The sequence below is a fragment of the Maylandia zebra genome, linkage group LG13, assembly GCF_041146795.1.
Source record: "Maylandia zebra isolate NMK-2024a linkage group LG13, Mzebra_GT3a, whole genome shotgun sequence".
In the NCBI taxonomy this organism is placed as follows: Eukaryota; Metazoa; Chordata; class Actinopteri; order Cichliformes; family Cichlidae; genus Maylandia; species Maylandia zebra.
The window spans coordinates 25,588,116-25,716,885 of NC_135179.1; the positions used below are offsets into that span (position 1 = coordinate 25,588,116).

The 128,770-nt window shown below is 40.8% G+C and overlaps 1 protein-coding gene and 1 long non-coding RNA gene across 2 annotated transcripts; one reads left to right on the forward strand and one right to left on the reverse strand.

Moving 5' to 3' along the window:
- Nucleotides 1–888: 888 nt before the first annotated feature.
- On the reverse strand, nucleotides 889–62,163 carry wdr11 (WD repeat domain 11). The gene is made up of 29 exons (XM_076891867.1): nucleotides 61,955–62,163; nucleotides 60,932–61,043; nucleotides 59,208–59,361; nucleotides 58,844–59,017; nucleotides 58,296–58,497; nucleotides 52,811–52,976; nucleotides 49,890–49,992; nucleotides 49,013–49,208; nucleotides 48,169–48,269; nucleotides 45,798–45,974; nucleotides 30,477–30,561; nucleotides 27,498–27,604; nucleotides 26,499–26,574; nucleotides 23,976–24,084; nucleotides 22,687–22,808; nucleotides 22,023–22,170; nucleotides 19,121–19,227; nucleotides 18,641–18,755; nucleotides 17,266–17,437; nucleotides 16,348–16,456; nucleotides 14,558–14,620; nucleotides 14,175–14,240; nucleotides 11,645–11,834; nucleotides 8,824–8,919; nucleotides 8,104–8,269; nucleotides 7,736–7,833; nucleotides 5,048–5,193; nucleotides 4,495–4,577; nucleotides 889–3,044 (listed from the first exon to the last, which is right to left on the reverse strand). Exons 1-29 carry the CDS (start codon nucleotides 62,038–62,040, stop codon nucleotides 2,845–2,847), a joined length of 3,729 nt encoding a protein of 1,242 aa, XP_076747982.1. The 5' UTR covers nucleotides 62,041–62,163; the 3' UTR covers nucleotides 889–2,844.
- A 959-nt stretch (nucleotides 62,164–63,122) lies between these two features.
- Nucleotides 63,123–65,241, forward strand: LOC143421706 (uncharacterized). The gene is made up of 2 exons (XR_013101267.1): nucleotides 63,123–63,237; nucleotides 63,832–65,241. It is a non-coding gene; the product is annotated as an uncharacterized LOC143421706 (long non-coding RNA).
- The last annotated feature ends 63,529 nt before the right edge of the window (nucleotides 65,242–128,770 follow it).

Below are 128,770 nucleotides of genomic sequence, written 5' to 3' on the forward strand. Positions count from 1 at the left end.
GAGGAACAGCAAGAGTGCTGCATATGATTGATCTGTAGCTGGCTGCTAATTCTTGCAGTATGTGCATAAAACAGTGGAGGCGGGTAATTTCCAGTGCTCCTCACGGCTCCGGTTGCTAACAACCCCTTAATATTGTGTCAGCTGAAACGGCTTTGAATTTTATTTAGAGGAAAATGGGGATCCAAGAGGTGAAAGCTAAGCAGCAGACGGAAACAAGTCTTTCAGGAAATTAGTGGAGATGGGGAGCAGCAAGAACATGAGTTGGCATGAGTTTATTCTGGTGAAAGAAGAGCGAGGGAGAGCATGTAAAGTGGAAACTGGGAGTTTGGGGTAAGCTGGGGTGGCAGCCTATGTAGAAAGCAGTGGAACAGCAAAGAAAAGCTGCTGCGAGGCCCCGCATACTGATGACCTGGCTGTAACGGCTGGATCGGCTCTCCGGCAGTTATTCATTAGGCCATTAAAAGGAGCACAACCAAGGCGCTTGTGTGGCCCCTCTGTTCCAGACTGTTTTTCTTCCCTTTGTGTTCTGGGCTGTGTGCGGGACAGAGAGAAAAAGCAGAATACACGTCAATGAATAAATCTGCGACGAAGAAAAGAGTGAAAACGGTTAGACCTGGACACAGAGCTGAAGCCAGCTGTTGGCCCTCCTTGTGAGCAGAAAGGGAGTAATTAATCGCGGAAGTGGCTGAAACAGGAACTAATTAACTTTTAGGACAGCTTGATGAATGAACGAACGCTCAAATTCAATCTACCTGGGTTGAAATTAAACGAGGAAAATTAAAAGGAACACTGGCTATAATGGATCTCTACAGAAACCAGTCACCCTGCCTCCTGAGGGATTAAAGCGCCCTCTTGTGTCTTCAGATCTGTAGCAACACACAGAAAACATGGAAGTTAATATCGATTTTATTGCCATCCATATATATATATATACACACATACATTTCTACTCTCTTGCAATATCTATATAACTTAAAGCATTAGGGTCACCGTGTAAACCGTGATCAAAGAACAATGAGGGAGAGGAGAGGGGCCACTAAACTTTGACACCATTACAATCATTTCTTACAAAATATACTGCTAAAGGCACGTCTCCCATCTACATGCCTCAATTTTCAACTATTTTATTTTGTTGAGTTCATCTACATATAAAGAAAAGCAGCAAGTGTTAATCAAACCAGTGCCCGATCACAAATGGGCAGTACAGTACACGCTGCTTCCACAATACCTTTACGACTGGAAGAAGATGACACAGCTTCGGGTCAGCTACATCATAACGTTGTCTGTTGGATTGTGCGACTCTACGGGATCCTACAGCACGTTATGGGGAGGCCGTGTGAAAATTGATATACAGGAAAAACATGCAGTCCCCCCCCCCCCTAAAATAGGACTGGGTTGCCATAGTGACACAGCCTGGGGTTTACTGTAACACAGGAGAGAAAACGGCACTGACGTGTTTATGAAACACAGTAACGCACTACAAGGTCCCGTGGATGAAGTTGCTGAACATAAAGCAAATTAAACACACAGTCACTAAAATCTTTGCATTGTTGCGCACATTTCGTTTTGTTTTTTTATGATCAGGACATTTTTACCATGTAACGAGGTGAAAGCAAAGCAAAGGAAAGCTGGCGGCGTCTCAGCCAGTGTGTCGGGTTCTGTGATTGTGATGAGCAACAGCAGAAGCAGCACAGAGTATTTGTGTAAATGATCCAGAGGTCTGAATAAAAGGAGTTTTGACAGCTCTTCTTGTGACACACATACACACTAGAGAACAACTTCACTACACAAACATCAAAGTACACATGTTGCAACGTATCCTCACAATTCTCCGTTAAAAATAGAAAAGATTTTAAAAATCCATTTGGATTATTGGATTGGATTAACAAACAACCCTCTGCACACTCTAATTAAATGGTGCTCAATCCCTCAGGTGGCTGCGGTCAGACTCCTCTGTCCTTGGCATCAAGGGAGATAATATACTAATAAGTGTCTAATAAGTGCAGGGTGGGCTGGCTGTGCAATTTTACTGCCATCCAACTATTACAGCTGCAGAGGCGCGTGCAGCAAGAGCAGCAGCAGCAGCAGGCTTTGGTCAATTACTTATAAAGCACCACCACCTGCTGCAGAAACCCCTCCCCCAGTGTGCTGTGTGCCTGTCTACAGCAACATTACTGTACATTTCCAAGACAGTCAGGCAAGTTTTCAATCAAAATTATGCAGCTTTTTGGTTATATCAAATGCAAAACAAACAAAACAATTGGGAATGTGTCACGTCATTTGAAAATGGACTGTCACTTTAATGACACTTTCAAATGATTTGCATTTTTCAAAACAGGAATAGAGAACCTGTAACTTGGAGAATAAATGAATTCTGCCACTTTCAATTTCAGCAAACTAAAGGCAAATTGAACATGCAGAGCTACAGCAGTTCTCGGAAATTAATACAGGCACGGAAAATAAGGCTTAACAAGTAAACTGTAAAAAAGAAAAAATCCTTTGAATTTATCAATCAATCTACCAAAACATATACAGATTTTTGGGGGATAAAGGTAAACAAGGGAAGTGTTTCTTTTGGGGCTGATACATACAGACAGAGCACAGACACAATGGTCTCACCAAACATGACGACATTTCAGTCTGATTACTGTCACAGACAAACCCACTGACTCAACATCAAATTAAACTCCTCATATTGATGTGAAGATGACGATCATGATGACGATCATAATGCTCCTGGATGCTTTGAACTGTTAACTAACTGAAGTTAGCCGTTCAGTCTAACTCTCGATAAACACCAAAGAGCGGGCTGTCCGTCGTCTTCTCAATCTTCCGTCTTCGAGGTCACTCTTTGCTCTCCAGGCCCAGCTCGACGACCTCTTCGCCGAGAATGGCTTCCGGTATACCTCCCTCTCCTTGAAAAAGCTCCTCCATCAGCTGCTCCCCAGCGCTGCCAGCCCGCGACGCCCACAGAGCAGCACCCTCCCGCAGGCCCAGCGTGCGCAGCAGCCGCGCGTATTCCAGAAATGCAGCTTCGATAAGTTTATGTGCATAGTGAGTTAAGGAGATGCCACAGCAGAGCGACTTGAAACTTTTACATACTGGCATCTCATCTATAGAAGTTCAAGAAAGATTAATCAAGTGTTGGTCTAATTATATCACTGAACCAAATCCAAAAAGGTAACAAATAAAACAAAAGCGTTTAACTAGAGAATAACACAATAAATGCAGGCGCTCAGCTCAGTGATACTGTTAGCTTCCTGCCAGTGCAAAGTGTGCATTACATTTAAAGACACTTTGAGTGCTCATGTGGAGTACAAAAGCTATATATAAGAACCAGTCCAAAGCAGACCACCCTGTGTGAGCATGCACTTGGCGACAGTGGGAAAGAAAAACTCCCTTTTAACCCCTGGCAGAAAAAGGCTCAGGGTGGTCCATCTGCTGCTTATGTGGTTTCCTGACATCCTAAGGACCTGCCAGCATCAGGGTGATAGAAAGGATGGAGCTGAGGGTTTCTATGGTTACCTTTTTTACTACCGTTTGTGTTTCCCTGCTCAAAATGTTTTTTTAGACCAAAAATAAGATCTAAGCTTCTTGAAAGGAAGATTGGTTGGTGCACTGCACTGATTTCAGCTACAGTAGGATGACTGCATTCACCCTCTTGCACATTGTACATTTGGCTTATGTGATTACTAAATTTACAAAGATTAATTGGTCTCTCTCAAACACACACACACACACTTGCTCTTTTGTGTGGGCCTAACTTCTAGGCAGTGTTGGCTCATGTACTCACAAAGTCTGAAAAATAGAGATATTTTTACTAAAAAGCTGTTTGACGTTATTGTCACTTCTCCAACAAAAACCTGCGCTCGAAGAGAGCCTGGCTTGATCTGGTCCTCATGAATCATAACTCGCTTTGTGGTTAAAACACAGAGTAAACACAGCTTTGACAAGACAAACAGATATCTTATTACACAGCAGAGATTTCTAGATGAAATATTGCTTTTAGGTGAATGTCAGATTCTTTTTCTTCTCTCACAACATACTCAGCCGTGTATTAGATAAAATAGAGATTGTGCAGCACTGTGCGCATTAAAAATGTGGCTGATAAAAAGAAGGGTTTGGTAGGACAGATGTAGACATAAATTCTTGTTAAGGGTTACAGGTTATCTCAGTTGAGTCACAGAGGAGCAGGGGAACACTACAGGATACCATACTACTTGAGTTAGATGGTAAATATATTTAAATCTTACAGATAAGAAGTATGTGCCAAAACTGTGCCCATAGATGGTGATATACAATAAGCTTTCAAAGTTTAGGTTGAAAAAGTTTTCCAACTGTTCTCTGTGATCACAGTGTGTTACTGGCTAATGGGAAAATGTGAAATAGAGCTTGATGTGCTCTGCAGAGCATCTAAATTGACCTTCACTGTGAAGCTGCCTACTATCAGGTGCATACTTGTAACGTGTAACAATAATGGGTTTTCAAAAAGGATATTGGACGAGTCGTTGGCCTCCATCACCCCATACTTCAGACAGGCTTCGATGAAGAGGGCGGCACGATCAAAGTGTCTCATGCTGTCCGGGAGATGGAAGGAAGAAAAGAAAGATACAGAGAGAAGGAGGTGAGAGGGACCATCAGAAACCAGCATCGTCCCTGCCTTGATGCCTGTGTTCCTACAGAATACATCAACCTTGTCGTCCTCATGTCTCTCTAATTCTCTCTGAGAGCTTTTTGCTGCCAGAAGCATCTCGGAGCATGAGCTGTTAAGGAGGGGGGACCGGTATTCTCAGAGGAGATCGATGCTGAGGTAAGAGACACAGGTACAGCCCACACCCTACACTGTGGTTTGTCCTTCAGTGTAATCAGGACGAAAAGGACTGTGAAAGTGCAACGTCTTAGAACAAAAAACTTTAGTGCAAGAAAGGGAATCTCATTTTCGAGAAGAAAAAGTGAGCTAATATATTTATACATCCATGTATTTTATTACAGGGGATAATTACAAGAGTCTTATCTTCCCATTTCTGAATCTATAGCTTGTTCCTACCTGTGGAGCATCTCTCCTACTTTGTAAAAGCAGCCCAGTGAAAGCAGCACCAGAATGGCTTTGGATTTATGGTTGACCTGTGGGGAGCAGAGGTGTTCTGCCCAGCGCTTCAGCACATCTGAGCTCTCTGCTGGGTTCAGACGCACCTGGAAGCAAACGCGATACGCAAAGGCATGAATTATTGTTCTTAGTTGGAGGTTTGTCACTCTTCTGCTAAAACACACTGCGTGCACAATTATTAGTCAACAAAATATAAATTTTAGTAGTGAACAACTACAGCACTCTTGGTAAATCCAAAATGTTGATGATATATGTGAGAATTGTCCTGTATAAAAATCAGGATCTTCTGAAAAGACGCAGACCTTTTCCTGTATGCTGCTTCAAGAAAGTGTCTTCTAAAAACTAGCAGTCTGTTTGGGAGTTGAGTTTGAGGCCATCTTCAACCCGAAACGATACATTAGCTCATCTTTAATAATACCAGCTCATATCAGTACCCTACCTCCAGCCCCACCTGATGTCTGCTTCAAAGTGGAGTTTAGAGTATTTAATGACATATGTCTGAATACAGACAGTGGAAAAATGTCAGTCTTAGTTTTGCTGGATCTCAGTGCAGCATTTGATACAGTTGACCACAACATATTACTCAAACGACGGGAAAACTGGGCAGGTTTTTCAGGAACTGTACTAAACTGGTTCAAAACATACGTAGAAAACAGGAAATACTTTGTATCAATAGGTAACTTCACATCTGAGCAGACAAGTATCACATGTGGAGTTCCCCAAGGTTCCATCTTGGGACCCCTTCTGTTTAACATTTACATGCTCCCATTGGCACAGATTATAAAGAACAACAAAATAAACTATCATAGCTATGCAGATGACACACAAATATATATCACAATGTCACCAGGAGACCGTGGCCCTGTACAGGCTCTTGGTAAATGCACTGAGGAAATCAATGACTGGTTGTGCCACAATTTTCTCCAGCTAAACAAAAACAAAACTGAGATAATAGTCTTTGGTGCCAAAGGAAAACGATTACAGGTCACCAGAGAACTTCAATCTATACATCTAAAAACCACAAACCAGGCGAGAAATTTGGGTGTAGTGATGGATGCAGACCTAAACTTAGAAAAACACATTAAGACAATAACAAAATCAGCTTACTTTCACCTCAAGAATATATCAAGGATAAAAGATCTGATGTCTCAACAGGACCTGGAAAAACTAGTCCATGCATTCATCTTTAGTAGGCTTGATTACTGTAACAGCATCTTTACAGGTCTACCTAAAAAAATCAGTCAGACAACTACAGCTCATTCAGAACTCTGCTGCTCGAGTCCTCACTAAGACCAAAAAAGTGGACCACATCAGTCCAGCTCTGAGGTCTTTACACTGGCTGCCTGTCCGTCAGAGGATAGACTTTAAAGTTCTGATGCTGGTCTATAAAGCTCTGAATGGTTTAGGACCAAAATACATCAGTGACCTCCTGACCCAGTATCAACCTTCCAGATCCCTCAGGTCATCTGGATCCGGTATTTTATCAGTTCCCAGAGTCAGAACCAGACACGGAGAAGCTGCATTCAGCTTTTATGCTCCATATATCTGGAACAAACTCCCAGAAAGCCTCAGATCAGCTGAAACACTCAGTTTATTTAAATCCAGGTTGAAGACTCACCTGTTCTCAGCTGCATTTGAATAAAGCACCAAATCCACACTTTTAAGCTTAAATTTCAAATTTTAATCAAACTTAAATCATGCTTTTCATTGTCTTTGTTTTTTTAATGTCTCTGTAAAGCACTTTGTTGTTGAATTGTGCTATATAAATAAACTTGCCTTGCCTAGAGCCGGTTACCGATCCATCCAAAGGCCCGTCTGTGTGGCCTGACAACAGTCCCTTCCATCTGATCTTTAGATATTTTCTGGCACAGTACTGAGGTATTAATTTATGTGTCTTGTTCATTGGTGGTCGGGTTCAGCCTGTGGCTGTGTCTCTGAGCACTGAACACCTTGCACTGCAGGTAGGCTGCCTTCTAGAATATGGCAGCGCTGCAGAATAAGGGATTCCTAACAGCTTTATGTCTGAGTCTTCTCAAATCTTTGGCAGTTAATTTGACTCTTTTTTCCCTCAACACGTATCTTGTCTGCGTGTTGACTATTTACAACAATAAGTTTAGTTCTGTCATCATGCCCTAATATTGTAACAATTTTTGCATCTCCTTGAAAGATTATTTTAAAAATAAGTTTTGCCCTTCAAAGTCAGTTAAATATCTTTTTGTGCCCATTTTGCACGAGGAAAAGAAGCTGATATAGATTGCTGATCTCCTTAGACCAGACCCTCCTTCATTACACACATCACCTGATATGCTTCAATCCAATAAGTCATTCAAGTTTATAAAGCTTATAGCTGGAAAATATGCATAAAAACAACGATAAGGTCAAAATGTTTGCCTAATAACTGTGCACACAGTCTATGTTTGTATAAAAGTCTAGGGGAGCATAAATATGTGACCACTACGAGAGTTCCCTGATGTGCAACAGCTAACAGGAAAACAAACTTCAGAGAATAAATCGTGGCGCCATAAGCGTCACACATCCACAACTCACATGCCCACAGATTTACACTATCCAAACATTACTCAGTATCTGATCTTCATCCTGCTGATGGATCCCGTCATGCTGAGTTACCTTAGCCAGCCATGCGGCTCGGTTCCACTCCCCGTAGGTCTGCAAGTAGCGGCAAGCATCTGCTGCCTTGTCAATCAAACACAACAGCTGAACTCCCTCTGATAAACAGCAGAAGATTGACAAGTCATACACACGTGTGAGACATCATAGCTATCAGTACCAAAGGTGGCCAACTTGGCCCTGAAAGCAGCAGAATGGTTTCATTACACAATGCTGCTATTAGCCAAATTGATAAGATAAGCATTATTTGATTTATTGATTGATTCCAATATAAATCTTTCCAATTTAAATTAAAAATAAAAAGATCCCAGGTGTATGCTATACAAATAAAAATGTTCTTTCTGGTATCAGATATAGAGGAACACTACCTGCAAGCTTGCCATTAGCTATCATATTGGTGGCCACTAGCTTGATTGTAGACTGCGAGGGGCCTGAAGAGGTGATGGTGGTCACTAGGCAGGCCTTGAGTGAATCACAGTAGTAGCTGGGGTTGTCTGCGCTCGTCTCCAACAGTAATTGCACCGCCCGGTCCGTCTGAGAGCAACAACAAAGAGATGAGAGCGTAATTACCGTGGCAGCAGAGAGAAACAAGGCATTAGTGGCTCTGATAGGTAACCACTGTGCACGAGCTGAACAAGACAGAGCTGCGAGGGGAAATTATGTTTATTATCATGCTTTTCATCTGGTGTAGATGAAGGCTGGAGCTCGTGCTGGGGTCAGCACCGACCGGCCTCTGCCTGTCTGCCTGCTGGATAACTGCACCTCCAGCAAACAGCCGGCTGATTGCAGCTTGTGATTAGAAGGAGAGTGGTGACATTGAGAGGTGAAAGAGGTGATGTCAGTCCCCGCAGGCTGTGAAGCTAGGGAGGACAGGAGCAGCGCTGATTTTCTTCACTGCGATATGAACTATTTATGACTATGACATTTTAGCTTGCATGTATGCACAGCTAAGGAGGTGTAGATTTGTGTGGTTTGCAATGGAAAGTGTGGTGCATAGTCTACCAGTTATGCCACATGACAACTCACAGCTATAGTCTCCATGCAGATGCACTTTAACTGTGTAGGCGGTGCGGTGGTGTCATACTTACCTGACCCAGAAGGAGGAGCTGGTCAGCGCATTTCTTAGTGTGTTCATAACTGGAGCGCTTTACTTCCTGCAGGTGAACTCGATCCAGCTGGAACTTCTGTTAAAAAGAAAAACACAAGGAGCAACAACTTAAGGAGTAGTAGGAATAAGTTTTTGCTTTGTGTAACAAGTGCTTCCAGAAATCCATTAAACTTTGTGTCAGAGAGAGACAGAGAGGATATGAGTTAGTACGCATGCATTAATATAGGGAGAAAGTGATGGATTACATGAATACATATACCAGAGATGGAGAGTATAATTATAATGTCTTTAAAAACTTCACAAGTTTCTTGGGTGTCAGTGCTCCCTGTACTGTATTTCATTATTAAGTCTCTGTTTCCCAATTCTTGGTGACAGGAGATCTCATTTTTTCCCTGTCAGATACTTCACTTCAAAGATGAAGTCAGTGGAAGAAATACTCTGTTTGGTTTAGGTTAAGGTGCTCCTGGACAAGACCACACAGGAAACACAACGCACCATCCACTCGCCCACTACTGTGAATTCAACTTGACCTGCTCCATTCTCACATGGGTGAGATCACGCCGACTTTGAGCAGGCTTTAACCTGCCTCATCCCGGTACAAAGTCTGACATTTTTATTCTCATGTGCACCTCCACCATGTAATGTATGGAGAAGTTTAGAGCTGCCTTCTTCATGTCTTTGAGTGGACGGTGACACCTCTTCCATCTGTGGAACAAAGGCTGAATGAGCAGTCTTCACCAGACGCCAGCTTCCCACGTCCAGTTAATGCATCATGCTAACTGTATGTGGGAAGTAAACAAGACTAGTTCTTTGTTCACTGATCACGCAGTGATAGAAACAAAAGGTTTCCACAAAATGATGTCTTTCTAACTGCCTTGTGTGGACGCATCCATCAGTATGTGGTCACTTCTTGGGGACTTTATGGGTCATCTCTGTGGAAGAGATACAGCATGCTATCTTAGGTTCGCCAAACATGACTTTGTGACTTTTTTTTATTTTTACCTACACTCTATGGCTCAGAAAGTCACTCAAACCTGTCAGTGGGAAAATGATGCAGCTGTCATCACTGCAGCTGCTGTTTCAAGGCCATGTCAGCTCTGTGGGAGTCTTGGGGCGTGATGCTATATCCCCATAATGATGTGTAATACTGACTGTACTGACACAAAGGGAGCTGGAGGACATGGAGAAAAATCACTGATGTGTTGGTGAAAATGTCTCCGTGGCTTCCCCGACTCAGTCAAAAATTGTCTCCCTGGGGGAAGGATAGACGTTCAGGTCTTCACTACCCTGGGGGTTCAGTGAAGGTGGCGTTGGATCTGATATATTCTTTAAGGAGGGCAGGGCGTCCCATGCATGTCTCAACAGGCATGTTAAAAGAAATTCTTCAGGTTGGTTTCGCGTGGGCTCAATCTGCTATACTCACTGCAGGCATCGAGATTGTGTGATTGTATGTACTGACTGCACTCTGTTCAATGAGCAAAAGATAGGCAAGAAAAAGAAAAACAGCAGCTGATGGACAAAAGACTGAGTCATCAATTTTCGGGAGAGATAGCAGCATAGTAGATTTCTTTATAAGAATGGCTACGTGCACACATTTATTGAGTCTACATCTACAACAGAGGCTTCTTTTATTGGCTTCGCTTTATTTTGATGAATTCTTCTGCAATTCATAGCTGTGGGTATACTTCCTTGCGGAGATACCAAATGAGTTTAGTAACTTCAGAGCTGTGTGCTCTGTACTGGAGTCCGGGATATTAGTAATTACATGCAGGCTGCTGCCACTGAAGTCGTTTTATGACAACAGGAGCCAAATGCTGCTGCACACTGTCTTGGTAGCTCTTTGAAAGTCCTAACTTTGTGATCACTGCATGGCCCCTCATTAGCAAGCAGCACAACTTTCACAAAAACGGAATGGTGCATAATCCATTAGAAAAAGATGTTAAGACTTTTTAATTGGAACTATACTGAGTGAAATTAGACAGTACATTTGCTTGTTGCTACTTAAAACCTTGAACTGAAAGGTCTGGGGCACTGTTTTCAACTGGCTAAATCGTCTTTTATCAAAAATGGAAAAGGTTTTTTCCTCATTTTACTTTCTCGGGTACACGGAGGTTGGCACAGTGGGGGAAAAAAAACGGTACAGCAGCCAAAAAAAAAAAAAATCCAGAAAATGCTATCTCCACATGCACAGTAAGCCAATTTTTAATTATCTTATGTTTTTCAAACTGTCTCTTTTTTGCAGACTAGAAATTAAGTCAGTTCACAGATACAAAATAGGAAAACGATGGAGACATTTGAAAAATGTTGCTCAGTGTGCTGAAACACGTCTAACTAGTCTGTTAACTGAAGATGAAAAGAGAAGAGTCATATTTATAAAGACCTTGGATGCTGATGCAAGAATGTCTTCAGCAGGATGCTATGCAATCAGACTGCACAAACAAATTAGACATTTTTAAGAGGGCATCAATAAGGGCTTGAATCACTCAGAGGAGAGGAAGGCATGGAGTTGACCTTAAAGGCTTAAAAATGTGGGCGAGAGTAGATCCACAGCGTCATTAGTAACAGAATGCACTGTTTGACCGAGGTGATATTGACACCGTGGACGATAAGGGACAGGCCGTCTGTGTTTGTTTGTGCATAGTCTGGCTTGAGGACATCGACTGTCTTTGGGATGACTCCTGGGGGGATTTTTTTTTTTCCAATGTTGGCTGAAACTTATCTGTCTTTACTTTCTCTGCTCACCAAAGAGACAGCACCAAACACAGGTAAACACTTTCTCCATTTTCTCTTATTATACTGACCTGGAAATAAGAGGTTTCACACAAGACATCGTGGCAGATGTCCAGGTGGCTCTGAGGTGACGGTTGGACTCCTTCGCTTTGGGCCTGACCCTCTGCGGCGGACACAGTTAGCTGACGAGCCTGTGCAAATGACTGGATGTAGTGGGATGCCACCGTCCAGAAGTGAAGGTCTGACTCGTCCCCGAACAGCCTGCAGTTTGCCACAGAAGAACAAAAACGCATCACCTGAGTTCAGTGTTTGTCTCTGGACTAGTCAGATTCTGCAGCCTGAATCATCATGGCACCTGGTTTCCCTACTCGTTTGCTCATTAATGACCACAGTTCCTCCATCATCCAGCCTACGCTTTGTCTGTAAGTGAGCTCTCCTCCTCCTGCTTTACTTTCCTCAGCCTCCTTTAACATATCGGCACAGACACATAGCTGTTGCTAGGTTACCTTATGACATTAACAATGGCATGGAAACTTGAGACAGCCAGATGTAGAGACATAATCGTGAGCTCTCACTGAGAGTGCAGCCAGGGTGTTCAAGGAACAAAAATGATCTTTTAGACTTTCCTGGTAAATCATGGCATTAATAACAGGATGCAAACAGGGGTGGGATGATATGATATTGCCTTTCTTTTCATACTGGCTGCTCTAGATTTGTCAGATGCTCGAGGGAAATGAAGGCTGAAGCAGAGATGAGATGAGAGTTGCTGACACAAGCACAAGTCTCATACTTTTTTTGTGGTGCTTCAGAACTACACTTTACAGTTACAGCAAGTATATGCTCTTTGGCAGTTAATTTAAATGTTTCAAAAACAAAATAATTTGCTTTGCTTGATAATTTTACACCTTCTGGCTCATCTTTCCAATTTGTTCTAAATTAAGTAGTTACATGTTTATAATTATTTTCCTCCACAAATAACTAGAAATCCCTGCTAAAACATCACTTTACAATATAGTAGAAAAATGAGCCCAGCCTTGTGTAATAGCAAAGCTCTCAATAGCAGCCTCATTTCTCTGTTGACGAGTACAATATTTCCTCTACTATTCAAAGCAACAAAAAAGCAAAAACTTTCTTAAAAAACAGCTTTTGGAGGAGAAAGGAAACAAAAACCTTCCTGCAAAAGGTAAAAACTCAATGTAGCACAAGCCAATACATCACTGACAGTCAAGTTAGAAAACCTGTGATCACTGAAACCAGACTGACAATTGACTCTGCAGCATGGCTCCATGAGGAAAAGAAAAAGCCAGGGAAAATGAAATTTGATTGTGAGATTATAAAAAAAAAAAGATGGAAAAGGACACAGGATGATGGGGAGACGGGCCAAAAAAATCAGTTGAAAGAAAGTTACAGCAGTAATCAGAAGGTATTGAACAAGATACAGAGCTGCAGTGGCCGCCTGGCTAAAATGACAGATGGCTACTTGCGCAATCTAGAGCTGAAAAACAAGAGTTTCAGACTAGGCACAATGGAAATTCACGTTTCTCTAGCAACTGACTGCATTTATTTGACTTTTCTAGAAACCATGAAGATAAGCCGGAATACTGAGCGTTATTTGGTCAGACGAGACCAAGACAAGTTTGTTAGATTAGATGAAGAGGCAAGAGCACAAATAGCACTGCAAAAACCTCTGTGAACCGAGAATGCATAGTCCTGAGAGTGATGCACCAAGGTGAGAGAATACGGCTCTTCAAGAGTGCAGAAGGAACCGGGGAGGTGATAATTATAGGAGGCACCATGTATGACTGTGGAGATTATGGAGAACAATACTGGCTGATGAGATCACTTTTCATCTGCAGAAACTGGGCAGGAGAAGAATATTCTAGCATGCTAACAATGCAAAGCATACCACCAAAAAGTCACACAGGAGTTTAGAAAGAAGACACAAGCTATGATCTGGTCAAATGTATCATCATGGGCCACTCTCTGATCTTAAGTGGGCACGATCACTAAAACTACATGATAAATATGTAAAATTACAGAAACGGTACTGGTAGCTGCCCAGATTGTACTGTAATTTTAAAATTATGAAAAAAATGAAAGGAACTCCTGTGTGTTATTTCAAAGATAGAAAGTCGCCCTCTTCATCACCGAGTAGCTGAAATAAGCTCTCTAAAAGATGGCTGCAATATCTTTTAAGATTGGTATCCTCCATCCTGAGAATGTTTAGTCTGTCATACAAAAAATGTGAACATAGATATGAAAAAATATTAAATCCACCCCAAAAAAGCCCAAGGTGCTTTTCTTGCACAATGAGGGCAAATATTCACTGTGCAACTCATGTAAAGTCAGAATTATTATTTTTATTAGAGAATATCATTAAGTTAGTATTATTCTCTATATTAGACAACTTTTTTTCTTGTCCCTTATACTCTGATACTTCTGTTGGAACTCTGTAACCAAGGCTTTTATGAGTCTTTGACATAGATACACTGTCTGAATGTTAACAAAATAACCGCCCCAGGGTACTAGCGAACGCTCACGAACACGGTACAATCTGCGCAGAGACAAACACTGGCAACTTCACACAGAGCTCGAACTCACCGTGAGACGAGGAGGCAGCGCTGCAGAAGACTGAGCTCTGGGTCCTGTAGCACACTCTTCATATCACTGGGGGGCCAATCAGAGACAGACAATCAAAACACAGCCAGGGCCAATTACACTTCTCTAACACAGCAGGCCCAGTGTGGCTGTTCCAGGAGTTTCGTCTTATCTGTCAACCCACAGACTACATGCTCTCTGGGCCCGCTGTCTAAGCACTAAGGAAGGACTTACAGTTTCTAACTGTAAAACAACCCTACATGAACACAAACTGGAATCACATACATGCACTGTTATTTGGTTGTTAGTGTCTGTGCCATTACATTAATATCGAGTTATCACACGAACTTGGCATTAGAGGACAAAGCAACAGTGCAGTAACTCACTTTGATAATGAGTTGAGCTGCTCCTGGATTAGGCCTTTTATCTCATCTTTCTCACTGTAGTCTCTGAAACAGAAGGATCAAAGCAAGTCAAACGGCTCCTTTAACATCTACCTTAAATAGAACCTGACCTGATATTAAATGGAAATCTGAACACTTTTTAAGAGAAGTCGATCTGCGGTGTCAAGCGAAGTCTATTCTAACATTTAAGCTGAGGATGGGTATTGCCTTACACACGCTGCTAATATAGCTGCTTACTTATGATAAGGGAGCTGTGAAGCAGTGAAATACTCAGGGCTCAGTTAAATGGGTTTGTAACTACATCTGGCTTAAATAGTGTCCCTCTGGACGGCCTCTGCTGAATCCCGCGTTGAGCTGTTTACTTGTTTATACTGGTGATTTTTACAGACAGTGTCTGGGTGGTTGACAGAAGCTGTAGTGGTAGATGAAAAAGTAAGAGCCTAATCTTGCAGACATCTTACTTAAAATTAATTACATTTTCGATATTTATATTTTCAGTTCTCATTTTGCAAACTGGGTGAAAATTCTAACAAAGTTTTGTAAACACAGCTACCTATGAAAGAAGATTAGGGCCACTGGGGGGGGAAAGTGTGCTCGACTTTTTTGTTCTTCTTTTCCAGAATTCTGAGAAAAAAAATCTGAATTCTGAGATTAAAGTCAGAATTCAGACTTTTTTCTCAGAATTATTTATTTTTTTAAATTCTGACTTTAATCTCAGATTAGAATTCCGAGGAAAAAAAAAAAAAGGTCCGAATTCAGACTTTTTTCTCAGATTTATTTATTTTTTTAAATTCTGACTTTTTTCTCAGAATTCTGGAAAGGAAGAAAAAAAAAAGTGCCCCTCTTTTTTTTCCCCAGTGGCCCTAATCCTTTTCCATAACTACTTTTTAACTGTTCTTAAAACTATTTTTTGGTTGACAGACATAAAAATCATCCTTCAATGCAAAGTGAAAGTAGATTAAAAATGGATGGTATTACTAAATTGTAACCAAGATTCGCAATCAGATGATTTTTATTTCTCCTCAGAGTGAATCAGTCTGAAAATAGGTCAACGTTATGAATTAATGAGGGGAAAGTTTGGTTTTGAGATAGCAGAGTTGAAAACCTTCTCATACTCATTCATTAGTTTTTTGTAGAACATACTGTATGTGGGGAGATGAGATCAGTCTGTAACTGTAAAAGTAGCACAGTTCAACAGAAGATGGCTTATTGGTCTTCCTCCTCAAATAGAGCAGTACACAGTACACATGTTTAAATGCAATTTAACCTAGAGCATTTCACACAGATTACTGGCCGAGGCTGTGTGGATATCAATAATTGAAACTACTGACAACAATTGATGTGCTGCTCTGCTCACTTACAACCGCCTGCTTTCAGGGTAGGAAGCAATATTTCATTTTTATTTTTAAAAACACATCAGTAAAACCCATCTTTACACTGCTCAAACAGTTTATTCAAACATCATATGGTCACAGCTCATACGGATCTTGCAGACAACCTCAGGTCAATTCATGAACTTCTACTCAGTAAGTTGCTTTCTCTTACTAAAATGTATCTGCACCCTTATGTACAAGAAAATGAGAAGTAAAGCTTCTGATCACGTCAAACCAAACCTATTCATAACGTTAAATCTTGTTGCTAGTTCCTTTAGCTCAGCAGCACTTTGTGAAAGTTAAAATCATCCTCAGGTCAAAATCAGTTAGCCTGACTAAAAAGACATGTAAACAAGGAGACGATTTCACAGTGAACACTTGTTCAGAGGTGAGACTTACACTTGCGTGACGTCCATGGTAAAGGTTCCTGACCAGGGCTGCAGCAGAAGAAAAGCCTTAAGAGTGAGGGCAGCTCGGGGCAGCAGCAGGTAAGGGCACCACACTGGATCTGTGCATATTTACCACAGATAAGAAAGAACACAATATTAGACTGTAGGTTTTATCAGCATCATAAACTGAGTGACTACAGATGCCAACCTGTAACTGGGTAAAGGAGCTCTAATCCACAGCTACACCGATTAGCCATAACAACCACCTGCCTAATATTGTGTCAGACCACCTTTTGCTGCCAAAACAGCCTTGACCAAACTGTGCTGCGGTTCTTCCCATATAGTAGCATGGTGCCAGGTGTTCCCTAGGCATGCGATGCACACACATCTGGCCATCCACATTATGTAAATTTAAAAAATAAAACAGGCCACCTTCTTCCACTTCTCTGTGGTCCATTTACTCACGCGCTTATTATTGGCGCTTTTGGTGATGGCCGGGGTCACCATGGGAACCCCGATTGGTCTGCGGCTATGCAGCACTATACACAACAAACTGTGAGACACTGTGTATTCTGATTCCTTTCTACCAGAATTACATTTTTCTGCAAACTGAGCTTCAGTAGCTAATCTGTTGGATTGGACCACATGGACCAGCCTTCATAAGAGCTGCAGTTTAGGAGATGTTCTGACCCAGTCGTCTTGCCCAGTTTTCCAGCTTCTAGTTCATCAATTTTGAGAAGAAAAGGCTTACGTGATGAAGAGACAAGACAATCAGTGTTATTTAGTTCACTTATCAGTGGTAATAATGTTATGCCTGATCGGGGTATATGCAACCATTTTTAGTTGACACTTAACAAAAATCAACAACAAAAATCTACATAAACCTTTTCTTTTCAGTCCTTTATGCAGCATAAGGATCCTAGCTCACCAGTCAGGTCTTGTTCATCCATGCGGTAGCTGGCAGACTTCATGGCCATTTCCAACACTCTGATACAGCCATCGTCGGATGCCAGGACAACCTTGTCTGATGTGCACCAATCGATGTCTAAGATGCGGTAGTTCACATTGCGACCAATGCGCATGCTGCTGACCATTTGAACCTGCAGAAAAAGGACATCCAAGGTGATTGATTTCAAATTGCAATCTAATTGCTTCTTTTATTTGTAAGGACACAATATGGAAAGTTTTTTTTTGATCAAGTAAAACAGGAAACAGAATGATGTTATAGGCACACAAGAAAAAAAAATAAAAGTACAGTAAATACATGTTTGTTTTGGTAACAAATAGATATGCCTGTAACTGAACTGTTGTGAATTTGTATGTCGTTAGCTTCATAGCATAATTGCCTAAGTCATTTGACTAAGTCAATGACTTAGGCACTTATGCTATGAAGCTAACGATGTGATAGCACAAGATCCCAAATGGCTCATGTGCTTCCCGCTTCAGCTGCTGATTAGCTCATTGGAAGCTGGGGTTGAAATTCTCTTTTAGATTTCGAATCATAATTCTCATGATTTGTTACATTATAGCTTTTTCTTGTTTTATTCTACGGCTTGACTCATCTACTGTCTGGCTTTTATAACTGGGGACCATAAATAGGGCTCCACGATGACCATTTTCTCTCTACCTCGCTCTTCATAATAAACCAAATCATCGACGCGTGTGTCATTTAATCTGCCAGTTAATATCTAACACTGATTGCTGCTGGGTAAGCCAACAAAAAATGTAGAATGGATACAGATAACAAAATGCAGTGGATGACATTAGATCAAATAAAAAACTGAAATGTAAACAAGCCAGAAGGAATCTCGGGCAAGATGAAAAGTAGACTGCTCAGAGGGGACCTTGTGGATGTTGACGACTTTGGTAAACAAAGCTAAAGATGAAGCAGGGATTCGAGTCGCCTTCAGAACTCACAATCATCCATCCTGCTATGCTTGAGCTTTTACATGTCAAGAGAAAGCTTTTAAGAACTGCGTGTGTGTACCTATACAACACACTGTAATGATTTGTCAACGCAACAGCAGAACTGCAGCAGTTGTATTATTATTACAGTGTTAGCTTCAGAAAGGACATTAGTTTAATGCACCCCATAGAAATACTGTCATGCCCCAGTGAATGCCGTTCTATGAAAACCCATTAAGTGTGCCACAGTGAGCCCGTAAACCACTGCTATGAACCTGAAGACGACTGTTGCTTTTTTAACTTCTGAGCTACGCAGTGCAGTGAGGGTATGCATGCTGGGAATTTATAGCATCTCATATGCAACTACCAGCATGTGGAGTTACTGTATAGAGTCTTACCTCTTTAGTGTCCCAGACCTCTGCTCCATCTGTGTACATGACCAGCAGCTTTTGGTTACCCTTCCCGGGGGCGAAGCGAATCTTCTTCACCCAACCACGATGTGTTGGTATCCCCCTGAAAATGTCAATTAATAATAAGAAGAAATGACCTTATTTACTTTGTGGATTTGACTTTTCAGCTTCATCACTCACAGGTTCATTCAAACATGCTCGTGAAAATGAGCCTGTGTGCACTACATGATGTACTTTGCACAAAATCTGAGAGCACATCAAAGGCCATATAATCCATTTTATGTGCCATGTATTCAGAGCAGGTCAAAAGTGACCCATGTGCGATTTCAAACACGAAACCTACAACCTCTGAAATGGGCTTTACTGATCGATTTGCTCATAATGTTTACAATCTATGAACCGTTTCTTTAACAAAGCATCAGAAAGCAAAACTGGAGCTACCATAAGGTTTTTCAGTCTAGCTGTTACCTCGACAAACGAGCTTTGAGATCCCAGAAGTTGAGATTGCCATCCACATCCCCAAGCACCAGGGTGTCACCTTTCCAGGCAATACAGGCTATACTGCCCATGCTCCCCTGCAACACAGGAAGAAAGAAAAAGGTGTTAAAGCAAAGATGATAAAGTGCTAGCCTCACACGTGAGTCGCTCTAGCTGTGTCCTCTGAGTTTTAAGATAAATTGCAGTTGAGTCCATGATTCTTCAGACATGCAGTCTGAAGTTTATGATTACCCATCATATAACTGGAGATAGACATCAAAAGGAATTAGGTTATTATGTTCACAAGTCACGTCTTTAATGCAGCCAACCATTGCGTAGTTAAAAAAACAAAAACGCGCAATTCAAACAGCATAAAAGCCATCCCTTTTCCCTCTGCAATAAAACATCTCGCTGCCAGGCATTTAATGTCAGGGCATGAAGAAAACAAGACAATAAATTGATATATGTGTGGCAGCTGAGTGGTAAACAAGCACAACATCTGAGTTTTGAATAAGGCCAGACTATGCTGTGAAGCAGAGTGCCAATGTTAAGATGTTACGTGTCAGCTCATCCTCAGTATGTGATAGCCCAAAACTTTTTAGAAGACTTTGGCTCAGTTCCCTGACAGAGATATGAAGATCTTCTATCATCCCGAAAAGACTGTAAAACCTTTGGGGTATGCAAATCTTTGAGAAATAAATCTCAAAGCCGTCACAAAACTAAGGCTTTAAAATCCCCAGGTAAACCGCCGGTATCTGTCTACGTGGCGGAAAGCAAAGCATTGAATAGGCAAACAATCCACCGGTTCACAAAGGAAACTAATATATTCCATAGGTTTCCCTTTAGAAATGCTACACGAAGTGAGATAAATGTTACTCAGTTAAATAATATATTAAATGATAATGAAAAGATATGAGATTGTGCCATCTTCAGTGATGACAAAGATGTGGGCAATCAACACCCGACAGCAGCAGGTGCTACACTACAGCGTGACTAAGCTCTAAACAACTGCAAGTTTGAACAAGGTAATGAGTCCAAGAAAGTCAAAGTCCTCCAAAAGAAAGGGAGGCTTAGGTAACTGAAACTTTCTTAATTAACAATCCGAAGCGTTCTTTGTTAGGGGTGACATGTCCACTTGTAAGGTAATCAAACCATCCTACAGTCATGATGTTACCAATGCATCCTGGATTCACCCGGGTGAAAAGAAATCCTGTCTTCAGTAATAGCTCGTTTCTTTTTACAAGGGAGGACACTTTGCTGTCAGAGCGGATTAATAGCTAGGTTAACATGTACTTGCTTTACATATAAATACACACACGCTTTCTTTTTCCTGTAGCCTGACTCATTGCTCCCTATCAGTGAGGTGAACATTTGCTAAACGCTATCTGGGACAAACTGATGACACCGTCAAATTCGCAGACATTCAGCTGGCCGTTTGGTTCCCAGGGGAAAAAAAAAAGAGAGAGAGAGAGAACTGGCAAAAAACATAGCGCTGTACAATTTATCTTTGAAACCTTTACTTTGATTACATTTAGTTTATGACTGAAAGAGACATTAGGTTGGCAACATTTTGTTGGGGAGCCAAAATCTATATCATCCCCTGCACAAGTTCTCACAAATAACCTGAAGGACACAGGATTTTAAAGAGGGAGTGGTGGCATTTACTTTATCGAGGGGAAAATTGGGCAGACACTGCCTAACAACCGGAACGCAGAGCTTCTTTTGAGTAAAGTGACAAGACAGTGCAGATATAAAGTAAAACACATAACACCAAGGAGATATTTAGCCTCTAAACATAAGAGAGCCCAAAGTAGATGAAGAACATAAAAAGAAAAAAGAGCACTTATTAGCCTTTGGCTAACAAAATGACTGGAAGTGATGGATATGGTACACAGCAGAGGTGGGGGAAATCCAGGCCTCAGGGGCCATTGTCCTGCAGGTTTTAGATGTGTCCTTAATCCAAGACAGCTGATTTAAATGGCTAAATTACATCATCAACGTGTCTTGAAGTTCTCCAGAGGCCTGGTAATGAACTAATCATTTGATTCAGGTGTGCTGACCTGGGTGATCTCTAAAACCTGCAGGACACTGGCCCTTGAGGCCTGGAGTTCCCCCACTGATTGTATACAGTAAAAAAAACAACGTGTGTTAGGAAACAGAGAGTAAATAGATAAACAGATGGTGGAAGGTGGGTGATCAGTAGTTACACTGTCAAAAACTTCCTGAAATGAGCCCTTTCAGGGGGAAACTACTGTGAAATGATCAGCAATCAAAGGATGGCCAACAACATGGGTGTGTGGACACAGCCACAGCAGGTTGTTGGAGCAATATTCAGAATCAGAATACTTTATTAATCCCGAAGGAAATTAGGGATTCACTGATTTCATTGGCACACAAGAGGAAGTGAGTGCACAGTAAGCTCCTCGTAGGCTATGCTAACCTCTGATGGTATTGCAAACCTGGCCCCAAATTTGCCCAGACGGTTAGGTGACAGAATATTTTATTCTGCATATACACTATTTAAAGAAAAGAATGCACAATGGAATGTCACTTCTTTACTGTCACCAGTATCTTGAAAATGCAAATGTTTCAACTAAATTTTTTAACATTTTTCCTCACAACTTATTACAGCAACAGAAACACAGAGAGAGAAAGCACACAGTCAGAAGGAAAAGGAATGACAAGAGAGACTGATGTAAAGGAAAAACCTGATTATGATCTGTGTGTACAAAAAGGATTAACATGATATTAACAAAATGAAAAGAGGTCGATATAAAGCGGGGACAAATAGCTTTGTGCAAGGATCGGTGTGGATGACCTTGAAGCAGTACAAGAGCTTATAAGGTAAAGAGACGAGGAAGAAGGAAAAAAAAAAGACAGTCTCGGGACTCACATCAGGTGGAATTCTTGCACCATCTTTGACTGTGTTGCCCTCTACAGTGATGTGGTACACTTGCCCATCTGTGTCAGTGAATACAAAATGCTCTCTGGCTGAGATAGCCTGGCTTGTCTCCGACTTGCTCTCAGCATCCTGCAGGAGACTGTAGGGAGAAGAAGACAAAAAAATGATACTGACTATTCTCCCACCTAAGCGCTCGTCTTTGTTCACACTTTCTCGTGTGAAATCTTTTGGTTGGACATCTTGTTATTCGGCTCCGCACTTTGACAGGGCTTTACGATTATGAGGAGCCTAGTGATTCCCCAGCAGGGGTGGTTGTACCGCAGGAGGCACCTCTGCAGTTGCCAGAGGGGGTGAAGAAAGACTGTCAAGAAGCTGAACTAATATGAAAAACTAGACACATATATGCACATATATATATCAGCTGTTACACATGAGTGCTACATGACATGTGGTTGAATTATTTATTCTTTATTACAATGTTTTCTCAATGAAACATAGTAAGGACTAAGGAATTTGTTCTGGACTGTCTGTTCTCTTAAGTTCTAACATTGGGACCATAAAAAGTAAATACGATCTCAGCCAGATGGATTTAATGCTGGATTTCATAAATGTCAGTCAAAAGGCTTCCAAGATTCTGGAGCTCCACAGCACTCACCTGATTACTGAGGATTCAACGCTACTCTGCTCGGCATCTGACACAGTCTGCCGAGCCATGGCCTCCCTCGCAGCCATCTGCTTCTTCTTTAGACTCTTCAGGTTGTGGGATGGGGACCATTCCTGTTGACATAACCGGGGGATTGCGGTTTTTGTAACAAAGCCATCCGTACAACACATTTGCGGACACAATAGCAAACAACTGCAGCATGACCCGCAGACAAAGACAGACTGAGAGAAGGGAGATCTGCACACTCACATAAATGAAACTAAGGGAGGCAGGAGATTTGTTTTCCTCAGCCCTCTTGTCTACATTCTGGTGCACTGTGGCTACAAGTCTGGGTGAGTCGAGGTTGTAATCAATATGGAAATGAGACAGCAAAACGGTGCTAGGGGAGGCCTGCATGTATTATTAAGGTTACTGCCGTTTTTATTCACACTGTGGACGATTTTTACGGCCTCACTGTAAAGTTTGTCCAGCATAACTCTTGTTTTATGAGCATTTCTCTGGCCTAATGAAGCCACTGCTGTTTGCTGAGCTTGGGGAAATTTTCCAGACTAATCTTTCAAATGACCCATGCAAACACAAGGCGAGGATGGGCCAAAAAGTATGAGACTATTAACGCAGGAAAGAGTCAACAATGGGTGTTTGCAACACTTTGTAACACAAGTTAAAATATAAAGTGTGGAGTTAAATGAACATTTAAAAGCAGAAATGATACATTCCAGCATGATGATGATCTGTTCTCTTAGTATTGTGGTCGACTGGTCGTCGTCTTTCGGATGCTCACCTCAGCAGATCATCAGCCTCACCCTATGCCCAGCATCCTCCTCTGTATGTCCTTCTTGACTACATCCATGAATGTTTTTTATCATCATCCTCTTTCTCTCCTCCCCGGCAGCTCCATGTTCAACAACTTTCATTCAATACATCCACTCTCTCTTCTCTATACATGTCCAAACCCTCTCAGGCTTCCCTCTTCTGACTTTGTCTCCCAACTGTTCAAACTGATGTGTCCCTCAGGTATACTCATTTCTAACCCTGTCAGTCCTGGTCACTCCCGATGAAAATCTTTGCATCTTTAAATCTGCCACTACCACCTCCTGTCTTTTTGTCAGCGCCACTGTCTCCAATTCATATATCACTACCATCTTGTAAAGCTTTTCTTTCACTCTTGCTGCTATCCTTCTGTCAAAAATCATTCCTGACACTCGTCTCCATCCTGCCTGGACTCTGTTCTTTACTTGGTACAAAATCTAATTTTTATTAGTGTGTAAATGTGTTTGTACCAGTGCAGTAACAGTGGGGAAGTTCTTAGCCATCTCCCGGAGAAGAGTCCCAGTCCGGATGTCCCACAGCTCCAAGGGTTTGTCTCTGAACACGACCACCAGGTACTGCCTGAGGAGGAAAAACACAAAACATACATTCTGAACAACCAATATAAGGCTTGTTGTGGTGTAGCATAAAGTAAGAAGTTAGCAATGTGTGGCTAAAGTAATGATGAAGACACGAGTTGTTTTCTTTATTATGCAGTCTAAGACTTTTTGTGTTTATATGGTACAACAACTCCTCCTTTCTATTCAACTCTCCATATTATCTTCTAGCTTAGTTACACCACTGTTTACAGTGTACAACAGATTAGACATTCTGACGTGTAACCTGATGTTTATCAGACTAAATCCACAAAATAATCACTGTCCAAACCTGTGACCGAGCTAACAAGCTGTTGTTCTACTGTGCAATTACACAGAAGCCAATATTTAACCTTCAGCTGCTGTACAGGAACTTGAGCGTATGAAAAAACATTGTCTTCTTTCACTGTAAATACAAACAGTAAGTAATAATTATTATAAGATTGTGCTTTGTGGCCTCCTGTAAGATGTGATGAGTCTCCCAGTACTTTTTTCTCCTCCCTATTATAATCACCTCAGTAACACACAGCCTAGCTGCCTTTTAAAGTGAGGCTGTGCAGATTTGGAGTAAAAGAAGCAACTTTGGAAATAAAATAAAATACATTTTTAAACTAATTTTGCAGAAAATCCCTCAAAAATCAAAACGTGGTATGAGCAGTCACAGATGATCTTTTAGAGTGAACTCAGTTTCAGAGGCCAGAAAAACAAGACACAGATTGTGAGTGCAACTGAAAGAGGATAGTCAACATTTTCAGAATCTTTTCCAATGAATGATTGATTATTGAAGAAAAATAACTAAAATATTTGGTGCGACTCTAAGAACGTTCTTCAGCCTAACATCTTCAACAACACTAATCGGCCTGCAGTTTGTTGCTAACCACTTCGCTATGGCGTTTGTTGTCGCTTGTCCTGCTTTTGTTTATCTATCCTTCTCCCACAAGTCTGCCGAATCCTCCCGCCACTGTTTGTTTGGGTGGGTGGGTGATTTGGGCATCAATAGCATGTAATGTATTTAAATGATACTTCAGACTTGAAGTACTCCGGTGATAAGTAAACTCAACTTTGCAGTGCTTTACAAATAACTTTAGTTCTATCAACACTGCCGTCTGCAACAGGTTTAATATGTCCATGCAAAAGATCTCCACCTTTTCTGTCCCTGCACCTTTTTTCCTGTTTCGGTTCATGTGAGCGCTGCAGCATAGGTAGGCCCACCATTAAGTTTCTTTAATTTCTCTCTCTCTTTGCAATTGCATGTCATCAGCCAACAGTAAGCATAAGCCTTATAAAATGGTGGCAGTAGGTGAAGCAAAGTCTTGCAAAATTAAACAGAGACTAGCTACTGAGGTTGACTGTGTTTGGCTTGTGTCAGCGCTTCGAGTTTGAGTGTTTCTATATTCATTAAAAAGGCGATGTCTAATCACTCTGGGTTCATTCTCAGGCCTATATGTCCACAAACTTTAGCACACAGGGTTTGATTCTGTTCATCTGGATGTAGCGTTTTCAGTTGCAGAAACGTTTTGTCACTCATCCAAGTGGATGTGGACCCTAATTTGCTAGGGTTCATAAACCAGGACTAGGGCTGATTAAAAGGAGAGCAATAAGATCATGCACTGGTCAGTTCAGACTGAGACAAATGTGGGTTTACTGCTTGTTACTCAAGCTTTGAAAGCAGTTCGTGGAGAGGATACAGTTTACTTAGTAGAATGCCATTAGGAGTACATTACTTGTCTCCTCTTGTGTTACAGCTTGTGATATCATATATAACATTCTTGTGGGCATGGCTTCTGTACTGACCCTTACATTTACTGCCTCCACTTTAGCCTGTTCCTTTCATGAGAGGATGAGAAACTTGTTGCCACTGGCAATAAAGTAAAATGCGCTGCCACCTTATGCCATTTGTAACGTATACACGAAGCTTGACAAAAGATGTTGGCCTTGAAAAAAAAGATGAAATGACTGTCTCCCAGAGAGCAGCAGAGTATGCAATAAACAGCTGCTGTATGAAAACCTTGTTTATAGTTTCATTTTTTTAAAAATGTGTGATGACTGTAAATGAATGCTCTATTTTTTTCCACTGAATAACACAGCCCCTTCAAAAGATAAGGCAATGAAAGAGAGAAAATGAAGTTTCCAAAATGCTGCACAACATGAATAAATGAAGGTCGGGGAATAATTACGAATGAAACAGCAAATTAAAGACAACTCTCAGCTTTAAAGCCCTTTTCACAGATTTCTATTACAATTGGATCCGAGTATGGCAAAGCCACAAGACCACTCACACCTTTGTGTGAAATGTACACTCTGTGCTTATGAATGCAGATCTCAGGTAGAAACATCAGCAAGTGTGTGCCTCTTATTTGTATTTACTTTTGTTGGTGTTTTGGAGAGTTGGTGACTTACTTGAGATGAGACACTTTAATCATCTCAATGGGTGGCTCATCATTTCCGCGCTCGCCTCTGAATGCAAAGCATCTGCCTGGAAAACACAACAAACACACACCGAGAGGGAGAAAGTGAGAGGCTGAAGGAGAGGAGGTGATAATCGAAGACAGAAGATGGTATCTTTCCTTATATACCTGTGAAAAAGCTGATCCATCTCATTTTCTTTTTAGTGCCAGTGCATCCTGGTTTTATCTCTTTTGTCAGAGCCAGGAGAGAAAGCTGTACACAACTTATTCTAACCATCTGCTCTAATCCGTGCTTAACACTCGCAACTTTCCGGTCACGAAATTCGACATTATGCAGAGCATCAAAGTGGCCCTGTGAGCAAAACAAGAATGCCCTTCAGGTGCCCTGCATCACATTTGCCAACGGAAGTGCTTATCAGATTTCGCGAAGGGCACTAAGGAAAGGTGGCCTGATTGAAATGTGCAAGTGATAGAGGTGCCTGTTGCAAGTTTAACCTACAGTTGTGTTGATGACGGCAGGTGAGAGCTGTGGTTCACTAGAGGCTTATGAAGCACTGCTCACCATTTATGCCTTTATTTCCTTACTTATATAAAGTAGGAAGAATCGCATAGGTCAAATGTGCATTTACAAAAACACACATCGCAACTACGACCCAGGGTGGAGCAAACACAGTAACAGAGACACCAGAAAGGGAAATTACATTCGACTTCTCATTACCATAAAAACTGTCAGAACCTGAAGCGCTCCATGAATGGATTCTTTTTGGAAAGACAAGTCAAAGGGTTGATGGAAGTGTCTCTTTGAGAACCACACAGACAAAGAGAGACAGATAAAAGAGAAAGTCAGAGCGACAGAGACTGAAGTCTCTTTTTTTTGTGTTGGTAAGGGTGCAGAAAGCCAAAAGAAAACTCTAAAGAACAAAGGATAATACAAAAGTTGTGGTTGGTACCCTCAGGTATAGATGATAATATGTGCGTGTGTGTCTCTCACCAGTAGGCAGGTCGACATGCTGCAGTTCATTTCGCACCAGCCCCATGTTGTTGGGTGCAGAAGTGGCAAAAGACAGGAAACTGGTAAGACTCACCCATTCTATCCCCCTGTGAAATAAATCAATGCACACACAAGATTTTTAGTTAAACTAAAAAAAAAAAAATAGTGCCATCTAACAGATGCAGCCTAGCTGTAAAACATTCCCATTAATACATCCAAGCGTGGTGTGAGGTAGATGGGTTTCGTTAAAGCCCAAAACAGATCGGGAAGGAGCAAAATGAAGCTAGAGAGTGTGAGATTAGGATATTTTTCGAAGAAGCTGGCCCAGTGGAGGGAGCACAAACTCCACAGTAATGAGATGGTAAATAGCCACATGATTAATTAGTCGATTTCCCCACTAAATGTAAATGAGATGCTGAGAAACTGGGCTTCTTTCGGCATGGCTGTGCAGGGCAACGGCTGCTGGACTCATCTACATAAAGCATCTCTCCTCTCCCAAACTCATAAAACACACAGCTTTAAACCTAAGATTGTACATCACAGCACTGCACTGTGTTCCACCTGTGTCTGTATATGAAGAGAGAAGAAAATATCTATTTATATGATAAAAAAAAATGCACAGGGGGAAACATCTATGAGATCTGTTTAATACGAGCAAACGTATTTAAGCAGCGGACAGGTCAACGGAATACATATTGTATGCTGAGAGCGCAGAGCAGTGTTTAAGGAGACAAATTACAAGCGGATGAAGACATGAATCCTGAGTGTCACTGCTGAAGAGCAAACTCTCAGTCACCAGTAACCAGGCAGAAAAAGCCACTGCCTCATTTCTCCCTTTAATCCTTACATACACAGAAGGCGTTTCAAGTAACTTCTGCTCGTGTTGCGCAGCTCATTAAACTTTGCTGAAGTTTTGTATTTGTGGATACCAACTTCTCTCATTAAAGAAACCCTGGCTCTGCTTGAACGGATGGTGTTTGCTCCCAATCAATCTCTTAACAGTATTAATTGATTCAATCTTGTGCTTAATTAATCCTGGTCAAATAGTTTTGCTGCTCATTAGAGAATGCTAACTAATGAAGCACAGTTGGCTCTGTGCTGATGTCTGGCGGTTGCATTGTGGGGCAGCTTTCTACACAAAGACTGTAAATAAAGATAGGGCCTTTATTCCAGTGTGGCTGTTACCTGCGGAGCAGGTTAGGAATGGGACCAGGAGCATGCTCGTCATCTTGTCAATATGCATAAATTTATGCATCGTGAATTCGTCCTTCACTGTGTGACTAACAATGAGTTCTGTTTTATATTCTGAGGCAACCAGGCGGAAAACATTCAGCACAAATCACCTGAACTGTGACTCGTACGATCGTGTGCTGGCACGCAGTACACTGAAAAGTTTTTTGGCCGCGCCAGCACATTCACTCGCCGCTTGCCCAGCTCAGATTTCAGGTTCAGTGGCACACTGGAGATCCAAAGTGCATCACAGAGGTAAAAGTGTCAGAATGGGACTTACACCGAGTGATGTAAACATTAAAAAAACAGCCACTGTGTTGAAAACACAGGCACAGAGGACTGGCAAAATTTAAATCTGGTATGGTTTTTGATTTTTATAGACCAATTCAAGGACAGTTTTGATCACATCTTGTACATTTGAAGATACAGCATGTATCGCTATCCAGATCTGAAGAAGTGCATTAGGACAAATGAGTTAAAAGAATAGGAAAACTGCACTGAAACACAGTCAGATTTTAGTCAAGAACATCACCCCAATCTGTCTCCTAATTAGAATAAACAGCCTGAACACTTACTTGATATGAATTCGACATGACTGAATGGTGCCCTTATAAATATGTAAAATGATATGTGATGTGGATTCAGCCCAGCAAGCGTTCTGCCTAATGTGTAACCAGTCTTACAGTTTTATATCTCTTTCTGAGAAGGCACAGAGACATACACGAATGCAGACAACGCACTGCTTTCTCCCTCCCTGGATTTCTCTGTTACACCAACAACAACAACAAAACAGAAGGACGAGGTCTTTTCAGCAGCTCCCTTATTTCCCAAGAGGTCGCAAGAGTGGATGGATCCACACGTTTGATCTGGCACAGATTTTACACCGGATGACCTTCCTGACGCAACGCTCCCATTTATCCAAGCTTGGGACAGGTATTAGAAGTCCACTAGCTTGTGACCCTCCTCCTGAGGCTGGGTTTGTCAATTGAACTGAGAATCTTTCCCATGTAAGACAAATGCATTAACCGCTACGCCACTGACAACAAGGAAAAATGCAACAGAAAAAACAAAACAAAAAACGTTTTACTGTTTTATTCTAGCTTTTTATTGTGTTTGTAGTGTTTGAGTTCCAATTAGCAGAAATGTCAACAGCTTCTTACTGCATCTGTTTTTAATGATCACTTTCCTGGTTAAAATGCATAGTTAATAACAGAGGGAAGAAGCTTCCTAATTTAGATTACTGCTCTTTCCTGAACTGCCCCTTTGATCTGTGATTGACAGCCTAATTAATTAACTGCTTAAACTTCAGGGATTGGTGTGTGTTCAGAGCTAAGGGTGCCACAACATGTCTGAATACTGGTGTTGAGTTTCTCCCTCAAATAAGTAAATTACTGTAAATGGCAGTGGGAAACCAATAAATCACTTTTTTTTTTTTTCAAGATTTGGTTATTGTACTTAGTTAAACCACCTCACTCTAATAAATACTTGAAAAAAAACATATAAACCAAATAGGGAATGATTTCTCGTAAAAAAAAAAAAATGGGTTGACATTAATTGTGTGACAGTGAATTGCCTGAATCCACCTCAAGCTGACTGGCTCCTGGGATTTGTCTAACATGTCATTTAGCTGATGTTTCAGCTAAAGACTGCCATGACTTCATATACTTGCTCATTACTGAGACTGAACTGTTGAAGTGTAAAAAAATAAGAATAAAAATTTGTACACAATAACAGAAACAATAGTCTTACCTGACTTCACATGAGTGAACGCTGAGTTCTTTGTGGAGAAGTCCACTCGTTAGGTTGTAGACCAGCACAGACCCGTTGCTCGTGCCTAAGCAGAACAAACGGAAACAGAGAGCAGGGAGTAAGACATACGAGCCAGGCTGATGCAGAGAGGAAGAAAGGTCACAAGCCAGAGTTACATATCATAGCAGCATCTAGCCTCCAGCAGTATCAGAGACACGATGTGTCAGTGTGACACCCCTGTGTTCCCTGTCACTGCAGTAGGTGTGGAAAGAGGCAACACATCAAACCCTGTGTCATTCAGCTCACAGCCTGAGAACATCAGTTTCATCTGCTGCTGAAAACGACACAACAGCTTGATCCATCCCTAAACTTTACCTGATTAAATACCGCAAGTGACAGTCGACACTCCCACAAACTCAAACTTTTTTTAAAAACATTTGTTCATACTCATATTGCACTTTTAATGTGATTTTCTGAGGTTTGCTTATGCAGCTAAAAAAAACAACAACAAAAAAAACATTTTTTGAGCAAATACAAGAAATGTTTTTTTTGCCCTGACATAAATTCATACACAAAAAAAATCAAACTAAGACAACTGAGTCGTCACTTTGAATCATTTGCATCTTCTAAGGATGTGAACAAGTTTAAGTTCTAAAGCCTCTATATCCCACCTTAGCTTAATTTACAAAGTGGAATGGCATCATGCCTATTGTACATATGCAAAAAACCCAATTTCATTTTCCTATATATGCAATAATATCCTTTATTTGCACTCTTTGCTTTAAACCATAGACTATGAAAAACTACCAAGTAGTTTGAAAACAATCAGGAATGACAAACTATTATTTAAAAAACCCAAACTCTGCGGTGCATCTAATATCTAATGAAGACTCAAGTTTAATGATGCCTGGAAAGCATTTAACTGGGTCTGGGGCATTCCTTCTGCAGGTGCAGAAACACATTTAGTTTTTGCAATTATATTGACTGTGACCACAGTGACTATGATCACATGCTGACAAAACATCTGGAATCGGTGATAGGCAGTGTGGCATGGGTGTTTGTGTATCCTCTTCCTTCTCCTGGTGCTGCTAATAGATGGCATGTAGTGTGGGCACAAAGATGCTTCAGCAGGATTTGAACAGGGAAGGACTGAGTGGAGATGACATTCCTGCAGCGTGATTCCTCACAGCCAGTGTTTGTTTACTTTATGCAAGATTAGTCAGGCTCTGTACCTCGCAAATTATCACCTTATAGCTTCAGAGATTGTTAATCTATTAAAAACACATGTAAAAATGTCAAGTTGTTGTTTTATGTGGATCTGGAATACACTTCTTGGCTCAGCATAATGACTCCAATGCTTTAGCTGCTTGGCAAGGTCACTGGAAGAACAAAACTGAAAGAAGTCGCTCCTTCAAGAAATATATTAGTGAGCATGCCTGCAGAAAGGCCAGCCAAGCAAGCTGTCTTTCCTAGTCCCAGTGTTTATGCACAGTTAACCAACAACTGGCTGTAGTCTCATATTAACCACACAGACATGAGAGTGTATACGTCTCCTCTAGCACTTGCTCAATAAGACCACACTATTGTTTATTTCATGTAGAATACAAATACGATGTTTTCTGACCAGCTATTTCTATAGTGCTAGTGGTAGTGTCGGCCTTGCAGTTTCTATCGAGACTAAAATAATAAGAATATCTCAGAGTTTGTATGTCTTGGGTTGTCAGTTCTATTTATTTGTCCTGTAATAAAATAAACTGATAAACCATAAATTAACCTTTATCAAAAAGACCACGGGAGTTAACTATTACAAAAATGAATCATTAATTTTAATCAAAACTTCATCCTTTAAACATTCGGTTTTGGCTTGGGCATGGATAGTACTTGGCGATACAGCCTCGCTAGCGTTTACTGAGGATTTCAACACAGCAACAAGGTCAAGGCTCAGATCAGCCAAATGCATTAAAAGTCATTGGAAAACATTTTAGCATTCAGCAACATAGCACACAGTCCTGAACAAATGGTCATTCAGATGTTATCACAGTGAAGAGTTGGGATCAGTGGGGACGATGCAAAACATTCAGCCAGGTACAAGCTAAAAAAATATTTTAGTTTTGTGTCATCATACTGGCATTTTATGTCATTTTCATGTAATATACTATAGTATTCTTTTTTTTATTGCTGGTATAGAATGTGCAGCAAAATATTTCATTAATAGCGTATTTAGACAGATTCTTGCACCTTCCCATTTAACCTCATGAATTCCTTGAGAGTACCAGAAATCATTTTATGCTAATCCAAAAATTAATGTTTCAATACCAAGTGATGACAGATCTGAACTCCATCTGCAAATGAACCCAACAAATTATGAGAAGGGGGAAAGATAGAAAAAGAAAAGAGACATAAAGTGGAAGCTTTGAATGGATTCTTTTGTGGGCTACAATCCCGATTCCTCTCTGACAGGCCACTGGAGCTGATAATTAAAATCCATCAATCCGATAATTGCTTTGCTTTCTGAAGCACAGTAGCTTTATTTTGTATATTTGTTATTGATAAATTTAGATTTTGCTTTATTGATACTTTATTTAAATCATCCATTTTCTCTGGTTCAAACCACACAGTGGAGTGTAGCTGTCAGGAAAGTGTGGATAAATAAATATTAGAAGGCTGGGAGGGATATCAGTCTGTCAGTGTTTGTACAAGCCACTGAATAAGAAGGGTGTGGGCCTTGTACCTATCAGTAATGGAGCTGTCAGATCCCCCAAGGCTTACAACTCTTTAAACAGGAGACCAGACAGCAGTGATTTTGGGAAGCTCCTTGGGTGCAGAGCTTCTGTAACCTTTCCTAAGAGAGGAGAACAAGAGCAAAAAAGACTGGCAGAGGGGAAAGTGAGAGACGGAAATGAAGAAAACAGAGTTGGGAATCCCTGCACTTTGTCTAACTGTGATGAAACTGTGGAAGGCAATTTCAAACCTCAGTGCTTTCACACCATCAGCAGTAGGTGCATCTCCTGCTTTAATTGCACTAATAGAAAGTGTAAAAAGTCTGTATCCTTAGCTGTTCCCCTGACTAGTGTCTCATAACTGAGAACTCAGTGTTTCTCCTCTTTAACTTGTGCACACATTAGGGAGAAGCCGAATGCCGACTGGAACAGAGGCCAAGAAAATGATACTGCATGTGCCAAGCACTCATGCGTGAATCAATCTGGATTTACTGATCAGGTAAAATATACCAACACCCCCTAGAATACCTGCCCCAGTGCCAACCGTGGCAGCAATACTGAGGAGGTGAGAAATGCTACTGTAACTTTGACTCATTGATCATTAATGATCAAGGAACTGACCTCACAGCCCATTGTTCATTCAGTGGACTGGTTTCAGTTATTGTGCAAATGTACTGTTTATAAGGTTGGGGAAGCCTGCAGTCAGCTGAGACAGAAGAAGTCACTTGGATGAGTGACGAAACATTTCTCCCACTGAAAACGCTGCGTCAAGATGAACAGAAACGACTCGTAAACAGAAACAACCTGGGGATTTACTTACCTGGATGGTTGAGCGCGCATCAAGACAACGTAACCTTGACTCGTTTTGCATTTGATGATAGCGTAAGTAGGTAAAGTAAGTTTAAAAAGTTTATTTATTAAGCACATTTCAAATTCACAAAGTACTTTACAACAGGAAACAGTAAAATATATTAGAAAACAGACACAAAAAGATAAAATAAAACCGTAGATTGAAAAAATCTTGACAGTGAGATCTTGACTCGAGACAGACTGTTTAGTGCTTTGTATTTGCATACAGGAATTGTATATATGACATTAGTTAAGACATTACAGTAATCTGAGCGCAATGACACAGCGAGTAACAGGCTCCAACTCTCCAAATGCAATATTTAATATTATTGTAACTTGTACTTTGTGTGCACATTCCCTCTAACTGTACTAATAAAATAAAGTGGCTATAAATGACACGCATTAGCCTCAAGATACCATTTTAATTAAACATACTTCAGCTTCTGAATTATCTGGACGCTGCCTCCACCTTTCAGCGGAGATTGCGATTCTCCTTCTAAATCCTCGGTGTAATTAGCCAGACCTTCAAACTTATTATTCACAAGGCATTTCACTGGAAGTGGAACAAAAGACACATTTCAATAATGCAGCTAGAGACTGTTTAACTACTTGACCGTGCAAGATGACAACGGGGACTTGCCAAATGATGTGCAAAGAAAACCTAATCATCCTGTTCTAGCTTTAGATTCAAAATGCTACCGAGAGCCAGCTGTGCCAAGTCACCCCACACCATCTGCAGCAGGACGAGCAGCCACTCCAATCCCTTGTTAAATTGGGGAGGGAGGGTCAGTTTTTCTACTATTGCTACCTCTTCATTCATTTCACTCCTTAACAAAAACACACACACACCTAAGACAATTTGCTATTAACAGTTTTAGGTTTTCCCCTTAGCTCTTTTAGAACTATTGCACTAATTAGGCGATAATGTGCAGTGAACTTAAGAAAGTTCTGTCTTCCATAACTGTGGACCTGACAGGTGTATAGCAAAAGTAAACAGACCAAGAAAATGGTTGTAAGACGTAGAGCTTGAAGGTATTATTATTCATCTGCCTGTCTGTAGGTATGAAGGAGGCAATGTATCTTTAAGGTATGATTAATTTATGTGTCCAATGTCAGGGGACAAAGTGTAGCCTATTTTTCAGCCTGACAACTAAACTGAAGGTTTGCTGCAACAGGGAGCGAAAAGCAGCCTGCCTAGACTTAAAATGGAATTTGGCACAGAACCACGAGTGTGTGTGCGCGCAAGTCTACACACATGAAAAGCAATGGCAAAATGAGGGGAAAAAAAACACAATCCTGCTCTTAATTTCCCCTTCAAATTTAGACTTTCATAATTTTATGTATCATTACTGTAGTGAGGGAAAACAAAATTGCTATGCCGATCTAAAACTAATAAATCCAAACTTTGACTGCTTCTCTCTCTCTCTCTCTCTCTCACTTTTGCCTGGCAGCTGTCTTAGGAGAGTAATAACAGAGGATGATACTTCAGATTAAGTCTATGCCTTGTGCCATCGTTTACAGAGACCGCACAGTAGAATTTGATGGCCCGCTGCTTACTCACCGTCTGCCTCAAGGACATAAATTACAGCAATGATATTGCATATTCACAAATCCTGACATGCACTTCATTTGAAAAAAATCAATTTTGAGTTTTTTTTTCCAGCTCAAACTTGAGATTGTGTTGCCATTTGAAATAAAGACCTGTTTAACTTGCTTGGCTTCATATCAGCTCTGTTAATTTCCTGTTAGGGACAAAAAAAAAAAATGATGACAATTTGAATAGCGTTCATTTTTGTGTGTGTTTAACTTTGCAGCAAAAACTCTTAAGGTGACAAACGGAATCAAATTTATGTTTATATATTTTTTGAGTCAACTGGGGGGGAAAAAAAACAAAACCCTAGAGCGTTAACAAAGAGTGTCGATGTGCATGAAATTAAAATGCGCAGCTGCAGCTTATAGCTGCATAATCATTTCATCTCGTCTCCCTCTAAAGCATTCTTCACTCACTGGATATTTACAAACAAACTTTGATAAAATCCAACCAGGCTTTTCCTCAAACAGATCTGTGGTAGTTACACACGACGGCAAGAACGGCATAGATGAGTCAAATTTAATAAACATAAAAACAAAAACGAACCCTTCTGTGCGGCGAGCCAAACAGTTGCTGATAAACATCCATTTGTGTCTTCCACTTGGCATTCTTTTAGAAATCAAACTGCTGGCAGTGCACCTCTATACATTTCACTGATCAATAAGATTAGAAAAGCACTATATAAATGCATTGCCTTAACTATCTATTTATCTGTTAGAGTTAGCCTCGTCTTAATTGGCTTTCCTACACAGCTAGAAACTATAATTTCTCCAGACACCACGTCTAAAGCTGAAATTGCACTGTTGCTATCGGTGGGACTTCATTTTATTTTATTGTATTTTGCAGCCAATCGTTTAATGGAGATTCTTAAGCTGTTGGGAACAACAAATAAAATCATCACTGTTTGATATTACTCATTTTATAAGTCCATTTCCCCCCTTTTTAGGCTACAAGCCACTCTTGAGCAAGAAGAGAAATAAAAAAAAAAAAAAAAAATATATATATATATATATATATATATATATATATATATATATATATATATATATATATATATATATATATATATATATATATAAAAACAAAAAAAACACCCAGCACGCCCCTGCGGGCGGTTTATCCTTCAAGCTCGGGTCCTCTACCAGAGGCCTGGGAGCTTGAGGGTCCTGCGCAGTATCTTAGCTGTTCCCAGGACTGCGCTCTTCTGGACAGAGATCTCCGATGTTATTCCCGGGATCTGCTGGAGCCACTCGCCTAGCTTGGGAGTCACCGCACCTAGTGCTCCGATTACCACGGGGACCACCGTTACCTTCACCCTCCACATCCTCTCGAGCTCTTCTCTGAGCCCTTGGTATTTCTCCAGCTTCTCGTGTTCCTTCTTCCTGATGTTGCTGTCATTCGGAACCGCTACATCAATCACTACGGCCGTCTTCTTCTGTTTGTCTACCACCACTATGTCCGGTTGGTTAGCCACCACCATTTTGTCCGTCTGTATCTGGAAGTCCCACAGGATCTTAGCTCGGTCATTCTCCACCACCCTTGGGGGCATCTCCCATTTTGACCTCGGGACTTCCAGATTATACTCGGCACAGATATTCCTGTACACTATGCCGGCCACTTGGTTATGGCGTTCCATGTATGCCTTGCCTGCTAGCATCTTGCACCCTGTTGTTATGTGCTGGATTGTCTCTGGGGCATCTTTACACAGCCTGCACCTGGGGTCTTGCCTGGTGTGATAGACCCCAGCCTCTATGGATCTTGTGCTCAGAGCTTGTTCTTGTGCTGCCATGATTAGTGCCTCTGTGCTGTCTTTCAGTCCAGCTTTGTCCAGCCACTGGTAGGATTTCTGGATATCAGCCACCTCCTCTATCTGCCGGTGGTACATACCGTGCAGGGGCCTGTCCTTCCATGATGGTTCCTCGTCTCCCTCCTCTTTCTTGGGTTTCTGCTGCCTGAGGTATTCACTGAGCACTCGGTCAGTTGGGGCCATCTTCCCAATGTATTCTTGGATGTTCGTTGTCTCATCCTGGACTGTGGTGCTGACACTCACCAGTCCCCGGCCCCCTTCCTTCCGCTTAGCGTACAGCCTCAGGGTGCTGGACTTGGGGTGAAACCCTCCATGCATGGTAAGGAGCTTTCTTGTCTTTATGTCAGTGGCTTCTATCTCCTCCTTTGGCCAGCCTATTATCCCAGCAGGGTACCTGATCACGGTCAGGGCGTATGTGTTGATGGCCCGGATCTTGTTCTTACCATTCAGCTGACTCCTCAGGACTTGCCTGACCCTCTGCAGGTACTTGGTGGTTGCAGCTTTTCTAGCGGCCTCTTCATGGTTCCCATTCGCCTGCGGGATCCCCAGGTACTTGTAACTGTCCTCTATGTCTGCAATGTTGCCTTCTGGTAGTTCAATCCCCTCAGTTCTGACTACCTTCCCTCTCTTTGTTACCATCCGACTACACTTCTCCAGTCCGAATGACATTCCAATGTCATTGCTGTATAGCCTGGTAGTGTGGATCAGTGAATCGATGTCTCGTTCACTCTTGGCATACAGCTTGATGTCATCCATGTACAGGAGGTGGCTGACAACTGCTCCATTATGTAGTCGGTATCCGTAGCCAGTCTTGTTAATGATCTCACTGAGGGGGTTCAGGCCTATGCAGAACAGCAGTGGGGACAGAGCATCTCCTTGGTAGATCCCGCACTTGATGGTGACTTGTGCTATGGGCTTGGAGTTGGCCTCTAGTGTTGTACGCCACATCCCCATTGAGTTCCTGATGAAGGCTCTTAGGGTCCCATTGATCTTGTACAATTCTAGGCATTCCAGTATCCAGCTGTGGGGCATTGAGTCATAGGCCTTCTTGTAATCAATCCAGGCAGTGCACAGGTTGGTCAGTCTGGTCTTGCAGTCTCGGCTGACTGTTCTGTCTACCAGTAGCTGGTGTTTTGCGCCTCTGGTATTCTTGCCAATTCCTTTCTGTGTCCCGCTCATGTATTGACCCATGTGCCTGTTCATCTTAGCCGATATGATGCCTGACAGGAGCTTCCATGTAGTACTGAGGCAGGTTATCGGTCGGTAGTTGGAGGGGACCGGTCCCTTCTTGGGGTCCTTGGGGATCAGGACCGTCCGACCTTTGGTTAGCCATTCCGGGTGTCTCTCGTTAACTAGCAGCTGGTTCATTTGTGCTGCCAGACGCTCGTGGAGTGCAGTCAGCTTCTTTAGCCAGTAGGCGTGAACCATGTCGGGCCCTGGTGCTGTCCAACTCTTCATACTGGAGACCCTTTCTTGGATATCTGCCACTGTGATGGTTACTGGACCCTGTTCAGGGAGGTCGCTGTGGTCTGCCCTCAGATCCTCTAGCCACTGAGCATTGCCGTTATGGGTTGCGTCCTTCTCCCATATGCTCTTCCAGTATTGCTCCGTCTCCAGCCTTGGTGGTGCTGTTCTCTTATTGTTCCCTTGCCACTGAGAGTACACCTTTGCTGGTTCTGTGGAGAACAGCTGGTTTATTCTCCTGCCTTCTATCTCTCTGGTGTACCTCCTCAAGCGGCTGGCCAAGGCTGTGAGTCTTTGCTTGGCAGTTTCCAAGGCCTCAGGTATGGACAGCTTGCTGTATTTCTTAGGCATCTTATTTGTCGCACCTTTCTGCAACTCCGTTAGTTGGCTAACCTCCCTCCGTGCTACTTTGATCTTGCCCTCTAGCCTCCTTCTCCATGGAGGGTACTGCCCCTTGTGGCTGTTCAACTTGTAGCCAAGCATCTCACTGATCACTGCTGCCGTATTATAGATCAGCTTGTTAGTGTCGGTAATCGTGGTTGTAGGTATTGCCCGTAGTGCTGCATTAACATCATCTAGCAGACCTTCTGAGGGTACTTCACGTAATCTTGGTAACCGGCTACGGGGGATCCAGGTTTCAAGCTTGGCCATGATCCTATTTTTCAGGTCAGTTCCTCTCGCACTCAACTCTCCTATCGCACGTGGGGCTATGTACCCAATCTCGGGTGGGGGTGATGATATCGCCCCCCTGACCTGGCGTCCTGACTCCTCCTTGCCGTAGCATTTGTGTTGTACCTCGTCAATCTCTAGCTGTGAGAGCAGTCCCTTCTTTCGAATGTTGGAACACTGCGCTACTAGTTGTTTCGCCGTCATTGTGGATGTTGGGTCTCGAAGAATGAAAATAAATAAATATATATATATATATAAATAAATAGTAGGGGTGCAACGATACACAAAATTCACGGTTCGGTTCGATACTTTGGTGTCACGGTTCGATATTTTTTCGATACAAAAAAAATGTTCATGCCTTTTTAATTTTTCATTTATTAAAATTATAAATTTATATTTTAACTCAAAAGTACAGTTTTTAAATTTAACCCTAACCCTTGTGCGTGTTTTTTATTTTGACAGCGAATGCGCACCTGCGGACCACTTATGTGCAGCCCTGGTTATATAGTTCGTCATATTGCAGCCACAGAAATTATTTTGTCCATGAAACCATAAAGCTGCACTTTCTTTTTGCCTTATAGTCTGATTTGTCATAACTTCTCCGTTTTGTGGTAAGCTTTTCTTTGGCTGTCACTTCTTCACCCTGACCTGTCTTATTTGGCTCAGCAGAACTAAAATATATATATCCTGCTGCTTTTACACACGCACTCACATAAGCTCAGCGATTCTCTGCGCAATCAACCTCTCACATGTTTAAGCTTGCTGTGGGAGATTTCACTTGTCATGTTTGCATAGTAAGCTAACGATTAATAAGACGATGTCAGAGGAATTGGTGCACAAATTATCATCACTCACAGATCAGTGCTGTCGCTCTCTATACACAGTTCGCATGATTGCAAAGTGAAAGGAAAAAAACAAGCGCAAATTCAAACGCGATTTCAATATGTCACATATTGACAGTGGCTCACAGATGCCAATGACATAATTACCCAGCTACATTTCTGAAAGAATGCAAAAGCATTGACATATATTTTTCCTTCCTACAATAGCCCGACGGGCAGGGCAGAGATAGATTTTGGTAGCCCGACTGAAAAAAATCGCTAGCTCCAGGACGTCGGGCTAGCGATATTGCAAGCCCTGTATCTGATTGAGGAATCACTCATCTTTGGAAAAGAGAGTTTATTACAGAGAAATGTCTCTTTCCAAAATAAAAGCTATACTATCCGCTTCTTCTGGGCTATATTCTCAGCAGCATAAGGAGAATCATGTGCTAACAGCTGTCTAAATGACTCGGCTAAAGTTAGTAGCATGCTTGTTGTTTTGGTCTTTGCACTAGGATGATGTCGGTGTAAATGTGCAGTCATATTCGTTGTGTTCCCACTAGTGCTTTCAGGTTAATCTCGTTGAAATGACCTTAACGCCACAACACGGCAAATCTCCGTTAACGAGCTACCGCCGATCGCCCCGTGTGTGGGGCTAGACAGCCAACACGTTAACGAGCTAACTGCGCTAACACACTAGCTCCCACCCATGTAATTGAGCATTGCATGGCACATCCAACATACTGTTTTACTTTAGTCCATGACTCGCTTACCTTCAGGGTCATACGTCACATGAAAACCAAAATAATTCCAAACGCCAGATCTGAATGAGGGTGGGGGAGGTCCATGTGTCTTGCTAGCTTGCCCTGCGCTCTTCCTTCTGACTATGCTGTCTGTGTTGAGCGCTCAGTGGATCTGCGCTCGACAGTGCAGCCTAGGCGGAGTAGTCGAACGCAGATTCACTGAGCGCTCAACACAGACAGCATCGTCGGAAGGAAAGTTGATAAAATAAATTACATATATATATATATATATATATATATATATATATATATATATATATATATATATATATATATATATATATATATATATACACATACATATATATATATATATATATATATATATATATATATATATATATATAAATAAATAAATAGCTGCTGCTGTATATATATATAGCTGTATATATATATATAGCTGCTGCTATCTGCTTAAACATGCAACAGTGAGGTGACATGCATATTTTGTGCTAGTTTGTGCTTATCTTCAGGTCACTTTTGATCAGGACATGTCCTTCAATGAGCATATTAAGCAAATATGTAAGACTGAGAGTGATGCCGTAAACCTAGTTCATTCATGACTTCTAGGCTAATCAATTACAATTAGACTATTGTAATTCATTATTATCGTCAGGTTGTTCTAAAAGTTCCATAAAAAGCCTCCAGTTAATACAGGGACAAGAGAGAAGGATCATATTTCTCTCAGATATTTTTTCCTGTTAAATCCAGAATTGAACTTTAAATCCTTCTCATGAACTATCAGGTCTCATCATATCTTAAAAACCTCATTGTCCTTTCTTAACCAAGCACTTCGCTCTCAGACAGCAGACTTACTCGTGATTCCTTGGATAGTAGAATAAAAGTAGAATTGCCTCAGCCTGATAGCTGAGGCAGAGGCTTCAGCTATCAGGTCCCTCCCCTGTGGAGCCATCTCACAGTTTGGATTTGGGAGACAGACACTCTCTCTCTCTATGTAAGAACAGACTTAAAACTTTCCTTTTTGATAAAGATTATAGTTCAGATTGGAACAGGTGACACTGAACTATCCCCTTAATCACGCTGCAGTTGGCTCAGGCTGCTGTGGGACAGCTGTGATATGCTACATTGTGACACACTGAGCACTTCTCCATTCACCTCTTTTCCCTTTCCAGGTGTTTAGAATGGAATGAAAATATTATTATCCCACATTGGGGATTCACGATTTTCTGTTGTTGTTGTTTATTTACCACTGCAAGATGTCATTACTTTTTCATCTTCTTTCTCTCTCAGTCTGTGTTTTGCCTGTCTCCCTATGCTTTGTTTTTTTTTTTTTTTCCTGCCCCCCCGCCCCAACCAGTCACGACAGATGGCTGCCCCTCTCTGAGCCTGGTTCTGCTCAGAGAGGTTTCTCCAGCCCACCTTCACGCGGTCTTTGCACATAGGGGGTCATTTGAATGTCTGGGTTTTCTCCAGAATGCTGTAGGGTCTTTACCTTACTGTGTAAATCACTTTGCAGTGACTGTTATTGTGATTTGGTGCTATATCAATAAACCTGAACTGAAATGTATTTTCTTTATTAACTCAGAGTTTGAAAAATACAAGCAGTGGAAGCATTTGGCACACTTGCTACACTTGTGAGGCTGAGCCTCTGTGTGAATAAGGTGATAACAATTCCAATCTCATAAATACAGGGAACTTTCCCACATTGGTTACAGCAATGCTGTTTCTCTAGAGTGTGGATAGACTGATCCAGCTGTTATTCACTGAAAACATCATCACACTCATCATGAGGTCTGTCCGGATATTTTCAGCTGTGGTTCTGTGAAGCAAACAGAGATGGACAATTTAAAAAAAAAAAAAAAAAGCCAGTCATAACAGTGTAGTAAGATTAGCAAATCACACAGGAAGAGGTCTCCTGACGCACAGAAAAACTGGGCATGGTAGAAGTGAAACATTAAGTCAATTATCTTTTGATAACCTTTTGAAATTTTCTATAAAACTAAAAGAATGTCTGTGCCCGTACCTGACAGTAGCAGCAGCTACATCCGAAACGAACTGAATAAGGGGCTTTCTGTCTTAAAAAACAGAAGAAAAAAAATGGCACAGTCGGATTGTGGAATTTATTGCTCAGGGCAGTTCTCAGGGGTTCTGAAATCACAATATTATATATATTACTACTCATTCTGGACGCCTTATAAATATAGGCAGGTACACACTGGTCTCTAGTCTGTAGTATAAAGCGGTATATAACAACTATCACTTAAGATTCTGTGAATAATAATAATAGTGAATAAGAGCTTTTTCTTTAAGTATTAGCTGCTTTAAGGAAATACGAGTTATCTGTGGGATGCAATCAGTGCACTGGGGCCAAAATAAGATCACTTTAAGTGTTACAACTGCTGTTGAGCCCTTTTGTAATGACATTACAATAAAATGTCTTTATAGCTAGGGCTGGGTATCGTCACTGATTTCTAGAATCGATTCAATTCCGATTCACAAGGTCCCGAATCGATTCGATCCACGATTCGATTTAATTCGATTCGAATCTGGGAAATTTTGACAGTTAGAAATATTATAATTCAGATCAGTACATTTACATATTTTTGTATCTATTAAAAGGAAGCTGACACACGCAAGACTTTATCAAAGGTGTGAGCATCACAGCAGAGGCCTTTGTGTCAAAGTAGCTGAAGATAAAACACAGAAAAACATGAAGGTGATTTTCCTGGCCTGGGATTTTATAAAAATAATCTGCAGTACATCAAAAACGAAAGAAAACCATTAATCAACACATGAACATTACCTCTGAAGTTACAGCAGTTTTATTACAGACACGGCTAAGCGTTTTGCATTTTGCTTAATTTTAAAAAGTTTAAAGTTGTTCAATATTGAACGGCAGAAATCAGGTTTACTTTTCGGAAGTAAGTAAAAGGGAAAAAAAAAAACGTCAGCCGACAGCGCTGTAAACAACGGTAGACTTGTGCGTAACAAGCAAGCGAATAATGCAGGGGAGAGAGAGAGAGAGAGAGAGAGAGAGAGAGAGAGAGAGAGAGAGAGAGAGAGAGAGAGAGAGAGAGAGAGAGAGAGAGAGAGAGAGAGAGAGAGAGAGCGCGCCAGCCCGCGGATCAGAATCAGCGAGCTGTCGGCTTTCAGCCCCGACCGTCAGCTGAGAAAGGCGACATCTCATTTACTGTCTTAGCTGTTTGGTGGTTGTTGAAATTTTGTGATCTTTCACCTGAGATTCTGGCATTTCGGGCAAAATAAATTAAGATTAAAAAATCGATTCAGGATTTTAATGAATCGATTTTACGTTATCCAAGCCAGAATCGATTTTAATCGATAAATCGATTATAAAAACCCACCCCTATTTATAGCTACTAAATGCCAACAGAAGAAGCAGAGATGGAAATTTTACACACAGTAAATATTCGTTAAAGAACTTACATCCGTGAATTATATCTGTTTTTTTTGTTGGTGTGAGTCTTCTATCAGGCATTCCTCCATCTTTAAATCCCCTCTGGCATAAACAAACAGAAATAATAAAGATGGTAAAATGCTAAAACACTGCAGCAACAACGGCAATTGCATTAAAAATCATCACCTAAACATGTCAATGAAAATTCATCTGACCTTTATAATTGAAAAAAACAAAACCTAATAATGAAAAGATTTTTGTAAGTAGCAATAAGAAAGCTAATCCAGGTAAATAGTAAACAGAGAAACAATACATAGGCCTTCTATCCATTTTCTTTTTAAATAACTGCCGCTTGGACATTTAGAAAAGAATACATAAAAAATAAAACTATTTATGCCACTTTTATGCACTTCTACGGTAAAGCCCTCCACGCTATAGAACATCAATTACAAATTAAATGAACTAAAGAAAGCTTGTTTTCTTCTTACCATTCCAGTTTCGATGATGTTTAATTATCGTCTGCAGTCAACATGCATCTTCACACAGAGACGGGAGGTTTGAAAAACGCAGCACTGGTTTCCAAGGTAACCAAAGGTGAATCCGGTTTGAGTTACAGAAGCGTTTTAAAAAAAATGAACAAAAGCTACAAAGGAAGAATATGTCCCCGAATAATAGAACCAAAGTCCTTTTTCGCTCCTCAGTGGGCCGCGAACTCTGTCTCAAATACCAAAGTGCTCGTCAACATTAACTTACCCAGCTTGACAATTACTCACAATACAGTCAATGTTTAAATGTTTTGCCACCATTAATTTACAAATGCTTTGACATCTAATTCACTTGGTTGTGTATCAAGGACTTGTCAATAACAGTAGGTAATGATGATAAAACAGTAGCAGTACTGTGTTGAAATCTTTTGTGGACTTGTAGGACTGCCAATGTGAACTCAAAAGAAAGCAAATCGAACGTATACAGTTCAACAAAAACAGGACATTTAGACTAGAATTCGCTGCATTTACAGTTTCTGCAGAATTTACCAACGTCCAGTAAAATTTACTGTTACGTGGTTGTTAATGATTAAATAATGATATAACAAATCAATAGTTTTTGGTTTTCCCCCCCCCCCAGAAAAACAGAAACCTCATATGCCAGTGGTAGTGGCTCATTTGTCATAAAGTTTTGCAGAATTGCGTGACTGTGAGTAACTGGTTTCCTATTACCTACCTACAGCCAGAAGGGGTTGATAGTGGTTGATATTTTTGGTGGTAAGAGGTGGACACATTCGGATGGCAAATGGTGGCAGTGGCAGACCAGACAGCAAACCGGTTAGCAGGAACTTCAGCTGGACTTCTTGCTGGTGGGAAGATGTAGGAAGAGTCTCACCGGCTATCAAGGTCTGACCTGGAGATGGAAAAAAAAAAGATAAAATAAAAAGACAAGACGTCAAGTGTTAAGTTGGACATAATGTGAAAAACTATCTCTTATTTGCTCCTTAAATAATGAAATAACAACAGGTTAGGAAAATCTAACCAAAATCAAGACTTTCTTTCATTATCACTGTCACCATTGTATTCTATCTTATACAGCTCATATGTAGAGGGAAGGCTGTCATTCTGTAAATCAATCACTGTATAACGCATAGACAGCAACAGTGGGTGCTACCATCTGTATGAATATGTTCAACGAAGAAATAAACACAAGCAAAATAAACAAAAAGTCAAAAAAATATAAACCAAATATAAACAGAAGCTTCTTGAGAGCAGCAACATCAACAAGTGAACTGCAATAACAAGATGCTACATTATGTGAAACAAATAGTGTTTGAATACTGTGCAGGAAGTAAATCATCCCAAATCAAGACTGTAGACACCTCGTACTTGTAAGAAGCTTAATAGAAGTCTTTTGAATACAAATTTCAACTTGGCCTTACTGATCTAAAACAAAGCACATGTTTGTCTGAAGTGGAAACGTTGTACACAATGCAACTACAGCTGGAGGCAATAGAAAAGAACTAATATTGGTTATTTCAATGAGCTGTGGACTTAGTTATCAGGCTGAGCAGCTGTAATTATCATAAGAATTTAGTGGTATGTTAAAGCACTAAAGGCAAAGAGTAGCTAGTGCCCTCATCAATTTTAATCAACAATCAATTTTAAATATCAAGAAAACATTTTGTTGGGATGTGGGTGGGCCCTCCGTAATGCGAGTGTCACGACTGGCAGCCAGCACTGGAGTAATGACGTAAAGGTCTCTGAGGTAGCTGAGGAAGCATTCCAATAGTAAGACACCACACTCATGTTATCAGAGAACGGGTGTACGAGATAAGTAACAGCAAGTTTCTTCAATACTTTAAAATCACAGACTGAGACATAGATGTGAAGGTGATTCGCTTAAAATAATTTCATTACTGCACATCAGACTGCGCATTTTAATGCACTGTGAACGAATAATTCATCTTTATCTGTGTATCTGCTGGAGAGCTTTAGTATTCCCCGAGGAACAAACCTTAAATTGTCATTAGCACTTGTTAAATAATTCATTTGGTTTTCTTGATTTCTTTACACTGGAGATGTTTTGTCTTTCAGCTTGGAGTTAGATTCTAATCTTATATTATTATAACTACAAATAAAACAAAAAAAAAAAAACCCAAACAAACAACACTGTGCCTACCATAGATTGCAACAAAGGAAAAATGGTTTTCTAGTTACCAGCTCTTTCCACATCTCAGTGTAATAACAAGCATGTTTTTGTTTTACAGACTATAAGTAACCTGCATGACAGTGATATTTCCTCATAACAAGAGCTTTAGTCAGCAACTGTCAAACAGAGCTACTGCTCCAGGCAGTAGATGGCTTCAGTCTGTGTCTGTGTGTGTCTGTGTGTGTATACATATCTGTATAGATATAGATATATATAGATTAAGGATGAGACAGAAAACCCCTCCCTTCTAATGCCATCCACCTCCCACAGGTCTACCTCCCAATGCAAGTTAACTCTCACTTAATACAAATGACAAACCTAACACACAAAAAAATCATCCTATCACAATTTTACATTTACATTCATCTTTTGACAGGCAGCCTTAAATCATCAGGGAGGATAAAGAGAGAGGGTGGAGAGGAAAAAAAGAATTAAATGAAGGAGAGACATCATAAGCAGAAAAGATGAGACAAAAAAAAAAAAGGGGAAAAAGGGAAAGAGAGGAAGGGCCATGCATCTATGGGACTCTTTGTGCAGAGCTGCTCAACAGGGGAATAAGGCTGGCTTGTGAAGTGCACAGAGGAGAAACCAGCAGTCACACATTAAAGCAGAAACTGAAGGGGTGCCTTGAGGCCCACTCAACTCGCAGAGGTACAATAAAAGATACACTAAGACCTGCAGCATCCACACACAATAATCTAATTCCCTTCATGTTTTTGAGTTTTCACATTTTCTCTCAAAAAAATTACAACCATCCTTCTATGATGAGAATGAGAATGCTTCAGCTGCACCAAGATGTGACATGTGTGACGTTTTGCCTTCCAAACAGCAAACTATATTGTCTGAGATGCGCATTGTAGTGGAGTGTTGATGGTGGTGGTGTGTTTAGGCATACCAATCATGCTGTTAAGAGACAGATCCTGAATCTTTTTCTGGTTTGGACCCAGTGGAGCTCCACAAAATGACACAGGGGAGTAGAGCGGCGACAAACCCGAGCTGTCGTGGAGAAAGAGAAAGAATCATTCACCACATGAACTTCAGAGTGACATAAATGAATAAACACATGCGATATTTCATAAACTGCATACTAATTATATGCATTGCGTCTTAACCTTCCTTAGTTAACTCAGCTTTCCCTTTCAAAACCACCTCACTGAGAATATAATTTATGTCATTATATCAAACGTAAGCTAAAAAACTTTTTAGGAAACATCAGACTGTCAATTTAGAGCACCGCAAAAGAAAACTTCTGCAACTCATTAGCCGTGAAACAGAAAACCCACCTGTCAAGCAAATGAATTCAAACAAGACTATAATAAGAAAATTCCTCACATACTGACGGAAAGCAAAAACTTTTCATCCCTTTTTCATTTAATGCTGTAGATTTCTCTTGTTTGCCCACATTAAATTGGCTTGTTCACAGGCAGGCAGAATTCACTCTGTCTCACGTAGGAACCTGACTTAAGAGAGAAATACAAAACTGTTCTCGACAGCAGCGAGGGAACGCTCCAGCAAACGAAAAGACACGTCAACGACAACCAAACCCCTCTGCACAGCCCACCTGCGCCAGTCACGATGAAGACTACATTTAGGTCAGAGGATTATTATTTAAAGTCAGCTTGAGTCACCTTACAAAGTAGTCAAACTTTTAACCATTACGTCTAGCTTTCAACTGTGAAATTGTAATGTAACTTTGCAGAATTATTTGGCTTTCTGCATACGTGTGTGTGTGTGTGTACCTAGGATTGGCAGCTTTGCCGGTGTGGGCTCTGAGCTCCCACAGCATGGCTCTGCCATCGCTGACCATGAGCGCAGCCTTGTTTTCATTGACGGGGCAAATCACCATGCGATATGGTCGGACGGTCTTTGTGACTCGGATGGCGTCACACTGAGAGCGCAGGTCGTACACAAGCTCCTGGACACTCTGTTCTGGGTCTGGGAAACCAAAGGAATAAAGGAAAAATACGACAAAGAATTAGGAAGAGAAAAAATGTACAGCGAGGTCGACATGCAGGAAGAATAGTGGCAGATAAAAACCACATGATGGAAATTGTGGATTGAGAAGGACAAACGAGAGGAAAAAAATACAAAATGTCAAAGTCTACAGAGTAGATGTTCATAATACTGACAACGGAGGGGGAAAAAAGGAAGAAGAATAGGAGTATATACGATTGAAAGAACAATTTTGAGCACATTAAAAGAAAAATAGAGAGCATAGAGAGCTTTACATAGATTTAAGGCAGTAAAAAGAGTAGGTGAGAGATACAAGAGGAAATTTCAGGGAAAAAAAGGAAAATGGGTATAGAGAGATGTGTGTGGAGGAGATAGCAAGGAGAGTAAGTGAGGAAGAGAGAGAGATTCAGCGAGACAATTGCCTCCCATTGGCCTATCACGCTAAGCCAAAGATAAATGAGACAGTAAGGGGCTAAATGCCCACTGGAGCAGAGGGAAAAAGGCTACAGGATCCAATTGCAGTGCAGTTGGCTGAATAGATGATGACTGGGGGATGGAGCACTGAAGTGAGGAGCAGCTTAGGCGCTGAAGTGAGGAGTGAGTAAAGCACAACGGCTATGTGCAGATTGTGAGTGGATACACCATTGTGAAAAGGTTTCATACCCGCTGCTTCCTCAGTGGCAACCGTGGAGCGACAAACTCGTAGTGTGATACAACCATTCTCATGGAGACAGTAGAGGGCGTCTCTCTGAGCACAGGGAATCACCTAAACACAGAGGGAGTGAAAAAAAGGGGATCATGTGTGATTGTGACTTTGCCAAATGTCTATTTGAGACTTAATGTTGAACAGGTGGTGTTTACATTTGCTCTAAGCACTGCATGAATTTGCCAATGTATTTGCTCCACAGCATGAGAACCCCCTAATACACTCATCAAAACCTACATGTGTAAATTTGTTTGGCACAAACAGAGGAAAACAGAGCAGGGGCTAAGCTTCATTAGCTTGTCAGATCTCATGCTAGTCTGAAAAGGAGGGATTTTTGCCAAAGGCTGCTGAGACATACTGATGACGTGATTGGGAAAAATATTATTGTGCAGACTTAAGATGTTATGGCATAGTCATGTTTTATAAATATATGGACAATAAGCTAAGAAGTTGGGAATTCAAAATATTGCCGACTACAGCAGGCAAGATCTATTATCATACAAAAAAATTATCCTGATGATGAGTTGTGCAAATATACAGCAGAATTCATTACAGTTGTACTTCAAGTAATTATTCTACACTTTTACTCTCTCCCCTCACCCCTAACCAGTCGTGGCAAATGGCTGCCCCTCCCAGAGCTTTTGTCGTGCAAAAGAGGAGTTTTTCCTTCGCACTGTCGCAAAAGGGGTCGTCTGATTGCTGAGGCCTTCTCTGTATTATTGTCGGGTCTCTACCTTACAATATAAAGCACTTTGAAGTGACTGCTGTTCCACATTAGCGAGGATAGAAGAAAATTCACATTTCTCGGAGCACAACGGACAACAAGACTGTCATCAAAAACACTGAATGACTTGTTTGCATTTAACAGCTCTGAAAATAGTTTTATCTGAAAGTGCAAAGAAGCAGCAGCATTTTGGGGCCAGTTCTAGCGTTGTATAAATATCAGATCCATTTCTGTGATCCTTTGAATATATTTATTGATGTGTGTGGGCATGTACATCTGTTATTTTATTGTGTAATTCTCCGTTTCATGTGCAGCAGTTTGGTTAACTTTGTTGTTTTAAATATGCTGCATAAAGAAATTTGGACTGGAGTTGAATTTTGTGTGTAAAACTATAACATAATAACAATGAAGTGTTCAGTTATTTAAATCTATCCATATTTTGTATGACAAAAGCCCTACAGAGCTCACCTGGTATGATCTGTAAACAATAAATTCTATTTCAGTGCAGTTCTCATGTTTCTATACCTTATTAACTCATGACAGTAATTAATATATTAACGTTACAGTCACTGGTGAGGCTACATCACTGAACTTTTTTTTGTTACTTCTAACAGATAATCAAATCAAACTACTACCGGTAGTTAAATTCATCTTATTCACAAATATGTGCATTCAGTTGTGATTGTTATTTTGACATCTTCACATTGCTTCTTTTGTTGGCTTTCTGAACGTCTGATTTCATTGAACATACTGTACATTTTAAAACACCTCACTCAATTTATGCCAGTGCACAAAATATTCCAAATACTGAAATGCAAAAACTGCAAGACATCAATCTGCAGCCATTTGAAATCAAAGTAAATCAGCACCTTGTTGAAAATGAACAGATAAACAACAAATTGATGGATTCTGTATTAGTTTGCTATTGATAGATGGAAAAATGACTGTAGGCCATGTTGACCTGACAAACTGGCAACTGCACACTATGTATGCCCCAACCTGACAGTGGAGCCTCTGTACACTTGAGCATAGACCTTTGCTAAACTGTGTCATCAGTCATGCAAATTGGCTGGAAGACAAGCACTTTATAACACTTAGAGAAAGGAGGCGTTGGTCAGACGGAGCCTAGGCAGCTGAGTAATACCCCTTTGCTTCTGCCCCTGGTGACTTTAGATCTTACTCCTTGACTACAAACGCTCATTCTCTACCTTTGTGTTGTTAAACCATAGAGACGTTTATTAAAACAAGATCAGTGACAACCCAAATAAAGTATGATTTATGATAGGACAATAATACAAAGAACAGAGCGCAATTTCACAGAAGCAGAACATGTCATCGACTGCAGAGATGAACTAATAACTGCAAACTGTTCCATGCATGTACATTCAGGCATGAAATTCAACGAGTTTCAAAAAGGCACATTAGGTCTCAAATACAGTAGAACCACTGCCGTGAAAAATAAGGAGAGCTACTCTGTGTAATGACAGGGCAGCACAGTGGTCAATCTTTTGGAGACGGAGAGTAAGTATAGAAAGGGGGAGCGAACGGTGCGACTTTAAGACAGTTTCTGTTCAATTACTGGCACTGGAGCTGTGACAAATCCTCAGTGTAATACCCCCACGGCATTCATCAATTTCCAATTAGAAATCCAGACTTTAAAAGAAAGTGAATTGGCACCTAAAGGTCAAGTCTGTTGCTGTGGAGAGGCAGTATAAAGAAAGGGGGGACTTTTTCCCCCCTTGTTGCTAATGACTACACAGTCCTGATGTGCAGTTGTCACACCCAATGAGGAGAAACAACTGCAGAGGCGGGTGCAAAGAGTTAAGAACTTTATCATTCGTGGCAGGAGGAACTGTCTTCCTGGAGGAATCATCCATAAAAAAGACAGATTTCAGTAAAGCTCTTCAAGTAAGATGTTGATATATGAGGTTTGTTAAAGCCACATAACACAGCCATCCTTTCACCTAGACCAACTACGGTGTCAGCGCAAAGCAGTTTAAAAAATGTCCTGCACATAACGTCAAGAGTAAGTGATTGGTGAGAACTCAGAGCCTGAAAATTTAATGCTGTTTTAAGGTTAACTTTCATCTCTTCGAGTTTAACCGAGATCCATATTAAAGGGATTTTGCTGCGTATTTTTGCAGCGTGCCTCACCTGGATGAAGGGAACCCCGGAGCGCTCGATGGCCACCACACCCACCGTCTGACTGAGCTCCAGGTCCAGGATCAAAATTTCTCTGGGATAAAGCAGCAGCATGTGGTTTCTCTTCGAAGGTAGGTAGGATAGCTGCAGGCAGTCGTTCAGCGTCACAGCCTCTGCCCTAAAGCATCAGAGAGCAGGGGAATGACAACAATGAGAACAGGAAGTTAGTTAAAACGGACTGACACTGAAACTGAGAACAAACTAGATGGAATGGTAAATAATAAACTATCAATCTTTATTGACAAAAAGACTTTCTTTAATCCAAGGATTAAGCATGTCCTGGAATTGCCTGTTTTCTCGTGTTGTTTACGGCGCAATTTAATGGACACAAAAGATGAAAAATGCAAATTACGATGACTAGAAATGAGGGTTAGATAATATACCGCTCAGTAAGTCAGTCTTATTCTCCAGATAAATCAGGATATAATGAGACTCTGCTGTAACAACAACACATGCATATGAAAAATGCAAATTCCATGCAAACCAATATGACGCTAGATTTAAAATTCAATATAAAATATAAAAATCTCATTTCTAAGGACAACTTGATATTTATTCATGTCTTCCCAAATAGAAGCTAGAATGAATGACTTATTATTGTTGGTTGGCTGATGAACTAAGCAGGTACTGTAAGAATTGCAAAGAATTTCCTTTACGTTACTTTTGGCTGCTCTGATTTGTTATTCACAGCGACTTCTTTCACGTGTGACCAAATTAATGACAGGTACTATTATCTGTGGCGGCAACCAGTTTTGATCTCTCCGTATCACAGCAAAGCGGTCACAGGTACTTCTGTTCAGTACAGTTCACTCAAGAAGGAAAAAGAGACGATTTGGACTGAACTTACGAGCAGGTCTACAGCCATAACTCATTCCAACAGCTGAATTCCTCTAGGTCACGGCAAGATCAAATAAAAGAGAGACAAACCTTATAACACAATGGAGATCATTATCATCTGGGGAAAGTGTAACAGATAAAATAGACTCAGTAGGGGAAGCTTTAGGAGTTATTGAGCTAAATTACACTTTTAGCAGCTTACTGAAGTCAGAAAAGAAAGAGATAGAGGCTAAAATGTCTGAGTCACCAAAGGCAGAACATCAGAAAGGAGCAGACCTTAGATTGCAAGCAACAGATCTTCAGAGAGAAATGAAAAAAGAAAAAAGGGAGAAAAGGGAAATAAAAAAAACTGCAGCCCTCAAATATTCAGCTCTCCAATTACCAAAACATCACACGCCCTTCTCGCTCTCTCAGTCGTTGTTATGAATAAGACATGAAGGCTACAGCGGTCAGAGGATCACACACAGTTACATATTGCTAAGTACATACACATATGTGTGCTCACGCAGTGAGTTTGCTATCAAAGACGCAGGACATTTGATAGCAAAGGTGGATGCCTTTATTAAAGTTTTAAAGCACTCTCAAGGTTCTATTATTTAACTCACCCAAAGGACATTAAAGTCAAATACTGTCTTTATACAGCAGTCACACCACCTTGAGCTTGTTATCTACACAATACAAATTCAGTTTACACGCACACTGGCAGCTGCTGGAGATGATACAGCAGAAAACTGAACTGATGCTCACACTGTGGGACAAAAAAAACAAACAAACCACAACCTAAAATACTTCTATAACAAAACCTGTCCATTTCAGTTGGTCACGTCACTCCATTACTGATCACTCGTGATTACATTTGTACATGTCTGTGAATGACCGGGTTCTTTTTCATGTTATGTTGTTTCTTTTTCGATTGCTCTCACACTACCTGCAGCCGAGCTTCAAATAAAACTCGAGAGTTTGTAGTGTTTGGAAGCAGGTGTTGCATGTGTACATCACCACAGTACAAAGCCATAAATCACACCTCTAAGACTGAAGTGAAGACTGAGCTTGAACAAAAGTCCTCAATTATCCATTTATTATCCAGCCACAGCTGCCCTAAAGAAACAGTGTTGGGAATAAGTGGTTGAATGTTTGCTTGATTAACCTCTGATTTTGAAATAAGTCCAGTGTGCAGTCGCAGGGCAGCATCATACTGCCCTGAAACCAGCGAGCCGGCATTAACTGTGCATTTGTCGGTGTGGGTAGCGACTGTTCATCGAATGTGTCCAAATCAAGAGATTCAGTTTCATCCATTTTTGATCAGCATTATGAAGAGCAGCTACAGTCAGACAGAACCCCCAACTCATCGGTAAGATAATTAACTTTGCTATTCCCTGTTGTGTGGAAAACTACTCGCTCTGCACACAACATGATTTCAGATGAAGCCATGAATTTAAAAAAGGCCTGATTATTCAGACTTACTGCTTTTATCAAAATCATTATGATTTTTTCATAATCATAAGAACTACAACTTCAAGCGTCTTAGTGAATTATTTAGATTTTTTTTAAAATCCAACTTATAAATATTTCTGTCAGTTTAAAAGAAAACATACATTAGTCGACATTGCTCTGTATATGTAATAGTATAGCTGGCTTCATTTTGATATATGAACCAAATCTCTAGTGGCTAACACCCAGATTAATGGCTCCCTGATGGGACACTAATGCACACAATACCATATTGTATTCAGTAAGTTTCTGATAACGCTGTGGGAGAACAGAGTCTTGTTTAAATCCTCCATTTATCACCCACAAGCAGACAGAACCGGCGAGAGTAGAGACTGTAGACAAAGGCGAACTGAAGGAATACAGCATCCTGGATAGCAATTACACACAGTTAAAGGTGAGGAAGGAAGTTGTCACACATGGATAGAAGACTAAAACAGACAAAATGAGAAAGGCACGAGAGAATAAAGACAAGTAAGATTAATGGAGTGTTTGTTATCAGAACTGGCTTGGTGGGTGGACAGAGAGACTGGGGCATGCTGCTATAAATAACCTGACAGTCACAACCACTCCAGCAGGAAGCTGCCAGCACATCAAACACGTCTACAGCTCATGCAACTTTTTCTAAATTAGCGCTTATACAATTTATCAAGTTTGTCAACTAATGGAATAAGAAGCCAGAAGAAGTACATCACTACTTCTGCTGCGTTTCAGAATTAAAAATCAATGTAGCAAATATGCCAAGTGATCAAATCCTTCCTTATTCTCTTGAGAAATGCTTCTCCCGGACCCTTGACTTGATTTAGCATCTGATCTAAGTTTAAAGAGGAATCTCACTGCTGTGCTGGAGAGACAGTTACATCAAAACTAGGTCATCTATGTAGTGAAAGGTGCTGTTCCTGTTTTGATTTTTTTTTCTGCAATGACCAAAGAAAAAAGAAAACAAACCAAACATAAAAATAGACCGTGTTAGTCCATACTGCTGTCAACAAAAATGCTCCGTGACCTGCTTCTTACAGTGTTGCTTGTCGGGCCATTTTTATTGGTTAGGCTTGAAAAAGTGTCTGGAATACTTCTCCTGTTCACATAATTTGGAGGAGCTTTGCTGTCGAATGAACAGGGAGGTCTCAGGTCAGTGCAGAGTAAAATATACTCTACAGAAAGACCAATCGGCCACAACATTAAAACCACTGGCAGGTGAAGTCAATAACATTGATTATCTTGTTACACTGAGTAAGGGTGTGAGAAATTAAACAGCAAGTGAACTGCCAGTTCTTGAATATGATGTCCTGAAAGCAGAAAACGGGCAAGTGTGATCTTAGTGACCTTGATGGGGGCAAGAGTGTGATGAAAATAATAATGCTGGCTATGACAGAAAGGAGGCAAAATACAGAGCTCACTGTATATAGGCATGCATAACAACAGCCTGGTCTGACTGCTCATGCTGACCCCTCTTCACAGAAGAATGAATGTGAGAACTGGACCGAGGAGAAGTGGTTCTGGACTCACACGTCAAAATTATTTTAGATCAGGAGCTATTAATATTCCTCAAGCTGTCATGTGAGAAACTACATCAATAATATCAGACAATAAAAATGTGAAATAGGCATAAGAAGAGAAAAGACTTTATCACCATTTAATCAACATTTCCAAAACTAAGTGTGAACAAAAATGCGCATTTTTGGGCTAATGTTGTTTAAATTTGTATAAATCTGTTCACATGCGAGGGCAGATCCAAAGAGAATCAACATCTTCTCTGACAATGGCTCTTTTTCCTCCTTGAGAAAATACAAACAAATCCAGGAGTAATACTGATTTAAAGTGCTCTCCCAGCAATGAGTCAGATTGAGCAGGTCAATCGCTGTTTTGATCAAATAATACATATATAAATAAAACTTAATTGAATTTCACATTCTTTTGATAGCTTTCGTTGTAAACCTCTTCACAGATTAAAATATAAAAACTCAAAATAAACTTTCGTAAATGTAAAATAAATGGATAAAACTTTACAGTCAGTTTGATCATTCAGTGTTTTGCAGGTACGACTGGCACTGACTTGATATTAGGCAGCTGCTTTTAATGTTGTGGCCAAACAGTGTATGCTTCCAGCCCTGTACATTACAAAGACTGGTTAGTAACTGAGATTTAGTTCATATGACAGTAAATAAACCTTGGTGTTTACTTAGAAATCATATCATACGTTACAATCAGAGAAACATCACTTCTATCATGTAACAGTGATAACTATGACTGCCTTAAGTCAGTCCTCTTAAACCAGCCTTTTTTGCGCCACGGGCAGGTTAAATGTCAGACAATATTTCCACGGACCGGCCTTTAAGGTGTCACGGATAAATACAACAAAATAAAATGATACGACCAAGACAAAACCTGTGGTATTTTTGTAAATATAATAATAAACGCAAATTCACTGTGGAATTGTGTAACTTTATTAGCAGCATCCTCCTGAAATGCATCAACAACATTGAGAGTAACATCCTTCTCCTTGCCCCTAATACTCTTTGGTCGCTATGGTAACGTGTAAATATTTCTTTCAAAATAAGACACACAACTACAACACGGGAAAAGACCCAGAGAAACAGAGTTAACGATAAAAAAAAAATCCCGAAAACCATAAATTTCACACCCGAGCCTCATCTCTAGCGGGCCTGGTACCAAACAACGGGGTTGGAGACCGCTGTCTTAAACCGATAAGACTTTGTAGTTTACTTTGAACAACAAGAGACAAAAAAAGGGAACTGAACAACATTGAGCCATAGCATTTCAATAAAACATGACACTGAAAGGGTGACATAACCTACAGGAAGTTTGATTTAAAAACTGACTTAACTATTGAAACAAATATATTCCACAGATTATCCTTTAGCACCTACATAAGTGTTGAGATGAAATTCAGACATTTATTAAAATATTAACATGCTGTACTGTATGAAGATCTTGGCTTTTCAGTAAGTAACGTCTTAAAAACCATACAATACATAAGAGCTTCATTAGACTTGTTAAACTTGAAACAACAGTCTATGTGTCTAAAAAGAAGGATCCAAAATATTTTAAAATAAAGTCAGGGAAGGAAAATTAATTTAATTTCACTCACGTGGGCTTTTCATTGGTAATCAGCACTTTGACCTTGTTAAGGGCCTTCTTGGCACCAGTAGGGGCCGGAGCTGTTGCAGGTGCAGGTTTGGTATGCGCTGGGCTCGCATGAGGACTGGCAATGTAGACCTTTTTGCCAGCGCTGCCTGGGGGTTTGGAGTAAGAAAAGTCTGTGATGAAGACGATCCCTTCACTGGTCAGCACTGGATAGGAGAAAAAGGACAGAAGAATATTATAAAGATTCATTTGCCAATAAGAGATGGTCAGATGTCAATATTCTGTTTTCAATTTGCCATCTGTTATTTGTGAAAGTCTCTGCTTTGACTTATCTTTTTCCACAAAAAAAAAAAAAAAAAAAGAAAGAAATACCACTGGTTAAATTGTTGGCATCACAGAATACCAGTCACATGCTTTCAGATATAAGATATGTTCAACCATACTGCAATAAACAGTAAATTTAAGAGATGAAGCATGCCCTGTGTATGTGGGTGGCAAAGTGAAAAATTCGAAGGCTTCATTAGTCTTTTGGTAAGTATTTTGTTCACCTACATGCCATGTTGGAAGGGTCAAAAGGGTCAAAAGAAAAGGAGAGGATATTCTCAGCGTAGCTTTTTTTCCACAGTTTGGTGCCTGTGTCTCCATTCCACAGAACAATGTAGTTGGGAGGATGGACAGCTAACAAGAGATCACGAGATGCATCCTGATTCCACAGCCACTCCAAGTCTGACAGAGGGAGCGAGCAAAACAGAGAAGAGGAGGTGAGAATGGAAGCGTAGTGCGCACCAGCAGGAGTGGCAGTAACAGCGTCCTAATGAAAACAAATAGTCAACAGCAAACCATCGGCTCAGTGTCTCTTCTTGGCAGGACTGCCACTGAGCTGACAAACATGTTTGGTGTCTTGAAGCTGTCTTACCCCCGATAGGTTTGGAGTGCTCCTGTATCTCACAGTGGGCTGTGCCGCTGACCACATCCCACACTATAATCTTCCCCGAGGCATCTCCCGAGGCCAACCGCAGACAGTAGGGTGAGCTCAAGTTGTGGTAGTAATTTTCCCTGGACCATTTTACCTTCCAACATAAAACACTAATTGAGTCTCTGGGAGGAATATCAGGTAAAGCTGTAAGCCTTCTACATTTGTTGACAGAATGCTCAGAAAGTCAACAACAGAAAAGAAAAAAAAAACAACAACAATAACAGCAAGGTCTGAAGATGTATGATGAATTTCACTAAATGCGACATTGGGGAGAAAAGAGAGTAAAGGACATTATAGGAAATGCATAACACTGAAATAGGGCTGTTCAATATAACGATATATATCGGATGACGATATAAAACAGTCTATCGTTTCATTTTACGCTATCGTTTGTTTCGTGCTGTTGCAAAATAAACTGTTTACGGCAATATTTTTTCATCGTTTTGATGGTCACTGTAGTGGCTTCTTAAAGTTCTCTCTTTCTCTTATATGTAATATAACCACACTACGGACGTACAAGCGCCTGTTTTTATGCGTTGTCGTTAGCAACAACAACGGTAACACCATCGCGTGTCCGCTTGTTTATGTACCACATAAACCTTTCACAATAAAGCTCAAGATCCTGTTGAGACTTTTCAAAATAAACCGAATCACGTGAAAGAGCAGATTATTTACGGATGAGAATTTAAAAAAAGAGCCGCCAGGTGCTAAAAAATAAACGTTAGAACAGGCTTTTCCCCGCAGCACGCCGTGTAATAAATACTCACAAAGAAAACGTTACAACTTATGTCTAAAAATGTATAGTTTCATGCATCGGTTAAAACACTCGACTGCAGCTACATGACTCGCAGCTGCAAACACTTCCCGCAAGTTGAGCTGCCCGAGATTCACAGAATTTACAGAAAATGTTACATTTTTATGATTTATATCGTTATCAGACGATAGAATTCTTATATCGGAATATGAGATTTTGGTCATATCGCACAGCCCTACACTGAAATGCACATTTTATATGTGAAATAACAAATTACTCCACATACAAGATGGTGTTTAAATAATTGATTATGTCTGTCTATTTGCTCCCAGGTAGGCATGCCCTTTACTGTAGGTACTTCTTTTTCTATTTCCCTTTTTCCTTCATTCAGCAAGTTCTCTTATGTCAGGCTGGGTGGTGAGGAATAGCTTGTTGCTGTGGCAGCGGTGCTTTACAAGATTAAAGTGTTCTTTATAGTGAAGAATGAAAGGCCCGGATTGAGCCCAGGCACTGATAATCACTGTAGAATTTATTGCCCATTATTTACTCTTCTCTTCTACAACACACATGCACGCGCACACGGACCCAAACAAAATGACTCTCTGTCAATGCTCTGTGTTGCAGGTGTTGGTTTACAAGAAGCAGAGAGAGCCAAAAGTACTCCACTCAAGGTCACACAATGCTAACATTAATACTGTGAGACATAAATAATACAACCCCACAAGGTGTGTTCACTTTGTAGCCTCATTAGTGTGCCTTTTCTCCAACGGCTTAACTTAGTGGTATATATTAAATCATATTTTGAAGTCTATGGAGCAGAGGCGCAACAGTGAGTCAATTAATTTGTGTAATTAAACAGCAATTATGTTGTGGAGGGAAACAATTAAGCCAATTTACTTCTCAAACTCACCTTGACCACATTTGCCTTGTGTCTCTCCAGCACCTGGATGGTCTGGGCGGTCTTAGGATCAATTATGAGAATACTGGAGTGACATCCCTGAGCTATGAGCCCCTGCCAGCCCCTACAGACCACGTTAGCAAGGCAGAATAGGAGGAAGAGGAAAGAAACAGATGAAAGATACGTGAAATGGTTTGGGATGTGAGACATTGATGTACAAAAGATAACATATGATTCAGACTGTGAACTCTGGACATTATGAATTTAAACTTATGTTTCCAGTCAGCCTGACGCTTAAGTGCACCCTCTCCAGTAAACACAGAATTATTCAACAACTGTGTCTGCATTCTGATTTCTGTGCTTTCCACTCCATGTCTAAATTCATCTTCTTTCCGTGTCCGTACAAGACGTGCATGCATATTTGCCTGGAGTGCATCCAGACTGCAAAAAAATCAAAGCTCAATGACACAACAAATTTCAAAATTCAAACATAACTTGAAGCTAAACTTTCAGTTCCAATGACAAAAGCTGCCAGTGCAGAGACTGTACTATATGCTACAACTACACAAGGTAATTTATCTCATATGATGCGTACATAAAGTTAAATATTCACAAGGACAGTTCTCTTTTTAAATATGTCTGGTGAAAAGCAAAAATAGCTTTAGAAGCAAATGTATCATATTTAGGTTCATGTATGCGAAATTAAACTTTGGCACTATGCTGCTCTAATCTAAAGTTTGATCACGCGAGTCCGACTGCCTTGACAGTCTCTGCTGGATTGCTGTGGAGGATGAGGCATTAGAAATTCATCAGGCCCGACAAAATGTCACATGACATTGCACAAGAAATATATACCCCGCATGTTTGTGAGCTCAATGACAAATTATCAGTGGCCGTTCACGCTGACAACTTTACATGCAGCAATAAAGACAAGCCACGAAACTGACACAATGCAAACATCAGTTCCTTAACGTTATCTGTCAGTCGCGTATTCAATTAACCAAATTATGCTAGCAGCAGAGAAGCGGTACTCACCAATCTACGGCGGTTTTATTCTGCAAATTGAGAGTGCCAGTTAACGTCCGAGCCGCGAGTTTAATGTTGACGGTGTAAGGAATCATTGCTCTTCCTAAGAATTTCTGCTACGTTAACATTTAATGAGTAAACACTGCTAAAATTAATTAGCTTATCTGTATCGGCTCTGTTGTGAATATTAACAGGAAGTGAAATGGTGTTTCTAAATAGGATGCCGTGTAGGAACAAATTCCAGCAACAAAGTTCCGCATTGAATACAACAGTACTATCCCCCACCCCACCACCGCCAAAAAAAGAGAGAAAAAGCGAAAAAGAAGCAAAAAAACAAACAAAACAAAACCCCAAAACAAAAAAAAAGTTGTAATATATGTAAATAATAGTTACAGTAAATACTGTAACTGAAAAACATACGGGCAACATTTATTGTTTTAATCCTCCCAAGATTATTATAATAAAAATAAGTCAATAAAATAATAAAATACATGAAATGAAATGAAATGAAATCAAAAGTTGCCTAAAATACAAAAGTGAATAAGCCTCAAAACAAACAGACACACAAACAGCTGCTTTCATTTTTCTTTACCAAGTGCTGCATTTATAACACAGAAGATATACCAGTTTCACAGCTGAGACAGACAGACATACATACATATTATACCAGAAAGCTGTTGTCAGCTGCTTATTGACAGAGGGTTGCCTGGTTGCTTGGGCATATTTTCATGCGAGTTGCCATTTCTGATACAACTTCAAAGGGTGTCTCACATGTAAGGTGAGTGTACAAACCACTACACTATGGAGTCCCTTATGGGCAGAAATCTGTGCCATCAGAAACTGAATTTGAATAAGTTCAATTTGAATTTGAATTGCTCAGATTGAATCTGAATTGTAACTTGAATAAATACTTTTGAAAACTGAATTTGAATTCGTCTAATTTGAAATTGAATTTATGGTTTGAAAATGATCATCACTAAATTGAAATTGAATTTTATACTTTGAAAATGAATTGATTTGCTTTGAAACTGCATTTTATCCTTTAAAAATTCAGCTCTCGAATGATTTCAGTTTCACTTCTCACCATTCAGTTTCAGTTCTACAATTCAATTTCAGTTCCAAAATTCAGTTTTTTGGAACTTACATCCGGTTCCGGTTCAAGCGCAGATTAATAGAGCTACGTTTTACTAGCGGACCGAAAGTGTTACCGACGGGAATCTACAGTGTCTTGAGCTGAATTAAGACTTCAGAAGTCATTCGTCATGTCGAATGACCAGCGGATAAACTCTCAGGTTGGTAATAAATGTATTACATGTATAAGAACAAGCGTCATGTTAAGAAATGATAGCCGTACAGTAACTTTTATGATTATTGTAGCTGTTAGCTAAAAACGCTAATTTAGCGTAGTTTGCCCTGAATTCAGCTTTGACAAACAAATATGATCGACTGTTTCTAGTAGAATTCCAAAGTTGTCATCTTGTACCCTCTCAGAATGCTTGCAGAGACCCCTACAGTAGGGAAACATGCAAAACGGTGCCCAAACCTTTGTATTTTAGCTTTATTTATGTCTTACACAGCATCCCAACTCTTTAGCTAACTTAATAACTTTAGCTAAAGTGAATAGTTAGTCTAATTCATTAGTGCAGCATTACTGGATCACCTCTGTTTGAAGTGATATAATATGATATACAACTATCACTGAAACAGCAAACTTTGTAAATAAGCAAACAACACTTCTCATTCTCTAAACTTTGGCCACAGCTGTAGATTACACTATCAGCGCTTGTTCACTCTTCACAATAATTACATTTCTAAATTTACTTTGTGCATTTACAGGTAAACAATATCTAATATTTTATCTAAATGACTGCTTTGTCTTTGAAAAGGGTGAAGAGCCTGAGGCCGGTGACAGTCCAGTTCTACTCTAAGTACTAGGGCTGGGCGATATGACCCAAAATTCATATCTCGATATTTTTTAGCTGGATGGCGATATAAGATATATATCTCGATTTTTTTTTTTTTTTTTTTTTTAAAGCCATAAGTTAAGAACAAAAAGAGAGTTCTAGTCACACTGTGTCCCAGATGTGGGCGCTTTTATTTACATACAGCGTAGATGTACATGAAGAAATTACTCAAAAATAAATTATCAGCATTTATTAAATAATCATGGTCCATAAATAAAAGAAAACAATGTTGTTTTTGTGCATAACAAAAAGCTCACAATTGTGCAGTCAAAATGTAAACTAATAGACGCTGAGCATAATAACAAAGAGACAGATTTCACAGCTGCACCACGTCTCTGAACAGGTGCCATTTGTGGTCCTTATACACACACAGTACGTATCACTCCGCGAGGCTCCTCCCCGGTAGCCGTAATCCTCCAAGACAATCCATCAAGCGGTGCAGCTCCGTAGCTTAGCAAAGTCATATTAAAACATTTTTTGACAGATTGCCGAGCGCTGTGTACCACATAAAATCGGTTCGCGGTCAGTAAGCACAACCAGAATTCATACATAAGGCGCACTGTCGAGTTTTGAGAAAATGAAAGGATTTTAGGCCGTGCAGCATGTCGTTAGCGCGGTTAGCTCGTTAGCGCGGTTAGCTCGCTAACACGTTGACGCCGTCCAGCCCCACGCACGGTAACTCGCTAACGGAGATTTTCCGCTTTCATCTTGTCATTGCCTGCAGGTGAAGTTATGGGGGAGGCGGAGTTGTGTTCAGTGAAGGAGAGGCGAGGCCGAGTAACGTTGCGTAGAGACAAAAGTGGACGAAAGAGAGGCAAACCTGCGGCTCCACGAGTATAATTATAACGTAACATAGACTATATCGATATAAACGATATTGTCACATCTTATATCTCGTATGAAAATATATCGATATTTTTAAAAAAACTCGATATATCGCCCAGCCCTACTAAGTACATCCTTACAGTGGCTCACAGGACAAGGCCACATTCCTGTCCTGCCAGAAGAGAAGAGAAACTTCAGTCTTCATGCAGTTCAACCACACCTGTCATATTCCATATGACAGGGGTCTCAAACTCCAGTCCTCAAGGGTCAAAGTGTCATGCAACTTTTCCATGCCCTCGAGGACTGGAGTTTGAGACACCTGCCGTATGGTGTTCATGCTGTTTTCTACCCCACAGTTACAGCATGTCTGACTGCCTGTTCAGCATATGCAAAAATATATGATGAGTTTAAGCATGTGATGACTAAGGCCTTCCATTATGGTGTTTGTCATCACATGTCACAGACATCTGGATGATCATTTGGAATAAATAAAATACTAAAAACGTGTTACTTCATCTTTTATCTTTATTATTATTATTATTATTGTTCTTATTTTACACTTTTCATTGTTAGGCATTAGGTTTATTTGTAGTAGTCCTTTCCAACTTCTTTCCCCTCTTCCATGTTACTGTGTCAGCTTGTCAGCATCTATTTGGGTTTGGAAGTGGAACAGAAAGTAAAGAAATCCAAAGTGCCATTAAAACCAGGAGAGGTTCTTATATTTCAGAAGAAGGGATTAATTCAAAAGAAATGACCTCAATGCCATATTTTATTTAGGAACCCTGGAGAGCACTTTGCAAAATAACACATTCTTATAATTTCACCCTCAGATGAGCCAAGCTACAACTGTCAGAGAAGGTGATGTAGGTTCAGAGCATATGAGAGTGGTTAAGTTTGTCTCTTGTCTAGATGAAGGCACAAGAGGGATCAATGGCAAGGCGTAGAGATTCAGTATCTTCAGTCTTCAGTGGACACTCCATTTCTGGCACAAAACACCTGTAAAAGATGGTCAATTTAGGAGGTGACCCGACAACTTCAGCCTGTCAAACATATTAATGGAGCAGTATGCTTTAAAAAAAAAAAAATCTAATTAAGCATGCACTCAGTACCCTAAGAATTATTATGGTAGTTAAACACAGTGATAGTTGTATATCACTTCAAACAGAGGTGATCCAGTGATGCTGCACTAATGAATTAGACTAACTATTCACGTTAGCTAAAGTTATTAAGTTAGCTAAAGAGTTGGGATGCTGTGTAAGACATAAATAAAGCTAAAATACAAAGGTTTGGACACCGTTTTGCATGTTTCCCTACTGTAGGGGTCTCTGCAAGCATACAGAGGGGGTACTCTGACAGGGTCCAAGATGACAACTTTGGAATTCTACTAGAAACAGTCGATCATATTTGTTTGTCAAAGCTGAATTCAGGGCAAACTACGCTAAATTAGCGTTTTTAGCTAACAGCTACAATAAGCATAAAAGTTACCGTACGGCTATCATTTCTTAACATGACGCTTGTTCTTATACATGTAGTACATTTATTACCAACCTGAGAGTTTATCCGCTGGTCATTCGACATGACAAATGACTTCTGAAGTCTTAATTCAGCTCAAGACGCTGTAGATTCCCGTCGGTAACACTTTCGGTCCGCTAGTAAAACGTAGCTCTATTAATCTGCGCTTGAACCGGAACCGGATGTAAGTTCCAAAAAACAAAATTTTGGAACTGAAATTGAATTGTAGAACTGAAACTGAATGGTGAGAAGTGAAACTGAAATTATTCGAGAGCTGAATTTTTAAAGGATAAAATGCAGTTTCAAAGCAAATCAATTCATTTTCAAAATATAAAATTCAATTTCAATTTAGTGATGGTCATTTTCAAACCATAAATTCAATTTCAAATTAGACTAATTCAAATTCAGTTTTCAAAAGCATTTATTCAAGTTACAATTCAGATTCAATCTGAGCAATTCAAATTCAAATTGAACTTATTCATATTCAGTTTCTGATGGCACAGATTTCTGCCCATAGTCCCTTTGCAATGTGGGGGAGAGATATCCAAAACTAAAGAAGGAGAAACAGTTGATGAAAACTATGCATTGTTTTCACAATTTTTCACAAAAAATAAAAATCAGTATAATATTTATGGAGAGGCATGACAATAAAAGAACTGAAATCTGAGGTAGACTTTGGTAACAGCAAAGATGGTGGTATGTAATGCATAACTTTAATGTGTAACTTCCAATGGTAAAGTCTTGTTTTGGGTCAAAGTTGACAGACATACAATTTTTTGTTCTTTGTTTTTTTTGGGGGGTTTGTTTTTTCAGATTTGACCAGTGAACACGTACCGGTGACTTTTTTAGGCTCAGTTTATTTAGACCAGGGGTCTCAAACTTAAATGAGCTGTGGGCCACTGCTGGCACTGTCATCTGATTGAATGGCCACTTTAGTGTTCAAGTAGTACGAAAAAACATACAAACAAACAAGCAAACTTAATCCTTTCACATTGGTACTCTGTGTCTGGCCAGATGCGTGGCAGCACTTCTGCTATAATTTTGTTCATATTTAACAAAATAAATATGCAGACAAATTTTTGTTTTTTAAATAACTTATTTTAACCCTGCACTCAACAAAAAACAAATCCTCCCTAAGAACAAAAGTAACTTCAAAGGCCAAATTGTATGATATATTTTATCATACAATTTGGTCCATTATACGGACTGCAAGTAAGGGTGACGTGGCCCTCAAGTGGCCCCCGGGCCCTGATTTAGACTGTGGCATACAGCGTTAAAGGCTGGCTGCCAACTGACTTCTTGTGTAAATAAAAATGTAACTGAAATGATCAATCCCCCAGTGGAAATGAAGTGAAATTAACCTGAAGTGGAAGCATCCAGTACCCAGTAACTAGGGAATTATTATTGTTCTGCTTTAATTGGTGTTCGATTATAAAATGTCACTGAAAACATTTTTATCCTCTTTTCAATTGCAATTTATTCACAATTTAGCATCCACCACTTGAAAAGATTAAATACATAAACTATCCCAAATACTCGTCTTGTTTGTTTTCTTTTTAATGTCATATGAGTTAAATGAATGATGAAATGCCTCAAATGTTTTGTGTTTTCAAAAATGACTTATGTACTCCAATAAAGTGCTTAAGTTTAGTGGCTTATTTAATATTTAACAACAACCAGTGTCATAACTACTGCAGCAACTCAGCAACTTCATATAATTTCCCCTCGGGATGCATGTTCAGTAGAGACCCCACATTTCTCACTGTGTGAAGAGTATCCTGCAGGAAGATGGTGACATCATATTTTAGTCTGATGGGCTTGGAGGCAGCACACAGGGGAGTGCAGTGAATGGTTTCTGGCCACCAAAGCTGTGAAACTGAAATATAAACTACCTCATTTAAGTGTCTGCAGTTCGAGAGTAAAATCTTTGTGACTTTTATTTGCCAGTACTCCCTCTGGAGCTGGCACACTGGTTGATAGTGCTGAACACACCAGTGGTGCCTCCTGGTAGTGCTGTGTGATACAGCAAACTTTGGTAGTGATCCAAGTCCATGTAAACACAGAGCCAGAACTGCCGCTACCAATATTGACCCCAATACCAGTTATGAATACGTTCAAGCTACAAAGGCAGCTTATAGAGGAGATCAGAGATCATTAATTTGAAAATGCTGTTCACATTTTAATAGGAAATCACTGAGATTTTTACCTTCCACAATAATAAGCTAATACAACAAAACACTCCATTCAGCTTTTCGTGCATTTTGACACTGGGTGTGTTGGAGACCTGGAATGTAAATCTGCTTGTCTCTAAAGCACTTTGTGGCAATACAATAAATGTATATTTATATAAATACATTAGATGCAACATGGGGCCCGGCCGGGCACAGCCTGAAGAGGAGACATGGGCCCATCCTCCCGCAGGCCCACCACCCGCAGGAGGCGCCATAGGGGTCGGGTGCATTGTGTGCCGGGTGGCGGCCAGGAGCGGAGGCCCTGGCGGACTGACCCCCGGCTGCCAAGACTGGCAATAGGGACATGGAATGTCACCTCTCTGGTGGGGAAGGAGCCTGAGTTAGTGCGTGAGGTTGAGAGGTACCGGCTAGATATAGTCGGGCTCACCTCTACACATGGCTTGGGCTCTGGAACCAGTCTCCTGGAGAAGGGCTGGATTCTGTCTCAGTCTGGAGTTGCCCCTGGTGAGAGGCGGCGGGCTGGGGTGGGTATCCTAATATCCCCTCGGCTTGCTGCCAGTACGTTGGGGTTTTTCCCGGTGGATGAGAGGGTTTGTTCCCTGCGCCTTAGGGTTGGGGAACGGGTCCTGACTGTCATCTGCGCTTATGCGCCGAGTGGCAGTTCAGAGTACCCAGCCTTCTTAGAGTCCCTGGGGGGGGTGCTGGAGGGTGCTCCACCTGGAGACTCTGTTGTCCTGCTGGGAGACTTCAATGCTCACGTGGGTAACGACAGCGAGACCTGGAGGGGCGTGATTGGGAGGAACGGCCTCCCTGATCTGAACCCGAGCGGTGCTCTGTTATTGGACTTCTGTGCTAATCACAGTTTGGCCATAACGAACACCCTGTTCGAACATAAGAGTGTCCATAAGTGCACGTGGCACCAGGACACTCTAGGCCGTAGGTCGATGATCGATTTTGTAATCGTATCAGCAGACCTGCGACCATATGTTCTGGACACTCGGGTAAAGAGAGGGGCTGAGCTGTCAACTGATCACCACCTGGTGGTGAGTTGGATCAGGTGGCGGGGGAGGACGCTGGACAGACCTGGTGCACCTAAACGCGTAGTGAGGGTGTGCTGGGAACGTCTAGCAGAGGCCCCAGTCCGCGAGATCTTCAACGCACACCTCCGGCAGAGCTTCAACAGCATTCCGAGGGAGACTGGGGACATTGAGTCCGAATGGACCATGTTCAGCATCTCCATTGTCGAAGCTGCTGCATTGAGCTGCGGCCGCAAGGTGGTTGGTGCCTGCCGTGGTGGTAATGCCCGAACCAAATGGTGGACACCAGAGGTGAAGGGAGCCACCAGGCTGAAGAAGGAGTCCTATCGGGCTTGGTTAGCCTGTGGGACTCCGGAGGCAGCCGACAGGTATCGACAGGCCAAGCGGAATGCGGCTCGGGCAGTGGCTGAAGCAAAAACTCGGGTGTGGGAGGAGTTCGGAGAGGCCATGGAAAAAGACTTTCGGACTGCCTCGAAGAGATTCTGGCAAACCGTCAGACGTCTCAGGAGGGGAAAGCGGTGCTCTACCTGCACTGTGTATAGTGCTGGCGGAGCGCTGCTGACGTCGACTGAGAAAATTGTCAGGCGGTGGAAGGAATACTTCGAGGACCTCCTTAATCCCACTGACACGTCTTCCGAGGAGGAAGCAGAGTCTGGGGATGAGGGGAATGACCCGCAAATTTCCGGGGGCGAGGTCACTGAGGCAGTTAAACAACTCCTTGGTGGCAGAGCCCCTGGTGTTGATGAGGTCCGCCCCGAGTTTCTGAAGGCTCTGGACGTTGTAGGGCTGTCCTGGTTGACACGCCTCTGCAATGTTGCGTGGAGATCAGGGGCAGTACCTGTGGACTGGCAGACCGGGGTGGTGGTCCCCATCTTTAAGAAAGGGGACCGGAGGGTGTGTTCCAACTACAGGGGGATCACACTCCTCAGCCTCCCTGGGAAAGTCTATGCCAGGGTGCTGGAAAGGAGAGTTCGTCCGTTAGTCGAACCTCGGATACAGGAGGAACAATGCGGTTTTCGTCCTGGTCGCGGAACACTGGACCAGCTCTTTATCCTCTCCAGGATACTTGAGGGTGCATGGGAGTTTGCCCAACCAGTCTACATGTGTTTTGTGGACTTGGAAAAGGCATTCGACCATGTCCCTCGGGGTGTCCTGTGGGAGGTGTTGCGGGAATATGGGGTGTCTGGCCCATTGCTACGGGCCATTCGATCCCTATACAACCGTTGCAAGAGCTTGGTTCGCATTGCTGGCAATAAGTCGGACTCGTTCCCGGTGGGTGATGGGCTCCGCCAGGGCTGCCCTTTGTCTCCGGTTCTGTTCATAATTTTTATGGACAGGATTTCTAGGCGCAGCCAAGTGGCGGAGGGCTTTCGCTTTGGTGGCCTCAGAATCTCATCTCTGATTTTTGCAGATGATGTGGTTCTGTTGGCTTCATCGGGTGAGGGCCTCCAGCTCGCACTGGAACGGTTCGCAGCCGAGTGTGAAGCAGCGGGAATGAGGATCAGCACCTCCAAATCTGAGGCCATGGTTCTCAGCCGGAAAAGGGTGGAGTGCCCACTCCGGGTCGGGGATGAGTTCCTGCCCCAAGTGGAGGAGTTCAAGTATCTCGGGGTCTTGTTCGCGAGTGATGGGAGAAGGGAGCCGGAGATCGACAGACGGATTGGGGCTGCAGCTGCAGTAATGCGGACGCTGCACCGGTCCGTCGTGGTGAAGAGGGAGCTGAGTGTAAAAGCGAAGCTCTCAATTTACCGGTCGATGTACGTCCCTACCCTCACCTATGGCCACGAGCTGTGGGTAGTGACCGAAAGAACGAGATCGCGGATACAAGCGGCAGAAATGAGCTTCCTCCGAAGGGTGGCTGGCCTCTCCCTTAGAGATAGGGTGAGAAGTTCGGCCATCCGGGAGGGGCTCAGAGTAGAGCAGCTGCTGCTCCACATCGAAAGGAGCCAGCTGAGGTGGTTCGGGCATCTGACAAGGATGCCCCCTGGGCGCCTCCTGGGTGAGGTGTTCCAGGCATGTCCCACCGGGAGGAGGCCCCGGGGCAGACCCAGGACACGCTGGAGAGATTATATCTCTCGGCTGGCCTGGGAACGCCTTGGTATTCCCCCGGATAAGCTGGAGGAGGTGGCTGGGGAGAGGGAGGTCTGGGCCTCTTTGCTTAGGCTGCTGCCCCCGCGACCCGGCCCCGGACAAAGCGGGTGAAGATGGATGGATGGATGGATAGATGCAACAGTAATTTTTCATAGCGTAGGTTTTGAGGTATATTTTTTTCCATTTCCAAAAAATGTTTGTATTTAATACAATTCAGTGGGCTACATACTGACCTTTGATTAAGTATTGAGCCTACTGTGCTAGCATCGATTTGATACCAGTACCAGCATTGGTATCTGTACTGTTGATATTTGGATAAATCTGCCTATATCATCCTCCTGGGAATGAAGTGCATCCTGGCAGATTCTTATATTAGGGAAAGACCTTAAACTTATGGGTTCGACTGATAATCAGAAGAATTTGTTTTCAGCTTTGTACATAAAACTGCCACAGAAATATACAATATGCCAGATTTAATTACACTTTATGTGGCTAAACAGAGTTACATAGGTTCATTCTTATTTAATGTAAGCTCCTTAAGCTCTGTGATAAGAGGCTTAATTTGCTTTATTAACTGCAAAAGCAAAAAAAAAAAACAACTTCTCTCAGTTGGAGGGTTTTGTTCCAGCCTCTGAGACGTTGGCCTTCAGTTTTGAGATTCATTCTTCAGTGAAGGATGAAAAAAGAAAAAGCCTGCAGTGCAACACAAAGAACATATACTGAGTCCAAGTCAACTGAAATAAAAAATAAATACATACAATGGAACTTTAAGTTTATTGGCTTGAAGGTTTTTTTTAAGTAACATTTGATTTATTCTCATGAAGTAGAGATTTTCTTTAAGAAAGATGTTTTTCCAACTTGCCTATTGTGACATATTGAAAAACATAGGTTCCAACAACACAATGAAGCCCATTTTTCTTTCGTCTGTAGAGACACTAACATTGGATGTGGGGGAGAAAAAAAAAGACATGTTTAATAGTCAAGTACTTTTAAAAGCACTAAATGTTCAGGGTAACTATTAATTTACTTATGGCTCATTGGCTGCAAATGCAGTACTGTTAATGGTGTTTTTACCAGAGAACTAATTGTTATTTTTTAGGCTAAATATTCCTCAGGGAGTTGTCACACTGTTACAACAATTGATTGAAATTATAATTCTGACATTTTCAGCACCTCAATGAGATTTTCAAGCTTTTTCATATTGTGATGCAGATCCAGGAACTGGGGAAATATTTGTATTTATTAATTATTTTTTTGCGGCAGACAGACTAAATGAACATATACGATAGTGTTCTTTATCTTTCTGTTATTGGATTTTGCTAACAATCCCCTCCAGATCTTTTTCTGATTTGCATGTTAATTGTGAGAAGGTTTACTCGAGATTGCGTCTCACCTTACATACTATAAATGTTTGACTGTCCATCAGGATGCTGTTACGGCTGTCTGCACATTCAGTGTACACACCACAAATCTGTCTTTTTAATAGTAATTATGCCAGGTCTGCCACACTGCTGAGCTGGAATGCAGTTATCATATATTTTCTATTCCTGCTGGAGGCACACAACTTTGGATTTCAGTCCAACATTAACCTAGCTTCCATATTAAAATTACAGAAACTGTGAATATAATTTTGACGGGCTATGACAGTATTTCATTGTAAAGTCATTTTCTGTTGCAGCTCGGAGAAGCAGTTAACCTTTTCATATGGGAAGCTAAGGCATTTATTTTGAGAGACTGCCTGTCAAAATTGATGTCTTTTTGCTGTATTATACCCCAAATCTACTTAACAGATTGTTGAGATTTTTATGAAAATAGTTTTTGAAGTATATGAAAATTTTCCGGTCATTTGCAAATCTAGGGGAACGCTGTCTAATCTTATTAAGCATTTCTAACTGAAATATAATTTTCTTTTCATTGTTAGTATTTATGTATGTATGTTTTTGTTCATTTAAAAAATATTGTTAATATTATAGAGGAGCATTTTAAACCTCTCCCCTCCAACAACCTGCTCAAACCACCATACCATACTATCTCCATAATTAGATAATCAGAGGGGACAACAAGGGAATAGGCCTCATCTGATCATAAAACTGATTGCCAGTCAGCTGTCCAACGACTTCTGGAGCTCTAAAAATCGGGAACTATGTATAAAACTGTCTGTCATTCATAAATTAATAAAGTTATTACAACATTTTTTATATAAAACAGTGAGTTAAAGCTGATTTCTGGTACTTAAATCATATCTTGAATGTTTATTTAACACAAACACCACCGTGTTTCAATCTTTCTCCAAGTGCACTGTCATGTACATTTGAAATGTTAACATTCCTGAGAAATGCACTGAATGGGTGAATTTGCTAGGATGATCACTCCTTGGGTTTTTGGGACATTGTATTAACACACACATGAAAGCTCCAGAACAGCAAACTGACCGAACTTGCACATATTTTTCTTCTCATATTTAATAAAGTTTATTTGATCAGCAGCACCTGGCTACTACTAAACTACCAAGGGTGTACTTACTGTAGTGAAAACTTTCCTTTTGACATGATTGCAAAAGAGAACAATTTAATTATAAATTAAATGCAATGTATAATCATTTAGTGAGTTTTATACATTATTTACATTTTTGCATTGAATGTGGTAAAGGATCAAAATCTGCAAAAGTTTGCAAAATGAATGTACCTTATGCATTACAAAATTGCAGTATAGCAATGCTGGTTTTGTCAACATTTGAACAACAAGCTCAAAACAAGAACGTTGATCAAGGAGTCTCAGTCACGGTGGCCTATTAATAGCTAAGCTTTTACAGTTCTTGGCAGCTCAAACACTGGAAAACACATCACATGTTCATGAGAATCAAAGTCTAAGCCCAGCATTACTGAAATAATGATCACAGCACTGCTAAATTCAGGACACAGAGTTAAACATTAAAACTCCCATGAGTCTTTGCACCTGTCATAGAGCAGTGTACCACACTCAGAAAAATCAGCTCCAAATGATTAAATGAAAAAAATGCGTGCAAAACACTCTTTAATATGCAGACACACAGTACATATAGCACAACCTAAGTAAGTACACTTAGATTAAAGTTAAATGCATTCATCTGAATAAAGTTTGACCAGTATTCGCATCCATAGTGAGGCTTAACCTGGAAGTTACTAAGAAGCTTAAATGTATTACTTTCTATCATATTTATTTAATTCATATCAGATGCAAAGTCACATACCATCATTCTGGATTTTTTTTAAAGGACAGCAGCAGCATGGCAGCATCCTAATTTAAAATAATTCATGCTGCTGCTTGGCATTGATTAATTAAGCATCTTACAGTTAATGAATTGCTTCTGGACTTATCTAATATATTCTGCAATATGGCTTCATTCCATTGTTATTCCTCATTCTCTTTCCCAAACCAGGCAGAATGTCTTTATTTTTTTTTAACCAATGCTGGCTCATGGTTATCCTGTTCAGCTTATGGTCTGAAAACATGTACAGGACAGCTAAGACGTCATTGGCACATTTCTTTTCAGGGAAACATGTGCATCCTTATTTGTGCTGCGTTTCACCATATGTTGTAGTAGTCAAACAATTTCTTCAGGTTTTCTACTGTGTAATATTAAATGGATGATTTTTGTGATATATGTACAGTTTTTGCAGGCACATTTTAGGTTTATTTAAAATTGCCATGTATTCAGATATTTTTATAACATAAATAAAAAGACAACAATCCAAATGTTATATCCAAAAATATGCCATTAAACAATGAGTTTTTTTTGGGGGGGGGAAATCTGTCATGACAGCTACAAGAGCGCTGTTAACTGCTTAGCATGAAAGCCTAGAAGCCATACAGAGTGCTAGTCTGACTCTATCTAACATAAAAAAGTAACAAATCTACCTGCCAGAACATCTAAAGCTTGTAGTCAATGTGTGTGCTTTGTTTAATCTGTACAAAGCGTGTAACTCTAACAGTGACAAATAATGTTTGAGCTTTTTCTGAAATGACTGATGCTGTTGTTTTTGTTGAGAAGAGTTCTTTTCACCACAAGTCTTTTTTATTTCTCTCCACTTTTTTATAGCTAAAACATCGTTGATGTTTTTTTATTCTGCTAAAATAAAACCTACTTGTTCACTTCAGGTCTGTCCTGGTCAAACTGGAAAGGCACTGTTTGATCAGGCATTTCTAACAAGACAGGAATAATTTGAGAATTTGAAAGGTCATAAATCAGCTGTTTATTTCTTTCACTTATTTTTCTTCTTGCAACCTTTACATTTCTTTGTTAAGGCAAAGGGTCTGCTGGGGCAGTGGTATGTAATGAAGATCCTTAAACGAAAATGGAGAGCAGGAACAATCACACTTCTTGTCATGTAAAAACTCAATTAGAGCCTGAGTGCTCTGAGTGTGCTTGAGTGCTGGTCATAAGCCTTGTGAAATATCTCCATTATTTCCGCTGCCCATCTGGCCTTCTAATTTTCGTCCAATGGAAAGTGTTCAAAATGTGCTGAGAAGTTTTTTTCTCTCTTATTGATGCATAGTAAGCACTTTACATTTATTCCACACAAGCTCAGTGACTCCCATCTCATTACTGCAGAATACAATGATTTGTATGAGGTAAAAAGTTGGAGAACATTTATGGTCTTGACTTGGAATGACCACCAGCTTGGCGTAACTTAATGTTAGTCATAGAGACCAAATGTTCTCTGCAGCTTAATGGACATTACACTTTCAAATTGCTGAGAAGATGGCTTTCCATTCTATTTATTTATTTTATTTGTGATTGATGTTAATGAATGTTAACATCTGATCTACTGCAGTTAAAGAGCACACACAATCTGGGAAAAAAGCACTATGGAGACTAAACAAACAAGACATCCACCGATCAGGCATAATGTTATGACCACTGAGAGTCGAACTGAATAGCGCTGATTATCTTTTCATCACGGCATCTGTTAGTGGGTGGGATAGATTAGGGAGCAAGTGAACATTTTTTTCCTCAGAGTCGATGCATTCAAAGCCAATGGGCAAGCATAAGGGTTTGAGTGACCCTGACAAGAGCCAAACTGCAATGGCTAGGTGACCGGGTTAGAAAATCTCCAAAACTGCAGCTCTTGTGAGGTTTTTCCAGTCTGCATACGTCAGTATCCATCAAAAGTGGTCCAAGGAAGGAACAGCGGGGAACCAGCGACGGGGTCATGGACAGCCAAGGCTCAGTGACGCATGTGTGAAGGCTAGCCCATGTGGTCCGATCCAACAGATGAGCTACTATCACTCAAATTTCAAATAAAGTTAATGCTGGTTCTGACAGAAAGGTGTCAGAATATACCCAACCGCGTGGGGATGCATAGCTGCAGAGCAGTTAAGATGCCCATGCTGACCCCTGTACATCGTCGACCACCAACAATGGGCAAGCACATCAGAACTGGACCACAGAGCAATGATAGAAGGTGGCCTGGTCTGATGAATCATGTTTTCTTGTACATCACACGGATGGCCTGGTGTGTGTGCATCACTTACCTGGGTAACTCCTTACACTAGGATACACTATGGGAAGAAGACACCCCAGCCAAGGCAATGTGATGCCTTCCATCCTGACAAGTATTTGCTTACAGCATGACTTAAAGAATCTGTCACTAACGTCTTGTTTCCAGATACCACATCACACCTTAAGGGGTCTAGTGCAGATCAACCATGTGTTTGTTCACCTACATTAACAAATTCCAAAACATAACACAAACATACAGCCCAGCGTTGAGACATAATTCCAACAACCTCTGTTGTCAACTGGAAGCCTTTTATAGACAGCTGCTAATTTGACCCTCAAGCCATGTTGTTTTTCTGGGGTTGCATGCTAAACTAAGATGGTAAACTACACACACATCACATTTACTAGCCTTTATTAACATCAAATCAAATATGTAGAAATAATGACAATTATTAAATCAAATATTTTCCCACTTTTTCTACCACCTATAATCTACAATAAAACTTCAATCATGAAACGTTAAAAGGCATTCAGCAAGGCTGGGGCACACCATTGGGTGAAAACACAGGTAAGACAAAATCCTGTCATCAAAATATTCACTTAGGATATTTTGATGACAAGATCTCCTACCTATTAAAATATCATAAATATCATCAGGTAAATGTTAAAGTGATACTGTCCATCAGATTAACTGAACTTGCCAAATCTCTGTTCCTAGGTTGACATTAACCAGTAGCAGCTGGAAGACTGCTAACAGGAAAAACCAATAAAAACAAGTACAACGTTTTTATTTAAGTGTCTACTTTTACACAAATGTTAAAATTACTCATGTATGTTAATCCGGTCAAGCAATGAAGATGACCTTCATTACAGGGCCCGACACAGTATTAGCCAGGTGGTCATAATGTAATGCGTACTGAATAGTACATCACACGTACACCCATTTTATCTACATAATTCTCAAATGTTTATGCTTCGGTCCAGCTACAGTACATTACAATCGTTTTTTGATGTTCAACACAGGTTCAAGTGTTCACATATTTCAGAAATTTCAGTCATCTTTTGTAGTTTGTGATCGTTTCAAAATTCACAGAAAAACTCTTAACCTTACAAACAAGGCTGTGACCTTCTTATCACTGTGACATTCTTTCCACTACAAAGGGAAAAAAACAGCCTACATAATATTACTCACCTCCACCAAAATATCATTGTGAACACCACCTCCTCCCACCTCCTCCCACCACAACTCTTCATATTCATGAAGCAGATGTGAGGAAGCAGTTTAAGAGTCTGAATGCTCGAAAAGCTCCCGGCCCAGACGGTGTGTCTCCTGCCACCCTCAGACACTGTGCAAACGAGCTGGCCCCAGTGTTTTCTGGCATTTTCAACTCCTCACTGCAGGCATGTCATGTGCCTGCCTGCTTCAAGTCCTCTACCATAATCCCTGTCCCCAAGAAACCTAGGATCACTGGACTAAATGACTACAGACCCGTGGCTCTGACATCTGTGGTCATGAAGTCATTTGAGCGCCTAGTTCTCTCCCATCTCAAGACCCTCACGGCCCCCCTCCTGGACCCCCTGCAGTTTGCATACAGAGCCAACAGGTCTGTAGATGACGCCATCAACATGGCCCTACACTTCATCCTGCAGCATCTGGACTCCCCAGGAACCTACGCCAGGATCCTGTTTGTGGACTTCAGCTCTGCCTTCAACACCATCCTTCCAGACCATCTCCGAGACAAGCTTTCCCAGATGAATGTGCCTGATCCCATCTGCCGGTGGATCACTGACTTCCTGACGGACAGGAAGCAGCATGTGAGGCTGGGAAAGAATGTCTCGGACTCCCGGACCATCAGCACCGGCTCCCCTCAGGGCTGTGTTCTTTCTCCTCTGCTCTTCTCCCTGTACACCAACTGCTGCACCTCCACCCACCAGTCTGTCAAGCTAATCAAGTTTGCAGATGACACCACCGTTATCGGACTCATCTCGGACGGGGATGAGTCTGCCTACAGGAGGGAGGTTGAACGTCTGGTGTCCTGGTGCAGCCACAACAACCTGGTGCTGAATGCCCAGAAGACAGTGGAGATTATTGTGGACTTCAGGAAGCACACAGCCCCACTCCCCCCCATCATCCTGACTGACACCCCCATCACCTCTGTGGACTCGTTCCGCTTCCTGGGTACCACCATCACCCAGGACCTGAAGTGGGAGCCCACCATCACTTCCGTCATTAAGAAAGCCCAGCAGAGGATGTACTTCCTGAGGCAGCTGAAGAAATTCAACCTGCCAACATGGACGATGATGCAATTCTACACTGCAATCATCGAGTCCATCCTCACCTCCTCCATCACCGTGTGGTACGCTGGAGCCACTATCAGGGACAAACAGAGACTGCAGCGTGTTGTGCGCTCTGCTGAGAAGGTGATTGGCTGCAGACTCCCATCTCTGCAGGACCTGTACACCTCCAGGACACTGCGGCGTGCAGCTCGGATCTCAGCTGACCCTTCTCACCCTGGACACAGTCTGTTTGACCTGCTGCCCTCAGGCAGGAGGCTCCGGTCCATTCGCACCAGAACCTCTCGCCATAAGAACAGTTTCTTCCCCTCTGCTGTCGGACACATGAACAATAAACGTACGACTGTTCCCACCACTAACACATGACCCTACGCTGTGTTCACTGCATCATTCCATGTTTGGCACTGATCACCACCTGCACTCATGTATATATCATGTATATATCTATCCACTTAGCACTTTTAATTCTTATTCTTATTTTTATATTTTTATGACAGTATGTTTGCACTGAAGCACCGCAGCAATTTCCTAATGTTGTAAACCTGCTCAACATTTGGCAATAAAACCCTTTCTGATTCTGATTCTGATTCTGATTCTGATTCTGAAGTGTCAAGGATACACACAATGAAATATTGCACCGTAATGTGATTTATTTACAGCAATATTTGCTTTTGAAACATTTAACCGTGTTTAATACTGTATAGAAAAATATGGTAAAACTAAAAAACAAATAACAGGGGTAATGTTTGAGCCACAAAACCAAAACGCTTATGATGTGACTCTTCTCCACTTTATCCTTCCTAATTTATAAATGGCACACAACAAAATCCATGCCCATCATGTGTGCTTTCAGAAATCACAGAATCAATCACAAGGGTAAGCTTCTCCTCTAGTGCCCATATGCTCTCATTTTTCTCGTTCCTTCTGCCATCCTTTTTGTCTTACCGTCAGCACAATTCCCTCTGCAACCACATGGAGCACGGGGAATGAGAACAATCGAGCGGAGGCAACAGGGTCATAAAATTCTCATTGATTTCTCTTAAACCACAGCAGTCCATATGGTGTGCTCAAGTTAACGTTTTACTACGTCACGTCTTAGCACACTTTGTTGTCGATGCTCACGGAGCATTTTTGATCCACATGAACAGACAAAGCCTTTGACTTGTACCTCTTTTTCCATATTTTAAATTGTCTCATCTGATGCTTTCAGTGCTGGGTGTCAGGATGAGTTACGATGTCATACTTTAGGAAGAGAGATCCCCACAAGATATCCCTGATTTACTTCTGTCATCCAGGCAATTGAACATCTGCCATATGAATATTAATGAAAGACCGAATGAGTTGTATAGTGATAGCATTGTCGTTGGTGTAATTTGCAGCCCTGTTTCTATTACCTCTCCTTGTATGAAATTGATTCTAAATTACTGCCTTGTAACAGCAAAATGAGTCATCCTTTTATGATCTGACTGCATAATTTCTTCACATAGAGCAAATGATACATGATGGACATGTTTTATTTATCATAAATAGAGCAGAATAAAAAAAATGACTGGAGGGGTATAAAGTGAATAATGACATAAACCAAAAAGGTCATAAAACATAATTTGACCTCCTAGACCTGTGGAAAGCGAGGGTGCTAACAACCTCAGGGAATTGCTATATGATTGCATATGAATCAGTTTCACCCTTTCCAGAGTGAAACGGGCATGAAAATAGCTTTTGGCTGACAATATATTTGTATAATGAGCTTCAGCGTTGAGCATCGTTATTTCATGAAAGCCCACAGAGAGAGTGCGTGCATAGATGTTTTACAACCTCAGAATTGTCCAAAATGACCCATACACCAAGGTAATTTCCATCAGATGAATGCAAATGAAGCCTATGTATTTGTGCAACATCTCTGTAGAGTGTTAAAAGTGTCTGAACTACATCTGACTGCAAATTAGGAGGTGATGGTGCTTTTCCAGGATATTACCAATGGCTTTACATCGTTGCTGTATGCATGTGTTCCGTGGTCTGAAAAGAAAGAAAAAAAACCATACATTTGCAAAAGTCATTTGCATGTTGAACTCCAAGTCTTCATTCTTCACCTCATAGGATTATTTGGGCCTACAGTAAATAATTTCCTATTGCACGGTGTTTCATTTTGTCAAAGCAATTTCCAGACTTTTAAAGCCAGCAGAATCGGAATTCCCATGATACCTCTGCAGACTGCTGTAGCCATTCTTGAAGGTCAACCGATATGATCAAAAGCTCAAATATTAAATAGGCTAAGATGATTTTTTTTAGACTTGCTTAAGTGTGCAGTACACTTTACAGAGAGGCTTTAAGTAAACCTGAATCATCTATATGAAAATACATGAACCCATGTGAGAGACTCCAGATAAAAGTGCTGGATTTACAACAGCCAAACATTGTTCTCATGGTTAGTGGTGGACTAATAATAATAATAATAATAATAATAATAATAATAATAATAATAATTTTAAAAAATGGGTCCATTTTGAATCCTCCTTGAATCGCTACCTTATCGTGGTGGAGGGGTTGTGTGTCCCAGGGATCCCAGGGGCTATGTTGTCTGGGGGCTTTTGCCCCCTGGTAGGGTCTCCCATGGCAAATTGGTCCTGGGTGAGGGACCAGACAAAGAGCGTTTCAGAAGACCCTTATGAAAAGAACATCGAGGGAACAGTTTACCCTGCCCGGGATAGGGCCGTGCAGAGAGGTTTAAAGGGGCGGGTGCTCAAAGTTAAAAAGGGGCACATTGAACCAGGCTGAATAACAACAACACACATTCATCAAGAATCTAATATGGGCAACAAGGCAAAGTAAACAAAGTCCCTCGGGGTGTCCTGTGGGAGGTGTTGCGGGAGTATGGGGTGTCTGGCCCATTGCTACGGGCCATTCGATCCCTATACAACCGTTGTAAGAGCTTGGTTCGCATTGCCGGCAATAAGTCGGACTCGTTCCCGGTGGGTGATGGGCTCCGCCAGGGCTGCCCTTTGTCTCCGGTTCTGTTCATAATTTTTATGGACAGGATTTCTAGGCGCAGCCAAGTGGCGGAGGGCTTTCGCTTTGGTGGCCTCAGAATCTCATCTCTGATTTTTGCGGCTGATGTGGTTCTGTTGGCTTCATCGGGTGAGGGCCTCCAGCTCGCTCTGGAACGGTTCGCAGCCGAGTGTGAAGCAGCGGGAATGAGGATCAGCACCTCCAAATCTGAGGCCATGGTTCTCAGCCGGAAAAGGGTGGAGTGCCCACTCCGGGTCGGGGATGAGTTCCTGCCCCAAGTGGAGGAGTTCAAGTATCTCGGGGTCTTGTTCGCGAGTGATGGGAGAAGGGAGCCGGAGATCAACAGACGGATTGGGGCTGCAGCTGCAGTAATGCAGACGCTGCACCGGTCCGTCGTGGTGAAGAGGGAGCTAAGTGTAAAAGCGAAGCACTCAATTTACCGGTCGATCTACATCCCTACCCTCACCTATGGCCACGAACTGTGGGTAGTGACCGAAAGAACGAGATTGCGGATACAAGCGGCAGAAATGAGCTTCCTCCGAAGGGTGGCTGGCCTCTCCCTTAGAGATAGGGTGAGAAGTTCGGCCATCCGCTGCTGCTCCCAGGACACGCTGGAGAGTATATATCTCTCGGCTGGCCTGGGAACGCCTTGGTGTTCCCCCGGATAAGCTGGAGGAGGTGGCTGGGGAGAGGGAGGTCTGGGCCTCTTTGCTTAGGCTGCTGTCCCCGCGACCCTTCCTTGGATAAAGCGGATGAAGATGGATGGATGGATGGAAAAATGGGTCCATATTATAGATTTGAGAGGAGTATGATCATTCTCTTTCCTATTTGGAGTTATGAGTGGAATGGTGCTGAATTAACCAAAGAATGACCCTTGCCATTAAAACATTTGAATCACTCTGATGGACCGTGGGGTAAGTAAGTAAGAAGGTACAGGTTAAGTCCAATAAAATGTAACCTCCCACAATAAAATTGGTTAAATTATACAAAAGAATCTAAATCTTGTACCCATGAAAGAGGTCAAAGTAACAGAACTCTACTCAAAAGCTGGTAACAAACAATACTACTAACTCAAACAAACTGACCTACTTAAATGAGACAAAGGGAAAACTTAAATAGTGGGTGATCAGCCCGCAAAGACACAAAAAGGGGTAGAACACACGCAAACCTAACTGAAACCAACATAAAAAATTCCATTTCCCCCCCATGATCCAGAGTTGTGGTATGACCCACAGGGCTCCATATAGGCTTGCTCCGCCCCCTTTCCACCTGTTAGCTCATCTACTGAGGGACTGGGAGAAGCTGCTGCTGAGGTAACTCAGAAAACAAAGAAAGATTAACACACATAACAGCGTGGCCTAAAATGTACACACTTATTTAAGAATACAGGTTCATGTAATTGTATAAGTAAATTAATTCTAAACTAAAGCCAATTCTCTATTACCCTGTAAATTAAATCCTATACTTAAAGAAAGAAAATATAAATATTGTTATGTATAAGTCTATTGTAGCGCTGATGTTTGATAGATATTACCCAATACATGTGGCTGTAACTGCAGCCATCACAATCATCATTTACAGACTCAAGCCATTCAATATTAGAGGGAATAAGTCAGTCATTACTGAGCAATAAGAAAGTGAATGATGAAACTGAATTCACACAATGACCAAGGCCAAAAGAAACAAAAGACCCCCCCCTCCCTTACAAACAATGACGATAATGATGTACCGCACCCTGACCTAAAGCCCATATTTGTCTGTGTCATATCTCGGAGACTGTGATAAGAATGCTTAATGTAGTGGTAGCTCAGTGTCACGTAATCCTGACCCCGAGAGAAACGTTAAGTGGTTCTTTCGCTCCCCTGGCCACACTTGATGCCTCATCAACACAAACCACATATGCTGAATATTGCTGTCAAGATAACCCATTACCATTCTGGCTGCGGTCTCCCTCTTGATGTTTTATTAACGTCTAATAAATGACAAGGTGATGGACGGTTGGACACAAAACACTGTTAAAGAAAACCGCTCTCTACCGAGAGATGTGCAAACAAAAAGAAGGAAACCTTGTGTAGTGTTTCAGTGAAACAGTAAGACGATATTCGAGACGCAGGGCAGATGAAAGTCCACGGCTTATTAGTTACAGCAAGGAAGAGAAGTGTGAGGATGATAAAGGGCATTAAAGCCAAATATTTCAGTAGCTTAACGTGAAGCCTACGAATCACTAATAACATGATAAGCTTTTAGATGTCTTGAAGTCATGCAAATCATTCTTTAATCACCACTATAACAAGTTTTTTTTTTTTTTGGGGGGGGGGGGGGGGGGGGGGGGGGGTACATTCTTGCATCAGTGCATACTTGATTGCTTTTGGAGGCAAATTATACAGCTGTGATAAACTCTTTTAGAACCTTGAGAACATGTTTTAAATTTATGCAGTTTCACTCATTTGAGTTTATCTGTCCTCCTAATGAGGTGATTTAGCTGGATGGTCTGAACTGATTTTATCATCGGTCATCTTGCTGCATACACCTAAGACAAAAGAATAACTCCATCCCTATAGTTGTTGGTAATGACTATAATAAAGATCCTATTACCAGGGGTGCAGCTGAATAATTCATTTCCCTGAAAGATATAATGATGATAAAGAGTGATGCCTAAAGAAAGAAAAAGAGTGAAGTAATGTTCTTTATCTCAGTAACATGTTTTGCATTCCAGTGCTGATCATGCAGGCTTCATAATAATAAAGAATATTGATTTAAAGTAAAATTAGAATGAGACTGAACATAATAGAAAGTGAAAGTCAGATTGAAGGGAGACAGTAAAAGAAAAGCATGCAGAGAATCATGGAAGATGAGGGCTGACTACTTAAAAGGATGAGGGGGTGATGCCAAAAATACAGCCAGACACTCATTATTGGATCTTAGCTACACAGTAATATACTGTTGGACTTTCTTTACTTGAAGCCTCCTCCAACATAAATTATAGCAAACCAAATATTCAGTGGTGCATATTTGGACTCAAATTAGAAGCACTCCATTTAAGACGAGGGAAGAATTATGTACTAATTATCCCAATTTTAATTTAGCCTGATTAGTTTCTAAAAGCAGGAATGCATGGCAGCTCAATATCAACTGACCACTTCTTTGGCACAACTGTGGTGTTCTAGCCTGTGTGTTTCACTCCAAGATTGAGGGAGTAAGAAAACAGAACAATGTGAAATAAACAAAAAGGCGAAGGAAGGTGAAAGAACACTAAGTAAGTCTGTTTGCTCAGTGTAGTAAAAGTAAAAGTAATTCTTCATTTCACCTCAGGCTGTTCGTGTAACTTCTGTGTTCTGTGCTCTCTTGTGCACAGTAGTCTTTGCCAGGCCAAATGCAGATGAAAAGACCTTAAGGCTAACTGCATGAATCACAGTGTGGACAGTTAGAAAGTGGAAGATGTTCTGGACTGTGTATATAAGCTCCTGTACCAGTTAATGATATTTTAATACTCCAGCATATGCAGGTACATTTCTAGATGCTGATGACACTGTAGTTTTCTTACGTGACACACGTTTTAAATTACTGTTTGGCCTCAATATTCGGCATGATTTGTAACACAACCAATCAAATCAAATGTCTATATGGTCACAACTATTGTCAAGTGCTTGCTCAAAGAGATGTGTTTGGTTTCTTCCTATATTACGGTGTCGAGAATGTAAATTACTCTAAGATGACTTGGGTGTAATTTAGTACATAAAGAATATTTATAATTGGAAATCTCACTGCCTGGTGGAAAGTGAACTTGAAACTTTCTCTTTCTACTTTTCACCCCTGTCTGGTTTAACCAATGTGCTGAAAATCAAAATAGCAAAAAAATCAACAACTTGCCTGCATGGAGCAGGAGAGGAATAAGCAGCCTGGAAGCCTTTTTACAGGCAGCTCATGGCTTTTGACTTTTTCATGAATAAAATGTATCACACCACAGTTACTTTCTCTTACATGCTTATAACCCCCCCCCCCCCCCCCCCCCCCCCCATCACATTAATTGGGAGTGCAATTTAATCTGATTTATACACACATTTTATCTAATTTGTATACCGTAAACTGAGAAAATCATAAAAAATATAAAATATTCCTGTAGCTGGAGAAGCAGAAAAATATTGTAAAATATTAAAAACTTACCAGTGTAAGTGAACCCTTGTAAAAAGACTGTAAAAAGTCTGTAATTGAAATTGTTTTGTATCTTTAATTTACCTGAGATAGCTGGTATTTCTGTGGATATTTTAGGTTAAATGACAGGTATTTACACGTGTAAAAACAATTAAACTCAAAATTTCCCTAATAGTACAGTCAAGCACACCTGTAATACAAATAATCAGGCTTAAAATTACAGAAAAGTGCTGTCATTATTTGAATTTTATTAGGTAATATTATGTTAAATATTTTGAACATTTAGCTCACATTTAATATAATAACATGATACTATAAATAAAAAAGTACCATTGTAAAACTAGTAAATCTATCTTAATTTTTAATTATATGAACTGTAATACAGGATTTTTGCATGAAAAGTTTGTATATTTGATAGATCTTTACTGTTAAAAAGGTATTCCCACATATAAATCTAATGGATTTACATTTTCACAAATGTCCAGAAATTATTTTAGCAATATACTGTTAATTATAGATCATGTCACGTACAAATTAATTACTAAGATATGATTTCTCATCAGGTCATGTGTATTTATTGGATGCAAACCTTGGAAAAGTTACAATTATTAAAATATTAGCTTTAACTTTTAAAAATAACATCATAATATTACTATAACACAAATTGCTACATTTTGAGTCACAATATTTATCTTCAAAAACATTTTAAAATTTTAAAACATCTACTGCTACTGTAGGACCACTTTATCACTTCATGTGCATTTTCACATCGTAAAACTACAAAGAGGCATTTAGCTTCTCATCTCCATCATTTAATTCTATTAACAAATAAACCACAACATAACACAGCTGCCCTTCTTTCAGCATTAATAATGACAACACTTGAAACCGAATTCAATGAAAACAATGTGCAATTTCAAAATTTGGCATACAAATTAAAGTGCTCTAAGGAGCTATTAAAAGAGATTTAACAAGACGTTCAGCCTGTTGCACACAGCAAAATTGTTTCAATTCAGTTATAGCTGGTAACAGATACAGTATACCTCATGTTTATCCTCAACAAAAGATCACCCTATAACCTTTGCTTTATTTTTTATTTCTGCTGACTGAATTTTTGCCTTGTTGGTATCCTTGTTACAAATGATGGCATGATATCTTACCTGCAACACATTCAGGTTTTACAGGTTGTCCAGCTTTTCCAGGACAGCACAGTCATACATGACATTGCAAAGAATGTTTGCTGTATCTACCAGCACAGTCACAGTGTGGTAGAGGTACCAGAAGACAGATTGTTACATGAGGAAAGGTGGACAGGGCCGCAAAAAGATATAAATCCAACAATAGAACCAGAACTTGCTGCTTTGTGCAAGGAGGAATACAACGTACAGTGCCACGGTAACCAAAAGTGACCTCCAGTTTGGCTAGTTGTGTATGTTTCTAATAAAAAACGTCGGAAATGGACTTCACAAGGGTTGCATCAGGCCCCCGTGCGCTTTACCGAGACCTGTGCTCACAGCCCAGGACTATACTGATTGATTAGCATTTACCAGAGAACACCAGAATAGTTTATTTTTCACAGTGTATACATTTATTTACCACATAGATGGTCATGTTCCTATGCTGGTGAAAACATTCATTTTAAAAATTGGCATTGGCAAAATTGGCAGTGAACATAAAGTAAAACATTGTTTTTTCTAAACATCATCCTGGGATTTAGAACGTTGACAGTCTCATTCTGTACCATCTTTCTTTGCCTCTTCTATTATAATAATTTACTTTAATCGGTGAACCAACAGCAAAGCTTTAGAATAGAGCCTCCAAGATTAATGTCAGGCTTCCTCCTACTATCTGCTATTATGTTACACTGTCACAGCATAATGCCTTGATCCTCCACAGGCACACCAGTAATTCAGTTATCAACTACAGCCAGCTAGAAAATAGCCTTTTTTAACGAGTTGTGTTCCATACCAGCATTATATTCTTCCTTAAATGTTGAGCATTGTAGCGCACAGTCTAAGGAGCTTGGAAAGAAAAGCACCTGGACTTCTTTAGGTTTCTTGAAGACGTTTCACCTCTCATCTGAGAAGCTTCTCAGTTCTAAAAGTAATTGGTGGAGAGTCCCAGATTTAAGCCCAATGGCAGTGTCCCCAAGAGGGTCATGGACCCCCTATTGATTCGCTACCTAATCACATGAGCCAACGTGTGAAAACAGGTGTGGGTCACAATCAGCCATTGTTTTGGGTGAACCCCACCCTATCATGTGATTTACTGTGGTCAAATGGCCCAGGATGTGAGAGGGCGTTAAGGTGTCTCAGAAGGGATCTCAAAACTGGATTATAGATGGCAGACAGTTGGTGTCATAATCCACCGCCTCTGTTCAAAGATGGTCGTTCACAGTGAACATAGATGGCTTCTTTCACCCATCTGTCTTCTCTGTCCAAAATGTGAAAACTGGCATCCTCGGAAGAGTGACCTTTGTCCTTTAGATGTAGATGAACCACTAAGTCTTGTCCTATCGAGGTGGCTCTTCTATGTTGTGCCATGCGTTTATGAAGTGGCAGTACTTAATGTAGAGACCTTGGCTCATGTGATTAGGTAGAGGACCAATAGGGGGTCCATGACCCTCTTGGGGACACTCCCATACGGCTTAACACTCTCGAGGCAGGCGTTGCCGATTTGCAACAAACTAACAACCTGATTACCCCACATACATATTTTATGAGTTTTTTTTACTCAGAAGTACCACTGCAGGACTTGGTTGTGCATTAGCAACAAAAAGTTTAATTTGAGCCTGAGAGGGTTAAAATCTGGAACTGTCCACCAATTACTCTTAGAACTGAAGAAGCTTCTCAGATGAGAAGTGAAATGTCTTAGAAGTCCAGATGCTTTTCCTTCCAATTTCCATAGACTACGATGACCTGGATGACTGAGAACCTTCACAGATATATTGTAGCACATAGTCAATTACATATATCATCATATTGTAACCACTGTCTGAAGTCATATTCCATGTCTATTCTCTTCTGTTGGTTTACTGTCAGTGGTCATTGTGTCCCAGCTGGTCTTCAATCTTTGGTTATACTGGAGAAGTTTACATGTGCCTCCAGAATCTGTGTTTCTTCTGTTTTCTTTGCAGAAGTGTTCAGAAGAATCTTTGCACTGTTTGCACCGAAAAGCTTTTGAAATGAAAAGTCTGTTTAACTTGCAGCTGTTATTTGCTGTGACAGTAGTTTGGTTGGAGTGAGACTGAGAGCCGGTCACTACTCATATTGCTGAAGGGGATTCCACGAAAACATTCATGCCTTTTAATAATATTAAACGAGCAACTAACAAAGATGCACCAAAGGCAATCTCTAAGTGTACATTGCATTCAGAGTGCATGCATTCAGACTTTACATTACATGTAATATGCAAACTTTTCATCACAGCTTTTATGGTAAAGTAAAGAGAGTGTGCATAGAGACACAAACTTGACCCTTTCAGATGCTTTCAGCTTAATGGAAAGGAGTGCATTTCTAAAAGGCTCTTAAGCTAGGCCCTGGCTCTGTCCTTTTAACTCCAGTACAATCTTAAAGAATGTGTCATTTTATCACACATAACAGGAATCGTCTGGATGCTCAAGATGACTGAACTCTGTCACAGTAGATGAGACATGACTGGGGCAGGGAGACCTTTCAACACTTGAGTGGATTCACCACCAAAATTAGAGGATTTGTATATCATTGGGATCAAATGTGAGTCTGTCACACCTGTGTTTTGGGCTCTAGCGACCTGCTCTCCCCAATGCTAGCCCCTAAAAATGAGCAGCAAGAGTGCAGCAATGCAGTAATGGTAAGAGTAGATGAGCCTGGTTGCTGATGGCTAATCAATCATCCTTACTGCTGAGATGAGAGCAGGTTCCACTGCAGTGATCCTGAGGTGGTGATGGGAAGGGAGGAGAAGGGAAGAGACACGAGGGTGGCAGTAGGGAGAAGGTTAGTAAGATAAAGTGCAACAGAGTGGAAAAGACAAAGAAAAAGTTTAATCACATCCCCACCAGAACCCAGGCCTGACCCACACAGACAAGGAAGACCGAGTGAGCTAGGAGCTTAGTAGTGTAGAAAGTAGTAGTTTAAACTTCAACTTTAAACAGACTTTAAACCTCAGCGCTGTCTCGAATGACAATGTAAAGCAGAAAAAGAAATAGGGGCTGGTTCAAAATAGGTAATGAAGCCACATACCCTTCTGAAAGACTGAATTTCGTCATTTGTTTATCAAAACTGTGAAATCAAACAATCTGATTACAGCTTTTGACATTTACTGCCATTCAGAAAGCAAATTGTACCCCAGAGCTTTTCATCACCTGCCAGACTTTGTGGCCAGCGACTTTCTGATTAGATGGGAGGTTTTTAATTGTGTAGTTTACGTGGGAGCTGCCCACCTTCACTTGTGTGAACGCAGCTCAGTGGTCTTAGATTTATAATATCTCTGCTGAAAGCTGCCTGAAGCAGTGGACTTTTGTACACAAAAGGAAAAAATTTTTGAATTTAACCTACACTGTTTGTGCTAAGAGGGTGATATTGGACATCAAGAGAGAAACGTGAGTATTTTCTGCTGAATCCTTAAAAGAGAAACATTTCTGTTGATTCCTCCCCTCCCTTCCCTGTCTCTCCAGCCAACATGTTTTTATTCCAAGGTCTTCTCTTTTCAAGAGCGTTGAATAAAACATGACGTCAAGCTCAGCTGTGTCGACGCTAATCCACTTTCTATACAGTTTGCTGCATATTAGTGCTGAAACACATTTAAATGTGGTGTTGTGTGCACTTCAAGAGGTCACCACCATCTGGCCTGTCAGAAACATGAATAAATAGCAAGTCTGTCGACACAATTTTTTAGGCTGTTTGTGTGAATGGTATGATAAAAACATTAACTGTGCTTAACATTTTTATATATTTAAATATATAAAAAGACAATTCAGTGGAAAAACGCATTAACGTAGGCTGCGAGCTCAGGCTGTCTCTTTCAGATGAATAATTTAATACATTTGTAACTGTCTGTAAAGAATGTTTGCAATTTTCAAACGCTGTCACTATGAGCAGAAGAACATTAAGATGGACAAATGTGAGGGAGTGGGTTTTTTTCAGTACGCAGACGCCGACCTAGACTGATGATAACCTTTAAAGCTGAACAAAAGAAAACATTTTCCCCCCAGTGTTCTTGCACTGTGTACGTCATCAGATACAAGTCTATCCTTCATCTCAACACAGTGCTTATTAAGCCAAACTTGGGAAGTTATTAAGAACGAGGCAGCCACTGGAAAACATTTCACAGCAGCGATGTTCCGCGGTGACCCAGACTGAGTCGGATGTTTAACTAGTGTCGATGGGAGAAGCAGCAGTGACCTTTTCGCTGCTCAGTGGGCGAGGAAGGAGTTGTTAAAGTTCACATGAAACAAGAAGCACATGGATTTCCCCTCACTACTGCTGACAAAAAACAAAACAGGAAAAATAACCACTGATGTTTTCAGCCAGTCCAGTTTAACAGCTCTGAGAAAATCTAGATATTTGTGGTCTGCCCACATTGTATCCAGAAGACTTCAAAATCCCTTGACCCCAGTGATGCTAACATTTTTACCAGTTCTGTGAAATATCTTAGGACGGATTGGTGCACACATTCACGGCTCCCTCGGGAAAACCTCTGAAAACCATGAATGTCGGCCGATTGCATCGCTTTATTGATTCACTGACTTTTCAACTTTTGCTATGTTCTGATCAAACTGTAAAGTTGGCCAGAACTTAGCTTTATGAACAACTGCAGACTGTGTTTAGTGTTAATCAACAAATTTCAGAATAATAACACCCTGAACTAACACAGTGATGTGAAAATGATCTAAAAACACCCATTTTATCTCTAATATTAGCAGCATGTTGCAATCATTTCTTATGATGCAGATGTTAGGGGGCAGTATGGTGGTTAGCGTTATCACCTCACAGCATAAAGGTCGAGCGTTCAAATCCAGCAGCCTTTCTGTGTAACTCTCTCACACTGAACGAGGATAAGACAGAAGTTATAGTTTTTGATAGTCACACCCTGCTGGAACAACTAACTGATAGCCATCTCTCGCTCACTGTTAGAAACCTTGGTGTTTTCCTGGACAGCTCATTAAAACAGATCTCCTCTGTGGTAAAAAACAGTTTCTACCAGCTGTGTCAGATATCTAAAGCAAAGACATACCTCCTTATGAAGGACCTTGCTCATTCACGCTCTTATCACTTCCAAATTAGACTGCTGTAATTCCCTCTTCTCGGCCTCCCATCTTCCTCCATTTACCAGCTCCAGTTAGTTCAAAACCCAGTTAACTGGTACTAGAAATAATGCCCACATCACGCCAGTTTTAGCCAACCTACATTGGCTCCCTGTTGAATATCGTATCAATTTCAATTTTTTCTTGCTTACCTTTAAAATTTTAAACAATTTGGCTCCCAGCTATCTATGCGAACTCCTTCATTTGTATATCCCTAATAAGGCACTTAGATCTTCCAATCAAATGCTCCTGACGCAACCGAGGTCTCGTCTGAAGTCCAGAGGTGATCGGGCCTTTGCTGTCGTAGCTCCCAGACTCTGGAATAACCTCCCTCCTTATATTCGTTCCTCCGAGTCCATCCAGTCTTTTAAATTGCGTCTTAAAACGTATTATTTTAGTCTGGCTTTTGATTCAAACTAGTATGTTATTTTGTGGCTAGTTTTTTTTTGTTTCAAACAATTGTCATATTGTTTCCTGCCCTCTTTTATCTATTTCTTTTTTATTCTGTCTTATGCTACTGCTCTGACCGACTGTGAAGCACTTTGGTCAACTTTGTTATATTATTATGAGCTATAGAAATACATTTTGATTTGATTCTGTGTGGAATTCATGTTTTCCATGTCCATGTGGGATCTCCCCAGATACTCAGTCTCCCTTCTGCACCCTAAAGACATCCAAATTGGCTGTGAGTGTGAAGGGTTGTCTGTCTGTGTGTATTAGCCCTGCAACAGATTGGTGTACCCTGCCCTGTGATAGTTGGGATAGGCTCCAGCACAAAAAGAAAATGGATTGATGTTAATGTCTAATGAGACTCTTTGTTTTTTTTTTATTAGGCAACGGCTGATTAAAGATCGACACCTTGACAAACAGTAACAATGGTTCAATATGTCAGTCTATACTAATTAAAAAGCACTCAGCTCAACCACTGTGCAAAGCATCTCAAATTTAATGAACTTTTTTTCGTCTTCAAGTGTTGCTCTAATTGCTTCAAAAAAGCAATGTCAAAACTTTTTTCCTTTTCGGCGTTATCTCTCGTGCATATGGTAAAGTCCTTGTTTTTGAGTACCAGTGCCAGAACTTTTTTGTGACACAGCTGGAGACTCTCAGTGGAAAACAAATGTAAATTTCATTATCCAGACGCTAGAGAGAATAATGTAACACTAAAACTCTCTGTCTTTCTGCCAGAGTGTGCGCTGCTGTTTTGTTTTTTATGTCTCTCCTCTGTGCAGTCGCTAATGGCCACTCCTAATGCTTTTCCTCTTAATAGTGGAGTTGTTTTCCATAGGGGGAACAGGATGGACCTGGGACACGTCTCTTCTAATGAGCAGCAATTTAGCCATAGCAGCAACTAGAGCAGAACAGGGTAAATTAACAAAAAACAAAACAAAACAAAAAAGATTTCGCTTTGCAGTCACTGGGTTGAATGCCAAATTCCTGTGTTTTTAAGGGCTGCCAGTGGATGCAGAGTGAGATGAAAGAGTAAGGCCAGCATGTTTTTGTGGGTGCATTTAAAGGCTTTTTGTGAGTATGTGGGAGACCAGCCTAAAAACAAGAGGAGGGCAGTGAGGAAGACATACATTAGACTGAGACTACTGCTGAAGGGCTGTCCTTGTAAGAATGTCACAGTATACAGCACTGTCCAAGACTGCCGTCCTCCAATCAGCTGCTGGCAACTACTCCCCACTAAGCAAACACAAAGACAGAGCAGCTGCGAGAAGCAATTTATAGTACACAAGAAAGCATTTTATAATTAACACTACAAGGTTAGAGCCACAAGAATTACCCTAACATTATGCACGCAAGCCCAATTTAAAGAACAAACAAAAACTGAAAGATGCGGAAGATTATCCCGCAGTGGTGCACTAAATGTGCATAATTGTTATGCATTATCAGTTTTCGCAGAAATGTTCCCCTCAACAGTTAATCAAACAAAAGCTTCTTCAGCAGACACGAGAAAGAGTAAAACATGTCTGTGGATGTCTTTAGATAGTATTCATTGGCTGGTCTAAGATGGAATCCCTGGATATGGTGCAATTTTGCAGTGCTACCAGCTGCAACTAAATGATTACTGACTGCTTCTTGTCCCCGGCCACACACGCACACACACATAAGATGAGAGAGCTCAGGGGAGGAAGGAGAGAGAAAATAGACAGGGGTTTATTCAACATATCAGCAGGCAGGTAATCCGACTGGCAGTGGAATAAGAAGATTAGCAATACTCACTGATGAGTATGAATTCAGAGGAAATATTGCTCAGGAGTCTGCTGAGTTAAGCTGCAAACCAGGACAAGTTCAGGGAGAGTTAAAATTCAAAAATTCTGAACTCATCTTGACTACCCTTAACATGTTTTAGCTTTTTAGGAAGATGCATCTGTAAAATACTCGCGTTTTGTTGTTCCTCCTACCCCAGAGTGCTTTTACTGGGTAGCTTCTATTCATTATTTGAGGTTACCTTAATTTGACATTCGCGAAAAAATATATCGCACCTTCTCAAAATGGCATCTTTGAGGATACGTCTTTGAGCGAGACGTTACGAGGAAGAGAGCGAGACTACAGAGTGCTGAAAAAAGTAACAGGTTTTTCATACTGATTAGCAGAGGAGGTGTATCACTTGCCAGATGACATAGTAAGAGGCATTAAAGATTCATGGACAGGAAATGATGTGTAAATCACTGTTATGATTCATGCATATTTAATGAAGCCTCATAAGCAATAAAAACCTAGAGCCTGGGTGTAGATCCAGTGCTTCTTCTGCTTTATATGATAATGAATATATAGGTGCTCTCAGCAGCCAGAACCCCATCGACCAGCCTGCAGGCATCATCTTTTGCTCGTTTTTCACAAAGCCTCTCAGATGGATGAGAGGCATGCATGCCTAAATGGAAATGACGGGATAAACAAAGCTATCTTTTCCTGTGAGCGTCCATCCCTTTGCTAAGCAAACATCTAACAAAGCTCTCTCCATTAGAAAATGGACCCAGGCGAGCAAATGAAGAGAAATCCATTCCTATCAATTTTGATTTCACAAAACACAATAGTAATTTTTTTTAACACTAATGAATAATATAAGATTAAAACTGAGGAAGAACATGGAAGTTGATAGAGTGGAAATCCATTCATAGTAGTAACTATGGCAACAGTTTGACAGGCTGTCCCTCACAATTACAACACAATTAATCAGTAACAATAACACACACTGTGCATCAGTACCAGTATAAATAACAGCATTATAATAATATGATGATGATGATGAAGAAAAGAATTTACATTTTAAAAAGTAATTCAATCAAGTCAAAATACTAACCAATTGACTTTATATGAGCAATAAGATTTCAGGTAAACTGACCCTACAGCAGACCTACTGTGACTTTGTCAATGCCTTTCTAAATCAACAAGCAATACAGTAAAAGTCAATTCGGTCCGCACGGTCCTGGGTTATTCCGGCAATGATGTTTTCTTGGTCACTACACTGAAGTTTGGATTTAAGTGAGGAATTCACACTTTGACACCTACAAGTTTCCACCTCCCAAATGTGCAGTGGTCCAGGCTGGGGATTTAAGGTCAGGCCTGTAGTTGTCCCAATTATACTGTGGTGAGCAACGTCACTGCTGGCTGGATTGATGAATGAAGCTGACATTTCTGACATACAGAACAGTCTAAAGGATTTGGTTGGTGTGTAGTTGCAGTAAAAACTGTGCAATTGTGACATAGTTGCCCGGGGATAGAGTTTGTCATTTCGTATGCACTTTTAAGCAGCCAGGCATGTGAAGCTGTCTAAATATGGCGTGTTTGTATTGGTGTGTAACGAGTCATGAGTGACAGAACTGAACTGGAGAGAAATGAAGAGACTTGCAACAGATTAATCCCGTTGGGCAACATATTGCCTTAACACAGAGGATGTGGGCAGTACAATAGAGCTGTGGAAGTAGGGCAAGAGTATCCATCCTGAAAGTGGCACACAAGCTTGAATGTAGAAGAAGATGACAGGACATTAAAAATTCCAGCTGGTATTAAAAAAGGAAATCACTCACTCACAACTAATACTTGCAAAATTGTCTTTCAGACTTACATCTGTTCCAACTAAATGAATAGGCAACACGAAATACATTTGACATAACTAAGAAAGCCCTGCTGGGGTTTTAATACAGTACGCATTCTCTAATCCTCGGCACAGTACAACTTGACTGAAATCCAACCAAAAACTGTGGAAAAAAGCCCAAGTCACCTCAACATGAACTCATCTCTCATTGGCTTTTTTCCATTCTTGGCATAAAGCTGTGATCCCCACACACCACGAGAGCTGTTGTCAGATGCTGAATCAATTTGGCTCAGATCAAGATGCAAATCTACTAAGCAGGTTAACTTTAAAAGAGAAAACTATCATGCAATAAACCAGATAATCTTAACCTGACAATTAGTCTAAAGCAGGGGTGTCAAACATAAGGCTCAGGGGCCAAAATTGATCTAGCAAAGCGTCCAATCCAGCCCACTGGATTTGGCTTTGGAAAATGTGAAAAAGAGCATTGATTTTTTTTTATTTAACTGCATTTTCCTGCTGATAAAGACTTCCACCATGGACATTCACACTAAACCAAAGTAATTAAGTAACAGTTTAACAGTTAAATGGTAGAAAGGTTTCTGTTTTTCAATCTCTGCTATTGAATACATTGGGTTCACAGTAAAGATAAATAAATAAATTAAAAACAAAAATAGAACATTTTCTGTGAAATAAAAACTTTCTTTGTATAATTAGATGACAGTCTGGGCAATAAGTTTCTTTAATTTTACACATTTATTTCTTACAATTTTAGGCCCAAAGAGACATCCTGACAGTTTTCTTTCATTCACTGCAGCAGCATTTATTTATCATGTTCAAAACTGCGCATCTTTTTATTTTATTAAGATATCTCATGTTTAAATGTGTTAAATGTGTGGGATGTTTCACTGGTCGGGGCCCATTTGCGATTATTGTCGGCTGTATGTGGCCCACAATGTAAACTGAGTTTGAGATCCCTGGTGTAAAACAAATCTTCCATTTGGATTTCTCACTGGCCTGTTAAGATGGATATACAATACGCCAGTTACACATAAAAACATTATTTACAGTCTTTCAGAGGATTTGTTTTTACTTAACTTGTAGTTAGTCTATCTTTATCACATCCCAACCCAGACCCCCGTTAGTAGTACCAATATCATTTTTCTCAAAATACGTCACAGCAGAGAAGAAAACAGCCGCTTCAGCATCCTTCAGGTGTCCCCAGATGTATGTGCTTCAGGTACAACGGATTCCAGGTTGCCATCGTACTTGATGGCAAATCTTATCCAGGCCAGCTGCAGCTCCTCTTCTCTGCTGGGCACCTCATGGGTTTGGCACAGTGGCAGTGCCAATGCCCGTCAGCACTGAACATCAGTCACTGCATGCCCCAGATTCACACATCACCCCCACTTCAGAGAGCCAGCCAACTGTTTGTACATCTATGCGAATAAAATTAACTAACTGAGGCAATTACAGATTTCATTAATATCATTTTTATAAGAAAAGGGCCTGACAGAAACTGATCTGATACAGTTCCTCTGCATGAATAATATGGAGGAGATGTGGTTACCTTGTTCGCCGTGAAAGGGGCATTACATTTGCTGCTGGTTCATGAATATCTATTTCCTGATTAATTGAGTTGACCAACAAATCACATAGATTAAAAACACAGACTTACAAAACAGCTTACGAGTTCTTAAAAATCTTGTCTTGTGCATTTTCAGTCATTTCTAAAAACACAATGGTATATAATAAGAGGGGAAGTAACAGGTGCTGCTAATCAAACGCACTGTATTAACTGATGACCAGCAAGGGTGAAGCTCTATAAAAACAGAACTTGTGGTAGTTTGCTGGTCTGGAGTATACAGGAGTGTTTTAAAACAATAGCACATACTTCCCAGGAGTATTAGTGTAGTAGTGCAGATGTTCTGCCATAATACACAGCACTACATCTGAAGAAAACCAAACACAGCAAGCACATCAGCGCAAATACTGCATACCAGCATGGTGGTGGAGGAGTGATGATTTGGGCTCGTTTTTCTCCCACAAAACCTGAGTCTCACTGAGTCGACCATCCACTCCTCTGTGTGCCAAAGTATTCTAGAGTCTGTTAAGATTCAAAAATTGAGAAAGGGTACAAGAGGTGATCGAAAAATAACCACACTGGTCCCGCCGGGTGAAGTCAAACGAAGATTTTAATTCACACGTGGGAAGATCACTGGAAAACAGCAATTGATCTTCGACTTACTAAGGCACAAACAATTATTTTATAACATCAGGGTTTGTTTACTGACGCCCCTTCATGCGTCACCGGTACATTTTATACATAGATCAGATCAACATCACCATGACTTTTCACCCAGAAAATCATCTTCTATTTTCATGGCTGGTACTTTCCGTTCTTTGTCTCAAAGTGAATTGTTCCTCTTTCTTGTCGAGACATAACTAATCTCTCCTCTAAATAAGTCTAACTAATGTGTGTATGTGTTGACCTCACATGCTCTTTGTGTCACCTCTTCACCTCCAACCTGCTGTGTCTCGTCCTCAAATGCTCTTTCTCAATTCACCTGTTGCACTTCTGACCTCTCACTAGACCAGACGCTCACTGAGACTATGTGTATGTCTTCTACTAAATAAATGTTTTAACCAAGAACCTCTACTAAAACCTTAATATAAAATGACCTGATATAAGTGTTTTGTAAGCATGTATTGCAATTCCTTCTATGTTCTAGTTTTCCCTCAGCATGTATCACCTGAACAGTCACGTCAGTGAGGCTTAAGACCTTTAAAGAACCTGAACATCAACTCAAATAAGCACAGATATGCAATATGTATAAAATAGTTATAACTGCACCTGGAATACAAAATTAATATAATAACTTGTATGCATAAACATCTTAAGGCCATCTTAAAGCTATCTGTTACATTGTTAAAGCAATGATCATACTGCAGATTATATTATGCTGGTCAAATACTTTTCTATTCATCCCCACAATCCCCCTTTCGACCTCTGGCACACCAGAGGTCGATACATAGGTTGTTGTTCACTCCTCAGTCCACTCGACTACTTCCAGATCCATCATCGGCATCATGGACATAGGGGCCACCGCCCCAGGGTCCACTGCCTTTACAATCACCTTCTCTACCAACCTTCGGGCACAAGGAATGAGACAACAACCACAGGTCACCAAAATACCCACCAATACAGATAGCGACAACATAATTGACAGAGCAAGCCCCTTCCACTTTCCGAACACTGACGTCAGCCAGCCCTCCAGCGGGTTGTCAATTCCCGAGTGATCATGCATGGTTCTAGAGAGACTCTTTAGCCCCTCCAAGGCTCGCGTCACCGAGCCATCTGGAGCGGTGTTATTCGGGATAAAAGTACAACACTGATCACCGAACATCGCACAAACCCCCCCTTTTTCCGCCAATAACATATCAAGGGCCATTCTATTTTGGACTCCCATTAATGAGGTCGGACCCATCTGCTCCGCTAACCCTTCCATCCCGTCTCTGGTAAGGTTAGAGAGCCTCAGCAAATTATAGTGAACATAATTAATTCTGTCTACATTTTTGTTCGGGGTCACTGGAAAAAGAGCAGAAATTATTGGAAGATTCTCAAAACCCGCAGCTATTTGGTCTACGAGTTTATATTCATTCGGAACTCCTCTGGGGACCCCTATTGAGTCAATCCAGGTTGGCGAGTTCAGCCTAGGGTCATAAGCGTGTGTTCCCTCAATCCCGCTTTTGGACAGGATATGTCTCTTCCGCCTAGCTGCCAATGTGCGTGTGTTGTGCTGTGGAATGTTTTTTACCTGATTTCCAATTAGCATAAGAGGTGCTCCTAGTCTCACCATCGCGCACGTCCCCACACTTCCCAGAGGAACACGAGCCAAAAGAGTCTTGTGCCCACAATAATAATAAAGTCCACTTCTAGCCCAAGTCCCAATTAAAGTGTTGGGATCACTCACATTGTTTGTGGTTCTTCCCGTCTGGGTAACAGCGCACCAACTTGGGTCGATTTCCCCCACGTTATATATTACTTTATCTGTGGAGAACTTAAAACACGTATAATTACCTTTTTTCGGCAAAAATGGTCCCACCTTTGTCCGCTTATCAACTGGAGGAAACAAACTGGATAACACAGTACAGTCTCCAGTACTCACCGCTCCTCTAGTCATTCGCAACATGCAATCATAACCCCACTTGTCCTCCGGATGGAGCGGAGCGGGCTCTGTGAACAACCGTGGTCTAGCAGAGGCACAAGCAACACAATTGGATACCTCTTGCTCCCTCTCCCAGCCCCAGTCAGCTACTGGGTACTGGGCGGCTGGTGCTGCATTCGGGTTTGGAGCTTGATGTGCTCCCCTGTAAGCAGCTCTTTGTGTTGGGCCTCCTCGTGCCTGGGATTGACAGCCTCGCCTCTGATAATTTCGCTGCGATTCAGGGCATTCTCGGGACCAGTGTCCTTCTGCTCCACAGCTGTAACAGCCAGTCCAAGACACATTATTAGGATTCCCTGGATTCCGAGCCCTTTGTCCTCCCCTCACGGATCCACCACGCCCTCTCTGCGGTCCACCGGTCCCCCAATTCCCTACTGGTTGACGCTGCCTTGGTGCATTGGCGGGCCAACGGTCATCAGGGTAGAGACCCGGATCCTGATCTGGCCAGTCAGGCACAGGATCGGGCTGAGGCCTTGCCACCATTATTTTCCTTGCGCTCTCTTTATCCTCTTTCTTTCTGTCTCCTGCTTTGTTTTTTGCTTCTGCCAGCTGCAACTTGACCAGCCACGCCTGGGCTTCCTCCAACTCTTTCTTTTGTTTGTTTGCCAAGTCCTGTTCCTGCTGAAGTCTGTGGGTCACATGTCTGTCCCACTGCACCGAGTCTGCAACGGCAAAATCTGGGTTCTTTTCCAAGTCAACTGCAACCTGGTTGGGCAGCCCTGCCAGCACTGCCGAACGAAACCACGCTCTACTTTCACCCTCCTTCCCCGGATGTATTCCTGTTTCTAACAACCATTGTTCCTTTGCTTTAGCTAAAAACTCTCTGGGTGTGTTTTTGGGATCCCAAATAATTTTTGGAATGGCTCCAGAGTTAGGAGTTGGGTACTTCTCCCGAACTGCATCTGCTAAGTCACTCTGCACCTCATGGTATTGCAGGTCATTTGCATATCTGGTTGTTTGAGCTATCTGCTCTACATCTGCTAACCCACCACCCAGCATACAACGTCCGGCCAAAGCGCGAAAATCGCCCAGCGCTAATTCTTCTCCTTCGGTCAACGCGCCCAGCCTTCTCAACCAGCTAGCTCCTCCCTCAGTTATTGGTGGAAGTTGTTTAACCAATGCTTCCAAATCTCTCACCTTATAGGCGCGATAAACTGGTTCGTTCTTTGGACCTGCTATTAGAGGCAGATTTAAACCAGGGTCAGGAGCTCCTTGTTCAAAACTCACTTTTCTACTCTTCCTCAACTTTCCTTTTCCCTTTGAGCTCCTAAATATGGGCCGTCTCTGTGCTTGGTCTCTCTTCACACTTCTTTTCCTCAAAATTAGGCTTGTACTTGGTTGGGGCTCAGCTCCTCCATCTTCGTCCTCCTCATCGTCCTCTTCTTCTGATGACCTCGCACGGTCTTCATTCTCCTCTTCTGGCCCTCCCTGCATTACTCTCTGCTTTATAACCTCCAATACCGTTAATGCCTCTATTAACGCACGTGGGGGCTCATGCATTTGTCCATACACTTCTCCTTCCCAATGTTCTCCCTTGGTTATCACTCCTTGTGGTATTTTGTCCTTCATTCTAGGGGTCCTTTTGGCCTCCCCGTCCTGCTTTGGCTGTTCCACTGTAGACACTTCGGCCCGTATGATGTTTCCACTATCCACCAAACTGGGAGGCGAGGTCGAGCCTTCATCTGCAGCTGAGGCTATCATTCTCCCTCCCATATTTTGGGACTGACATTCCACTGCCCTTATCCCTTCTTCGGGGATATTCAGGGGAGTAGTAGTATATTCAACATCTGCTATTCCGCCAAGGACAACTCCAGTCTGTCCATCAGGACCACGAACTTGTCCCCCTCCAAGGGTCATTACAGGCATGACATATGGTGGTGGTGGTGCACAACGTGCCAATTCGGCCCAAGGATATAGTTTCGGTGTGTAATACCTGTTAGCCTCTTCTACCTTCGGAGTCAAGTCCTTCACTTGGTCCTCTAGCTTTTTATTTTCCTCCTTCAGATGTTTCAAAGACTCCATTATACTCACCATGTCTCCTGATTTTCCTGTGTCATCCTCCTCCTCAGTCATCCAGGAAGAGGCTGCCCTCCACAGGAGCAGCCACTTACAGCACCTGGCATGAGTTTCTTTTAGATCCTTAATTTCTCCTCTGGCTTTCCTGTTCACTGAATGTCCCTTGGACTCCTCTTCAAATTGTTTCAATTTCTGTTCACATCTCTCTCCTTCAGTTTTTAACACCAGGCTCAGAGCTATTTTATCACCCAGCCCTTTCTGTTGGGATGTAATAAGTTTGCTTACCTCAACCTCCATCGCTTGGCACTCCTTCTCTGCTGATTTTAATGCTCCAGGGGAAGCCAAACGAATAGCTTTCTTAAGCTGTTCAAGCTGATCCTTCAGAGGTTTGCATCCCCTTTTCCCACTAGGTGTCGCACCCGAGCTGTCAGCCATTCTCTGAAACACAGACTTACCTCTTCCAATGGCGTTGGTCGACTCCACCTTCTAGGTCTAGGTCACCCAGACACGCTTAACTTTCGGTTTCAGTCTTCGTCTCGCTGTTCTCGCAACCACTGGCTCCTCTTCCCCTGCTCGGTGACACACAAAGTTTAACCCAGCACTTTAGACGCTGTCCTCGCGTTCTCAAGCGTTGACACTCAATCAAAATTATTCGCCCTCAAAGTGTTAATATATGACACCAGCAACCCTTATGCGCAACGCGCTCACCTCCGTATACTTACCTCTCCAATAGTTCCTCGGATTAGTGTTTTTCCGTTTTTTCATTTATTTTAAACCCATTAACGGCGCTGCGCGTCCCTTATATAGTTTACAGCAACACACCCTCAAGCGTCCCTCAACTTATCCCGTACTAATAAATCTAAAACCAAGAAATCACCTTTATGTCATTATGTCAAAGCTTTCTCCATTTTGCACAGCCTGCCACATGTTTAACAAAAAAATCGCTGCCCGAGAAGGCTCCCACATATCAAGGTGGTCGTTCTCACAAATTTCCAGCAGATCCTCAAATAAACAAAAACAACGACCCAGGCAGGCTTCCAGTTCAGCCTCCTCAATTTCTATGCACACCGAAAACTCATGGGGAGATTCTTCTGTCTCCCCGTGTCCTACACAATTCACCTCCAAATGATCCCCTACAATTGAAATTTCAGTGTGGAATGACACAGAGATTAACATTCCCTTATTTATTTACTATATGTAACCTGAATTTTTCTCTCTCTTATCAAATAACAAAGGTTATCTTTAAAATTTGTTATTGAACTACTAATTAAGTTGCTTTTTATGGTATCAGTGGTAAACTACCCCTAAAAAGTCCACTTTATTGCGTGTTCATTGAGTTACTTCTATTAAGGCTATTTAACAAGTTCAATTTACACATACTCATTAATCTGTCACGCTTATTAGTGGCTCATGGTTGCTTAAAGCCTATGTCTGACTTGACCACAGAGTTAGAGCATCATTCAATCCTCTCAGGATGACCACTCCACTTACTCTGCATCCAGTCAGCTCATGAATTAACAACACTTGCAGACTGTAACCCTTTTATTTTTTGTTTATGCCTTCAAATCCACCTTAAATCTTCTTACCTAAACGTTGGTTTTAAACACAAACAATTCTTATATTCTATTTTGAAACGCTGTCACCATTCATATATTTACAATGTTATTATTTACTAAGCCAGCATTTTAATCGCAGACATTTATCCACATTTGCAAACAATAGTTATAGGGCTGAATAATCACACAAAACCGAAAGCATAGTCCTCTCATGCGCTCTGCATCAGCTGCCTCATTTGCATGCACACACACTCTCCATCTAAAAATGGCAGCAGGCAGTCAGTGCATTACTGACTCGACACACAGAGATCTCTCACACCAAATTTTCTTATTCTATATTACAACGACGTCTTATATTTACAACCACTGTCAGATCTGTCAGCTTTAGCGCCTACACAATTTAGACAAATTTAAAATAACCGCCCAACGGATAAACTCCCTGAGTTTCTTGCGACCAATTAACCAGTATCAAGACTTTAACTGTTTCTGGCCTCATCTCTTAAAATCCCTAACTCAATTTAAAAGTGTCCAACACCCAAGGTCCAACCTTTGCTGCCCAAAAAAGCGCAGATACCGTTCCAAACGGTAAGGAGACTCTAACTCCTAGTTATTCTGGAGTGCCCCAAACTCCACAGTAACCAACTGACTATCCCTCTTTGAGGACAATGCCTAAGCGTCCTTGGCATTGGCAAGCGTTACCTCTGAGCACTGCGCTTCCTAGAACCCCCGCGGTTCCGTTCTAAAATAATTTATAATACTTTGAAACAACAATCAACACCCAAAACAAGTGTATAACTGAGGCAGGTGCAACCTAGTGGTCAATGGAGACTCCAACTCACAAAATGACCGCTCAGGTCCACTCTTATGACCAAATTTGGACTCTAACCAACAAAATAACCAATTCCCTACCAAACTACTTGAGACTCTAACTCAATTTCTTTGGGACTTCAACCCAATATTTAAACTTTTCCTGGCAGACTCAAACTGCTTTAGCAGACTTTACTGCTTTCATTTCTTCTTAGCAGAACTCTAACTGCTTCAACTCATGAAATTTTCATCAAAATCAAAACAGACATGCACCAGTAATTTCAGTGAGTAGACTTTTAATTTTCACAGCCCAATTTGACACACTTTGGAAATAATTCAACAGGTAGTGTCTTACCTTTTTAAATATGATGCGCCGGCGTGCGTCCACTCACTTTTGACCACTGGCCAAGTCTGCCCGTCTGACCACCTCGGACCACCGCTCACACCTCCACTTTTCTCCCTTACTCAACCACCGGACGAAGCCCCCAAATGTTAAGATTCAAAAATTGAGAAAGGGTACAAGAGGTGATCGAAAAATAACCACACTGGTCCGGCCGGGTGAAGTCAAACGAAGATTTTAATTCACACGTGGGAAGATCACTGGAAAACAGCAATTGATCTTCGACTTACTAAGGCACAAACAATTATTTTATAACATCAGGGTTTGTTTACTGACGCCCCTTCATGCGTCACCGGTACATTTTATACATAGATCAGATCAACATCACCATGACTTTTCACCCAGAAAATCATCTTCTATTTTCATGGCTGGTACTTTCCGTTCTTTGTCTCAAAGTGAATTGTTCCTCTTTCTTGTCGAGACATAACTAATCTCTCCTCTAAATAAGTCTAACTAATGTGTGTATGTGTTGACCTCACATGCTCTTTGTGTCACCTCTTCACCTCCAACCTGCTGTGTCTCGTCCTCAAATGCTCTTTCTCAATTCACCTGTTGCACTTCTGACCTCTCACTAGACCAGACGCTCACTGAGACTATGTGTATGTCTTCTACTAAATAAATGTTTTAACCAAGAACCTCTACTAAAACCTTAATATAAAATGACCTGATATAAGTGTTTTGTAAGCATGTATTGCAATTCCTTCTATGTTCTAGTTTTCCCTCAGCATGTATCACCTGAACAGTCACGTCAGTGAGGCTTAAGACCTTTAAAGAACCTGAACATCAACTCAAATAAGCACAGATATGCAATATGTATAAAATAGTTATAACTGCACCTGGAATACAAAATTAATATAATAACTTGTATGCATAAACATCTTAAGGCCATCTTAAAGCTATCTGTTACATTGTTAAAGCAATGATCATACTGCAGATTATATTATGCTGGTCAAATACTTTTCTATTCATCCCCACAAGTCAAAGGTGAGGCCATCTGTCTGACAGCAAATCTACAACCGAATGGTTGAAAAAGAAAATGAACTGAAGCAACGTTGTAAAGAAGAGAGGGCCAAACGTCCTCCACAACGATGTGATAGACTGATGAAGTCACACAGAAAACTATTGCTGGTTTACAAAGTTTTTCACAGGATTTCTTTGCTTTCACTATATTGTTAAAAATCTCTTCTCAAGTTTTCAAACATATTCGACCGAAGTTTGTGGCAAAAAAGCGGGAAACTCTTCAAAAAAAAAAAACCTTGAAAAGCTAAAAATAAAACGTGAAAATTGGAATTCGTTTGGGATTCATCACTTGGAACCAAGCAAACGGACTGAAAGGCAAGTCAATGAATAAAACATACAAGTAAGGAAAAGATGAGACAGTTTTTCTATGTATCCTGTCTCAGTCACTCAGCAAATCTCTTTAGGACTCTTGCCTAGCTTCTTAAACACTTTTCTTAAACACACGCTTTTCTCTGTTGCTGCTTTTCTTTTAGAAGAACTCTAATAAGAGTAGGTAGAAAACAAACACCATTTATCTATAATGTATTATTAAAATCCTTTGTGAACCATATAGGTGTGTTTCTCGCTGTATTTACCTTAACTTGTGAAGTCTGATATATGATTCCTGGGAGACAGACAGCTTTGGGTAGCCTTGGGGCAGTTGAGCTGCCAGGCAAGGTACTCGTCTTTCAGGGGCAGATATTTTTTTTAGACTTTTTCTTTTTCGCCTCAGGCAAGATAATGCTTTGTAATAAGTTTATTTAGAAAAACACACACAAATCAAAAGTATTGTTTTCTTAGGCTGGCTCTAGTCATGCTGTGTGAGTGAAGATGATTAAATACACAACATATTCTCAGTGGTGTTCACAGCTTAATATTTAGATGAACTGGCTTTTTGACTTCATTCTCCATCAGCTTCTTATTATTGAAAAAATCCTTGAGGAAAAAATAGTGACAGTTCCTTAATAATAGAAGTTTTATTTACTGATATTATAGGCAAATCCAACTGACTTAGGTGTAAGACGCTGTACCAATCACCATAACTGAAAGAATAAGATGTGATTTGCTGTTGCTGCAAGACTAATATGTATTAACATTTATTGTCTCACTGCCTGTGAGCTTAGTAATTTTAGACAAAAACATTTTTACGTATCAAAGAGAAATCATATGAGTTATTGTGATAAACCTTTTTCATGCACTCGGAGTCTTTGAGAAAATTGTGTGTCATCTCAAGGTTATCATCAGCTTACCAATGAAATCTGGCACAGGCTTTATTTGCCTTTTATACTAGAGTTACATATATTTATTCCACCCACAAATGTAAAAGTAGGCCTTTGAGACTATGCCACCATGCATTTAACTGGAAATATTCAAGAGCATTAAGAATTTTTATAAAGAAATATGTGATGGACATTTTCATTCTGGTCAAGAGCATAATAAAAAAGACTATTACTATTCTCAGGTCTACAGTTAGGCAACAGCTATCTTATCTTACCAACCAAAATTATCATTTATAATATTTATCATTATTATTATGATAGTAGATTGTTTTTCCCTCCTCCCAGTGTTTCTAAGTTAAGTTAACTGCCACCTATCCATTGCAAATAAATGACTTTCTTTTCATGTGGGTGTTATCGTAATATTAGGAGGTATGGCAGTCATCAGTCTCCTTGGGCTTATGCTTTAGACACAGATGCTACATTTTCCAGTTAATGATATACTATAGTAAGAAAGAGGTTTTTTAAAAAGCCTTTATTATTGCTATAAAAGTGAAATAAAGATTAATTATGTTACATACTGGATGATTTTATGCAGCTTTGAACATTTAGAGCTTAAAAATATCACATTTGTTAAAAAAAACAACTAATAATGTGTAATTTTTATACCAGTTTAGTATGTCGCACAGCTGGCACTTCACAGCAAATGATTTAAGAGAAGATTGTGCAAGTGAAAATGTGCTGGTGGACAATAAAGTAAATAGCAGTGTAACCTCCTGTGATTGAGAAAAGGTTTTTTTTTTATTTTTTTTTTTATGTTTGGCAACTAGGGATGAGCAACATATAGCCTGAAAACAAAATAATGTAAGAAACATTTTGTATAATTACATTTATAATAATATAGAAAAACAATATAAACAACATTTTATTGATGCTTGCAGGCAGCAGCATTTATAAATGCAAGTAAATAAAGAGCATTTTCCATCCTTATTTTCTAATGAGCTACTGTCACCGATGACACACTACCTAATTTCAAGTGCGAATCTATTGAAATAAGGTGCCAACAGCAGCATTACTATAGTGTAATAGTAGTGGCACATCATTGTATCCAGTGACACAGCATAAGTCAAATGAAACTACAAAAGTAACCTAGGTTCGCTGGAAATTTTAAGTATAAAATAAAAACAGCTCAACACTACAGTTTAAATACAACTAGAGTCAATTAACCTAACGAATCTTCAGGTTGTTCCGCACTATTGTCACTTAATAAAAAGTTAGAAGAAAGAAGTTAAACTTAATGTTTTCTATATTTGGGTCACACGTCAGAGTGCCAGTATCTCCTCCTTCATATTCTGGTTGTATCTGATGCTGTGTTTATGTCTCAAGTGGTGAAACACATTTGTTGTTACAGTTTTCTGGCATATTTTGCAAAGTGTCATTGCTGTATTATCACAAACAGGCTGCATGTAATTGTCAACTTGACTCCATTCATTTGATAGCTACAGAAGAGGATTAGGGCCACTGGAAAAAAAAGTGGGCACGTATTTTTTTATCTTCTTTTCCAGAATTCTGACAAAAAAGTCAAAATTATTCATTACTATTCATAAAGTAACTACTTTATGAATTGTACTATGCTGCCACCAGCTCCCACTAACCGTCATCAGTTACAAACAATGGGAGGTAGTATTTTTCAAGAAATAAGGTACAAATACGGTTATGATGCCGGAAAAGATCTGGACAGTTAATCAGAACAAATAACTCGTTCGTTAGATCTCAGTGCTGGATGTTGTGACGGCAAGCCGAAAGTGTCGGGGAAAGCTACAGAGGCAGGCTGTTCTAAAGCACAGATATAACCCGACGCACAAGTTTGTAACTTGGAATGAGCTATTGTAACTGCTGAATTATTGATGTTTCTCTGCTTTTAAGAGGCGGATGGCACTTCTTGTGTCAAGCTTTTCTTGCTGACTTAATTTTCTCACTTTTTCTAGGTGCCCTCACCTGTAGTCAGGCAGGTGGACAGAAAGATACACAGACATGCATGAGTGCTCACTTAACAGCATAAATGCACAGAGTGAGCATGATCCCAGACTCTGTATGCAAACTCTGCATGTACCTCAAGGCTGTGTAAACACAGTGACAGGTAATCCCACGGTTTGTAATGTTCTTCAAGTCATTCAGATGGAAGATTGAATTTCAGGCCTTTAGCCACACATTTCTTTTTTGTCAGTGTCACCTGTATGCAGCTATGTGGGTATTTCATTTCATTTATTTAATTGTGAGATGCATTGTAAACAATATTTGAAGGTTTCGCAGTATGGTAGGTTTTCAGAGTGGAAGCCACCATGTTCCCCGCCATTTTGAATACAGTGGCTGAGATGGACATCATCATTCCACCTGGTTGTGTTTTATGTATCTGGCTAGACATCGGCCACATACGAAATATGTCAAAGGCTGAGGAGAAGAGAACTCCTAGGTGTTTGTGGTGCCGTGGAGGCAAATTTTAATTCATGTCTGCATCTTCAGAATCAAGATATGAAGGATCATATGTTTATTTTATCATCATAATAGTTCCCCTCCCTTTTTACCTCAAGCCTCATCTCTTGAACTAAAGTCATAAATAAACATGCATAAACACACTTATTTACTCCCAATATTGTTGCAGTTATTATTAGATTAGACATGCAACCCTCCAGTCTCTGGACAGCTGATAATGAGCTGGCTAAACAACAACAGCAACTGGCTGCAAGCTAACATTATGCCAGTTAGCTACTGTTAGGTTTAAGTGTCCTAAAAATCACAATTTCCCTCTGATAAACAGTTTGGTTACCTTCTCACATCATTTAAATGTTAATTTGAAAATGTCCAACTTCAAATATGTTCAAATATGTTCCCTTCAAAGCAAGTGTCACTAACGAGAGGTAGCAACAATGAACAGATGCTAACAGCAGCAAAAGTTCAGGTCAACAACTCACCTCTGTCATCAAACTGAAGTGAACATCACTGACTCCTCGACTCATATTGGACTCCTTTTATAAAGTTCTACAGCCTCCTCAATAGTAAATATTGATTGACAGCTGAGGTAAAAAGGAGACGGACAGTCTACCCAGATAGCGAAAAACTCTAGGCCAGATTCAGTCCAGAGCCACTGCTAACCAGGTACACTCACCTCAGATGAACAGTGGGCAGAGGTTTTGAGGTGAGAGACAGTTTTGATCTCTTGGCTGAATTCTGAGATGTAAGAAGATGGAACTGAGTTTACTGTATTTTACACATTTTAACTTTAATGTGTATACCTGGCAAGTTGTTGAAAAACCAGAGCTAACTGGTTCCATTTTTAAGCGATAGCCTGTCTTTGTTTTACACATTTATTTTGTGTATTTATTTTAAGTCAGTGTAACAGTTGCTGTGGATATTTTCTTTTTGTCTGTAGCCAAAGCTAATCTAAGCTAATCTAAGCTAATCTAAAGCATATGAAGTTAGAGTTATTTTCTTTTTAATGCACAAATTCCACTTTGTTTTGTTTCCTTGCTGAGGCACAGACAGTGTACTTGGCAATATGACAATAGAATTTGAAATCTTGGGTTAAAAAGATGTTGGAAAGTAAGCACTTGATCTGAAAATCTCATACAGCCGATGCCTAATATTAACTTCCGAAATATTTTTTTTGCTTGAGATTTCAGACCAAAACATAGACTGGAATACATTAAATAAGATACATCTTTCCATCTTGTCTTTGGTGAGTTTGCCTTTTGATATGAACCAAAACAAGCCCATTGAATTTTGGTTGAAAGAAAAATCCAATTCTTTCATTTCTAACTGATATGTGAGAGGTGATTTTTGCTCCAATTTCCCCCCGCAGAGCATGTAGCACATATAGATGACTGCAGATGTGTTTCCAGCTGGTGTACTGAATATTAAAGAGATCTAGCAAGCTATGCTGATATCGGTTACTTGTACAATGATTGGAATTTAAATATCTGTGGAGGTCTATAATTTCTATATCGGATTGCTCGTACAGGTTTCTTTGAACTCGTGGATTTCACTTCAGCATTTGCAGTCAGGTCTACCTATACGTTACATGTCGCTTCATGTTGTTGATCATTAAATATTTATGTATTCCACACCGAGCTTTCCTCTCTCTCAGCAAAAGGCACTAACACACCCCAAAGATTGTTCAGAAAAAGGAAAAAAATAATCTGTCTTCAGTCATAGCGTTTACATGTGTGAGCATTTGCGTGTGTGTTTGGGAGAACATGAAGAAAGATGGAGAAGAGGAGGCATCCGTCTTCTCCATCCTACGGGTCAGCAAATGCCAGATAAGACATTAGAGCAGTGATGCTGATTAAGTTCACCCTACTTCTGTTCTGAAAAAACCCCCCAAAAAAACAACTTACCTCATGTCTGTCATTCTGTATCTCAAAAATACACACCACTGTGTCAACAACGTGTAAAAGGGACATCCTTGTGTCAACTGCAGATAGAAATTACCTGCTATCATTTTCTTCCCCTAGATTTATAATTTTGTGCTGTCAGCTGAGCTGGTATCACATGTGGCAGATGTGTCATATTTGAAATACAGCTCCTAAAATAAATCAGTAGAGTTTGGAAAAAAAATGTCAGTTTAAAAAAAATCTCGGGCATATGTAATTCTTTTCATAAAATTTGCAAAAGAAGGGAAAAAATATGACTGGCAAATAGTCAGTCAGCTCCTTTCTTCAAAGAACCACATCCCGTGGGTATTTAATATGGCTTTAGTGAACCTTGCTGCATGTAGGCGAATCTATGAGATCTAAAAATAGCGAGTTTTTTAAAAAAGTTTCTTAATTTGTGCATTAGTACTCAAATAGATGCAGATCAAAGACTACTTTTTCATGGATCCTAGCATTCCAACAATAATCAGTTTAAAGATTTAAGGAGCAAAATCTTTATTTTAACAGAACAATCAGAATAAACTTGGTTGGTTTCAAACTTTTTAAAAGCAGAAAAATTATAACAAGCAACTCACTGAACCTCTTCACGCATGCCTTCTTTAAAATAAAAGCTTAAGTTTCTTTGTGCCCAAAAATCATTGTTTCAGAGCAGAACAGAGTTCTCTGCAATGAGTTTGTTTGTTTTTATTAATGCAAACATTCAAACTTTATAAAATGTTACAGAATGAAATGCAACACAACAAGTGTGCTTAGCAGATAATCTTCAGAGAACTGATCGAATGAATGCGGACGAGGTGGCCGTTACAGAGGAAGACAAATCCATGATCTGTTCATCACTTCGTGTCGTATTGTTCTGATTAAATGCTTCAGTGCCTGTAAACACAACACTGTATTAAAATCACATTGAATGAAGTGTGCATGTAAAGAAAGCTTGTTTGAGGTTATAATAATTAAACAGAGCTTGTGGCAGACTATATGTGAGCAGCCAGCTGTAGCAGCAACTGAGCCAAGCTTTCTGTTAAGAGTCTCTGCAGGCACAGCCACTCTTCTGGTCTTCCTCGTCATTGAAAATGCTCACAACTAGGTCAGTAGCTGTTAGCATAATGCAGCTCACCTGTGGCTGCTGTACCTGGTGAGAGCTGATAATTTGGGTAATCCTTTAGCTCTCTTCCAGGACATTTCCCAGTGGCCTGAGCTACAGGGGAGAACACTGTCAGTGGTGCTGATGGTGCTAGTTCAATACAGCAGAGCATCAGTTGCCACTGAGGAGTCTTTTTTTTTTTTTTTAATCGACTGTTGTTTCACAGTTGTGGAAGTTTTAGTAAAGGTTAGAAGGGCGAGACATTAAACTTCAGTTGTGCTGACATTGTAGGATTTGTTCTCTCTTGGTGTCACACAGCTCTAGCTCTACTTGTAATTCTGTCATCAAGAGAGACCATAAAACAGAAAAGAATATAACAATTCCCTGAGAGTGAGCCTAAACAGCAGGGAATATCGACTTTGTAGCAAACTGCTGATGTCGAGATTTTGTTGCATTGTTTACAATTTGATTTTAAAACTCTTCATCTCAGAAATGAGAAAAAAAAGTTATATAATCTATCTTGTCTCATAGTGTAAGTGACACTACAGGGTATTTGAGTAAAGTCAATTCATTGTCATGTTTAAGAAACCAGTCAACCGGAGATGTGTGAGCACTCCAAAATTATTGACTGTTTTCCTAAAGTGCACAGGATATAACTCACATTGGAGGAGCCCCTCTAACCTTTACTAAAACTTCCACAACTGTAAAACAACAGTCGATTAAAAAAAAAAGACTCCTCAGTGAGTGTATCCAGGATACATTGCTAACTTTCTGATTAGTAGCTGATCTGCTCTACTTTCTGAGCTACAGCTACTCCAAGCTTACAGCACCTGGTATTTCCAAGCTGTTTCCCATTGAAAAACTAACCAGGTGCAATCCTGCTTAGCTTCCGAGATCAGAAGAGCTGGGTGTGTTCAGGGTGGTGTATCATATCATTACTTATTCTAATTTATACTCAGGTCATGCATTGGAAGATTATTAAATAGCTACTGGGGTTTTTTTTTGAGAAAAAACCCCCCAATACAATCCAAATATCCCTTCTCAAGCAAATGTTTGGAAATTTGGTTGCTTGAATAGTGACCTCAAATTTCTAGGTTTTGGAAATTGAGATTGACTGATGTCTTACATTCTAAAAATTCCATTTTGTGGTGAGCATGATGGGCGGTGCACGACATCCGCAATCATGTCCGCTGTGTTTAAAAACACAGGGAAGCAGGGGTTGGGAAGAGTTGTGGTGTGATGAATGTGAGAGCTGCAGCCGCGTGTGCAATAAAGATGGCTTTGAACAACACCCTCTGGACCCGCCGTTTCTCTATCACACCACACATTTGTATCTAACCTGATACTTGCAAAAGCACTAAAGAATCTGTCATGCAAGAGGGCTGAACCTGGACACAGCGCAGAACACAGAAAGTTCAGAATATTTATTGCAGGTATTGGCAGATTTAAACAGTCTGATATGATGTGAAGCTGTAGAGTTTAATATGGTGTGAAACTCCCTTTAAATAGGAAGAAACCTCAGACAGAACCAGGCTCAGGAAGGGACAGTCAACTGTTGGGGCTGGTTGGGGGGTGAGGGTGAAAAATGAAAAAGGATGAAGAGGGAGGGGGAGGAGAGAGCAATAGAAAGTTCTTCAGATCTTTAGATTTTCGTTCTAGCTTTGCCTCGTGCTTGTATTCATGTCTATTGCTCTGTTGTACTTGCCTGTACATGTCTTCTAACTCCTGCTATTTCCTCTGCATTTCTTGAAGCGTACACTGCAGGTCTTTATGTGTTTTCTTTTGTTCTCGCTTTTGTACCTGCATTTCAGTGTTCTTGCACATCAAGTTGTCATTAAGTTCCTCAAGCTCTGTGTTTTGTCTCAGCCTTTCATTGAACCTATGCTGCATCTCTGAGCAATGTTTTTATTTACTGCGGTTGAGTCCAACTTAATTTAAATAACTTCAATTACATTAGTCCAACAAAAATACTTAATGCTAATAGAAAGCCATTTTTTTAATGTGGAGTGTGGAGTGTTCAACAAAGCCACCGCACTTCAATCCATGCTTAAAAAAAATAGGTTCTTTTTCTCCCTTTGTGTGTCGTCAGTTGGAGGCGAGGGTTACTCAGTACGAGAGAGATTTTGACAGAATTGGCATGACTGTACACAAGGAGGTTCTCAGGTTTGAGGTATGTTGGGAAATGTTTCTTTTAATGTCTCACTACAAGTTTGCATCAAAGTAGAATTAATGTTGCTCTTTTTGTCAATGTTCGAATATATATTTGACGTGAACACTTATGGTTTTTCCAGTAGCATAAGCAGCTTCATTGTGAGCTCAGGATGGTTGGTTTCAAACATGCACTTCATTCCTTTGCTTTGATTCACATCAATGTGAGGACAGAGCAGGTAATAATAAATAACATTGGGGCACTGTTCCCCTGATGAAAGCCAAAAGCTACAGTGGGTTCTTCTTCACAATAAAGTTGCTGGTTTTCAGCTCTTGTTAATATTAAAGTTCTGACCTCAGAACTTCTGCCAGAAATTCCTACAGCTGGCTTGAGCCTTAAATGTGACAGCTCTTGTCTTTTCAGAAAGAGAAAGCCAAGGACCTCAAGTGCCAGATAATTAAATACCTGGAAGCGATGCTGCAGTCTCAACAGCGGGTAATCACTGCGATCAAGGATCAAATCCAAATGAGTGAGGATAGCAAACATGGCTATTAAACATCGGTAACGATTAACATCTTACTGTAAAAAAAAGTTTTAATAGTCTTTTGGTCTTCTTCTCACTCTGATTGTATTCCAGCTCATAAAGTTTTGGGAGACATTCCTGCCTGAGGCGAAGGCAATAGCTTGATAAAGAGGGAGACTTTTTAAAGACCCCGAATGCCTTTTTGAACACTTCACCTCTACAGCGGGAACTGAGAGGACAATTTTGAAACACACAAGAAACTTTTGTCCATTTTTTTTTCTTTTGTCCTTTTAATGATATCAACTTCTCTAATCTTGTACAGTACTTTGACAGGATAAGCCGCCGCCTTTCCACAGCATTTCTCTGGCTTATTGCCTTGTTTATGTTCCTGATTTAACCCTTTAAGACCTACCATAGAACCAAGGCCGCCAGAGCTTACTTTATATTTTTACATGCTGTGGAGCCATTTTTGGGAGCATTTCAAGTTGCTATACATCAATACAACCATTATAGCCCAGATTTTAATAATATGTATTCATTAAGTGCATAGTAATTACATAAATTGCAAAAAAGTGCAATAAACTACAAAAAAATTGAAAATCGTTTTTGATTTTTTAACATATATTTGTAGTTAGAGAAATTTAAGAGTCTTATCCCTCAAAACTGTAAATACAAAAAAGTTGCACAAAATAGTTTCCCACCACAGGAAATTTATTTTGAGTGTCTTCATAGTTTTATTTTTGAAATACACCAATTTTTATACACTGCAGGAAAAATGAAAATAAATATTATACTGCAAATTTGCAAAAAAGCAGCATATGCATCAAAATAAACTATTTCCAGCAGTGCAATATGAGTCCTAAGAATCCCAGAAACGACACAGAAAGTCATAAAGTCAAAGATAACTTTTAAAAAGAGCAGTATAGGCCCTGAGGCCCTGATCGCAAAAAAGACTACATTTCCGCGAAAATGACGTGACTTCCGGTTTCGGGCAGGTAATGGCGGAAATGCAAAAGTTCGCGCTGACGTCTATTCCAACGTAGGAAGTGTTTTGAACAGCTGATCAGATCGGTAAAGCGTGTTTCTGGAATATTATGTTTTTGTTCCTGCAAGCGCTTTTTATGCAGTTTTTGCAAAGCTTTATGTGGAAGGAAACCGTGACCTAGGACAAGCTGATGGCATCAGATGTAAGTACAACTCCTCCGGTTTCATATGCAAAAAAAATTTTTGCGCTAGCTTACGTGGTTGCAGTGCTACTGGGATTTAAAAATAGTTACGCATAACAGAGCGTTCCCGCTCCGATCGGCTCTAAAGGGTTAAAGATGGTATGAAGCAAGAATCCAGCAGAGATTAACAGGGCCATGAGTTGTGTTGTTCAAGTTACTTGAAAAAAGTAATTAGTTACTAATTACTTATTACTTCTCCAAAAAAGTAATCCCATTACTTTACTGATTACTTATTTTCAAAAGTAATTAGATCCTTAGTTACTTAGTTAATTAAAAAAAAAAACCCTGATACACAACCTGAATATGTAATAACACAATAATAATCTATTTTCACCTGTTTAGCAGGAGTGGGGCGGGTGGAGGTTTGCCCGGTGCCGCAGCGGTCATATCATTGGGGGATCCGGGGGTTTCTCTGTGAACTTCACATTCCCGTGGCAGTGTGCTAGGTGCTTGGTCTGGTTTAAAGGTTATTTTTTTGCTGCAGAAAGAAGTTTTCTCCCCATGCAGAGTGCACAGAGGATGCTAATGTTTTTGTTATTTTTTACGGAATCAAACTCAAAGTAATGTAAGTACGCCCACGCTTTAAACGATGCATGGTTGTACTCTCTACCACACTCCATATAATCCATTGTTGATCTACACACGTCTCTTGCTGCCACGGATGTCGCACACGCTTACGTCATTTTAATGAGACACTCTCACAAACAAGATCACGGCGGTTTAGTAACACATTAACGCAGTGTTCTTATGAGAAAATAACAGTAATCTAATTACTTTTTTTTGCAATAGTAGTCCCTTACATTACTTGCTACTTGAAAAAAGCAATCAGATTACAGTAACACGTTATTTGTATCATGTTAACATGGAGGTACTGTCCCAAAGTAGCGTTGCCTACTGTTTACATTAGAAGATAGGCATATGTGAGTTATTGCACACTAACAGATGGATGCATGTCAATTAATGTTTTGATGCACTAAAATGAACTGTACTATTTGAAGAGAGTTTTTGTTTTAAATATTATCAAACACTAATGACAACTGGGGCCATGTACCAGGAGTTTTAGCACATTCAAACAGTGCATCATACAGTACATATTAGATCACAGAGGCTGATTTGACAAGGTTACAAGCTTGTCAGATGTGTTACGAAATGATATAAGTTCTTATAGCAAGTGCAGGGTGTGAAAACGTAATCTCTGCTTTGGTAGTATTTTCTACAGTGATGCATATGATAGTTACGTTTACATCAGTTTCTTCAAGAGCATATATTTGGTCCTATTTTGTCAGACAAATCCATTTAAAGGAAACCACTGGGAACTGCTGCATATATTTCTCTAGAACCATGACTGACATGCACAAGTGTGCACATATGGAGCACTGAACAGAACCCATGCAGATTACCAACCATACTTTTTTTTGAGAAACTGGTCTAACAATGGAAGAAAGACATTCAAATGAGATATTCCCTTAATTTTTTCTGTTATGTCATATTTACGTAAGAATGTGCTTTATTTTTGTAACCACTTTGCATTAGTACACACATTTTCCTGGAAATTGTGTACAGGTCGATTTACAAAATCATTGGTTAAGCTTTAGGACACTTGTGGATTTTTTATTTGAGCTTTTTTGCTTGTTTGGTGGGATTTTCCATTTCAATGGGGAAGTCAGATAAATTGTGATCTTGATAACCCACACCTCTAATACAAGAGTAAGGATTGTGGGGATAAATGCTATTGAGGCGATCCTCAAAGGAAATTCCTATATCCGCCAGGTCAGAGGATGTTTGGACTCCAGTGCCTCCAGTGTCACCTGTAGTTCAGGCTCCAGTGTCCCCACTACCCGTAGCTCAGGCTCCAGTGTCCCCGCTACCCGTAGCTCAGGCTCCAGTGTCACCGCTAGCTCCGTCACTCGTTCTGTCACCAGTCACACTCATTTACTCCATGCAGGGAGAACATCTAATTTCCACCCAGGGTGTTTCTCGCGTTTTAGCTGCTTTGGGCACAGTTATGCACTCCAGGGCCTCCCCAGAGGCTAGGTTTCAGTCCCCAGCTGATTCTGGATCCCTGAAGGTTAAGCAGCCCCCAGAGAACTACGCCGTGTCAGCGCTGTCTGGGCAGAGCCAGTGCTCAGCACAGCAGCCATTCCCTTCATGTCTGCCAGAGGACCCTCCAGCAGAGCCTCTGCTGGAGGGTCCAAGGGTCCTGCCTCGTCTGGTCCAGCCTCAGTGCCTTCATCCTCGTCTGGTCCAGCCTCAGTGCCTTCATCCTCGTCTGGTCCAGCTTCAGAGCCTTCATCCTCATCTGGTCCAGCCTCAGTGCCTTCAGCCTCGTCTGGTCCAGCTTCAGTGCCTTCATCCTCGTCTGGTCCAGCCTCAGTGCCTTCAGCCTCGTCTGGTCCAGCCTCAGTGCCTTCATCCTCGTCTGGTCCAGCCTCAGTGCCTTCAGCCTCGTCTGGTCCAGCTTCAGAGCCTTCAGCCTCGTCTGGTCCAGCCTCAGTGCCTTCATCCTCGTCTGGTCCAGCTTCAGAGCCTTCATCCTCATCTGGTCCAGCCTCAGTGCCTTCAGCCTCGTCTGGTCCAGCTTCAGAGTCTTCATCCTCGTCTGGTCCTGCCTCAGAGTCTTCATCCTCGTCTGGTCCTGCCTCTGTGTCTTCGCCTTCAGCATCGCCTGGTCCTGCCTCGTCTGGTTCTGCGCTTGGCTTGCCACTTCCTCGTCTACACCTACCACGACCGGCCTTAACCTCCACACCTCCGGCCACTTTCCAGGCCTCTGGTTGGGCGTCATCGCCGTCGTGGGCGGCCTCCAGACCCCTGTTGGCGACTTTCAAGCCTTTGAGTCGCCGAGCAGCTGAATAGGGGAATAATGTTGACGCGCCCGCTGTTTAAAACGTTAGTCAAAGTTCCAAGTTAAAACTCCTTTATTTGTTATCAAATCCTTAAAATCCGTAGAAAAACAGTGATCAAAAACATTCCAAGCTTGAGCGGTCAGCAAAAGTCGACTTCCCCCATCACCCACTCATTCACAAAATTTCCCTCGGGCCGTGAACAGGTGATATAGCAATCACTATTACTGACACCACGTGACCCAAAGCTACGCCTATCCATAACAACCCCCTTCGCCTGAGTCGCCGCCGCTGCCTTCCGCACGGTCGGCCTCCGGACCAGTTCTGCCGTCGCCGCCACTGCCTTCCACGTGGCCGGCCTCCAGACCCCCTTCGCCTGAGTCGCCGCCGTTGCCTTCCGCACGGTCCGGACCAGTCCTGTTGTCTCCTTCGCCTGCGCCGCCGCCTCCGCACGGTCGGCCCCCTGAACTGTCTGGGCTCCTGTGCTGTCGGCCCCCGGGCCGGCCCCCTGAACTGTTCTGTTTTTGGACTTGGTTTTCTTGGGCTCCGGTGTGTTTCTTTTTTGTCTTCTTTTGGTTTTGGACTCGTGTTTTGTTTTATGACATTCTAGTGCTCCTGTTTTGTTTTGCTCCGAGCAGTAGTAGTATTTATTTATTGTCATTGTCAAGAACAATGAAATTGCGTTTGGGGCTTCCATACAACCCAAAAAAAGAAGAAAATAATAAATACCCCTTAAAACCCAAGTGTACATATTTAACCCAGTGTGACTCCAATGTAATAAGACAATCCTTAGCAATAATGTTCGTAGAAATTCAGACAAAGACCTGAGAAACATGACAAAATACAACAATGCAACCCATTCAATATTATTGTACTGTGAGATATGATATCAGATATGATAGTTATCTATTTAAGAAAGAGGGGGGGGGGGGGGGGCAGGAGGGGGACGAGAATAAAGATATGATGCACCAATGCAGACCAGTTCATTGCTATTAAGAAGTTGGATATGGTTATTGTCCGTGAGAGGGGGGCAGAGAGTTCAGGAGCCTCACAGCCTGTGGATACAGGCTGTTGGCCAGTCTGGATGTTCTGGCCTGTATAGACCTGTACCTTCTCCCTGAGGGCAGCAGATGGAAAAGGTGGCGCGCAGGGTGATGTTGGTCCCGCAGGATACTGTGCACCCTCCTCAGACAGCGAGTGGGGAAGATATTACTGATCTCTGGCAGACTTGTTCCAATAATTCTGACAGCTTCTTTCACCACCCGCTGGAGTGCTTGCTGATCGGCCTTGGTGCAGCTGGGGAACCACACTAGAAATCCATACGTCAGAACGCTGCTGATGGCACAGTTGTAGAAGTTCAACATCAGAGATCTGGGAATGTTCTGGTCTGGAGCACATCACTATGTTCTGAAGTTTTTATCAATGATTAAAAAAAGTTCCAAGTTGAATTTTCCCTTTAAAAACGGTTGCTGTTAGTTGAATAAGATTTGATAAGACTTCATCACTTTATTCATTTTCTACCTCATGCTGTCTAGACCACATCTGCACCATCTTCCTTCATCCATACACAGTAATAAAGAGATTGTGATACATTTTGTATTTTTCTTGAAGCAAACCTATATTGGTGTAAAATCTATTAAACAAATCCAGAATCTTTGCTTCTGTGGTTGGGTAAAAGGGGGCAAGATAAAAAAATGTTTTGCACTAAATTTAAAAAAAAGTTCTGGAACAGGTTAAAATTGCCTCGTGTTTCATCCAAATTCTAATACTTAATACTCTGGAATGTTAACCCTTTAAAGCCGGTCAGAGCGGGCATGCTCCGTTTTGCGTAACTATTGTTAAATCCCTGTAGAACCGCAATAAATTTTTTTGCATATGAAACCAGAGTTGTACTTACATCTTATGCCATCAGCTTGTCCTAGGTCACGGTTTCCTTCCACATATAGCTTTGCAAATATTGCATAAAAAGCGCTCGCAGGAACAAAAACATAATATTCCAGAAACACATCAGCTGTTCGTAACACTTCCCACATTGAAACAGATGTCAGCTCGAATGATCGCAGGTCGGCCATTTCCTGCCTGAAACCGGAAGTGACGTCATTTTCGCGGAAAATGTAGTTTTTTACTTGTAGGCCTTAAAAGCATATACTGGTGTTTTTATAAGTCATGTTTGACTTTATGCTTTTCTGAATAGTTGCTGGGATGCTTAGCACTCAAATTGCACTGCTTAAAATGTTTATTTTTATTTTGATGCACATGCTGTTTTCTTTGCAAATTTGCATCATAGGATTGTTTTTCGTTTTTCCTGCAGTATATAAAAATTGGTGTATCTCAAAAATAAAACTATGAAGACACTCAAAATAAATTTCCTGTTGTTGTGAACTATTTTTTGCAACTTTTTTGTATTTCAAGTTTTGAGGGATAAACCTCTTAAATTTCTCCAAGTAGAAATATATGTAAAAAAAACCAAAAACGATTTTCAATTTTTTTGTAGTTTATTGCACTTTTTTGCAATTTATGTAGTTACTATGCACTTAATGCATACATATTATTAAAATATGGGCTATAACAGTTGTATTGATGTATAGCAACTTGAAATGCTCCCAAAAATGGCACTACAGCATGTAAAAATATAAAGTAAGCTCTGGCGGCCTTGGTTCTATGGTAGGTCTTAAAGGGTTAAAGCATGATCATGACCAGCAACACTCACATAGGCTTTGTTTTTTGTTTTTTTTAATCATGCTCAATTAGAAGCTCAAAGTGTTCCAGAAAATGCCTCCTACATCAACAGGCTACGCCACAATCAGCACTCTGAATCTTTCATACTGGATGGCTGCTTTCATGTTGTTTATCCCAAGACTGGCTTTTGGTTTCAAGCCTGTCTGGCACAAACAACCATACCAGATTCAAAGGCACAATATCCACATGCCCAAATGCATGTGAGTGGTTTGGCGACTGGCTGATTAGATATATGTGTGCTGTATTGAGGAGTTGGACAGATGTAACTAATATTATTGGCACAGAGCACAGGTCTGTGTTCCCTCTGAAGGAAGAGTAGGAAGTAAACGGGAATACTGTGGACTGTGGGAGTGAAAAAAGCGTAAGGAGACAATGTGAATGTAATGCAACTAAATAACGGTGTGAGCAGAGATGGATGGAGCTGTCCTCAAATTTCACTTTGGTTTTGTCATGGTCCTGGGCCATGTTGGCCCAGTGTTCTTAGTTTTCTTGTATGTTTGTATTTTGTTCCTTGCTTAGGCCATGTTTTCTGAGTTGCCCTGTTGTGTTGTTCCCTAAGTGTTTTCCCTTCATGGCTTTTACCCCCTGTGTGCCCCTCTGTGTATCTGTGAGCCCTCGTCTCTCCTTATGTTTTATTCCATGTTTCCCCTGCCCATTATGTCTAAGTTCTCCCCGTGCTCTCTCTTCCCCCTGTGTGCCCTCTATGTATTTATGAGCCCTCGTCTCCCTTTGTGGTTGTTTCATGTTTCCCCAGCCCGTTATGTCTGTGTTTTCCCCGTGCTCTCTCTCCTCCTGTCTGAACCTCTGTGCACTTCCTGTTTACTTTGTGACTCTCACGCCCGTACATGTCATGTTCAGTTCACCCCGCCCTGTCTCGTTATGATTATCAGTGTCACCTGTGTTCCCCGTGTGTTCCCACTTTCCTCGTTAACCCTCTGTGTATTTCTGTCTGCGTCTCCCTCTGTTCAGCGTGACGTCGTCCCTCATGTTGTGTGGATCTTCCTGTGCCTTCCTGCGAATGTTAGTTTACTTTTTCCCAGTTAGTTCTGTATTTCCTGTATTCTGCCGTGCCAGCATTAAAGCTGTGTTCTTTAAGTTTATCCCCGTGTCTGTGAGTCTGCATCCTGGGTCCTTCTCCTGCCTGCCGCACAGCGATTCATGACAGGTTTTGCTGATTTTGTAGCTTAAACCTGTTTAATACCGCACTAAAGCATTTCACCTAATAATATCTTACTGTGCTTTTCCCCCACTTCACTGAGCAGCCATATAAAACAGCAACAGCTGTGAGGCTGTCTTTTTTACTGATGGCTTCTCAAAACTCTATCTCATAACTAACTGACAAAATAAAAATTGAGAGCGTTCATTCACCCACGTATGTTTAGTATGTTTATACTTGAACACTTGTCTGCATCATATTTCTAAATGATATGGATCAATTTGTCCTTCTGAGTCAAACACGAGTGGAATCAGTACTTAACATTTAAGAAAGGAGAGCGGGAGCTTGCTACCCGCTTTGCCAACAATTCCCCCAACCCTTCTTTCAGGTTTATATTGAATGTTGCACTTTGACAGAATTGTGGTTTGTGTATTAATGAGGCAGACATGACACATTGCGATATAGCACAGCGCCCTGAGGAATTTACAGGAGCATGAAAAGTACATCCACAGCTGTCTGCTCATTGCTATTGATCTATTATGAATGTCAGTTTCCATTTTAGTTGTGATTCATGCAGAGTTGGAGAATTATTGTGTATGCTACAGCTTTTCCCCCCTCTTCTTTCTTTCTTTTTTTTTTTAGAATATTGTTTTATATGGCTGAATAAACCCTGTAATGAACTCAGACAAAGGTATAGACCCACACAAAAATACTCCTTCTTTCAAAAGCCACAGAGGCTTTGCTGTGCTTGGAGTAATTTAAACATACACATAACATATCGATCTCTCTGTAAGTTTTCGCTTTAATTAAGGCTAGCTTTAAGAAGCTTGGCAGCATATCTCTGCTACTCTTCTTTTCCAAAGTCATTTAGAACAACAAGTATGAGAACTATATTTCCTGGTTGATCCATTAAATATGAGCAAATCCGATGACTCCTTTATGTGGCACTAGAATCTGCATCCATTAATAATTCACATGTGGTGTAAAAAAAACACACTATATGAAGTTAAGAGACAGAAGGAACGTGGATTTATTATTTATGCATTTGTTATAATAAAATAATGAAACGATTCAGTTGTTAGATTATTTCCTGCTGCAGAACTTTTGGGCGGGCGTCTGAAGTTGACAAACTTAATTAATCCCAATTTTGAAACATGACGCCTTACTTTTCTTTTTTATTTAACCCAGTCTACTTGGGTTAAAGCCCTGTCCAGAAAAAAAACAAAAAACCCTTCAATATTTTTATCCTTTACAGAAATAAAGCCACACAGGAGTGAAAAGGTGAACTAGGTTTCCCCTGTTTTCTTTCAACAGTTGTTCTATTAGCGTTGTGACAGCTTTGGTCCTCTGTATGAGATACAATCAGTCTTCCTCTAATTAGACACTACAGACAAATAACTACACTCATCTGACACCTTGCCAGTAGATAGATGGATCCTCTTTTGCCTTAGGAGCTGCCTTAATTCTTTCTGCATTGATTTAAGAATGTGCTGGAAACATTCCTCAGATTTTGGTCCACATTTGTATGACAGCATCACACAACTGCTGCAGACCTATCAGCTGCACATCTGTGGTATGAATCTCTGGTTCCGCCACATCCCAAAGGTTCTCTATTAGAGATTGAGCTCTGGTGACTTTGGAGGCCACTGAGTACAGTGAACTCAGTGTCATGTTGAAGAAAAAGTTTGATTTGAGTTTGCTGGAAGCAACCATCAGGAGATGGGAAAGAGAGGGAGCAATACTAAGCTGGTACTAAGGGGCTCAAAAGTGTGCTGGGGAAATATTTTCTACAAGATTTCAACAACACCAGCAGGCTGAAATGTTCATGCAAGGTAGGTTTGGCTTCATGTTGTTTATGCCTGAGCCTACACGCTGGATGTCACAGGAGAAATTGAGACTTCAGATCAGGTCATCAAGTCTTTTCCCTCTATTGCACAATTCAGTCAATGCGAGTTCAATCAATTTATTATTTGTATTCTAATTTTATTTACATAGCACCAAATCCCAAGAACAGTGTTCTCAAGGCACTAAAGAGACTCTACAATATTAAAGAAACAAATGCCAAGCACAGTGGGAAGGAGAAAAAACTCCCCTTTAATATGAAGAAACCTCCAGCAGAACTATGCTAAAGAAAGGGCTCGGTTGCCAAGTCGCTGCTGATAGGTGTAGCACCTGGTGTGGTCTTCTGCTGCTGCGGCCCATCGGCTTTAGTGTTTGATGTGTTGTGCATTCAGAAATGATCTTCTGTATGACTTGACTGTAACAAGTTACAAGTTACTGTTGACATCAGCTCGAAGAAGTCTGGCCATTCTCTGACCTCTGGTGTCAACGAGGAATTTTCATTTAGAGAACTGCTAACTCACTGGATATTTTTTTTCTTCTTTTCCCTGCTTTTTGTGAGAATTCTTGTTAACCTTTCAGTGATGGTTGTATGGGAAAATCCTAGTAGCAGTTTCTACTAAATACTCAGCTTAGTCCATCTGACCAGCAGCCACGACTTGTTTAAAGTCAATTTTCTTTTCTATGTGGTGCTGAGTTTAAACTTCAGCAGTTCTTCCTGACCATGCTTAAATCCCTAAATGCAGTCAGTTGCTATAGATATTTGCATTAACAATCCTTTGAACCGCTATACCTAAACTTACTGTAAAGTAATCGTTTGCAAGATAATTAGTTTTGAGTCCTGTGACTATGAACATAAAATACTAAAACGCTGGACGATCCCTTTATTGCTGCAGCACAGAAGAATGACTGAAACCAATTAAAATGCTTCAGATATATTTGGCAAAAACATTCTCATGTTCTGCATTAAGTTGGCAAAGCACATCTACCCCAATTTTTCTCGTTATGCATAAAACTGTTACTTCTGTGTGACTCTAATAATTTTAATTTCCCAACTCTGCAACTGATTGGTTGCTTTAATAGCAGAGATCTGACCTGAAACACATGTCTGATAAGTGTCACTGTTAGTGTTGGTGGAATTCTGTTATTTGTGTATTGCAAAGATAATGCCATGTATATTGATTAACAGTGTTTTTAATCGAGCTGTTTTTTGTTTACACCGCTGAAAAATGTATATAGGGTAGATAGTGTGTGTGTGTGTGTGTGTTCACTGTTAGATATCTTATCAGCATCTACAATAACTAATTACCATATTAACGATCCCTCTTCCCTTATACTCTAAGCACATTCTTTTTGAAACCCCCTTTGAAAACACTATGTTTATGTGTGCAGCCTCCTGAAGGGTATTGCAATGTTAAGTGATATTAGATGCCAGCTGACTGTTGATGCATTAGATCTAGGTTGATCTGACTCCCATAATGGCACTGCTCATCCAGAAGTGGGGAGCTGCCCTTGACAGGAAAACAATACTGGGTGTTTTGAGGGATGACATTTGCCTGTGATTGAGCACTCTAATCAATCACATACTGAATGGAAATCATCTTGCCTATTTCTGAGGCAAACAAACGTGTTACACAAAGCTTTTTACTGCTGTATGAAATTTTAGTTTTCTGCAATTCAGAACAATATCTCTATTAGTTCACAGCAAGAGGCTTCTCCCAAATTTTCCGTAAGACATTTTCAACTGTGGCTTTCTGTGTAATAGTGATTGTGTGTGTGTGGGGGTGGTTTTCAGTTTCGCGTGTGCTCAATGTGCCTTGAAACGACACTATCTACTGTACCTAGCAGAAGCGCCAGCTCCTAGGAAATATTGTGCTTATTCACCAGCTCACTGTCAAATCCAAACAAACAACTGTGAACGTCAGATTACGTTCACTTTATAAATTTTTATTGCAGAATGGATCATATTTCACACCCTCACACCTGTCTGAGGTGTTAGGTGAAGCCTGGAGTTTTCAGGTTGTCAAAGATTCACTCTCAGCAGGGAGACTTTCTCCACTTACTGTTGAAGTAGGTGCTGCAGCTCTGCTGGGTCTGATTGGATGGGGTTTTTTTAGACATCACACAGCACTTAAATGTTTCAGCTGAGTTTCTGTTTTTTCTTTCAATTACCCTCGCCAACCTTGAGGCCGTTTGCTTTCACAATTGTCATCACACTTTAATATGCTGTGGAAAAAAGACACATCACAGCAACTCATCAGTGCAATGAGGGGAGATGTCTGGGAGCAACAACCTCATTGATCTGTGATGTCTTTATCTTATTACTCAGGAGGAATTACTTCCATGAGTAACACCGCCACAAGGGTTAAAGGCCCTCATGAAAAGGGTTTGAAATTTTAGCCATTCAATTTACTGAATGTATTTTCAAACTCTATTATTTGCAGGTTTGAAAGTGACTAGACTTCTAAAGAGACTTAAAGGAGTCCAGTCGCTTTCTTTCTAAGCTCCTTAGATTGCTTTAGTTCATTGATGTTTGTGGGTTTTCATTCATGCACAGCTCTCAGAAGGTCTTGTCTCAGCATTGAGGTCTGGACTTTGACTAGGCCATATCAGCTCTTTGGTTCTTTTCTTGTTCAGTCATTTTGTTTTCAGATTTCAGCCACACTTTAGCTGTCAGATGGCCTTACATTTAACTCAAGAATGCTCTCATATACAGAGGAGCAGTGTTAGGGTAAAGTGTTACACA

Coding starts and splice junctions, on each gene's coding strand:
- wdr11 (XM_076891867.1), bottom strand. CDS start 62,040: ATGATTCCTTACACCGTCAACATTAAACTCGCGGCTCGGACGTTAACT. Junction 49,209..49,889: donor TGCCACTGAGGAAGCAGCGG/GTATGAAACCTT, acceptor TTGGTTTCCCAG/ACCCAGAACAGAGTGTCCAG. Junction 26,575..27,497: donor GCATGTCGACCTGCCTACTG/GTGAGAGACACA, acceptor TGTGTTTTCCAG/GCAGATGCTTTGCATTCAGA.